Below are 144,179 nucleotides of genomic sequence, written 5' to 3'. Positions count from 1 at the left end.
TGGAGTGTTAACTCCGGGAGAGGATTGGTGAAAGACCTAAGTGTACCTTCTGATTTATCCAGATTCCTTCTTGAAACCTATGCATCTGGCGTACATTTCAGTCTTGTGCCCTAATTCTTTTTACTCCTTGTGTGTTAAACAGATAAGATCTGAAATAATGAATTACTTGAATTGTAAACTATCTGGTATTTAAACTACGGGAAGCAGTGGAGATTTCACCTTGTGAATCACCCGGGACAGAAGAACCCTTTTTGATATGCAAACGGATCTTGTGAAAATTGTAGTTTTTCTTCCCATACTCCAACATACACACACATAGACAATAATGATTGTGGTGCAAAGTTGGAAAAAATGCTCCTATCACTAAAGCAAGGAAACGGGATTATTTTTGGGGGGTATGGTGATTTTTTTTAATTTTTAATAGAAACATGCATTGTGATGGTATAGAGGACCCATTCAGCTCATCTAGTCGTCCTGTTTTTCGTAACCTTATTCAGTCCTATCCCGTGCATGTTTAAATTCCCTCACTGCATTACCCTCTACCACTTCTGTTGGGAGGCCGTTACACTTATCCACCACCCTCTCGGTAAAGTAAATGTTCTTTACATTAACCAGTCTGTGTAATACTGGATGGTTGTCTACATGATGTTAAAAAAGTGATTCTGTCATCCAGTCAGAGCCGGCCCTTACGTGGATCTCAGTGAGTCCATGAGACCCAGGTGGCACTTCGACAGGGGAAGAAATTTGCTGCCCTGAGCATGGGTGGACCCAGGGGGGCAACTGGGCAATTGCCCTCATCTGAGAAAGCTTACAGTATGCTACACAAGTAGTGATAAAGAAGTAAATCCAGAGTCACGAATTTACCTCCTTATGCATCTAGTTTCAAGAGGGAGATGGTTTTGAGCAGGGGCACATAACATCACACTATGTGATCACCTGGCAGAGGCCAGGGTATATTACAAAAGCTTTTACCATGAAATATATACATATATATATATATACACACACACACACAAGAGGTACTGTTTTGATGATGAAATAAAAAAAAAATAAAAAAAATTAAATGAAATTTAATTTAATTAATAAAAAAATATAAAAATCATAAACAAGCAGAGAATTGGTTAATAATTTTTGTATGTGAGATTAATCTGAGCCTGAAAGTCCTCCTTAAAGCTCAAGTAATTAGACGAAACTCATAAAGTAACAATATGATTTTGCATATAATATTTCTAGTACCTCATATAACAAACCCAGGTTGAATGCAAGCGCTGAACTATGGCCTATTAATTTTGTCATCTCTTGTCTCCCTCGCTGGAGTATATCTGCCACCGTCAACACACAGTAATATATCTGATTATTTTATTATGTTCATTAAACCGTACCGGTTTTCGTGTGTACTGTACCTCTGGGTTTGTCTAACTGCTTCTTCAAATAATCATCCTTTCACTTGAAAACCAGTGCAAATTTGACATAGCGAATTTGAGTCTATTTGGATTTATAGTTTAAGTTCATTAATAATGTTATTCTTTGACAATTCAGTTTGCTAAATGAGTTTGTAGAGGCAACTGTCTCTGCCATTGAGCCTTCAAGAGAGGCCTACAACTTTTAGCTCTATGTTTATGGCTTGGTAACACACAAAATACTTTTGCCTCTAAGCACAGACTATCTAGTCCCCCGTAATGCCCGAGTTTGACTAAAATGTGTGCGCGCCTCTTTTCTCCCCCGATGCCCCTCTTTTCTAGGAGCTCGGAATGTTTGCTGGGTATGAGGGCATCACAGGGTTTTACAGCCCTAAAAGCCACAATAATTTGTATAAAAACAGCAGGGAATGGGTTCATAAATCAAATTGTATAGAAATTAAGTGTATTTGGGTATCCTTGGTTTAATATATTGCTATCAATTCACCACAAAGTTGTTGAAAAAGGCTTCATGAAGGCCCTAAGCATGCCTCTCGGTGTGCTGATCTACAACCAGATGAAAACCAGTCACCTGGGATATATATATGGACAACTTTGAGACTTCTCACATAAAAAAAATTAGTCCGGTACCATGATTGGTTTGGAAACCTATGCAGGCAGGAAAACAGTAAGGAAGAATACATATCATTATATCTGTATATAACATATGTTCTTGGAATTATTTGAGAAACATCGCAAGTTCTAAAAATAAGTTGTATTTATTACAAAAGTTAAATGATAAGAGGAATTAACCTTGCATATGCAAATATTGGTGCCCTCAATCTGTCGACTAGGATTTTTTTTTCATATTTTATGTTTTAGTATAGCTTGTAGCATATATATGTTTTATATATAAGCACGTGACTATTACATGTACAATAATATTCAATTGTTAAATAATTTAACTGGAATTATTGAAAATAATAAAATGGCAATTGGACTTAAAAGTCTCGACAGTAGTGATCTTCTTGGCAGTTGTAGACATCACTCTGATATATGGCATCATATATATCAGGAATACAACAAAAATATTACACAAGTGTCCTTGTTTTAAAAAGCACAAGAAAAATGAGGAGCCTGCCACAGTTATAAAGTGATAACTATAAAGCAACAATTAGAGCCATTCAATTGGTTGTCATGGTTATTGCACCAGTATTGTGTGTTACACATATATTTTGTCACACCGTATGCACAGAGCTATTACATTCGAACTGTAGAAGATTTCAAAATGTATTTGAGTCCTCTATTGTTTGAAAATATATCAGAACCCACATTACTCAGTGGCGATTCGCTGTCCTTAGTGCTGTTTGTTCTGTATAGAAGGAGGCATTACTGGCTGCTCGCGGACACCGTTTTATTCATGTTGGTCGAAGGGGATGGGGTATCACAGCTTGTCCAAGACCTTGCCAAGCATAAGTACAGAGTACTTTTCTCAGAAATAATTTAAAATCATTTCAAGACATTCAGACCATGACTATTGTACTCAAGATAGAGACATGACTTGTAAATTGTTGCTTGGCGTCTTGATATTTTTACTTTTTAGGTGGAACCAATAAAAATGTAACTGGAAAAAAAATGGACACAGAACATGAATTGATATAATTTACGTTCATACTCATGGCTATAGGATATACAGTAGATATAGAGATATGGGTTCAGGCATGTGGAACCAGTTAATCAGCAGCCTTGTAATTGTTATCATTGATTCATAAAAAGATAAAACTAGATATGGAATGATGCACCATGAAGTAGATTCAATACAAAACCCACCTAATCCTTGCTATTTTGACATACTCCTTTTATCCAATAACACGTAACACTTTCTCTTCATTAACTCTTAATGAATAGGCTGTAAGCTTGAAAGGGCAATGCCTTGTTCTGTCTGTAGCAGTAGGTATTAACATGTGCCAATGTTATTGTCAAATCTTTATACTGTCAATTTTAATGCAATTGTTCATTTTCTTCTTTAGCTTTGGATTTATTGGTCTCCAGTCATCTCTTCCATTTCATGGTGACATTACTGTCTTTCAAAATTGTAATACACAGATTCAGACATCACAAGACTGAATATATACATATACAAACATTCAATAGAACATCTAAAGAGATGCTCATGTGACTGTGCTCCAGATGTTAAAAAACAAACAATATTATCAGAAAAAAATATTAATATTGAATAGTAAGACCCCACTACTAAATGCTCTGTTCAGGTCAAGCCACAAACTAGTTTAATTCATGGAATTATAATATTAAAAAAAAATATATATATATACTGCAACTAAAGAAAGCAATGTTGCTCCATTTGTGATTGTCCAGAAACTGATATGGTATCATCACCACCAGAAAAAAAACAACTTTAATATTCTCCATTTCCCAGAGATTACACCAGACTCTAGTGGAATTGTGTTATCTTTTTATAGCAACAGAAATAAGTATCGTGCCCCAGTAATCAGAGTCCATGGAGAAAGAGTTCAGACGTGAAATCCATGTTAGCTTGTATAAAGACCTTACACGTGGCTGCGCATGGTCACTAATAAAATAAGGATGGGCCCAGTGGTATGTGTAATATTCACTGTACAGGATGCACACATGAAGAAGATCAGGCAAACCACACAGCAGAGCAAGGCTAATCCCTTTAAGTCTTAGCTTCACAACTTAGATGGTGAACCTTTGGCAAAACCAATCTAAAGAAGCCCTGGAAGATCTGAGGATAGCATTGCAATATCTGGAAGGCAACATTGTGAACTGTATATTGTTTTTTCGAGAAATTAGGCATGAGTTTTCTTGAGCTATGGCGACACAGCAAAATAAAAAAAAAAGTAACCATCCTTATACCCCAAATACAGTGTAAATATCTGAAAATCACATTTTTGTTCAGAGCATAGTTTTGTCGTGATGAAATTTTGATTTTTATGACAATACAAAAAATATAGTAACCAAGCTAGCATATATAATCAAAAAATAAATTGTTTATTTTTTTGTTTATTTTAGCTAGAGGAGAAAATTACAAAAATTGAGAAAAAAAATTAAATTCAAATTTCTTATATTCTGAAAAGTTCAATATTTTTTTTTTAAATGCTAATTAGGTTCCATATAAAATTAATCAACTAAAGGAAAAATTTAATTTTAAACAATCAATTGTAAGATCAACAGTAGCTGCTACTAGTCTCTTTATTTTTTGCCAAGAAAAGAGTTTATTTCTTACCAGTCATCCTAACAAAATACAAAGAGAAGAAAAAAATAAAAAACAAAGACATTGACTCAATGTGACAGCATGTGCAGTTATTTCCTAAAAAAAGATCCCCATACCAGATGTTTTCCTGGATACATTAGTTAATTTAATATTGTAATACAGGGTCATTTACACTTGGGCATTTGGTGGAGGCAAAACTTGTAAAGGGCGTAGAATATGTCTAAAGTAAAAGGTTATTTTGAATCTTATAAAAGTTTTTTTTTAAGAAAATTGAATTGTTTTGAGCAATTTGTACCCTGGTAGGCAATTTGTATCCTGGTAGGCGTTTTGTAATAAATATAGAATATATAAAATAGCTACATAACATTTACCACCAACCAAATGAGTAAAAATAAGTATATTTTGCTAGTAAATTACTAAAACCTGTGTATAAAAATAAACTTTGGCCCATTGACTTGTGTTTTTAACTTAAAATTTTAAATCATTTTTATATACATTTTTATATGCCACCAAGAAATCAATAGTGCTGTTCAAGCTGGGATGAGCGTTACTTAATTACAATCTAAATGAAATTTTATATATATTTTATATGCGATATACTCGAACTGTACACTTTATATGTTGACAGTATTATCAATCTCGGTCACTTTGACCCTAAATAATTTATGACAATGTATAAGCTGTAGAACAGTTTATTACATTGTTGAAAATATGTAAATAAGTATGTGCGCAAAAATAAATCCCAATGGTTATTTTCCTTGAATGACTTGTCCTTATGGCATTTTAAAAAAAATCTGTCTTCTGAAGGTGCCTTCATGAAACGTTTAAACCCTGCTTTGTAAACTATTCCACATATGCAATTTCTGATCCGATACACAATTGCTAGAAATTGCACAGGCTAACACCTTATAATAAATATCATTTTCTCTATAAAGCGATACCATCTATAATATACTTAAAAATTGCCACAGGGACAAGCCTTATGTATAATTACTGGAAACCATCCAAGGAAAAAAAAGCTGTGTCTTATCACTACGTTCATGTTTATTTTCTTGAATACCGGTTTGATTCGAGGGCTGTTCCGCATATCTTAAATCCTTTACCCTGGATAAAATATATTGAGCTTTAGTAGTTATACTCTGGTGTCACTATTCATAAAATAATTGAGTTTACACAAAAAGTGATTTCCTTAATAGCTCTTTTTTTTTTTACAAGTACGTACATTTTATTTAAAATTACTAACTCAAAGGCAAGGTAAAAAAAAAATCACCTCCAACAACTTCCTGTAATTGCAAATTATTGTTAAGAAAACAGAAGGAAAAGATTTCAAAATTATGAGCCATTATTCCAGAGAGAAGAGGAAAAAGAGAAGAGAGGCAGAGTGAAAAAAAGCATCTCAGCTTCATGAAACACAGCTGACAAGCTCGACTAAATTACCCCCGGACCATTACAAAAATCACTTAATTGGCAACCATTTTGTTAGGTCAATTGACTCTAATTGAAAAAATAACAAAAAGCTTATTATACTGCAAATGTGGCCATGGAAAATGAGTCTTCTGTTAGAAGGAAACAATAATTCTAAAATTCAGCTGCTGCTAACAGTATAAAGTTCTGTGTTATCTTCTGCTCAAATATACGGCAAAAAAAACCTGAATAATCTAGAATTGGTTCTTCTTTTATTGTTGATTCTCGGCTTCTTTTGTTGCTCTTTTTGAGTTTATTTTGGTTCCAGCTCAATATGGAATAACTTGACATAGTAATTGTGCTTTAAGACAATCATTTTTCAATGATATATTAACAAAAATCAATATATCTCTTATTTGTTTGTAGATCTTAAAATAGAACCAAAAGGGTTTACTGTGGTTCCAATGACGTTTTTGACGGGTTGATAAGATTTGTTATGTGGAGTAGTGATGGAGGTGAAAACTTTGCTCAGTTATGACTGATTTCTAGAAGTGTTGGGAAAGAAAGTGAGAAACAACCTTCAAGTATACTGCTAACTATGGATTTTTTGTTAGTCAACTACGGGGTTCATTTACAAGACTGTAAATTGTCGGTGAATTTAGTTGCATTGAGTTGCAGCCAAGTAAATATGATGGACCAACAGCAGCCAGTGTTCTTTGCCAGTAGGGCAACCTATAGTTGAGTTCACTATACATTATGCAGGGCTACCTCATTTTTTCTTGCAGGAGAAACATGCCAGGGTTGGCCCTTCGTGATGCAAAGTTAAGCTGGTGAGGTGAAATATTTCATCTTACAAGCCCTCAATTACTAATCACTAGGAGTGAGTTAAACATAGCCCTTAATCTAAAAGATATGGAAAATTAAACTATCTGCTCTAGAAAAAAGAAAATTCCTTGGACAGTTATATACGTCAAGGTACTAGGCTTTCCAAGAAGCATCATGATGTCAGCAAGAAGCATCATGATGTCAGCAAGCAGCTAATTGCAGTTTCCACACAACTTTTTACAGACGTCTGTGTTCCCTACTGCCAAAAAGGGTTTGCGGGAACTCACAAGGGGAAAAAATCTCACCTATTATCAAGCTCTACTGCTCATAGCTTAGTGAGTCCTGTAGCCTGGCTGTTATCTAAATATGAATGTGGATTGTAAGCTCATAAGAGCAGGGCTCCCTTCTTCTGTATTGTAGGTCTTAACATATGTTCCTGTTGTTGTTAATTTTACTATTATTGCTAGTTTTTATCATAAGGCTACAGAATCTGCTGCGCTCTATATGTTAGCTATAATAGTATGCAATATTTGGGATGTGTGAATGATCCAGTTGCTTTATTTAATCATCTGCTAAGAAAGCATTTTCCGAAGCCTCTGTAGAAAACATAGGCTAAATACTTTACACCGAAAGGGGACTTTTCACACCCTTTATTGTCAAAGGGTGACTATCTACAGGGGCCACTGACCACAAAAAGGCTAGAATAACAACAGATTGTAATATCTAGCTATACACATACACACACACACACACATATGTTTTTTTGCTGTTTACATCTATCACTTGGCCACAACAATATTTTAGTAGAGTTTTCCACCAATAGTTTTATGAGCTACTAAAGCATGTTGAAATTCAGAAAGAAAGAGTTCAATAAACCTGTGCGTTACATGAGATCTGTATACATATATATCTCCTGATATTCACATTACTTTGTTCCGTTGAGACATTTAAAATATAGCATAAATATTTTATATCGTGACAATAGCCAGAATACAGCATCGGCCATTTTGAAAAGTCCTAGGAGACCTTTGAGAAAGAAATGATAAAATCTTTAACATTTGCCAGACCAATGCGGTTCATCAATTAGTCAGCTCAAAATAATCACCACCTACATTAAAGAATAATACATGAAAAAGGCTAGTGCATAGATTTTAAGTTATTCAGAAAGGACCGGCTCCTCATTTCCTCGGAGTCTTGACATGTTAACTGGCTAACAACTAATTAGATGTCAAAAATTCATAAGCGCTCTTTAATATTGTATATATCTGCAGCAGACATTTCAATATGAAGAGTTTTTATATACAGAAGTCACTTTGGCGTTGCAACACAGTAGGTGAAAAAAAGGAAAAAAAAAAAAACTGAAAAAAGAAGAAAAAAACCCTTTATAAACCCAGGAGAAGTCAGAATATGCTTTCTTATTCAGAAAAAGTATCAGTATAATAGGAATTATAGACAGAAAGATTTCATGATTCTGTGCTACATTTCTGGGAAGAGGGGCAGATACTGACTTATCAAAGGCAGTGGCAGGTAAATAGTAATTTAGTATGCATGCACAATGATCGTTATACGGTGCCTTGACACGGGGTGATAATGAAAGAATTTCTATTGTACTACCCATCGAGGGATTTTTTTTTTCATCCTGTATCTTTGTCTCTCCGGAGTGAGGGAGAAGTGATGTTTTTTGGCAGATGACTCCTGTTTCAAGCCATTTCACATAATACGCAAAGAAACTCAAGTTTTTTTTAATGTATTGAGGAAACTGATTTATGCTTTCTTTTTGCTTTGCTCATTATTATGCGGAAATAACAGGATTTTGCAAAAAATAAACACATAAATAAAGATGGATGGTAATGAGGTTGTTATTTTTAGGTAATTCTATCTTATTTTGTCATTTTGTATAATCTATAAATTGGTTTATTTGTGAGATATAACAATAGATTAACTGTGAGGTACTGAAAGGTATCCGCATATATTCCAAGTGTTTCAAAATAAGATAAAATGGTAAAACGATTGCATCTTAAAGGGAATCGGTCAGTCTTTAGAAAAACGACATTATACATTTCTATGCACTACATAAACCCATGTATTTTAAGATTAAAATAAGCAACGTATAGTTTATGGAGTAAAAAATCATGGGAGCAGCCATTTTATGTTGATGTTGGCATGATCTGTATGAGTTGCTGATGAAAACAATGGCAGGTGCCATAGTAAGGCCACAGCGGCCCCCACTCTTCCTCTTCAGAAGCTGGCTTTCATGTAGTTGACAACTATCCCACTTTTCCTGGAACAGTCTCAGGATTAGGGAGCTTGTCAGTAGTTGCATTTGTCTAGTGCAAGGCCATTTGGGAAGAGCACAGATCTCCCTCTAACCGGTCAATAATTAAGGGAGCGCAATGTCTGTGTCATCACCGCTGCTGAACACTGTGCTGGCGAGTGATGCTCGTTGCTGGAATATGATGTCATACCCTAGCGCTTAGCATCAAAGCCACAAGCACGGTGAGAACAGCACTCGATAAGTGGTCTGAAGAAACAGACTTTGTGCTCAACAGGACTCAAAAAAGAAAAAAAATAACAGAGGGAGAAAGTAAAAGATTGGCAGAATAGTTTTGTTTGCCACCTCCTGCATCTATCTAAATTAATAATTATTTGGCTGCAACTCAATGTATGTCTCTATTGTCAACTTATATTATGAGATATATGCTTATAACACACAACTGCAGAAAACTAGTTTATTTTCTAAGATGCTCTGTGTACGTGGCATCTTGTGTTTTTAACCCTTTTGAGTTTAAGATGCTGGAAAAACATTTTTTTTTTCTTTTGATGGGATATTGGGATATATACACTAAAAGGACAAAAGTATTGGGACTCTTGACCGTTGCACCAATAGGGACTTTTATGACTTTTATGACTTTTCTAAATACACAGACATTAATATCCCCTGGGGATAAGTGTCAACTTCGTCCCTTAATGGCTAAAGATTCTTGACCACTGTCCTACAAGGGAACCACAGAAGTCTTAAAGGAGAGGTGGGGACCAAGAGGCTATCCCACCCTCCTCACCACAAACCGAGTCTTTGGAGACCTGTGCAATGTGTCGAAATTTACAATTGAAAAAAGTGCCATTCAGACCACGCAAACAATGAATTTAGGCAAACTAAATGCTATGAATGTGTTTTATGTCTTTGTTTAACACACTTGTTTACCTGAATCTATGATGTGATCACAATGTGCCCAGTCAATGTTAAACTAGAAGTTTAAAAATCCTTAGAAATAGGTGTTATACAAAATTTCATTTTTGGTAATCAACTAGATGCCTGCCATTACTTATGCAAATTAAGTAATCAGATATGTAGAATTATAATTAATGTGATTTTACATTTGCACATTCAAATTCAAATGATTTAAAGGCAAATAAACTACTTAACCATCCCACTGAACATTGGATCTTCAATGCCCCTGCATATGGTCCAAGCTGCTAGTTTAGAATTTACCGCATAAAAATGTTAGTGCCCCCTTTAGGCCTGGAGAGCAGTATTAAGTGTGCTTTATTGTTCGCTTTCATAACTAAATCCACCATTAGAAACCTGATTTCTAGTACTGTTGAATGTCCAAACCATCTCCAGGAATATTTATGTAATCATGTAAAATTTTGCCTCATTTCCAGTTTTTGACTAATTATCATGTGACAAAAATATATATACAGGTGGCTGTACACCGCCAGCCAGTAGCCACACAAATGTCACTTAATGGCCACTGACCTTAAAGTACCACTAGCGCTTTTCTTGCCCTAGTTTTAAGAAAAATAGTAGTATCTGAAGCCTTTTGCCCTGTTTTTAAAGAAAAAATAGAAGTGATAATATGAAATAAAAAATGATGTTAGTGGGGTAAATCATCTCTGTTAAAATATTAGGCCGTTTAGTGAGTAAGATGAAGATTTTTTTTCAAACCTCAAAATGTTTTACTTTCACATTTCTTGACATATCTCACAGTAAAAAAAAATCTTAAAAAAAAATCAATCCCTTTTCTCTTACCCAGTCATTTATAAAACATTCCTCTATTTTATTAATATGAGGTCTTACCATAAAAAAATAATAATTGTGCTGTCGGCGTGCCAAATTGTAATGTTTGTTTGATTCCTTTCCGATTAGCTGACTCTTAATATTTGCTTTAAGGTGTGCTAAGCAAAAGGTGCCGTTCGGACTTGCCATATGGGTGGAGGCGCAAAAACCAAAACTAGTGAATGGACCTTTGTTTTTTTTCTTTGTAACTTTTTTGAGTATCATAGAATTGTGCAGGACAATGCACAATTCTCTCAACTACAAAAGGGTTAAAACAGACTTGTATTTTTTTTCCTGAGGGCAAGGAAGGAAAAAATTAGCTACTAAAGTCTTGAATAAATCCTAGTGAATAATCTACAGATTTATCCCCTATGCCAGAACAATTCATTGCATTACTAATGGAAACTTTGCTTCAATGAGTTAATCCGTATTCTTTCACTGGTCTGCAGGAGATAAAGTATCTGTAGAGTATGAATTAATTTTTAGGTTCAACCCCCCTCCGTTTCCCCCTCATTCTTGTAACATGAGAACAAATTGGTACATGCAAGCTTTCATATTATATAAAACATATAGAAGGCAGTACACAGAAGGCAGTGATTCTATGTACTGGCATCCTAAGCAGTGCAATGATCTAACAGGCTGTTGAGGGGTCCATGAGGACTAGAGAAACTTAAGTGCATAACAGAGAGGGACTCATTGACTCTAGGGAAGGTAAATCAAACTCTTTATCACCAGCATGTCTCCCAAGTGTCCCAGTTTTCACAGGACAGTCCCAGTTCTCAGGTACAATTCATTTTTGGCCTTTTTTTCTGGCAACAAATTACATTCCCTGTTCATTTGGTTCGGATGAAAATGGGGGGTCATTAATTACGTGCCCACATTCTATCACATTCATTCTCATTCACTCACACTCTCATTCTTGTTCATTCTCACGCTCTCTTACCTTCTCTGCCGACCGCGTCTGCCTCCACATAATCTAGAGCAAACGCCTGCAAAAATGACGACTCTTTCGGTGACACCTCGCTCGATCCACCTATCGGAGGGAGGATTTCTCTGAATGCAATGATTTTGGCGGAAGAACACCTTAGGGAAAAATGGCGGCGCTTTTGGTGTAGTCATCTCACCCGATTGACGCATTGGACATAACCTGGTTCAAACTTCTGCCAACTTGATGGTGCCTTAAGGTCAACTTCCACCGAAATCGCGGCACTTTCTATGATGTCCTTTGCCTCGATTGGGGGGATTGGGGATGAGGACGTCAGCAGAAGCGTCATCATTTTGTCGGAAGCTTGCACCAGGTCCTGCAGTGTGCAGTTGTCAACTTAATATGAGTGGCAGCATACTATACACAAATATAATTTTGCGTCCTATAACTTTAATGCGCCAAGGGCACATAGTCATACCTAATCCAGCCCTAGTTTCACAGTTAAAGTGAATTTTTTTTTTTTTTTACCCAAAAAATTTTTTGCCACTAATTTTTTTTTTCTAGCTCTTCGTAATGTGTCATAACAGTGTACACACAATGACATCTTTAGTATAATAAACCTCTTCTGTTCATTCACCATGCTAGTATTGTAATTACACTAGGCCTATGAGTTTGAAGAGATGTGAAAAGTTTAAATTTTGCGCCTAACTTCTTTCAATGAGTTGGGCCAATATAATACATAGATCAGTGACGGTTCCTTAAATGAAGAGAACTTGGTAAGATTAAAATCTTTTGATTCTTCTTAATTCATAGTTTAGGAAGGACTCTTGTAAGGTATGGTAAGGAAGAAGGAATTGGTCAAACGGACTGCTAATAAAATATATGCAAATTTAGCAAATTTCACAGATCTTTAGATTACAGATAATATTGTAGCAATATCTGTGCAGTATACAGGAGCTCTCCAAGACTAGTCTCCCAGGACTGAACACTAGATTTTCAAGGTAATACTAAACATATTGCTTGTTGATACACAAAGGTACCTGGTTAATTGCATGTTAATTAGAGAAATCCTAGAACTCTGGCAGGTTATTGGCCCTGAGGACTCAGTTGGACAGCTTTTCCATAAAACAAAAAACCCTTTGTTTACTAGGTCTGGAGATGTGTATTATACACTCTATGGGGAGCACGGCATATGTCCCAACATTTTAAATGGCCAAGGTGGAGCATTTTTACTTTGGGGGATGTGATTAGAGAAGTAGAGCTTCACAAGGCTTGTTATGTAGAAAATAATAAGGTACATACACAAAAAAGGTAAGACTAGGACATTAAAGAATAAACCGCAATTAAATAGCCTATCGTCTAGCAAACCCCCACTTAGAAGGGCATCATGTTTTATCTCACATTTCCATTATAGAGAAAGAAAAATCTTAACATATCAAGCTAGTTCTATCTACGTAGGAACTCTAGAACCACTATGCATTAGGAAACCAACAGCCACAGAGATCTGTTTAACCAATTCTATTCCTCATAGGTGGGATACAGTTGGTATCCCTCTAGGCATGGTGAGTCCACATCCAGACTCACCTTTATATTTGGGGAGAACCATAAGAGGTCGACCAAAAACAACATATTCAAACAGCACTTCACTCCACTCAGGATACTCTCAAATTTTAACTCACTTATGCCATCGCAAATCAAACATTTGTAGTAATTTGCTGTAGGGCAGGCTACTCACGTTCTCAATGTTCTTGGTTGAGCTATTTCCATACCTTTTTTATGCATCTTGCTCACTATGCCTGAAGGCATATTAATTATTGTTTGATGCTGTTGCTAGATGCCCGTTTTTTACCAAGGAGGGATGGAAGAGACTACATATACCTTTTGAGGAATGTTGCCTGAGAAGAAAGTTGGGGACCTGGTGTTACTCTGTGACATTACTACGGCACAGTCTACAAAAGTCAACTCTGAATATTTGAGTATTTCAAATTGACCCATCCATCCAGTTACATATATATATGGAAATCTTTTAGCTGTACTTGACTTACGTTGTTTTTTTTTTTATACTACATTAAAATGTCTGATTTGGCAGTAAAGCTGACATTATAGTGAATATGACCTAAGAATCAGAACTATTAGAACCACTCAACTTTTGTGTAGCAAAAGCTTACCTTTAAAAGCACAATACCAAAGCAAATTCTCCAGTGTGTAATGGTTGACATGGCGCAAAGTTAAGCATTAATATTAACATTAAAGTACAATTTGAAATTGTGGACTTTAATGTTTTGTCATAGTTTTCAGCACCATGGATAGGGTTTGTAACATTAGTAGTTAGGGGAACTGACTGATAGAAAGCAATTCTGGGACAAAGTTCTAAAATTAGGATAGTAATGGAATGTTCTTGCTGATTGCTTCTCATATAGGAATATGAAGGCCATTACTCACACTTTATATACAGATGCAGTAAGGAAACTATAGTGTCTTGGTGTCTTGGTAAGTTACCCCCAAATCAGCTGTCTTTAGTATTGCTGGACAAAACATCACTAGAGTATGATGTCAAAACTGGCTGTCTAGGTGACCATTAGTGCCTTAATGTATCATAAATAATCACCAAAAAGTACCCAGAGGGCACTGCCTAACATTGTACAGCATTCTGCACCTTCATTTTTTGTAGATTCAAATTCTATATTGTCACTGCACAAAGTAATAGTAGTAAAAAAATTACATAATAAAGAACTAACCCTATACATATTTTTACTCCATTCTTGTAAATGTCACTTTGACAGCTTGTTATCTAATAATGACCATAGACCTACAGTATACAGAAGAAGGCTATATGCCAAATTGCCAAACCAAAAGTCACTTCTGTCCAAGTAAAGAAAATGTGCATTTGATGCACTTGTTCAGAAGATAAGCTGACCCATGTCCGGCCAATAAAGCAGGAAAGAAGCTTTAAATCTACAGGTTTCATGCTGCTGTGCTTATTCTTCCAGTGAGGGTCACGGATTGCTGTGTATGACAAACGTAGCGTGGTTTCAGGGCTCAGCTGTATAGCCAATGGTATCTCATTTTTTGTTTTGTTTTTTTGGTCATGTTGCCTTAAGGTAAAAGAACTGGACTTTTTTCATTCCGACCCACTGCACAGCCCGATGTGTAACGCGGAACACGATGACAGAAAGAGGCTGTGAGGGAACCCACGCTTGTTCCACTTCATCTATTACAATAACAGTTATTCTGCAATGAATGGATGCAACCTAAAGGGATACAACGTTTTTTCATTATTTTTTTTTATATAAAAATGATGTTCACCAAGAAATAGCCTAAAACACATAGATTAGTCACGGCTCTAATACAGACCATAAAATGTTTTCTTAAATTCGTCATCTTAAATCTTGTACTTAGAGTTGATGGTTTGCATCGCAGATTTCCGTTGTTATTTTAATTAGGACACTCTCTGTATAGTATCTCAAACAGTCTCTCCTCCACTTCTTTTTTTGTATCTATACTGCCGGCTCTGGGTATCACAGCAAATTCATGGTCTTTTGGGTTACTTTGACCCTTGGGTGAGGGTAGGTTTTCTTTCTCCCACCCCCATGTTTGAGAGCTGAAAGAGGCTTGGAATTGGGGCTGGAGGGGCCACATGCCTGTGGCAAAGGGAGGCGCTCGATCATGTTGGACCCCCTGAAACATTCTGGACCCAGGGCTTTATACTATTGCTAAAGGGATCCATACTGCACATAAATATGCATACTTTTAGTATGTGTTAATATCTTTGAAAGTCATAAAATTACATATAATTCTATTCTAACCCATTTAGAACTTTAAACAATAATTAATAGCTTTGCATGCTTTAATGTACATTTTCAATCACAATAGATATTCTTGAAATATACACCCCTATGTAAGAAGACTCTAAAAAAGCCTTGTCGCATGTTTATATGGGGGTATAAGATCATTTTAAAATTTTTCACTGATCCAATAAAAGCTTTGTGATTATGGCTTATAAAAAAGTAGTAAGTGATGACTTATGTCACAAGTAGACATGGCCGCATGTGTCTAGCCACCGTCTGCACACTTTCAGGACCTGATCTGCTACTGGAGCCTACTGTGTCAGTTGGTCAGTCTTGGCCTAAAAGGGTATATGGAAAAAAAATGTAAGGTTTAATAAGGGTTCTAGTAAAAGGACGACTTTTTCATTGCCTCGTTGGTTATAGTTGGAAAACAACTACCAGCATTCCCAGCCAGCCACTAATAAGGTTCGCATGCCAACATAAATGTTCTTCACCCCAGATTTCCTTCTGCACCAATAGGTCTTAATGTGCGTTAATGTCATTATCAATGTTATTGTCAATTTTAAATTGTCTTTGTCCTCTATCGCAATAACGCTACAGAATCTGCCGGCGCTATATAAATAAATGTAATGGAAGTGAGAAACATGCCTGGAGCTAAGGGAATAATATGAGATATTTTTATGAAAAGCATCAGATTAGTGGAAAAATGGATCATGGCTAAAAATAATAAAGCTAGTGAGTTTAAAATGTCAGGATGTTTGACATAAGGCTATTATCAATATAAAAGGAGGTTATAGATAATATAAGGCCTGAGGATTTCAGTCTTGTAGAAAATAAGCAGATGAAAGGGGTGAATGGGAGGGGGAGGAGATCTCTACATCCTTTTATTTAAAAAAAAATGAGTGGATTAGATTACGATAAAGACATTATTTTAATCATGTTACATATTCTAAAAGAAAATATATAAAATGACATGGTTACTTGAATGTGACCTTCCTCCTTCTAGACAGTACTGTGTTTGGGTTAAACAAATGCGGCATGAGAATACTCGTTTGAATGTATCCAGCGTTAATCACCAAGCTCTCTAAGAATTTAAGGGATACGATTAATACATTAGAATATCTTGGCACAGTTTTGATACTGGTGCTGTGGACTGAGAACAACCCGAGTTAAATATTTAGCTTTCCTACATCCACCATAAACCCATTCCCTCCCATACCTATCCTATGCTGGTAACAATTGACCTAAAGCGTTTCGCCTTTCGGCTCCATCAGAGGTGTGGGTAATACAGATGTGTTATATCAGCTATTTGGTGGGTTAATGCACAGGAGTGACTATTATTCCCTCAATAAGTGTGGATTAATAAAATTGAAAAAGGGTACGAGAAAGCATGAAGTCTCCATCCACTAACATAGCTAGGTTCAAAAATATGTTTTGTGGTGGATGGGGTATATATCTCACCTGGTTTCCTCAGCCAGGCACGGTAGCAAACCCAGGAGCCCTCAGGTGAGGCTTCCTGTGCTCATTACTTGGGAGGAAGCCTTAAAAGAGAGGGCTGTTGGGTTTGCAGGGTGGAGGAGGGACTGCGGCAGGGAGCAGCTACAGCCAGCGCTGCAGCCCACCAGGTATGACGCTTTACCCATGGACCACCTGTTACTTTGCTTTGTGCCAGACCTTAGGCTTGTAGAGAGGTATCCGGATGTTTAGTTAGAGCCGGACAGGCTTAGAGTTTGTTTTATTTTGCAAGGTGCTCTGTGCCTACAGCATCTAAATAAACACGCTTGACTTTTGAAACCTGTGTGAATACTGTCATTGCCGCCCCATGTGTGAGCTGTCCCCTACGATTTATTAGTAGAGTTTGTGCACAGAAACGTCAAGATATTTGATATCACAGGTGGCAAAAGAAAGGTTGGCGTAGGTGACCATATCCCTGTTCAGCGACACTATATGTTCCCATTTCCAAGTTGACCTGTGACAACAAAACAAAGAAACTTGACAATTAAGACACTGAAAGACACCTCGTGGTCTGGAGGAATTGAAAAAAGAATTATGGCGACCACACTTCCGAACGTTAGAATTCCAAATATTTGCACATCTGTCGGAAAATGCAAGAGAAACTACACATTCACAGGTCAGAAGTGACAGCTCCTATGGTCATATAATCTAAGAGACCTTCTTTCATTTAGTCTTATTAAAATCTATCTTTCCATTCAGTTCTATCTTCTTTTTAACTTTATATCGCTATCTCCTACTCTTCACTGACGTATACGTTGACGATCCTAGAGTACCTGATATTAGGTATCAAAGATGGTTGCAGGGTGTTCCTTGTTTCACATATTCAGGACTGAGTTACATGCATACTGATTTATGAGACCACAAAATATATTCAGAGGAGGAAGGAAATTATTTTTTGGTAATTTAAAAAGAAAGCCCTTTGGTTTATTTGTATATATGTATTAAAATGATTCTGAAATAATTCATTACAGTTGTTTTATTGACCAAATTAATTATATCCTGTGCCGTCCAAGATCACGTGTAAAACTGTGTTTGGATAAGAGATGCATTAGGATGGAATTTAATTCCAAGTGCAAATGTGTGTTCTCAAACTCAAATTAAATGCCCTCGCCATAATCTGAGATTTGTTTATTACTGCTGAAAGTCAGTACAATTATTTTTCATAGTGAAAAGATGAATTGTTTTCATACAGAAAAGAGAAATTCCTTTGCATGAAGAGCTTTTTTTAAAAAAAATAAAGTGACACATTCTCATTCTTAGTCAGTGAAGCAAAAAATTAGTCCTGCTCTTTTGCGAAAGGTCGTCATGGGGAGATACAAACAAAGGTTTAGGGATCCTGACCCACCTACAGAATATATATGTTGGGCTTCAAAGGAGGTGCTGTTTCTTAAAACGTATATCCTTCGCATACGCCAGCAGTATTACCCTTAATGGGACAGTAGAAACAAAGAAACATAGATTTTGACCACAGCTCAAACCCATTTGGTCCATCTAGTCTGCCTGTTTATCCTGATGTAAAAACTCAGAGCTTAATCAGTCGTTGGTCTTGTCTTAGATTCAGGAGCTATATGCATGATTAAATTCCCTCACTGTATTAGCCTCTACCACTTCTGCTGGGAGGCTGTTTCATTTATCTTCCACCCTTACACCTTCCTTAAATTACATATAAGCCTCTGACCCTCTAGTTTTAGATTATGACCTCTTCCTGTAACATTTCTCCTCCTTCCAAATAAACTTTCATCCTGTTTTTTTTAAAAATCTTGACACTAAACACTTGAAAATGTTATACCCCAGGTCATTTTTGTTAGTGTGTTTATTTCTTAGACATTGGTCAACCACCGTTTCTAATCCCTGCTGAATCCATCAAAATGTTTTAGGTTAGAACTGCCATCTTGCCTTTCTCTCCAGGCTTGTGAGTGCTACTAGTCTTTAAAATGCAAGGCGCTTGATATTATTATTATTATTATTATTTATTGTTTTATATAGCACCATCAAATTCCGTAGCACTGTACAGTGGGTAGACAGGACCCATAACAAGTAGTATGTAACATAACAAATTGACTAACAGAGACAACAGGTGAGGAGGGCCTGCTCAAACGAGCTTACAGTCTAGAGGGAGTTGGGTGTATTACACAATAGGTAAAAGTGCCATTGTTAGGGATGGAGCAGCCATACTATTACACGTATTGCAGGAGAGGGACTAGGAAAGGTGAGTTTAAAGAATATGGGGAGGTGTTAATGTGTAATGTTGTAAACATCCTTAAAGAAGTGGGTATTGAGGGATTTTTTGAAGGAATAAAGGCAGGGGGAAAGACAGATAGAAGGAGATCATCAGATGAGCGGAGAGACCGGTTAGGGATGTATTTAGAGATGAGTGGGGAAATGTAGGTAGGGAAACTGCTGTGGAGGGCTTTGAAAATAAGAGTCATAATTCTGAAATGAATCCTGAAGCGCACAGGCGGCCGGTGAAGAGCTAAGACAGAGTTACAATAATCAAGGCAGGAGATGATAAGGGCATCCTGTGTTAGGAAGGGACGGATGCAGGGCGACACCAAGACAGCGGGCATGAGGAGACGGGGAGATCAGAAGTTCTGTTTTGGAGAGATTGAGTTTCAGGAAACGTGCAGACATCCAGGTGAAGACAAAGGCGAGACAGTTAGTTATACAATCTAAGACAGAGGGAGAGAGATCAGGGGAGGATAGATAGATCTGTGTGTCATCAGCATACAGGTGGTATTGAAAGCCAAAGGATGAGATTAGTTTGCCAAGTGAGGAAGTGTAGAGAGAGAACAGAAGCGGTTATAACTTCATATACCTGTGCTCAACATGAAGGACAGCCTCTGCAGAGGTAAGTGGTTGGGGAGATAAATGGGGTTCTGCCCTCGATCAGGCCTGGGACTGATCCCAGTTGGACAATAGAGATAGCCTTGGGTTGACTTTAGCCCTGCCTTTAGATGTGTCTTTATTCCTGTGTTGGGCATCCATACTACCACTCTGCCATAAACATACACAATCATGTCCAAGTGTCCAGGCAAAAAAAAACAGCTTAGGGGCATTGGGGCTAGCTGAGTGGACCCAGGATGCCAACCTCATCTATCTCATACATGGTGGCACTTCAGGATCTTCATTCTGGTAAAGCTTTAGTGATCTTAGAAAGTCCTTTCATGTAGTGTAGGGTGATGCCGAATGGGCCTGAGCTGTTTCATGCTTGAGAAATGATTTCTGCACTCCACTGTCAAACCGTCACTGTGCATTCTCCAGAAGAATAAGATATAATTCAGGATTTTCCATCATCCTGTAAAGGATCTGCAAGCAACATAGATAATCTCTTAGAATTCAGGGGCAGACACGTGACAATCTGCTGCCCAGCGTTCTAAGGATCAAATAATTAATAGAAACCTAACAAAAAAGGTCAAAATATGCCAGCATTTATTTTCTTCACCTCTACTCAGATATACTTGAAATATTTCTTGCGTGCTTTACTGCCCCTTTAAGGAAAAAAATATGTACTATATTTATATGTAAAAATGTGAAGCCTTTTTTGCAATCAATGTATATTCCCGTTTTGTGCAAGAATAACAGATGTTGATAGAAATAGCCATTGGGTTTGTAAAGAGCCCATTTCATGTGTCAGAGTGGTTGTGCCTCTTGTAGATGAAATGTCAAAAACAGGCAGATATCTCAATGTGAAATGACCTTAAGAAAAACCCGACCTCGCCAAAGATGACCTTTTTTCAGCAAGAAACATTAAAATTACAACCATATTCAGGCTTCAGCCCTCAGAACAATATGCATTTTTTTTCTTGTATATATATATATATATATATATATATATATATATATTTTGGTCTTTTTATTTTTTGAGTATTATTTCAGAACACAATGCACATTCCCTAATGTTCCATTAAGCCGTTTCAGCCTCTGAGAGGGATTTATAAAAAAAAATGTCAATGTAAAGTCTTTTATTTTAACCCAAATCAGACTATTAAAAGAAGACTGTTTACATCATAGAGCTGAATACTAGCTCTATCGCTGCTAAAATGCCGTCACAAATCACTTTTAATATGCAAAATGTATTGCCAGGAAAGATTGTTGCACTGATTGCAATAACCTCGAACACCGCTCTTCATAATGAATCTCTGTAAACACGCTGACCTGGAGGCCGAGTAATCAGTTCTGATTTCCAGACCATGAGGATGAAATCTTTATTTTTTGGATTCCAAGGTATTGAAGAAGGTGATCATGCTCTTGTGTGGTAGGGCCACTGTAGAGATTCTATCCCCGATCTTCTTCTTTCCCTCCCAGGCCGAAGCATAAGAGAGGGATGGATCTTCTAGGTCTTCCCCGAAGAGAAACCTTCAAAGCCTGCTTTGGGCCTTCACCTTTAGTATGTTCCATCTATTCACTTTATATAGTGGTGGCTGTGCAGCATTATTATCTTATCCAAGCTAATTATACTAACCCAGTCTAGAACCATAACGAGAGACACATTTTATTTCATACAAGAGAACTATGACCCCATTTTTGTTAAAGCCCAAGGTGCTGATATTTCTAAATTCAAGGTGAAGAAAAGTGAGATGTGTCCTAAAATACACTCAATGGATAACAAAATGCCGAACTCCTCTGCTTCCCCACTGGAACATTTTTCTTTGAACTAAGAGTCCCAGCTGTACGTTTTAGCCTCCCTTGGCCTTTTCACTCAAGTGTGGCTGCTCTCTTCTAGACACTATGAGCATGGAGGTCCACATCTGTTCCATTTTTTACTCCAAGGGAGAGCCCTAGAGATTCCCATAGGGAGAATATCTGTGTAAAATGTGTGCAGGAATGGACATGCTTAAATTACCACTGGGGTGAATCACAGCAAAGTGAAATGTAAGACACTTTTCTTTTGTGAAAATCGGTACATTTTGGTGGCCTAGTTTCACACTACTACTACTATGCATTAAAAAAGGAATAAAAAATGTGATGTCACTTCATACTCCACCCAGAAGTGAAAAATGGAACTTGCAAATGTACCAAACTGAACAGACATGTGCATGTGATTGTGCAGATCGACTAGGAAGCCATGATGCTTGCTGTCGGGACCATCACAATCAATTTCTTGGGATTTGGTCTACAAAATATTAATGGGTCCACTCCATGCTAAAGGTTGGCAGTCTGTTCTTTGGGACAGCAACAAATAATGAAGCTACATGAGTCTTTCCTGACATAAGGGTTTTTATTGCCACTTGTCCTACCTATGAGATGGTCTCCTCCCTTTGGTTTATCTCACTAGTGTTCTGATTCCTGAGCCTAAACTTTGATTTGTCTACTTGGACTTTCTTCAAACGCATGGCAACTATTCAACAACGAAAATAGAACCCACTTTTACCTTCCTCAGTAGCCTTTACCCTCTAAGCCAGAGGAAACAAAACCCTACTGAATTGACACTAATGTGGGAAAGTAAGAAAATAGAATACCACAAAGAAGACCATCTGTAAATCAGTACACAATGTGCATAATACAATGAATTGTGACTGCCACCTTCACCCATCCATACTTCTACCAAACCCCCTTAACTGGCTTTTTTCTTTGTCCCCAATTAAACCTCTCTATCACCAGGCCGTTTCAGCAGTTTCTAGTCTCACTCTTGTGTTGAGGAACCATAAAGGAATATACAGTAAGACAGAAACATCATAATTAAGGGATTATTTTAGGAAGAATATTTGATGCTATAAAACGCCCCATGGTCCTTAGACATGAAATGCATCCCTGCAAGCCAAGGTTTTTGAGTTACTTTCTCAAAACATGCCTAAAATATTGCCATGGAAAGTCAGGGCATATCTTTAAAATCTGCACAGAAGCTTTTAAATTTATTCAGTCTAATGAGGTAGTCTAAATTTTGAGAATGCTAATTTAGTGAAGTCGGTTCTGTGGTACAGGAAACAAAACAAGGATGTCACTGCCTGTGAACAAAGTGAATTTGTTATATGACTGACAGTAAAGATTTCTTTTAACATCAGTGAGAGAGGCCTGAAATGACAGGTAAGAGGACAGATGCAGAATTGTGCTGTGTTCCAAGAGTTTTGTGTACTATAACTAAGGGACATGGTGACTTGATATACCAACTTAATAAGCTCAGCGGGGGCCTATTGAAAGGATATAGGAAACAGAAGGGCTGTAATCAGACAGCCGTATAAGTCTAAGGCATCATAAGTTATTTAATAAATAAGTCTTGGGCACAATGTATGACCAAGCCTTTAGCTGTGGTCATATCGGCACGATGAGTTTGAACTAATCCATGAAGGGATGTTGGAATCTGTCCAGTTACAAATTCAGAATAAAAATCAGAAAAAATTGCTTTTTTAGAAAACAAAAAATTGTTTAATTTTTAGGAAAAGTAACATAGTGTTTATAGTAAATCCTGTGTGGTACATTTAGTGTTCAGTGTTATTTAGTTTCAGTTGTTTTGGATATTTAAAAAGGAGGTTGGTGTTTTGAAGGTCTGGTCTTCTACCCATGCTGCAGGGCAAAGTTGTCCTAGGGCCGGTGGATACCTGGTGTTGGTGTATTGACGTAAACTAGAGATGTGAGGAAAATGTGTTTCCGTAAATGAGCTATCTAAAAAATTTCTAAATTGTACCCCCTTTTGCAATAATCAAGAGAAACGCAGATGCCTGGGAAAGCAAGCAGAAACTGATACATAATACATACATAAGATGTCTCTATTTCCTGAAGTGTTTTTAATATCTTGCAGGGATAGCATGCCACGTGTTGTAAACCCCACAACAAGAGTGATGCAAATGGCGCTTGAAGCTCTAGGAGAAACACCTTTGTTTCTGTAGGGTAGAATGTAGCACCTTACTGCATATTTAGAATGGAAATTACATTTTTGGTACTTCTAGCCAAGAGGAACATCTTTGTTGCCTTCAGGTATAGCCATCTAGGAGAAAAAAATGTCATAACACCATTTTGAACAAGAATTGAATTATTTTTTTGGTGATGAGATTTATTCACAAACCTTTAACCTTGCTCTTATTATTGAGGCTCTCGCCAGACTTACTGTAGTGGACAATGCAATGAATGCTTCAGCTGATGAATCCTCTACGCAGCTCCTAATGGGGCCGTTTGATGTCTCCGACAGCCTCACAAAAAAAGAACGCACATTTAGAGTACTCTGGGAAGCTCGAGAGTGCCTTTAAAGGAACACTCGAATATGAACCAAGTAGATGCAAATTTTAATAAATAAGTGGGGAAGAAGTGGTTCTGGCCACGTTCTCTAAACCATACCTCTTTTCCACAAAATGTCCTGCTAAAATTAAGTATACCCTGTTACCAACAGTTACCAACCTTATAGGTTTTAATATATCTAAATATATTAGTTAAATGTTTACTTTATTTTTTAATTGCGATAAAGTTTTTGAACTTGCTTGAAGGCCAACAAAGGAGCACAGGGTCAATTGCCCCTTGGACTGCTCTAATTTAAATATTTTGGGCCATTACTTGATGCTTTTTTTGTTCCAGTTGTAACGACACATGTATTCACTAGGATGCCTATGGTCAATGATTTAAGGAAGCATTTAAATCGTTACTGTATCTTGCCTTATGTGCTCATTTAATTGGCTTTCTATGCATTCCTTTTTGTTGATATGTTTTGAACAGGACTGGAAAGTTCACATTGAGCTACTTGAATGACCTCCCCCGACCACAAATCACAAATGGAATCCCATCTCCACCCCAAAGTTCTCTCAAACCCTCCACTAACAATTCTCATGTTTTCTCCTGAATATGATATCATAATTGTCAAAACAGAATCATTTTGGTTATTAACTCATTAGTTTGGTCTATGCTTCTGTGTATGCCAGCAATTTGCCCTCAGGTACAATCAACTTGAGATGTCTGATACATCATTTAGTCATGCCACTGGCACAAAGACTTCATTCAACTAAAGGGCCAAACCGTTCATAGAATCCAATGTTGCAGATTGATGAGCAGGAGACTATCCCGTAATGGATGGGCCCCCATGCTTGCAATACCTGCATCTAATTAGCACCTCCCAATCCGATTGCTGGCAGGTAATAATGTGCTCTTCCCAATATGTATTTGCATATGTTATGCAAATATTTTATTAAAATTGAAAGAGGACCAGTGACAGCTAATGGGGTGTTTTCACAATTTTAATGGGTATATTCTTCATGTATCTCATGCCACAATGATGTCATATCACAACAACTATGATGTAGATCATGCAACACTCATATTTAATATTTTTTTCTGGAAGATCTTTTGAAGAACCAAATAAAGTACTGGATAGAAAATAAGATTAGTCTAGATTACACGTAGGCAAGGTCACCATCAGAAATCTAGGGGTCCAGTACATGTTTAATGCCTGGGCCCCCATGCCCCTCCTATGAGCCCACCTCATGTCTATTCTATTGTTCCACCCATTGCTCCACCATAAGATCCTACCATAAGCATACCGTATGAGAACAGGGGAAAGCCTAGGGTTAGTGGAGCCTGAGTGCAGTTTTTCTTCAAGGCCCCCATATAACTAACACACATACATACCAAGATGCAAATTTGCTGAAACACCAGCTCAATCTACACTTATTACTCTTCCTCTACCCCTCCCAGATGCCACTAACCCTAGGCTCACCTCTGACACTCCAACACCATACACTGGATCATAAACCTATGATAATATTATATGCTGACACCCATACAAACTTGATAACACCAAACACTAACACATATTCACTTATTCTAACACCATACACTTACATACTCTAACACCATACAGTAACATCAAACATGTTAACATTATATGCTTACAAACATGAACAGCCTACAAGAATGCACACACATGCTAACACCATACACTTATGCACAAGCATGCCAACCCCAACACTACATGCAGACATACACACTCTAAATATATATATTGCCCATAGGGGTGACAACCTGCAAGGAAAGGGGCAATAGTGGAAAGGGGGCACAAATAGCCATACCCTCTCCTACTCTTTGCTTTCCTATTTTTGTATCATATTTTTTTGCACATTTACTTTGTTCAATGTTAGATTACTTTTAATAGTATTCCTTAAATATATGTATTTTGAAGTCTTAGTAGTAGGGAGTGCTGATAGTATCTTCTATCAACAATATAAACTCTACAAATATGAATATAAAACTAAATGGATTATATAAGGTTCACAAAACATAGTGGATAATAAAAAACAAAAAAAACTTGAATTTCAAATTTTATTCAGATTTTTTTAAAATGGTAATTACATTTATAGTTGTTACAAGTGATTGACGGAAATACTCAGTGAAATTCCAAGCTGTGACCCAGACCAAACATACCTAGTTACAAGACGCATTAAATCAGTGTTCCAGGGAGCACTTTGCTTTGGGAAAAATGGCAATAATAATTTTGCTCGAGAAATAGATGGTGTGAAATACTATGCCGAAATGGAGTTCTTGGGCAAACATGTCATAATAAATGCTGCTATTTGAGACTAGTTTATTGGGGGGGTTTAAATCTTCCACTTCAGCTTCCACATGTGTGTGGAGTAAAAATTCCATTCAGACGAGAGTTCAGATTGATAACAGTAAATTATGTACAGCTATGTCATCTTAAAAAAAATGCCAGCTTCTTGTAGAGATTAAAAATAAACTACGTTTCCTATTTTGGGTAGAGGTCAAAGGCGCTGGCAAATGTATAACGGCTCAGACAAGAAAAATGTAACTGCTTACAAAATATCTACACCAGAAACATTATATTAATTTATTTGTACTAACTGGAACTCTTTGAAACTGAAAAACAACTGGTAACCTTAATAGAGGATCAGGAGGAATGATTTAGAGTTATTAAACGTATGGTTCAGGGTTAGCAGAGAGCAGGCACCTTGTGGTTCAGGGCCTATTGGACCCTTGCCCCCGATATACGCATTGGCGCACACATGTGTCTACACATTTACACAAACTTGCACAGTTGTACTTACACTAACACACACACACTCCTGCTCAACACAGAATTACACACTCCCTCACACACACTTACACAAACACATTCATGCATCCTCGCACATACACATTCATCCTCACACACAACCTCTTACACATACAGGCTCACAGAAAAATCCTTACACATGCATGATAACACACAAACACACTTATGCACACACTCTCATTCTAATTAACATACATACATTTATTCATAACTATTCCCTCCTATCATCATCCCTTATGTCACTCATAGTTTTCTTTCTGGTGCTTGTACTCTCTGTGAGCAGCCTTACTTTTACCTCGGGGGACCACAGCAGTATACATAGGAACTGTCTGGGTTTGACCAGGAGTCGCTGGAAAAAGCACCACTACCCTAGGGCTTTAGGAAGCAGGCGCAGTTTTTTTTAGCCATCACTTCCCTTAAATTCTCATCCCATTCCCCTACAGTTCTATATCATTTGGGGCTAGCCCTGTCCCTTGCTGAGCCACTCCCCAAGAAGAGGGAGAACTTTGGGTAGCCATACCAGGAAAGTTCCCAGGTGTGCTTAGCAGTCTCTTCTTCAGATGCTGCTGAAGGCATTCTTTATAAAAGAGAACAGTAAAACTAATAATATCAACTTTTCTTTCAATAACAACAAAACACTTAGGCAGATCACTTAGCACATCCAGTGATATGCAGCCTGGGAAGGTAATACACAGCAACCTCTAGGAAAACGTGTTCATTAAAAGGTATCACAAACAGTAATGTGCATAACTCTTTCAGGGACCAACACTGTTATAATAAACACCTTTTAACACAGACCACCTAGGAATAGGCGCTAACAAGGAAAAAAGTGAGAGTTTATTGGTAGTGTGAGTTTATATAATTTGGTGTTGGGATAATTATTACAAGAATGCTTTAATTAAATGCAAAAGAACAATAGTGTTTATGTTGGAAATCCTATCATATCTGAACTTTTCCAGCAGAAGCAATTATTAAAACGCTGTTTTCTTCTTAAAAAAAAAAAAAAAAAAAAAAAGGAGAGACAGAGAAACGTTGCATTCATACAGATTCATTCATGTCCACTTTACCCTGTGCCAAACCAACATTCCAAAGCAAACATTTAATCAAAGTCTGAGAACAGACCAAAGCCAAAAACTCTGGTATCCTCTAGGTGATTTATTTCACTATTTTACTCAATTTAGCACCTGTGGTCGTCTTAGGAGGTAAAGCAAAAAAAAAAATAAAAAGATCTCACAATGGAAAAAGCAAATCTAATAGACTGTTTTTTGTTAAAAAAAATTATCAGATTAATACAAATGGAACCTTATCTGGACAGGTGTAGAACCCTCTCTCCAAGCCAGTAATTAAATATTATAAAATGCCACTGATGTAATAATATGATTGCTTTTATCTGCTGCTAATTAATATTGCAAAACTGGAGAATTTCCAGCTGGCGCTGATTCTGTGGATTTTTTTTTGTCTGGAGAAAAAAAAGAGTCATAAAACTTTTACATATTTCAAGCTCTTTTTATCATTCATGTTTCTCTTTATTGTCATAAAAACAAAATCCAGGTGGTTTAGTGTGTTTAAACATGTACATTTTATTGTCTGTACTTTAACCCTTTCAGTGCCAGAGAGGTGATGAAGGCTCTTTAATTGCAACAGAAAAAAGCGCCACAGATTCTAGGTTGCGACACACCCTACATAAGTAAGGCCGATTTATGTCCCAGATACCACTAGGACCCCCCCACAAGGCACATTAAAAGGTAATTTAAAATAAAATACTTTTAAACGTTTAGGAGGCTACTGAATAGGACATGAACTGTAATACTTTAGGGGTAAATAATTCCTTCCCACAGTTATTGAAACTTTTTTTATCCTTAAAGCTAATTTTTGATAGTGCTTTGCTATACTTTAATGCTTACGAAGTTTGAAGCCTGGACTCCATCAGAAACGGAGGACAACAAGTTGCCTTTATTTTATACATTAAAATTACTGTTTTTATCTACTCCCCTCCTCTGCCTACCTTCTTTATCTAGAAGTACCGGTTTGGGTTAAATAAACTCCTAAGGAGACCATCATACTCTATATATGGACATATGTATGCACTTTAAAAGCGTCAGATTAGCTTAACAGTGTTTTTCTGAGACCTACTTTGATATACTACACCATAATTTTTTTCCCCTTTCTTTTATTTATGAGCCTTTTAGATACTTTGGGAACTCTCGCTGGAAGGGTATCTTTGTACATATTATTTTTGTGTTGCACACTACCATTAATAAGTTTGGGGTCACTTGTCATTGTTTTTGATAGAAGCACAAATTATGTCCATTAAAATAACATGAAATAGACAAGAAATCCAGCGCAGATGGCGCTAATGCTGTAAATGACTAATGTAGCTGGAAATGGCAGATTTTTAATAGAATATCGTCACAGGGGTACAGAGGTCCTTTGTCACTCCCATCACTCCTGTTCTCCAATGGCACGTTGTGTTCTCTAATACAAGTTTAAAAGGCTAATTGATAGAAATCCTTTTTGCAATTAAGTTACAGCTAGAAAAAAATGTCTCCATGGAAACAGCTAAGTGACCCCAAACTTTTGAATGAGAATGCATATGAATAAATCAACTTTATTTTCATTACTGCCATTTATCTGGTTATTGTTTAACATAACTATAGATGTATTTCTATACAATGTTCCTATATTACTTAAAGAAAAAAAAATCCCTCCAAATTTCCTTAGCAGCAAAGAATATTATGGTGGATAAATATATATGACACAATCTCGTCAGCTAAATTAAAACAGGACAGCATGTAAATTCTCGAAGCACTTGATACTTAAAATATTGCCCTGGCTAATGCGTCATGATTTATTACCATTAAGTATTACATTTTTTTTTCTTTTTAACATTACGATGAGTATGATGACCTGAGGTAGGAATATATATCAAATCTTTTAGTGCAATCAGTATATTTATCATGAGAATTTCATGGTTGGAATAATATTACAATCTAATATGGAAATATAATATACAATATAATTCTGAATGTGGAAAGAGTGGGGGATATAGAAATGTAGTGCATTATAATAGTAAATGTTCCAAAAATAACATCCAAAAATAATTAATATACCACTCATAAAATGTGTTGTGATTTATTCATAAGCCAGAAGTGTCATACTTTACCATCATCAGTGAAGAAAAGGACAATGTGACTTGTGCCATGTATGTCCAAAGAGGAGTACTGGTCCCGAATATTCTTCTTCTGGGGCTAACCACTAAATGCAACCTCTTTCGTCCCATCTTAGCCAAAAAATGGAGGAGTGGATCTGCTTGGTGCCCATCCAAGTAGAGGAATCACTGAAATATTCAAGAGTAGTTATTGTCCAGAAATCCATTAAAAAGCAGGGGCTTTTGGGATTCGGTTGCCCTATGGTACTTTCCATAAATAAAGTCAACCAAGCTTTAAAAAGATGTCTGAAAACTCAAAAGGCGCAGTGCAAAAAAGTATGCCAGGTCATGACTGTCATTATAAAAATAAAATCTCTACACTCACCAGCAAATAGAGGGTGCAATGAAGGGTCGAGAAAGTTGTACTCAGTGCCCTTAACAGCATCAAAATAATGTCAGTTTTTACTATGCACCCTAGATAAGCATTGAAAATGTCCCCAACGTTTCAGCAAAATGTGTTTTTTTCAGGAGACATACATTTCAGGCCTTTCTTACGCCTTGCCTGTGAACGGCAGTTGATATCCCTCCTGGTAGAGTAAGCATATAGATCCATGTCTGGACTCATCTTTATACTTGAGGAGAAAGCACTTATGGAACTTGGGGTGGAAATATACATGAGACTAACATGGCCAAGAAAGTACAGTTCTTAACTGGTCTGCCATTCGGTGGATCCCAGCTTAACAGTCTCTCACTTTTTGTTAATGATAATTTTCTGTTGGGGTTGTAATGGCACCAGTGTGCTAGAACTTAAGGCTGTCTTCAAGAGAAAGCAGGTTAGGAACACTCTGTTTTGGACTAAGCGTTCCCTTTTTGAGTATAAACTTTTTTCTATGTTGTCACATTAAAAAGCATTAGCTGTGGAACCCATCCTCGCTAGGACCAACACAACTGTATCTATTTTCATCGTTTAAGGGGGACTTCAATTTAAAAAAAACCATTGTGTATTCCAAGAACAGACTCAAATGGTGGCCTGTCATACTTAAGAAACATAGGCATTTACTGGCAACAGGGGACCTACTGATAAATCTTTATATGATTGAAAGTCCTGTTATATTTTATCTTCATAGGCCCACAACTAAGAATAGTCACGTCAAAGGTTCCATGACTACTTGCTTGTCGGACAGTCTAACTGTTGGTTCCTCATGATTAGACCCAAACCTCAAACAATCCAGGTTGTCTACCAATACCAAAATGTTCCATCCATTTTTAGATTCATGTACCACGTTCCCCACCATGCAAACTGAGGATCCAGCAGAGTTTATGAGACCACGTGATAGGAGATATTAACGCAGTTGGAATGTCAAAATGTATAAATAGAATGTAATGCATAAACTATATGAATATTATTTCTTACCAACGACATTAGAGAAGACCACTCAATAATGTTTGTCTTGGAGCCCATTAAAATATGGAGCTGCCCCTAAACTTAAACCTTAAAATCAGAATCTATAAACCCAATTTTTAAAAACCAAAATATAATCCTAAAAAAGATTTAGCTGTTTTATTTTCATCAATCAATCCAAGAATTTATGGAAAAATAATTAATATGTTACTTTATTTCCTAAGCTCCATCAGACCGATTCTTCAATTTTCTCTAGATATTAGCAGAAATATGTACTTCCACAATTCAAAACTCTAACGCACAAGCAATATCCCCCCTAGAACGGAAGATAATGATAGAACATTGTTATAATAATAGTCGCCAGCATGCTATTCGATTTCTCCCTTTCTTTAAATGCTAACGAGAAAAGATTTAGGAATATTCAGAGTAGAATGAACATCAGCTGTGTTCCCTGTGTGCCTTCCCCTTCCATTCCCAGGTAATAAGCTTGTAGATTTCGCTAACCGCATGGAACTTTCAGCAACAAATAAAAGAAAAAGAGGAAAAGGAAAAAGAAAAGCTCTTTTTTTTCTTTCTTTACAGTAAAATGTAAAAAATAGTAAAACACACAAAAATCTTGTAGGGTATATAGGTGTTAGAATTCTCTACAGTCCAGGAAGTTAGTGTACATGGTATATTAATAAATAATAATTTACCAATTATCCATGTTACCTCTAGTCTAGACACTATCTAATAGGCACTGCAAGCTTCTGGAATAATCAAAGGGATAATCTCCATAACTGGGAACTCGTGGGCTTCGGCTACCCGGAGCCTATCCTTGCTGGAAGCTGCTAGGACTGCCGGCTGGCATCGCGGGCAGTGCCACTTATGTCAGTGGGTGTTCTGATGTCATGGTAAACACCCCAATTTAAAGGGTAAATGGGCAGGGAGTGGGGCATGTCAGGACCCCACTCCCATGACCTGGAGAATTCGAGAGTCAACCCGGAGAACCGGAGGAGCAGAGCTTCTCTTGAAGTCTCTAGAACCAACATGGAAGTTCCCAGGTACGATAATCTCCCATCAAACAATGAATGACCAAGATAATACAGAATCAAATAAGTCTGCTGTTTGCACCAGTCTATTCTCCTCTCATTTAGCCATACATTATTTGTTGTTAAATAATAACAATAATATAGAATTTTAACTCAACATAATTTTTAGTATTGTTTCATGTTTGTAATTATTTTAAATTCTAGTTTTACATAACTAAAATGTACCTTTGGCCAAATAAACTTTTTCTTACCGTCTTAATCTCCATGAATTAGTTTCAATCTATTTTGTACTAAAATGCTCTATTCAACCCAATTAGTGTGTGTAATGTTCTCACGTAATCCAGAGACAAATGTACTGTAAATGGCTAAGGCCGCTATTGTGAATTAAATCCCACAAGAAAATAAAAGGCTCTCATGGTCAACTGCTCTGAACTCTTAACGAGGAAGCAGTAATTAAATTAATTATTGGTTTATGGCTTTATTGTCAAGTTCAGTCCATTCCCTGCAGGGACTTATAACAAGTCAGAGGGATAGGTTTTATCTGCCCAAAGGTCCCTAGCCTGGCTAATAAAATAAATACCCAATCACGCTAGCCCCAGAGATAAGGAGTGAGACCAAGAGATACCTTCTATTCCCTTTCCAGTTAGCCAGACACTAACTAACCCCAGCTGAACACAAACTGGGACATAATTATAAAGCTTGTCTACCAGGCAAGTGACCCTTGCGCGTTGTGTAATTAATAAGGCTCTCTGAGGGAGAGAAAACATCCTTTATGGGTTTATAATGTAATTTGCTTTGTTCCTTCACTCTTCTCATCAGTTTGTCTCTATTTTGTTAAGTTTCTAATATAATAAGTAGAACATTATCACTAAAAACTACCTACTGTACTTGGGAAATCGTACATGTCGTACATGTTCTTACATGAAACAGAATTCTCAGTAGTGGTTGAACACAGTTGCAAATGGTGACCTTTGTCACATTCATTGATTGACATAAAAGTAGCAATCAATTTCCCCCCCTATAGTGAATAGACTCCATACTATACAGCATACTTAGATATGGGAGTGCGTCTACTATTAGGGGCAGTTTTCTCAAGGCTCAACCGTCATTAAAGATGGTCCAGCTTTATCTGCTGGTCACATTTTGATGTTTCTATTAGCCCAAACCAGTCTGAGTTCAATGGGTACCTAGAAGGAAAATTGCAAGCCCCAGGATAGGTGAGAAATCGGGCTTTCTTCTGTCTCTAGATCCAACCACAATCTCATGCCCTGGATATCTTATTTTAGCTGCCAAAATTACCCCTGCTTACTGGAGTATCCTTTTTATCTCTGCCACTGAGCTAAATAATATATATATTATTGTTGTAATAATACTTTGATCCAATACTATACTTTGAAACACGTAATAATGCCATGGATATCAGCTATATATACAAAAACATGTATAGAGTACTACTCAGATTAATAATCCAATACATAATTCAGTAATAGATTCCCCTTACAATGTATCTATGGTTGTAGGAAGTTGCTACATCTTTGGTTTATTTAATGAAGGATTAAAAGAACCAATTATCAGAATGTTACAAATTGCACTATTCCGATGAAAAAATATGTAATTTGTTTTACACATGAATTAGGAACAGAATCGCATCAGAGCCACAGGAGAAAGGAAAATCAGATAGTCGGACATAAATCCCCGTCTAAACTTTGTTTGAAGAACACATGTCTGGACCTTTAAAGACTGTTGAGTGTCCTGGCGACATACTGTCCTCATAAAATCGCTACGAGTACGACGCAGGTTGTAACAAATGTCAAATTTGTGGAACCTCAACTTCTTGAGTCCCTTTCCTTATTGTTTTGAAACAAATAACCTCTTTTTCCATCTTAAGAGATAATCGTTTACTTAAAGAGGCTCCACGGTAGAAGAAAATTTACATCTTTAACCACTGTCCTATTGTTGATTGGATTTATAAATTATAATATTGCTACCTGAGGGTTTGCTGACAGACTGTATCAGCTCAACTGAGTCTGGCTCTAATTCAATTCTATTCTATTCTCTTTAGTCCTGGAATGCAGACAGAATAAAGGGTTTTCCTCCAATAAACCAGCTTGTGTAAACTCAAATTATAGCACCGGGTTTGGAAAAAAAAGAACAAACATTAATCTTACTCAGTTTGTCAATGACAACATAAAGAGTCGGAGGTATTTAAATTTAATGTGTACCTTCTTTTTCCAAAGAATACTTTCAAATTAGTTGGTTTCATTCATGATTTTGTTTGGGTATTGTGAATGGAAAATATTGCACTTCTCAGGGTAATCAAATAGAATGAAAATAATCAATTATCAACATATTTGACAACCAGACTGAGTGTAGCATCAGTTTACCATGTTCTTAGCTTCTATGTTTCTTCTGCAGTTGAAATTATATTTTTAACATTTTCTGTAACAGTTTTTAGTAGTCAGGTTTGTAGTTTTCTCACCGTCCGAAAGCTTTTGGCTTTTGTATACATATGGATAGATAGTAAGATGTTGCCGGAGGGACACACACCTGGCCATGATTTGTCTATTTATGATCATGACCCCCATGCAACATGTTTTAATTATTTTTTTGAGCTGGGAAATACAATAGTTTTTTGCCTTTGGGAAGCTCCCATTAGAAGGGGTAGAGGCTCATACAGTGATGGAGACCGACGACTGATTAAGATTTGAGTCTTTACTGCAGGGAAAAAAAGGCAGACTAGATGGATGAACAGAGAAAATCTAAATCATATCAATATTTTGTGTGACCTTCTGTGCCTTCATTGTACGCTTGCACAAAGTCAGGGATTTTGTAGGCCTATAGTTAGGTGCATGATTTAAAAACTATACCAAACAGGTGCCAATGATCAAAATATAATATGTAGGTTGATTAACTGAAACAGAAGCAGCTATGTATCAGTAATAAAACTGGGTGAGGAACAGCCAAACTCACTAAACAGCAGAGGTTGTTGAAGACAGTTTAATGTCAAAAGCCATACACCATGGCAAGACTGAGCACACTAACAAAACACAACGTAGCTATACCACATCAGCAAGGTCTCTCCCAGGCAGAAATTTAAGGCAGACAGGGGTTTCCAGATGTTCTGTACATGCTGTTTGAAGAAGCACAAAGAAACAGGCAATAGTGAGGACCGTAGATGCACTGGTCAGCCAAGGAAATTTAAAGACACATCATGCTTGCTTCCCTTTGCAATTAGAAGAAGTCTAACAGCACCATCAGCTCAGCATTGGCAGAAAATTGAGGGACCCTGGTATACCCATCTACTGCCTGGAGAAGTCTGACCAGAAGCCATACCTCTAACGAAGAAGCCATACCTCAACTACTACAGAGCGGTATAAGAATGAGTGTTTGGAGGCTACAGTGAAGCATGGTGGAGGTTCCTTGCAAGTTTGGAGCATTATTTCTGCAAACTCAGTTGGGGATTTGGTCAGACTGAATGGTCTTATCAATGCTGACAAGTACAAATACATACTTATCCATCATGCAATACCATCAGGGAGGCATCTGACTGGCCCCAAATTTAATCTGCCGTATTATAGATATATATGACAAAAATATTCAATTAATATTTGATTAAATATCAAAACTTTTGCACAGTACTGTATATAAATAGTGTGATGTTCCGCACTCACTAATACTAAGAAAAGTTCCATGTCTATTTTATGTTAGGGGAAGCAATGCTAATGTTTTGGGTTTTTTTACTACGGGACCAGTCATTTTAATATAAAAAAGACCTTCAGATTGAAAAGGGTTAACCAGAGTTTAGTTAAATTTCTACACTGCCGCCGGCTCTTACAGTCAATATAATAGTAAGATGGAAAGGCTAATTAGACCCTGTCAGAATACATGCAGCTGTTGTAAGAATTCACAGTATGCAAAACAGGTTAAACTACACCAAGAATTGTCACAAACTCAAGCCACTGACAGCAATTTACAGTATTAAGTTTAAAAGACAAATGAGGATCCATCCATTTCACCCCTCCTATAACCCCCCCCAGATCATTGGAAAGACAAATTACAAAAAAAAGAGTGAAACACCGCGAAAATTGGTTAGAAAAGGTATGAGAATTGGAGGAGACCCTCCATCCCTAAGTCCGTTCTGCTCTTCTCTCCAAGCAAGTTCAGAAATAGTATCTAAAATGTGATTTTTTTTTTTTTTTATCCATGTCATTTGGGTATGTGAATTGTCAGCGCAGTACAGATATAGTGAACCCTTCTGGAGGTTTGACTAGCTGTGAAGTTGAAATACTGACAATGAGAGTAGGTGGGAATAATAATAATCTGTGATAATATAAAGTAAGGGAATAAAGTTTATTTAACACTACTGTAATTAAAATTTAAAAAAAAACTTGCAAAACCAACAATTATAGCTCCATTCCAATACACATCGGCATTTATTTCTTAGAGATTAAAGCACTTAGGAATTGGTTTTCTATGCTTTTTTTATTTAATATCATTTATTTTCTACAGCTTCCTCAAGGTGTTTCCATAAGCACGGAGACGTTTCATATCTAGCCTCATATAATACAGCTGTATCCTATAGTACTTCTGAAGTATAAAGTTAAGTGTCTTCAAAAAATTGTGTGATAGGTGTGATGGGAGTGAAGTGTGATGGGAGTATGGTATGTCATTTTTTTACGAAGGAATACGTTTATTTAAGATGTATACCATACTAGTACAATAAAATATAAAAATCAGAGAAAATTGGGAAAAAAGGGTTAGACTACACGCACTCACAGAGCAGGGCTATTAAGTACTAAAGCGTATAGCACGAAAAAATCGTCTATCCTACAATATTTCTTTACTTCCAAATTAATTCAGGTAACCGGTGGGCCAAAAGTAGTGCATGGCTGGCTGGCAGTTATGAGATTTCTAGTATTCCCATTCTTATGAAAAAGATAGGGACTTTTTAAATGTATTTTAATGGTAATGAAAACAGGTAACACGTATTTAAATTATTATTCAGTGATTTCAATTGATTGAATCACATCCAAGGCTTCTGAAACTTGAAAAAAAAAAGTCATCTTTTTACTTGAGCCCGCATTGAAACCCTCATTTTACTTAAGAGCTGAATATTCTTTAGGAATAATATATAAAAAAAAAAACTTGTGCATGCCATAATGCATCAAAAGCCTTATTCTCTTCTCGTAGGTCTTCTTGTCTTTGGATAAAGCCCCCTTTAGATTTTTTTTAGATCATCTTCTCAACTAAGGGATAATAATTTGATTCTCTTGTAGAAAAGTGATATAATACAAAAAGTCCATGCAGACTGCATTGTGATGTGACAGACACATTGACGAAACGTCCTTTTCTGCAATATTCTTATTTCAGTATTTAAATTCCTACAATGAGAAGGGTTAATTGCCTATTACATAAAGTTTTTCAGAGAAAGACGTACTTCTGTGTCAAATCCTTTTTTCGCTCGGCTCGACCTTATTTTAATGACAGAGAACTGGACAAATGGGGAAAAACACCCATGGCACAATTTCTGCCAATGAATATTTCAGCAGGTGCCTCTTGGCTAAAAGTCTAGATAAAAGCCTTGCTCCAGGCAAATTAAGAGTGGGGAGAAATGACTTCTAAGTACTCAGAGCTTATGAGAAAAAAAACCATAGAGCTCTGGACATGATCCTTTCAACTGAAAAAGAGAAAGATCAGAGCGCGGGGAATTGGCAGCTCCTCCCACACCTGGGTTGCCCAAAGTTCTAATTTTCTTTTTAATGGCCGTATTTGTATTGTTATCATTCATTTTGTGCACATCAATAGCCAGATGAGTTTCATGTTCGGGGGGCTATTTTAATACCGGGTTTTAAACTAAATGTAGCATTTGCTGCGTCTATCTATCTATCTATCTATCTATCTATCTATCTATCTATCTATATATATATATATATATATATATGTTTTTAATGTTTATATATGTATGTATGTATATATATATATATATATATTGTGACAGAAAGGCCGGTACAGTAGTGGATGGGCGGTATATACGCCCTACTCTGGCTAATTTTGTGTGTCCTTATGTGTAAAATTAAAGTCCCAGGGAAAGATGTTGTTTGACTACAAACTGCATTACTGGCAGTTTGCAAAACATGGTAAGGGTCCCTGGGGCGGAGCATCTGGAAGAGCAGGGTGGGCCAGTGCTCCAACAGCACTAATTGCTGTATTGATCCAATCCAGAGTCTGCATTCTGGACAGGAGCTCCACAGGTGTGGACTAAGTAGCAGCTCACCTGTGGTTGATTAATTAGCAGGCAGAGGGTAAAAGGAACTGAGCCTGATTCAGAAAAAAAGGCCATTGTTATTCCAGCTGGGAGAGCTGAGGAACTGAGGAGTGGTTTCTCTCTGAAAAGCCATTTTGATGGAAACTTGTGACTTGTTGGAAGGTGAATGTTTGGAGCTGTTTTGTACTAAGTCAGTGCTCAAGCAAAGACTGTTATCCTGTGCTGCTTATAACTGCTGCTGTTTCTTCCTGTAAAATAAACATTGAAACTGAGCTGGATGTATCCTGGGCTTCATTTACCCTAGAAGACTGTGGTAACAACCAAGATCCTTGGAAAATCCCAAGGAAAAGGGAGGCCTGTCACAATATATATATATATATATATATATATATATATATATATATATATATATAGTGAAATATATTCTGTAAGCCCCAGGAAGGTCATTTGTTTGGCATATGGGCACAAGTGCTATGTAAGTGCATATGGGTCCCTAAAAATCTGGACTGGATCATGCCAACATCTAGTCTTCTGCAATAGCCGGCATGGATTATCCAGAGGAATGGGGAATGGTGCATTGGCCCACCCTGGACTGCAATTGCTTCACACCAGGGACACATATACATAAATTGTATAGCACTTGTGCCCAAATGAATGGACAAAAGACAACTAAATAAAATATATGCTGTGACCATCCATTGCCTTTAAAACAGTATCCATTCTTCTAGGTACACTGAACTTAGCAGGTAGGTTGTTCCAAACATTTTGGACAACTAACCACTGACCAAAAACGAAATAAAAATCTGTTTTAAGAAGTCTAGTTAGTATATCAGTTCTAAAAGATCTAAATGATTATCAGTGTAAACTTTGCCAAGTATATTTTCAAAGAGTATTTTTAGTGCCGCTCTTTCTTTACAGTCCCACATTTGGCCAAACCCCATAAATTGCTGTATATTAAGCAGGCTTGTATGATCTATAAAATTATAATTGTGTTTTACTTTTCACATTTAAAACCATATTTACCAATTTCAGTATCGGTCTATGTGGCGACCCGACAAAGTTATTCATCCAAGTTTAAATTTCTTTGAATGTAATTGGCATTTCGGCTGCTCCAAGTCTGCAGGATTTGTTTAGATTAGATTTAATACTATTTATTGCACGTGTAAACAGTTAATACAATCTGGCGGACACACCAGTACATACATGTGTATATAAATGATTCTATATACATATTTAAACTAACATTGTGGGAAACTTGCCCACTCATATAAAATGTCTGTTCACATCCATCCTGATCTTGGGAATTTCAGGGGTGAAAAGTGATTCCTCATATAGAGCGATCTTGCAGCTTTAACTCTTACTGCTATGGATTGCATTTCAGTTCCTTTCAGCAGGGTGGTTAATATTTGTAAAAAAAAAAATATCTTATGGGAGGCACTGGGCCCTATTCCATGCCTCCTCAACTCCCTAAATTTTGCACTTTGTGTATAAGGAGGTTAAATGGTTAAAAATGAAAGATACAGACCAGTATCCCTTGGGTGACCTTGCTGTCCGATGTGCCACTGCTCCATGGACTGGTTTGGGGAGATCACTGACTCCATGCCACCAGTCCTTAATATGCATTGTACTAGAATATAACATCCCATCTATTAACGTAGCATAAAAGTCAGGGCTAGGGCAGCGTTCAGCCAAGATAAGTGACGGCTCCAAAGGGTTAAAGACTTCTATATCATTAAAATACATTTGTGTAATAATTCAATTTGTTACATTATCTCATGCATGTGTGTTTATTTTTAATATACTGTAATATGTATTAGTGAAAAAAAAATAGCTAAAGCAGGTATTCCTACATTTTCTTGGCACTTCTTCCCCTTTTTATGGTTTAGGGACTGCTCTCATCTTAACTTACATATATATCCCTAGTATGATTATGTAGAACCCAAAGTTTAAGGTTAACCCCCAACTAACTCATGACTCTCCCAACTCTTCTGCTATTTTAGTTCTTTATATGCATTTTCTTTATATGCATACCCTGTCGATCACAAGGATTGATCAACTGTTTCTCCATTATTTCCAGCTTAAGATACACAAGCCCCGCAATCTCTGCTTACAAAAATATACAATAAACAAAATTATGAAATGAAAAGATGCAAAATTTCCCTTGTGATATCAAAAATCTAAAATGAAAGCCTAAATTAACATAAAATAAATGATACATTAAGAATTACAATGGAAACACAATATTATTACATTCTAGATGGACAAAACCGCACTATTAGATAATATAATTATTCCCAAACCCGTAATTAATTATCAGGTACACAGATAAACTGACATTTTTATTCTTTTTCTTAAATATTGAAAATTAATTGAAAAACCTTTTTAAGGAAGATAATTAAACAAATATGCTATGAAAAAGGGCCATGCGCAAGTTCATTTTATGTGTAAATTACACATGGGGCCCATAGGGGATGTGATGTTATTATACAGTTTATTCTGTTATTAGCATTTCAATAGGAAGACATTTCTTCTCTTGGTTCTGGAAAAAAAATTTAAATTAAATAGTTGAATACAAAAATAGGAGTGAAGTTCATATTTTTCTTGAAGAGGTAGGGGTTTAAGGGAGGAATATTTGTGGAAAGTTAATTAGATCATTGTATATGCAGTTAAAGTACAATTAAGGAAAATAAGGTATTATGTTCTAAAAGTAGAATGATTAATATATAAGAAAAAGTTAGAAAAAATATAGCAGTTTGATTACACGTTATAACAAATTGTACAGTAACTGTTGTGACATTGTTTGCGTTATATATATATATATATATATATATATATATATCTTCTACATTTACACATATAACGTCCAATAAATAATGTTTTTTTTCAGTGACTTACCATTGAATGCTTCTTATGAATAATTTTATTCATTGTGTTTCACAGTTTAAAAATATATATGATCTAAAACCTATATCATTTATTTAGTTTTCAAGCCAATATATAAAAATATTATTTAGAAATTTAAATATATTTCTCAATTTTAACTGGCTTGGAGAAAAGCTTTCTATATGTACCTTTATTTGAAACGTATGCATTGTACTGTATTATATTTCATACACATATAAGTCTCTCATAGCTTCAATTCATTCAATCGCAAATTCAGTTGATTACTCCAGCAATGGATAAAATGTCATTGTAAATAAAAAAAAAAGACAGAGAAAATCAATGAAGTATCTGCACCTGGCATCTCAACCTACTGAATGTGAGTACACACTACATGAATGAATAACCGTAGATTGACTAAACCTCCCAACCGTCTATTTATGCAAAAATGTGAAAATCAATAATTCATCTACATATGTGCACATAGGTTTTATGTAAATGTAATTTGGAGGTGATACCAGGGAAGAGAATCTCACGGTAATTCATTTCGTAGTCTAATGTTATTCAGATGAAGGACCAGTCGTGGACGAGGGGGGGAATTCTTATCTCACCCATGCCAATGGCCTCAGGTCACAAAAAGAGTAAGCTGTATTTCTGTAGCATGATTATGCTATGGTACCAAAGAGCTCTAACATGAAATTATTAGCCATTAGAAGTAGTGTACCCATCTTGGTGACAAGAATATCTGACAGACTGGTTGAATGAATATGTTAATAAGTCCTTCTATTGTGTAAGGAAGACAAGGCAAAGCTAAACCCATCACAGGTCAGAAGACAGCTGTAATACTCATAAATGTATGCTAAGTGACTCCAAGGTCAAATTGTCAACGTCAAGGTCGTCACTTTCCCCAGTTTCTCATGTGAAAAGTCTCCATGGGGACGTCTAGCAATAACGGATCCAAATATCCTTACTTAAGGTTACAGCATGTTGATATGGAGTAGGAAACCTTGGAATGCGAAATTGGATTTTTAAAAAGGTAAGTAGGCAGTGAAGCCAGTCAAGAAGAAAACCCCATAATATATTTAAACCCTTAATGACAAAATGGGTTTAGGGACCGCCCATTGTCCTTAAGGGGTTAAATTTACAGAAGAAACAGAATATGAAATATTCTCATGTTTACATACCATTGGTGATATCATTTAGAATATTGTGTCTAGCGTTAACGAAGACCATATCTTGACAAGAACATTAATTGTTAAGGTTATAAAGAAGAAATCTACTACAATGATACTCTATTTTAAGAAGAAAGACGCCATACCGTTACAGAAAAATTCCCTGGTGGAGAGAACACATAAATGAATATAATAAAGACTTAAGTCCAAGTAATGTTCAGAGCTTTAATAAAGTCCATGTCGTAACTTTGTCTCATAAATTTATTTTTAATGAAGTGAATGAAATAGATTTGATTTGAAGTTGAAAGGTGGAGAAGAGAGAATGTTCATGGTAGATTCCTTTCAGAGGCAACAATTGATAGAAACACAGTATAGGAACTCAAAAATACCTGAGTTATGAACGGGATTAATCAGAAAAATGGATACATGCGATGATTCGTTTTTATCTGACAATTATTTTCAATGCCTCTACTGTATGAATTCAAATAAATATCATGGATATATATGGCAGACGTTTCACTATCCAATTTAATAAAATATCATGTTTTTTTATGGTCCTCTTGTATGCTTTACCACTCAAATACCATAAACATATGCAGTGATGTATTTAGAGAAAAATATTTAGAGGAATATGAGCTTGAAATGAACACAAGGAACATTTGTGCGATATACTTATCACCCGTAAACCATCTATATGTGGACCCCGAGTAAACCTAGTACTACTATAAGTTATATGGCCTATAATATTTTTATTATGGAATATTAATAGTTGTCAATAGATATAGGAAGAATTTTATCGAGGGAAATGGGAAAGCATTGTTAAGCATAAACTTGTCTAACATCCGCCCCTAAATTGGGCAAAAAAGGAGGATAGAAACATAACAAATGACGGCTCATGTAGTAAGCCCATTTTTCCCAATGGAAAGGATTCAAACCCCTATCAGTCCTTGGCCTGGTCCCATAGTGAGGATAGCTTTATGCATGTTTAAATTCCCTCGCTGTATTAGCCTCCACCACTTCTGCTGGGAGACTGTTCCATTTATCTACTTAGTCGCCTAGTAAAGTAGAACTTTCTTACATTGAATCTAAGTCTCCGAGCCCCTAGTTGTAGATTATGACCTCTTGTTCTCTCATTTCTCCTTGTTTCAAAAACGCTTTCTTTCTGTACTTTGTTAAATCCCTTTATGTATTTAAATGTTTCTATCACATATCCCCATATCTTTTTTTCCTCCAAGCTATACATATTCCGATCCCTTAGTCTTTCCTGATAAATTTTATCCTGTAAACCACTTACCATTTTTTGTAGCCCTCCACTGAACTCTGCCCAATGTGTCCTTCTGGAGATAGGGTCTGCGGAACTGTACCCAATACTCTATGTAAGGCCTGACCAAATATCTGTAAAGTGCCAGAACCTCTTCCCTCTTATGCCTCCCACTATACATCCCAGCACTCTAATTGCTTTTTTCTGATGCTTTATTGCATTATCTGCTTACCTTTAAGTCATCAGAAATAATTACTCCTAAGTCCCTCTAAGTCTAAGGAAACAAAATTAACAAAAATTCTAGATCCTGCGGGATGTCACATGGAAAGCTTTGTCTGGGAACCTATACAGACAGAATGCCACTCACTTGCAAAAGACATTCAATATCCAGGGATCTGTGTTAATCTCCGAGCCTATGCTGTACCATTCAGGAGACGAGGAAAGGATGCTGCAATGATAAAAACACAGCAGGGATCAGTGTTCACAGAGAAAATGCACAAACATCAGAGAAATTGATGTACTCACGTGTTTGTTTTACGGACACAGATATTTCTAGCATTTACTTGACCGTAGATTGGCTAAAGACTTGGCAAAACAGCAGAAGAATGGAACCAAATGTTTATATATATATATATATATATATATATATATACAGGACTATGTAGAGAGGCTTCTAAGACAGTCCAACACATAGTGGTGGGGTGTAAGAAGCTCGCAGGAACCGTGTACACGGAACAGCAAACCAAGTATGGGCTAAACCCTCCCAAATCCAAATGGGAAATTCCACAGAAGGTTGTGGAGAATAGCAGGGCTAAGATCCTGTGGAACTTCCTGATCCAGATGGACAAGCAGGTACCGGACAATCAACCTGACATCATGGTAGTAGACAAGGACCAGAGGACAGCGATGGTGATAGATGAAGCCAAGTGACCGCAACATCAGGAAGCTGGAGAAGCCCCAGCGCCTGAAAAAAGAACTAGATAAGATGTGGAGAGTAAAGGCCAAAGTGGTCCCAGTGGTCATATAGAACTTGGGGCTGTCATTCCTAAGCTGTGAGAGCGGTTCCGATGGATTCCAGGAACAACATCAGAACATTCTGTCCAGAAGAGCACAGAGCTTGGAACTGCTAAGATACTGCACAGAACCCTGAAGTTGAGGAAGACATATACCACCTATAGTGGTCCACTATATGGACAAAAGTATTGGGACACCTGACCATTACACCAACAGGGACTTTGATGATATCCCAAGTCACATAGTTAAATAATGGGGGAAACTGTCAAAGGATTCTGTGTTAGGGGAAATGCCTTACCCAGGGATCATATGTTGCCTCATATGCCTAAGGAAATCTGGAGAATCCCTATGTATTACACATATAACTTTTAATATATATTTTCAAAAAGCAGCATTTCTCAGTCAAAATGCTATTTGAGGATAAAGTGTAAAATAAATGCACATTTAAGTACTCAGTGTACTATATCAGTGTTGTTAATAACTTGAGTAATAGTTTGATTTTTTTTTTTTGTGGATGCCTAGGAGAGACACAATTTACTGGGGGTATCCTTTTTATATGAAAAAAAATCTAACCTGGAGGAATTTGGAATGTTGATTAGTTACACTAAATTTAGAACAGTTTTCTCTAGAGATGGGAACAAATTTAAATCCCACAATGACGAGTAAGCAATTTTATATACATATGCATTTTAAGCAGTTAAATCTGAATATACATTTATTTCATATAAAAAAAATGAAACACTGTTTTAGAACAATTCCTTTTCCAATGTTTCTTGTATTTTCTCCATATTCAACATCTGCATTTTTGTAGCGATAAATAAAATGAGATACCATAAATAAAGATGTCTAATTTATTAGAATTAGGGTTATTGTAGTTTCAACTTTAACAGAGAATGAAGTTCTGTAGTACACCTCTATAGGGGTTACAATCCTGGGTAATGCAGAGGATGAACATTTGTCTGTAAAAATATAAATATATATATATATATATATGTGTGTAAATAGTGTTTTTCTGAATGATGCTAGCATTATTCACTCTTTCTTTAAGCATTGCAGACATTGTTGGCACTATATAAATAAAAGATAATAATAATAATAAAATCTGACATGACACTTCATCAAGACTTTCGGTATGTCATGATTGATGCTTAAATGCAGGTGACTCAATTAAATGTATCTTTAGAAAGTGAAAAGGTTTCAACGAGGACTGGTGTTAAAGCCATTTGGTAAACACATTTGGCAAGAATCATCACCATGGGCCATTAAAGGGTTAATATTTCAAGAGTCAGGGGCTTTACAGAATACTTATATTGTTGTATTACGTGGAATCAGATACTGATGGGCGTACCTGGGAACTTGGCAACTGGATGGTTCCCTCTCCTAGGGGAATTGTTTGCGTGGAGGCAGGACTAACCCATGTGGAGATGGGGTTAATCAGGTATAAGGCGAGGCTAGCTGTGCATACGTGCAGAGCTAACCCCAAGCTTCCTTAATTGCCCTGAGAGTAGGAAGGAGTGTGGACATTACCCTACACTGCAGCACTACCCAGAGACTCTGGGTAGCAGGGATTCACCCGGAGACTCCAGGTCAAACCCAGAGAGTTCCCAGGTATGCTGGGAAAACAAAAATACTTCCTGAAAGGATAGTGTGTGTTTCTTCTATCATCATTTCTGCTATCATTTCTAACCATAGAAGGATTGACACTGGGTTGTGATAACAAATGTTAATGTACACAATAATGTTTTGTGTATATGGCTGTGTAGGTTTTAAAATTATTCAAGAATATCATGAAATGTGAGCTACATTCCCACAAACGCAGACACATGCACATACATATACATTAGCAAGAAAAATTTTCTTATTCTGTGCAAAGTGATTATCATATCTAATTATATGATAAAAGAGACTACAAAATCTTGTCTATTTAATAATTCTAGGATTTGTAAAACACTTCCTTAGTTTGCCTGGGTGCCTCAGCTGGAGGGTAGAGAGAGGTTTTAGCTGAAATTTCTTTTCAATAGAGGGCATTCTGAGCGTTTGTATTTGAACACTGCAGGGCAATTGAAGCATCAAACCCACTCAAACTGAATATTACCAGAGTGCCATCAAAAGACTGATGGGAATTGTTTCCAGGCAAAGCTAAATATTAACTATTCATAATGGGTTTTAAGAAGTACATTGCTTTTAAATACACAGATAAAACAACTCTAATCAACGAGTTGAGCTTTGAACGAGACAGATCAGTTCTCATTTACAATGTGAATAGAGCGTCCACAATGTAGTTGTCATAACATTATACAGAATTTAAACCTGCATACTGTGCCTGTAGGAATATAACAGCCATGGGAAAAAACTCCTGAAATGCAAGCTCGGATTTCTCTTAAAGTTGACAAAACCTTTGCCTTGAGCACTAATTATTTCAGGACGCACATCCCACCTACTGTATGCTCTGAACATTCTCCACCTTATCCATATCTATCCACCACCAATATTACCCATACAAACATTATTTTGTGGCATAGAGGCCCCTGTAGAATTTTTCACTGGCCATTCTGCCCATATAAACAGCCAGTTTTTCTTGTTGTAAGACCACAATCCTTACTTCATACCTCCTAAGTATCCTGTTTTTTTTGGGACAGTTGTGATTGTCAGGCACTGTTATGCTAAACAGTGCAGCTACCCAACTGTCCTGCTTTTGTGGCCTGTGGGGTTTACTTCTGTTTACCTTGTGGTTTATACAGCCAAAGGTGGAGATAGTATCATACCTGGGAAGTCTCCGGTTTTAACCGGAGACCTGGGAGAAGCGCCACTTCTCTGGGGCTCCGGTTCGGCAAAGGAAAACTCTGGGTTGCCTCTGGGTTTCCCAGTTAAACAAATATGTGTCCCACAACGTCAGTGGGAATTCCTGCCCAGATCCTGCAAGGGAGGGCTGTGGGTAGCCGGATCTATAAAGTTCCCCAGTATGGATATAATACCCTAACCAGGCCTACTTTCCATGTAGAATAACACATGTTAATAATTTAAGGTAGCAGTAAACCCCAATCCCTGTGATGCAAGTGTTGAATCTACTGAAAAAATCTGGTAAAATGTATAAAACATGCTATGGACAGTCCATCTCATGGTACCATCCCATGAGGACATTCTATCTTTATTAGAAATTATTGATCGTCTCATATAAAATTAAACCTCAAAACTCACATGGAGTCCGTACCTAGATACGAAAGACATTTAATAGACATTCCGATATTTTTTTTTAATTGCAAATCTGTTTTCTGGTACGGTAACACACACTCTTGTTTCATACATATAATGCAATGTTATTTCCATTGAAATCACATGGTCAACTTGTTTAACGGGTATTTGTAAAGAGGATGGTCAGACAAAACCATGACTGCTCTCTAGTGGGTTATAAAAGAGGTACTAGGTGTGTGGTAATAGAGACCAGGTTATTCACAGACATTTAAATTCTTAGAATCAACTTTTTGTCTTAATGGAGACCAAAACAGTCAAAATGCTGTTCCACACCCCTAGGTTTATTTCATAATAAGCATATACACATTCAATGAATGCATGTCTTCTAAAACTTAGATCACAGTAGTATGAAATGCAAACGTATTATTGCTAACATTTCAAAATGTTCCACGCACCACCATTACTATTTAAACTAAGATGAAATCACATGGTCAGTTGACAAATCAACCATAAATCCATGCCTACCACAACAAGAGAAATAAGGGTGTCTTACTTGAACAGTTAACTCCAAAACGTGTTAACGTTTCAAGTGTTTTATCACAAATGATGAGAAGGGAAAGGTAATATCACGCCAGGTATAGATATCAGGATAAGCAGCTGGAATCACCTGATGAGTGAAACATGGAACAGGAACATCAGGAACGCAGTGCAAAAAGAACAATGAGGAATCTTAGTCAAGGCAGGCCGAGGTTGTGTATACCAGAGCAGGACTTGAGACATCAATACACAATAATAAGAGAGGAATGAAGGTCAAGCGGAGGTCTGGAACACAGCTCAGGATCCAGTGGTAACAGTTCAACAGGATACGATAACATGGGGTCAAGGCAAGGCAAGAACGAGGAACCAGTGCAGGACTCAGGACAAGGCAAAAAGGAGAGTGATTGTATATTTAGGTATAAGGGAAGTACACACTTCAAACTGGACAGATGTTCCCCTTTACAAATATAGAGCAAGAGAGTTGCCCTTTAAATCTTTGCTGAGTAGCAAATACATGAGAAGAGGATTCCTGTGTGCCAGCAGCATGACAGTGCAAGGTAAGGACAATCCTGTCTTGCATTGCTGCACAGCAGGGGCAGTGAGACCATGCCCCCGGAGTACCTGTCATTAGTACTTTTGCGAGTGGGACCAGAGTGTCGGGGACCCAGGGATGAGCATGACATCTAGAAACTTAACCATTTAGCCCTTCTCTTTTTAAAACACTAAAACTTTAAGAAAGAGCAAGAGATTGATGGAAACATTCTATAATGGTCAACTGCTCATGTTGGCACACTGGTTGGCAAGTAGCTGTGTATGCAATGGAGTCAGTAAGCAGTATGGCATGCATCCAACTATAAGAGAGCTATAGATAATATCAAATCAGCCAACTTTGAAGCTAGAACCAACAAAAGAAAATGAATAAAAAATCAAACAAATGAAAGAAACAGAATTACAAACCTTGATTCTGCAGACTTGGCTTAGCCCAACGGAACCATAAAATAAATAAGAAACCCTGATTCTGCTGACTTTGCCCAGCCTGTCAGAACCAACTAAAGATACAGAATTAGAAACTTTGATTCTGCTGACTTGGTCCAGCTCAACAGACTAAACGAAAGATACACCAAAAAATCCTGATCATGCTGACTTTGTCCAACCCGAAAGAACCAATTGATGAAACAATATAAGAAACCTTGATTTGGCTGACTTTGTACAATCCGACAGAACTAACAAAAGAAGCCAAATTCCGCTGACTTTGCCCAGATTCTTCCAGCTCCCTTTCTTCATATAAAATTTTATTTGCCTCACCCCCATAACCAAATTAAAATTTTCTGCACCGAGGGTCCTCACCAAGGTATTGAATGGTTCGTTTAACTGTCATAAAAAGATCAAAGAACATAGACATTATAATTAAAACGTTTGCAGATAATAAGGTATTATAAATTATTCACTTAGAAAGTTAGATTAGATTTCATGTGTGGACTTAGAATACCTAGAATTTTTAAAAAATATATATATAATTTAAAGTTTGAATATACATTTGAAGTATTTTTAAATCATAAAATACTTTTAAACTTAGATTAGTTGCCAAATATGCCCTCTCCTGGTGATGATGATACGTGGCTAAGGAAGCATGTGAGTTTCCTAAAGCTTAAAGTAAAAGCAAGAGTCTAGCTTTTTATCAATTTTTTTTTTTTCTACAATTCCAGAAACTAGCTCTAGGTAAAACTGTTTTAATAGGGTAACAGACACCACACTCCGGTTTTTTTATTCTTTTTTTTTCTTTTACCCCAAATAATGCTCACTGTGTCATCTGGATATTTATGATAGCTCAAAGACATGGGTGTGTAGATCTAATTAAAAATGTGAAAGGGTTTAGCTGCCTGCTGTTTCCCTGCAAGTCTCGTTGTTGCCAGCGCTTGGCAGCTCCGCTGTCACCCAGCCAAATATTTAGTCTTTTGCTGAAATACTGCCAGTATGCCGCACTGCATTGTGGGAAGCCACAGCCTGAAGCTTCCGTGTTAGACTCACAGAAGTATGTGCGCAGAACAAGACTTAATATTTAGTCACCCAAAAGAATGTTAAAGGAGTCTGACTTTACCTCATAAGAGCGACACACCATGAGAGACGGAATTTCACAACGTACGAACACTGCCGGCAAATCGCAGAAACAGATCAGGAACTAGTTATTGCTGCTAGCAACTTTCTGATACGTCTGCATTCCATATGTTCAGAATTTTTACTTTCAAAAGGGGTATCTTAATAGAGTCCCAAGCTTTAAAATGAAATGTATAGGTATAGCTCTGCTTAGCACTGCACTTCTACAGTACTTAAAAAGATATTTTGTCATTAAAAGTGTGTTATATCGTGAGCTTGGACCAGACAAGTCTGCATTCACCTTTCTTTATCTCCTACCTAATTGACTTCTCAGCTGAAAGAGGATGAAATACAGTATATTATCAAATCTAGATATTACAATGGAGTTTTTAGTGGGACTCGATAGTATTCAAGCAATGGTTGGCATCTGTGAATTCTGTATGCAGATGTAGAATACATTTTGTGGTTCAGGGACTCCTGTCCTCCGGTCATAATCTCTGATCCATAACTCCATATATACCAGTTTCAGCTCTAAACTTTTCAAATGCATATGTCCCCAACATCTCAGGTGGACATATGTGTTGGGGATGAGGAAGGAGAAGGAATGGATGAGGTCAGAGGGGAATTAGGCAGGGCTGGGGCAATGCCTGCTGGTCACATTAACCGAAGAGCCATCTTGCAGGGCTGAGATATGGAGAGTTGCAAGGTGGAAATGTGGGAGCTGCAATGGAGGTCTGTGCAGATTCTTTTACTTAAGAGCGACTAAAGCCCATGGCTTTCTTTGTCACTATATACATACTTAATAACAAGATTCTGTATTTCAGGTACTTGAAATCAAAGGCCTAAGATGAATCTACAATAAGGCCAACTTTCAAACTACTTGGGCATGGTTTTTTGAACCAATGCAATGGATCATTAAGGCAGCAAGTGTTGCCACTAACTAAACCGCTGACTGGTCACACAATTCCAGCAGTTTGTTGGCAGGGCTGAGTTATTTACTGTGGATTTATAGAATTGCAGAAGAACAGCAGGTAGGATCAGCAGTACCTTGGGCTCTGCCCTTGACCTAACTCAGGACAGTGACAGCGAGCCAAGCTGCCCCTTCCAAGGCCACCTTCCATACAGTACCATGATAAACACAGAGCTAAGTTATTTTTAAAGCTCAGTATCCAGTCAGAGAAAAACATTTAATCTCCCCAACAGGTCCGTGATAATTACTGCAAAGTGGGATAGCAGAGCAGCTTAATAGGACAATACTGAAAAAGTAGGGACTTCCTAATAACAAGGTTGCCCTTAAACACCCGTGCACATGAATAAACCATCCATTAAAGAAATATACAGTACCGTATTTGCTTGATTATAAGACAAGTTTTTTTTTTAGAGCAACTTCTCTTAAAAATACCCCTTGTCTTATATATTCGAAGTTGTCTTATAATCAGACCTCAAATAGAGGTCTGACTATAAGACTAAGATCCAGATCCCCCTCAGCTCTCCACTATCTGGCAGCCAGGGGACGTCTGCACGATGCACGCAGACAACCTCCGCTGCTGCCGGCACTTCTGACGGGGCTTCTATCGCCGTCGTGACCTGACCTTCTGGTACTTTACCATAGAAGCCCTGGCGGAAGTACCGGCCAGCAGCAGCAGAGATTGTCTACGCGCATTGTGCAGACTTTCACCGGCTGCCAGAGAGGCCGCGCAGCAGGAGACCTGGATCCAGGGCCGGCCCTACTATGGAGCAGAGTGGGGCAATTGCCCCAGACGGTACTTTGCCGCCCCAAGAAATGCTTTAGGACGCCGCAGCCAGCAGCAAGCTATTATTAGCTTGTCTGGGGTCTGCGGACCTAATGCACGCTGCGCAGAGCATCTTCTCCTCCGTGATTGGAGGTCAGCTCTCGCGTGGCAGCATTAGTTTCCTAACTAGGCTAGTGGCTGCCTGATGGAGGCCGACTACTGCATACGTAGAATCCACACATTACATTTTGTAGGTACCTAGCGCTGCTGGCTAGTGGCCCGCAGGGCATGTGTAGGCCTAGTTCCCATTTTAATACATTGACATTATATCTAGAATGATTGTTTCTATTGCGGTCGGTATAAAATAAAAGAATAGAAAATTTGGCTTATGAATGAAATACAATTTAGGGGATACATTTTTATTCGTAAAAAAAAAAAAAAAAAAAAAAAAGAGTTTGTAGTTTGAAAAAGATAGGATCATTGTCCATTAGCTCGTCTTTCTATGATCCGAGCAACTTCAATGGAATCCCCTAAGATTCGTTCACTATTGAAAAACACTTTCTTTTTCAGCTAAGGAGGAAATGAATTGAAATGATTTCAATTATCAAAAGAAAAGAATTGACTGTTCTTGTTCCACACTTCAACAACTAATACGTTAACTCATCAATCCTACTTTCATCAAGTTTAATGGAAGCATGCATTTAACACTAAGCTAAGATTTACTATAGTGAAATAATACCATTTACTACTGCGTAGCTTGCATACATGAAACCATTGTCCTGAGCTGCTAATGGCCCTTAAAACACATTACATAATTAAGTAATGTTAAAAATTGCCATCAGCGCCAATATACCTGACAGTGTATTGTAAATCAGTCAGCGATGTATTACACTTATATTTTGAAGATTAATATGGGATTTTGGTTCTTAGTACATTTTGCTAAGTAAGCTACTTGAAAAAAAAATGTGTTTTAGGCTATTAAAATATACTTAAAAAGGCTTGGAATTTGGTTAGTGCTTAGCACTGTATTTCATTTCCATTCACTATACTAGCAGAGGCATATTTAGTTTGACTGTACTTGCCAACTGTCCCGATTTGGTCAAGTGTATGCATAGCATAGCATGACATTGATTTCATGGCTGAACAGAACTTGTGAAACGCTGTTGTAATGCTTACCTCTTAACACAGCAAGATCAATAAATGGTTGATGAGTTAAGGAGAAACCATTATAAACTAAAATAATTAAAAAGATAAGTGACAAACAAAACATTTGGGTTGACTGTTCCTTTACGAGGGGCCAACACTCTAAAAGTGCTTACCCCTTACAAGAAGGCTGTAGAACAAACCATGGTGTAATCTATAAATATTGATAAAATGTGGGATCTTATGGAAATTACAGGCCACAGCACTTATTAAACAAGCGTTAAGACCACAGATACTCGGTGATCCAAAAGCCTCTGGTTTTAATCCTAATTGGCAGAGGTTAATAGACTAAGCTTGGAGTCGGTCCAGATTTTTAGGAAAATCCAAACCTCAGGTTCCTATTAAATGCCAGTTGAGTTTTGTGTGTATTGACTGGCTGTATTCAACACATTTTGCATATTTAACCCTTCCTTGACTCTCAAACTGGCTGGACTAAAAGATTCAAAGCAGACAATCCCACGGTGATGAAGATAGGTTCGATTTATACTTGCAGAAAAAAATATTTCATATATTTCCTCAAAGCATACTGATATCATTTTGACTGCAGAAACACAACCAAAAGGTTCAGGTTTGGCAAACTATGCCAGCATTCAGCATATTTTAAATTAATATTTTTATTTAACCATGCTTCGTGACAAAATATTTAGAATTTTTTTTGTGTCTCGGCTTTCTGTTTGTAAAATACAGAATTTACCGTGTCCTTAAAAAAGTAAAATGTATTTACCGGTCGATCTTCAAGTGACCTTTACTATAGTTGTGTGCAACTCTATAACATTTTCTTCTTTGTACAGCGCTGCGGAATCTGTCGGCGCTTTATCAACAAAGAATAATAATAATAATAACTCGAGTGCTCGAGGGCCTCAAACGGGCACAATCTTTGGATGACCCAGCTTGGTCAAGGGGATGTCAATTAAAAGTTCATTAAACTTGTTGTTTTCAGGAAGAGATACAAAAAATTCCTGGCTTGTTTGCGGCCCACGAGGACTGGTGTTTTGGTTCACTGGTCTAGAATAAAGGGCATGTTCTTCTTTCATGCACAAAATGTATATATTAGCACTTTAAAGCCACCCCACTGCTGTCCACTTTTGGTTTGGGGTCCCTGGCTGGTTATTGTAAATGACAAGAAGTTTTTGAAGGTGATATATGTAGCTTTTAAGTCTACTGATGATGTTTTGGTTTACATGATGACTCAGAAAATTGAGTTGAGTTGTCCATGGTATGATTTAACCCATGATAGTGCTTTTCTAGTTACTATTTAAAGAAGACTTGGTTGCTTTCTGGCACTGAGCTATGCTTAATTTGTCATAATCAACAACATTCTAGATTCTAGATTGGTTTCATCTAAGATTCCAGGGTAGCATAGTGGAACTCTTCAAATGGAAACTCTATAGACATGATATTGAAAGAAAATAAGAGGCCATTGGAGTTATATGTAAGGAATGGCTATATCGATGTCGATTAATCAGCAAAATCCTTTGACTGCTACAGTGATTCCCCACTTTTACTACTCTGCACTAGCAGTTCCTTTCATATATACAGTATTCTCCATTATATTCTTGGCAATAACTATTTCTCAGAGTGAAGAGTTACATGGTGCAAATCAGAGTACTATGTTCAAAATAAAATTAGATACAATATACAGGCCCCCCTGGTAACTCTTGGAAAGGGTTTTAATTTTGGACACAATACCTGTGCTGATTCGGGAAACAGCACATTATGGTAGCGACTGTGATTACGTTGTGTTGACAGATTCTAGTTCTGAAAATGAATGTGTACAGAATGGTTTATATTTATACACTTGAGTGGGGCTTAATTTTAGAGGAACAAGTCGCTGGCAGGGTTGAAAAGTAAAAGAAATGTATTAAAAGTACAAACTAAAAAAATAGTTAATTTGGGTTTTTTATATGATCGAGCTCACAACTTCCCATATTTACGCTCTTTACCCAGATGTATAGACAAATTGTGTTCTATCAGAAAACATTAAATAGACCTACTTTGAATTCAAGGACCAAACTTTCATTGGATTCTAAATATACAGTGTGACTTAAAGCTGAACAAAAATTCTAATGACTATGTATTTAATATTCATTGAAACTCAAATCATTAGCCCAAAACATATCCAAATGCAGGTGGTGGGATAAGGCGTGATATAGGACGAGGACGCCTGGCCCGCCGTTGCCCCAGATATTATTAAGGGGTTACGGATAGATATTTGTTGAACGTAATAACAGTAATGCGTCTTTGTATAGTTGTTTTGTCTCTGGCTGGGTCAGTTGTACTCCTTATTTTAAGATGCCCTAAGCTGCCTTTTGTGTGCCCCATACCTAGCTGAGACGCGATGAATTCATCTCTCGATAACAGCCGAGCACAACAACCTGCAGGGGCAAGCATTTTATGGAAGCAAAATGATTTTCAAGTGCAGATTGAAATTTGCAGTTACTGAAAATATAACCAAGCATTTCTTTCCCATTCATAGCAAATATCAAAACACCGTTTTCCATTTACAGGGACATTACCTATCTAGGAAAGCTTTTTTTTTCAAGAAACTGCATTTACAGCAGTCTAGTGCGCTGGTTAAATAAAAATACAATGGGATGTTACAGTCTAGCACATACACTCCATTTTATTGACTTCAAGAAACTTGATTTCATTGTGTTATGTTAGGAATATTATTTGTCTAATCTTTTCAGTCCTTGAATCACTTGATACATTTCAAGTGCAAGCAGCTCAATGGACCATTGGTACACTGTATCCAGATGTCTAAAGATGCCGAGGCAATGCTGGCTTTTGGGGTCTTTCCAGATAAGCAGCCATAGCTTAAAAATGCAGTTCCATTTAGACAAAGTATTAATTGTTCTATATAACGTTTGACGTAAATAGACCTTAGCAGATCTGCCATTTGATTATTCAATCTGAGCTTAAATGGCATAAAAACAGCACATAAGCTTTTTATGTGTCTGTGACGACAGTTTACCAGTGGCTAATTTTGTGTCACATGGCAATTAAATGTTCCTGGCAAAAATATGATTCAGACAAATTTGTATTATTTTTGGGAAGGGTTTTGTCATTCAGAGAATGAGAAAATGTGAAAGCATTTTTGGAAATAAATGTCATTGGGGTTTTTTCTCTAAAGGAAGAGTTCTCAAGAGAGTTATGGTTTTAACTTTCACACTTAGTATTTATTATGAAGGGCCCTGTATAATGTATAATTCAATGAGTGGGAAGACTATTAATACATATAATTAATTGAACTATACATTACACAGGACCAGGCAAACTTTTCCTGTAGCAGAATCTCACCAGAGTCGGCCCTTCGTAATGTATAGTAGGAAGAACCAGAAACACAGCTCTCCATTCAACTCTCCCTTTTGAGAGTAAACTCCATAGTCATTCCATTGTGCTATGTCTGTCCAGTGCTCATGTTCTTTCTGAAATACTGGGCCCTATCTACTAAGCCTGTTATGCCATTGGCATGTATGGATCCTGGAATAACTTGTGCATGAATGACACAAGATTAAAGTATCTCCTAACACAATAGGGTTAATCCTAATGGTTGAAAAGCCCTATGCTCATGGAGATTAAGGATATATTTATGTACTGTCATTGTAAATTTATGAATTTGTATTTCATTAACAAAAATAAATAAATGTATTAAAGATAAGGTCTCCTTTATCCCTTTAAACTAAATGCTGAGAAGTGTAGTAATATCTGGTCCCACTTGGGATCTAGGCCTGGTAACAGCTGTACTGCGTTTAACCACTATAGTATAGTTATACCACTGATAACAGGAAGACACGATGTGTAAACAACATGGCTACCATGTACAGAGATGTTAAAAAAAACTTTACCGTTCACTCAGAACTAAAGATTTTTAATCAGAAACCAAATAGTAAAGACATCAACCTATGAATATTTTTCATCATCTCAACAAAAGGTACCTTTTGCCGCCGATGGCACAGCGTGGAGGCACCCCAATTCAGACCCTTTGGTTGGTTTATCAAGCAATAGGATGCTCATAAGAGCCAAAAAGCTTCAAAAAGGGGACATTAAAGCCAGCTTGACTTTGGACAAGCCAGGGCATACAAAAATACCACCACGTAGTCATTTGTTCTTCTCCAAAGTCACTTCCTGTGCCATTTCAACATACTGCTTTTGAGACAGTAACACTTCTTTCAGAGTGAACGTTCTACATAATTTCAGGGTTCTTGAGGTTATGATTGATAAACATTCTTTGAAAGCCTTTCATTCTCAACCAAAATCACACTATATTTGTCTTTCCTCATATTTACCAAGCATACCCAGTGCTTTAGCCAGAGGTTCGTATCAGTAGATGTTTCTTTTACAGAAAATGCCTTTGGCAATGTATATAAGTGATATCATGTTTCTAGACTCTCATACCATAACAATGGTACATAATACCCGAGTACCTCAGGAAGCCTCCAGGATTGTTTAAGGATATTCATTTAACAAGTATGTGCAACAAATATTTTTTTTCAAGACAAATTCCATTCAGACATTGAGAATCCTCTGTTTTGACAGAATAATACAACAAGACAATGTTGGGCTGAAAATTACATATTTGAATGTGCCATGTTGGGTGGATTTAACTCTTTGAAGGTCACAGGGGTGAGGAACCGATTAATGCCAAGAAAAGACACATACATGTTGAGTGTACATTAATCCTCTTTGAAGTTCCTAAAAAAAATGAGCCAGCCATGCTTTTCTCTGCAGTGTAACACGGGTCCTTTAAACGCTGACGAGGCTAAGATGTTTGTAAGGAATCAATGACATTATGTGTAGTTAGTAATACGAGTATGTCACTTGTATCTTATTGCTTCAGACAGCTTTGAAGTGGAGTTCCTGGGACTTTTTTAATTTGTATAGAAGAACCATAAATTGCTACCTCCTTTAGTTTGCAGGCACGAATCCCAGGGAACTCAAAATGTGATTGAAAATTACAGCTATTTCATTTTAATATTGGTGTCATATGCTGACGTTTGTCGGATTAAGCTGAAAAGCCACTTCTTTTTATGTTGTTCCCACATGCGGAGCGGGCCTCTTACAATTTTGTTGGCTGCTAACTTGCTAAGCGTTTTTTTGGCAGGGTGTAGTTTTGGACGGAAGCCATCCATGCAACTCTTCCAGAGACAGGAAGGCCCAGGGGATTGGAGATCAATGGATTTCGTTATCTGGTGAAATTCCCTGCCTCTCTATTACCATTAAAAAGATTTTGCTGCAGTAAAAGGCAGCACCAAAAGTGTTTGAACCGCCTTCAATAAACTTAATTTCACTTATTTTTCTTAATTTATTTATAGATGTGCTGATTTTCTGTCGATTTGCCTACTTCAAGTGTTTAATTTTAGCCTACACTTCCTACAATGTATGTAAGCTTACCCAAGCAGCTTTGGTGCAGACGTATAGTAAAAAAAATGGTTTTCAGATGAGTACGTTGGAATTGGGCAAAATAAAACTTTTTAAGGTATTTTAGGTATGTGAAGCAGCCTATGAGGCATACATTGGCAATAAGGCTAGAAATAAGGGAAAAAAATGATTAAAACTTAGATTTCATGGCTTTTCTGATAAAAAGTAAAGCACAGTAACAATAATGTTCATTATAAAAAAAACAAATGTGAACAACAAGTATTTCCCTTTTCATTTAAACATTTCACCCATCTGTACTAGCAGCAGTACTCCTTTAAAATAACAAATAACATTTTTTATTTTATCTTTTTCATCAGTGCTCTAATTATGCCAAAGACTCCAAATTTAATTGTAAATACTCAATGGAGAGAGTTATGTCAGGGTAACATTTTAGCCCTTTAAAACTTGGACTAATTATTAATGTTGATTACAGTTGGTCTAGTGGTGTGGCCCTGATGCCTGATCTCTCCTAACTTGTTGAGAGGAGAAGATTGGGATCCAAGCATCACTCCCTCTTCTGTCTTGGTTCCTCTCATTTGGCTCTGTTGGGCGAGACAGCCTTGCCCATTTACAATGAGGGCTCTAGCTCAGCCCTGGCTTGGCTCGTGATCTGTTATGGCTGGCCCACCAACATCTAGTTTTAATACTTTACATGCATTGATTTCAGCAAGAATTTTGAAAAATACCTTGGAAGGTCAGTTTTATATCTTGGCGTGTTTCTGTAATACACCTATGCTGATAAATGCCTTGCAAGCTTACTTTCCCAGGATTAACATGATCCATAAGCTTGGCAAGCATGTCTCGAAACGCTCTGAATTGTTCCTGGAGGCTTCAGAAATAAGAGATGATTAATGCACCTCTGGGGCAGTGTTTAATATTCGGGGGTTGGCAGCATTGTGTTTGGCCATGTCCACTCCCTTGCCTAGGCTCTTTTGGTAATACATGGTTTATAAACAGGAGAAGGGGAGCTCCAGTGAGTGAGCTCTGAATAGTTACTAGGATGTTGGTAGTTGGCAAGATGAGAGACGTGCCCTCCTGGAATACATCCATTATTTTTGGGGGGTCAGTGCGGCATACTTAACTTTTAAAAAGAAATTAAAAAAAAAGCATAACAATTATTTTTGTTTACTGATTATTATCACAAAAACCACCCAGAAATGAATCTTAACAGACATTCACGAATGTGGATCAGACCCTAACCGTAATTATGAGAACTCCATTTTATTTTGAAATACAACTCCAATAATGCTCAATTGCCCCACTTCGACAAAATTAAAATATCCTCTATCATCCTCTATCCACATTTTTTGTCTTTTTTTTTGCATGTGTATAAAAGAAGTGATGAAAAATAAGAGATCCGAGCCTGAAAATGGATTAAATAACGCTATTTTTTTTCAATTCGCATATAAAATTGATTTTTTTTCTATCGAAACGCTTATATGCAATTTTCAAAAAAAAGAAAACCCATTCAAATTCCACATTTTACACTCACTTTCATGTAGCTCTGTGGTATTATTGCAAGGTATACTCGGATCCAAAAAATAAATGCAAATAATCAACCCTTCCACAATCCGAAGATATTAAAATACTGTATTATCGGCGCCAATTTGATTCTCTAATAAAAAGTGTTGATGGATATTGAAGTATATATATAGGCTTGGGGCTTTATCGAACTACACAAACATTCTTAGAACTGGAACCCTTTGTATGCTGGGATTTAGCACTTTGCGAGGATAAGGTGCTAGTTTTACAAGACAGAAAGGGTTAGCGAGTGGAAAAGCTGGTTTGAAACTGGTCTTGTTTGTTTTAGGATGGCTTCGCTGGCTTATTATCCAAGGCAGGCCCTGGAGCCTGGACTGAATTTATACGTGTGCCAGGTCCTTCGGTCTGGAGCAGTGTGGCATTTCGTGACTCAGAGAGACCTCACACAGCAGAACCATTCTGGAAGTCTTTCCTTATGAATTTCTGGTATAAACTTCATTTTCACTGCCTGTTTCTCATTAACTCTGTGGTTTTTTCAAGCATTCACGGACTAAAAAAGCACTGTTTCAGTTTAAAAAAAAAAATTGCAACACTGAAGAATATTTTTCTTTACTGGGAGGGGGGGGGATGTTTCATTATTTCAGGATAGTAAAAATCCTAATTAAATGTCCAGTGATTGTTATGTAATACATGTATCAGTATTTAGTCAGGGATCGTGAGATCTGGAATTAATTTTTTGCATCTGTGCTCAGAGACAGCCCTTGTAGAAAAAACAATATCTCTTTAGGAGTGTTGCCTTAACCCCAACAGTTACATCATCACCGAAATATAGAGGCTAAACTAAAAAAAATAACTAAAATAAGATGTTTTATTGTGTTTTGTGCCATCATTGCTCGAAAACATCTTGTCTGTGCCATCATTGTCCCCAAACAGCTTGTCTTTGCTCCTTTCCTCCCCAAGCAACCACATATACTGTAACACACAAATACACATACACATCTATATTCACATACACTTATACATACACATTCATGCTCACATACACAATTCATGCTCATATACATACATAACCTCTTCCTCCCGCCCGCACTCCCTTCCCTCTCCTGCAGCACACGCTATGTAAGCAGTCTTGGTTATACCGCAAGGTCACGTGACGTAACGTTACATGACCCTGCTGCATTCCTCTCTCCCCGTGCTGCTTCAAAATTGTTTACAAAGGGCCCTTCCAACCTGGACCACCGCAAACAAGCGTTTATCTAGACTGAAAATGTTGTCTTTTTCGAGGGCAGAAACCAGTTGTTTTCACCTTTGTCAAAAACATAGACTGTGATAGTTCAGCATTAGTAATAGTCTGTTCTCAACTTGTAAAATGGTGTCTATCACAACATTGTAATACAGCGACAATAAATTTGAATTAAATCAGTAATGACAACAATCATCACCTTGTGTCTAGGTTCTAAAACAAACATCTGCTAAAGAGTGATTCTTATTCGGGCATCTGTAAAAGCTACAATTTCACTGCATTATTAAACTTGGCTTTCACTTTTTGTTCTTCTAGAAACATACGATTTTGAACCTTACGGAAGAGAAATTCAGTCCTTCATCAACTGTGACCATATGTCACGTCCTTTAGATATTATTGTGATAATTTGTACCTCCTATTATGTTTGGACAGCTGGTTCTCAAGATGGTTCCTTAATGTATTCCTATTATTTAACGTACAAAGTACAGGTATAGGAGAAGATAATTGTTTAAGAAATAGTAATAACCTGGTGAGATTTCCTTATAGTTCTAGAATTCATGTTATGCAGTCAAGCCTCATTTGTTTCAACTAAAATAAGTGAAACACTAAAACTTACCCATATTGGTGATGTCCCCTACGATATAAAAGTAGAGGTAGGTGAAATATTAGTAACGGTTTCTGCTTACCGTCATCCAATAACCTATATTCTCTTAGAGTATGTCTTCCAATGTCAGAATTTTCCAAAAACAACATATATAACATATAACATAACATATGTATCTTAATGGATAGTGACATAAAATATAATCTTCTGTTTTCCCTTAAATATATATACCTACTGTATCTGTGCAAAACTGTGAATCCACATTATGTGCACAAATGTATGGACACGGAATAGATATGCTGTAGAGCTTGTGGCTTCTTTAAAGCTCAGTATTTTGTATATATCTTTCACATACACAGACAGTTTCTTGGCTATAAGTACCGCATACTTGACAGGTATGGTCATCTCATTGCAGACCTCACCTAGACCCGGGGCAAAGCAAACACTGTTTGATTGATTGGGGTGTTGTGTATTCATTCATTAGTCCAAGTTTGGCAGACAAGACTCGGCAGGTTATTTTCCTGCTAGAAGACTGGTTTCTGGTGTGGTCATGTATCCACTGGAAGAATAATTGTGAAACTGTATACATTTCTATGCACACAACATGGATATTTAGATTCCAAAGGGCTTGTCCTGTGTTTTGCAGTCCGGTAATCTGTATCGTGCCTCGCCCTATCTCATTTCAGAAGGTTATGTACTTTTGTGCTTGTGATTAAATGGGAGAAGGAGAAGTTCAGATTCAGAATGAGTAATTTTGACTTTTGTGTAATTTTCCTTGAGTGGGTTTGGAGGCTTTTTATACAAGAAATAGACAGGGAAGGACTGGCGTATACATACATCATATATAATGTGTATCTTACTATCAGGATTATTTATTATAAAATTGTGTAAATAAGTAGAAGGCATAAATCTGCTTTGAACAGTGGGAAAGACCAAACACATGTCTAAGCTTTAAGCTTTGTAACTTACCTGGACTGAGAGGTAAAAGAATTAAGTCTAGCAAATTGTATACAGCCAATGGGAAGTATGACGTTTTCCCCTGTTTATCTACAGTTGGATCCTTCAGATTCCGAGATAGAACACTGACATGTGTACAGATTTAGTTTATGTAAATAGAAAATTGGAAAAAAGTTTAAATATTTCTCTATAAGAAAGTTATGTTTCAATTGTTTGGTGGAGTTTTCAGTGAGCATACCAACACAAGAAGGTGAGACTAACTCAGTTAAAACAGCCTGCACCAGGGTCACAGTCATGCTGGAACAGGATAGGGCCTTCCCCAAACTGGTGTCACAAAGCTAGAAGCATACAATTGCCTTAAATGTCTTTGTATGCTTTAACATTACCCTTCACTGGAACTAAAAGGCCCAAACTCTGAAACGCAGACCCAGACCATTACCTCTCCTCCACCATACTTTACAGTGGGCATATCAGTCTCATGGCATCCGCCAAACTCAGATTTGTCCATCAGACTTCTAGATAGTGGAGGGTGCTTCAACACTACAAAGAAAATTTCAGCTGCTCCAGAGTCCAGTGGCGGTAGGTTTACACCACTCTATCGGACGCTTGACACAAGCATTTTTGGCTTGTGTGCAGTTGCTCAGCCGTGGAAACCCATTTCATGAAGCTCCCGACGCACAATGCTTGTGCTGATGTTGCTTCCAGAGGCACTTTGGAACCATGTAGTGAGTGATGTTAAGCTACAGAGCTCAGCACGTGCTTCAGCACTCAGTAGCCCGACTATGTGAGTGCACATGGTGTACCACTTCGTGGCTGAGCTTTTGTTACTTCTAGATGTTTCCACTTCACAATAATAGCAGTTACAGTTGACCTGGGCAGATCTAACAGGCTAGTGACAAAGGTGACATCCTATATATATACTTTCATATAGTGTATTTTCTTTGAATATACCATGTTTTCTCCAACTACGTGACTGACATGTACATTTTGGTGAAAAGGTGGCACCATAGGAACCAATAGAATGCATTTACTGATTGGACTATTCCATTTGAAAGTATGGTATTATCTCTATTCTGTTCCGATAAAGCTTCAGATTTGTTATAGTAATTATCACTGAATGTTCTCGTTTAGAATGTTAAAGGCATATGCACAAAATGACAAAACTGAAAAAAAGAGAATAAAGAAAATAAGATATTTAAGAACATAAAAGTAAAACACTGAATGTAAATCACGTTGTTTGCATATTTTAAATTGACTCAAAAACAGCTATATAAAAATGTTTTTCTACTTAAAATAATGGCTTGAATTGGAACACCCTATCTTGTAGGTAGAATTCATTTCATGCCACATGTAAAATTTTAAGTCTTATAAGCACTATTTTCTCTAAAACTTTTAACACTTCTGGTTGAGTAAAATTAATTTTATTTTGATTTCAAGTAAATATATAACTTTTTATTTTTTTTATTTTAACATGTTCCTTTAACCCGATCTCAGCCAAAAGATTTGTTACATTCTGATGAAATAGGGGTTAGCCATGAATCACTTACATGTTTCCTCCTACTGCATTGAGAGGATTAGTAGGTAACCTCAACTACATAAATTAAGGTTTCTGCTCCCTGCGGGAAAGACGTAAGGTGAAAATAGTGAACCAATGAATGGTCTCCAGAAACCAAATAACCATTTAAGTACTAATATATGGTTTCGGAGTAAATTATGTTCTAGATGCTTGGCTTTCAGCGTTCTATTTTTCCAACAATCTAAAATAAGACTTGGGAACTCGAAACATTTTTCCATTAATAAAGAAGGCTGAATAAAATACAACCTCTCCTGGTGTTAATTTTTCCCAGGTTTTTATAGAAGATAAATCCATTCAGTCCTACAGAGAAATTGCAGTATAAGGTACTATTACCATGTTAAAACAGTTACTACACCAGCAATAATCCTATCACCCAATAAAAATACAGGCACATAGACATCAGTGCTTTTAGGGGATGGATGCGACCAAATTCATGTTGGATTATTCAATATTATTCAATATTGTTTTTCCCATACAGCAAAATGGGAATAAGTTGATGTAACGAGGCACATTAAAATTAGAGTTATGTATATACACTGTGGGATGTTAAAAATTAGCTGACTAAGACACCCACAAAATAGACCATTTAATATTCTTTAGGGTATTCTATGCAAACTATTCATCAACTTAAGGAAAATTCCCACCATTTTTTTTATCAATTCTGTACATTAATTTACCTGTGCATATAGGTTTTAATAATTTACTTTAAAGAATCCATAGAAAATATTCCAGTATGGAACTAGGTCAGCACAGTGCCCCTAAATGCATGGGTCTGTTCTGTGTTCCAGAGCAATAATTTGATTCTACTATATAGCATAAATTCTCTGTAAGAATGGGGGTCTTCAGTGTTCTCAATGGGTATATTCGAGACTCCATGTTATAGGCTTCGGCGATGGCTGAATAGTCTTAGTCTTCTTTTCACAAATGTAATTTTGTATTATTATTCTGTATTATCAGTAATATACAAGGTGTTTGTGAATATAACAAGGCCATTTCTTGAGGTTGGCATTAACAAAGTGGACACTTTGTAACACCCAGTAAGCTTCAAATGTATAGTAATTAGTACCAAGATCCTCTATAAAAGTCTTATATTTTCTCAGTTTAGAACGGACACCGGTGCCATGACATAGGAGCTTTAGTAGGCCAGTTCTTGTCCAGTTGATGGACGTGATGCCAGGAAACCTCTCTGCCAGGGCCAGTCTTAGCGCCAGGCGAGTCAGGCAGTTGCTTGGGGTGCCAGGACCAGGGGAGAGCCAGCGGTCAAAATGCCCCAAAGTGTGGACGTCACCTGGTACCTGACAAGGGTGCAGCAGAAGCCTCTACAAAACATGTGTGCTACAGATCTATGCATACATTGACATTCTAAATGTCTGAAAAAGCCATGGCATGAACCCACAAACACTTTGTGGGGGGGGGGGCAAAAGGACTGCTTGTCTGGAACGCTATTTCGTCAAAGACTAGCCCTGCTTGCTGGGAGAAAGAAAGAACTTTTGCCTGATGCATACTTAAAATATATTGGGAAGTAGAAGTTCTCTTTGGTTTGCCATCCTCCAACTTTAAATCATATAGATCACCAAAAAGCAGGAAATAATCTTATTTTTGCATATTTACCTATTATTTAAAAAAAAATGAGTATAAGGGTTTGATTAAATCTCACCTTTTTACTACATAGAAGTTTAATTTTTACCTATGTACGACATGCACGCTTATACCACACAAAGAATGCAAATAAGAATGAATTTGCCATGCATGGGGTAGTTTTACTAAGCGTCGTCGTTAAGCAAGTGTTTTTAATTTTAAGCGTGACAATTCAGTTGTGCCACAACAATAGAGCCTCGCTGTTCATATAACTACTGGAATAATTACATATTTTATTAATGTTGACTCAGTGACACATGTTAATTAACCCTTTCACTACTACTAATGTCACGCATCAAGGCCTTTATCTGTGATTGACGTGAACATGTACTCAAGGAACTTCAGTGCCTCTCTTTATTACTAGGGATTCCTAAAACCTTTACCTCCTCAAGGATGCTGTACAAGTGCGAAACCTGGCACAGACACAATTACAACCCTTTTTTTTTTTAACCCCTTATGTTACGCTACTACTTCATGCAAAAAAAAAGAGACTCGCTCAGCTTTTACATCTTTGTTATTTATTTATTTTGAATATAATGCAGCATTTTTTTTCTATCCATGCAAAAAAAGGATATCTTTTTAAAATATTTTTTCCTCTGTGATGTCATAATATATTTGAATCTACAGGGCCCACCCACACTTTCTGGTTGCTTAATTGCACTTTACTATATATTTTCGTTTGATGGAGCCAAAGAAAATTATTATGAGAATATGACTTAAGGTTATATCGGATCAATATAAACGGTACAGGTATATAGATAAAGGGATATATGGTCTATATACAGATATATGATAGTTAGATTGATAGACTAAGATCTGATCAAGATAGATAGATAGATAATAGGTAGAAGATAACTCAGTGGCATTTGTGCTATTATACCTAATTTTTGGAGGAATGTCAAAGTGGGATGCTGGGTGATTCTATTGCATGAAGCTAAAATAAGGTATTCCTTTAGAGATTTGGAATGGGCTATTTTAATCACAGAGCTGTGAATAGGTCAGAGCTGATCTTATTCTGAATCATAATAAAGAACACAGATGTCCTTAAAGAAATCCCACTGGTTCTCCTCTGGGGTAATATACACTGTAAACTAATTTTTCTGCAAAGGATGGACAGTGTTAAGAACAGAATGTAAAGATATGGCTTGGAAATTATTTCCAGGCACTCTCTCATTTCAACCAATATATTTACCGAGTATATTGTTTAATTGCAGTTGTGCTGGACAGTGGTGAATACAATGACTGAGCACTGCCTGAATCTCTCACCACTCTTCTTCCAAATGAATGTTTCTGTACATGTCTTGTGGGGTGACAGAGGATTCTGCAGATCCATTGATTAATAGTGAAAGTAGCAGTCTAATGTACATATTGGGGATCTCTGGTTGGACCCAGAGTCTCTTGGTGAAGAGCTGCTTTCCTGAGTCTCGGGGTCCCTTTCTTCTTTTTCTGGGAAGGTGAGAGGGGTTTGATCATGACCATGTCCCGCCCACTTTCCCTCCTACTCGCAACTAATTTAAGGCTTTGTGGTCACACCGTCACATGAAAGCACTCCCCAGAAGAGGGAGCACTCCGGCTAACCCTAGAGTGGGTAGTTCCCAGGTATGTTGGTATTTATTACCAATGTTGCCTTCCCTGAACAGGTAGTTACCCTGCTCCAGGAGCACAAACACTGATTGCACTATATGATGTCATTAGCTGATTTGAGTGCATAAAATACAGTTTAATTCTTAGGGTTTTCAATATGTTCATAAGGTTACTGGGTAGATACTAATGTTTTCATGTTCCAGACTTGTTTAATCATATTATAGTATGTGTTTATATTGAGTGTTGCCCTATGCCTGCCCTGAGAGAGTGGCCTACTACTGAGCGCTGACATAAGACATGATATGCTTATGGGACAGATCTGCATAGTATAAATGGGCTGGGAGACCAGAGCCTCCCCTGTATTAAGCAGCATGGAACCTGCGATCTGACTCCTGTTTTGCAAACAGACGGGCTGCTGTCCCCCAGACGTGGTGCCCAGAATACATCACTGCTAGCAGCAGTCATGTAAGGGCTTTGTACTTATTATAGGGGGATTTTATATTAACCTTTAGAAATAGTTGTTGGTTCTTAGGTACCCCACTAAAATCTCATTAAGAACCTACCTTTGGCTATTACAAAGCTCATCAAGCCAAAGCCTAAACCGCATACCCCTCCCAGCCAGCATTTGGTTTGTGCAATTGCATGTCTGTCCTTGGATCACAGGGAACATAGATTTCGGTGGCTTAGATTAAATGAGGCATTAAGTTCCACTCTGTGATATCATAAAAGAAAAAACAGCATATTTGTGTAACATAATGGATCTAGTTATTTTGAAGGCTATGTATTTCCTTTACGCTGGTCTCAAAAAAGAATCACGTGATTGTTATTTATTGAATTTTATAGCGCCATCACATTCCTCAGCTCTGAATAACGGCCAAACAGGACATACCAAGTTGCACATCAACTTATATAGGAAAATTGGATGCAAGAAAACATGAGCAAAAACCAAAACTATAACTATAAATGGTAAAAGTGGTTCAGTGATTGGGATGTCCTAGGAAGTCAAATCCAGGTGGTCAAGAGTCCCCTTTCCCTATTTTTAATAAACTGTCTTTTGTTCTTCGCATATGTCTTCTGTCCCACTAGATTATTTCAAGGATTGTGTTGGATGATTAATACTGCGTAGAAATGGTAATTTCCATCAGCACTTTTCTAAAAAAAAAACTATAACTTTTTTTTTTTAGCAGATGTTAGAGGAACGTCACTTGACATGTTTTTTGTGCCGTTACCTAATTCTGTTAATATTGTAATTCAACAGTGATGAGTGTGCGAGAGGCCAATGAATGAACCATTCCTTAAGACTCTCCTGAAATTAGCAAACGGCCCCCACTGAACCCAGAGGTACAATTTTTGGAAAATTGCCACTTCGAATACCTGCTTGTTTCCTGTGAACTTAAACATTTTTTGGAAATATTCCATTAACCCTTTTCACTAGTAAAATGTTCACATACCTTTAAGTATTTAGATAAAAGGGAAATATATGGACTAAGTGTCCTTTTCTCCATTGAAACATCTCTCTCACTCTCTTGCCATCAAACTCTATTTTTCTACAGAATGCGGTCTTCCCTTCTTACCGGTAAAACGTGCCTGAAGCCCCTAGTATATCAGAATCCGTAGAGTCCTGTGCAAATGTACTCATTAAAGCGACTCTGGGTCACTTTAACACTAAACATTGTGTTTGAATCCCTACAACCGTCTACTGTAGTCAGCGGGGGCCAGTTGGCAAGGTATGCTATTCAAACACGGCATGCAGAAACACGTATGGACTCGGCGATGGAGAAACAAAGAGACGGTTGTTAAAAGTGAACCCTTAGAGGTCAGTTTGTAGTAACAGATGAAAAGGCTGAGAACACTTCATGGTGGTGGCTAGCAGACCCTCGTTCCCACCACTAGGGATCAATGAGTTGGCCTTTTGTGAGGTGACAGATGTAGTCTCAAGAGCCAAACCACGGAGCCCACTCTGTGCGTAACTATTCATCCACTCCAGATGGAGGTGACGAGACACAAACAGAGTGTGTCTGTCTCTTCTATTAACCTCTTGTGCTTCGAATAAGAACCAGAAAAGCATGACATATATCACAATTACCAACCTATACATTTATTCATCTATATTGTAGCATGTTCATAGGAACATTTAATTACTTGTAGGGGTTTATATAAGGAAGTTTTACTTTACTGAGAGGATAGTAGATAAATGGAACAGTCACCCAGCAGAAGTGGTTGATGCTATAACAGTGAGAGAATTTTAACATGCATAGGACACGTATGTCTCTACATCAGGAAAGACAGGCCGATGAGCTAATTGGATCTTATCTGCTCTGAGATTATATTGTCGTATTCTATATGTACCATAACAGTAAGACAATGTAGATTATATTGCCCCATACTAATTAAACAATAATTTATTTTATTTAAGTTCACCGAAAACAGGGATACGTACAGCATAAATAATCAATCAATTTTTAAGATGACCAGACGTTAAAACCTGATATCTGGGGACATTTTTTATTATTTATTTACAAGATTCCAACAACCTACAAGGCTAAAGGGTCAGCATCCATACACTTTGAAGAAAAAAAATATGTATAATAAAGATATTGTTTTGTCTGATATATTAGTTTAACTCTATCATGTTATGTTATTAAATCAATATGTTATTTTTAAGGGTAGTGTTTCAGAGAATAAATTGGTGTGTAGGGATTTTTCATAGTTTCATATTATCTTAATTTCATTAAAATGTTTCAGGACTTTCATTGCATCTAAAATAAAAATAAGGAGAATAGCCAATTGGGACGGTTCCCTAAAAATATATTTTCTTAATTAGGGGATGAGTCCAGCACCAGTTCTAAAATTAATTTGCTGTGTAACGTAAGATCACGTGTTCTAAGCGCAAGATAAAAGGAATAAAAAGGAAATATCTTTTTAAAACAATACAAATAATCCCCAATATAGTTGATGCTCTATTGATTTTTTTTTAGCGTTTGCTTGACATAGGCAGAATTATAAACTACAGAAAAATATTTCGGCAATGTATATTTTTGGCTCTGTTTCCCATAAATGCGTATTGACCTTTTCTTCACAGTTTATTGTAAGCCTGTATTTGTTAGTCCTTGTTTTAAAATAAAAGGTGATTGGAAAGGCATGATGGTGAAAACAGAAAGGAGTCTGAAATTTTCCCAGGTCATTATCAATGTGCAGAAGGTAGATTAACTGGGAGGCAAAAAAAAAAAAAAAAAGGTATATAATTGACTAATTAGAGATTTTCAGGTTTGGCTGCTGAGAATGCCGTGGTGGTGTTTGGTAAGTGGCCACTAATTAGCTTAACAAATAAAAAATCATGAGAAAGCTGCATGAAACCAGACTCTGATGACCACTGAAATAAAAGCTTTAGTCCCAGAGGCCAGGAAATGTGTCAGAACAGAGGACCTCTGTAACTATGACGGATAAATAGAGAATGCCAGGGTTATTTACTGGTTTCCCATCTGGGGTAAAATCACTCCTCCAGATCAGTATTAAAAAAAAAAAAAAAAAGAATCTCTTGGGTTTTAACTCCCTGGGGGAGACATAGTGACGATAGTGAGGTGTGATACGCTGGAGTGAAAATAGCATCTCAATCTGTGCTGTTCTATGGAATGAAATCATGGAGTCTTTTTTTTCAGCTTATGTTCAGAAACTATCCAGGTTTCTCACTCTGGCTTTGAAGCTAATTATACCTTGCTAAATATGGGGCTGCCAGATTTTTTAACTGGACGCCTACAAGTTCAACATGTTGCATGGCGGTATTATGCATTATTATTATTATTATTATTATTTATTGTTTTATATAGCGCCATCAAATTCCGTAGCGCTGTACAATGGGTAGACAGGACATAACAAGTAGTATGTTACATTACAAATTGACTAACAGAGACAACAGGTGAGGAGGGCCCTGCTCAAAAGAGCTTACAGTCTAGAGGGAGTTGGGTGTATTACACAATAGGCAAAAGTGCCGTTGTTAGGGATGGACCAGCCACACTAGTAAAAGTATTGCAGGAGAGGGACTAGGAAAGGTGAGCTAAAGGAATATGGGAGTATGGGAGGCCGTTAGAGTGCTATGTTGTAAGCATCCTTAAAGAAGTGGGTCTTGAGGGATTTTTTGAAGGAATAAAGGCAGGGGGAGAGACGGATAGACCGGGGGAGGGCATTCCAGAGGATAGGGGCAGCCCTTGAGAAATCTTGTAAGCGGGCATGAGAGCTAGAAATCATAGGAGAGGATAGAAGGAGATCATTGGATGAGCGGAGAGACCGGTTAGGAGTGTATTTAGAGATGAGAGAGGAGATGTAGGGAGGAGAACCGCTGTGAAGGGCTCTGAAAGTAAGAGTGAGGATTTTGAAAGGAGTCCTGAAGCGCACAGGCAGCCAGTGAAGAGACTGACAGAGGGGAGAGATATTAGTAAAGCGATGGGAGAGGAAGATGAGTCTGGCAGCAGCATTCATGGTGGATTGTAGAGGGGTGAGACGGTTAAGAGGGAGACCGGCTAAGATAGTTACAGTAGTCAAGACAGGAGATAATCAGGGCATGGACAAGAGCCTTAGTGGTATGCTGCGTTAGGAAGGGACTGATACGGGCAATGTTTTTAAGATAAAGGCGACCATTTATAGAGACAGACTGAATATGGGGTGTGAACGAAAGGTCGGAGTCAAGGGTGACACCAAGACAGCGTGCATGAGTAGACGGGGAGATGATGGCACCATTAACATTGAGGGAGATAGATGGGGGAATCTTAGAGTTGGAGGGAGGGAAGATGAGGAGTTCAGTTTTGGAGAGGTTGAGTTTCAAGAAACATTCAGACATCCAGGTAGAGGCAGATGCAAGGCAGTTAGTTACATGATCTAAGACAGAGGGAGAGAGATCAGGGGAGGATAGATAGATCTGGGTGTCATCGGCATACAGGTGGTAGTGAAAGCCAAAGGATGAGATCAGTTTGCCAAAGGAGGAAGTGTAAAGAGAGAACAGAAGGGGTCCTAAAACGGAGCCTTGGGGTACCCCAACTAAGAGAGGGAGGGGGGGGGAAGCATTACTGGAGACAGAGACACTGAAGGTACGATCAGAGAGGTAGGAAGTGAGCCATGAGAGAGCAGTATCACGGAGGCCAAGATCATAAAGCTTTTGAAGGAGAAGAGGGTGGTCCACCGTGTCAAAAGCAGCAGAATGGTCCAGTAGGATTAGCATGGAGTAGTGGCCCTTGGATTTAGCAGTGAGTAAGTCATTAGTAACTTAGGGTGGTCTCAGTAGAGTGTCGAGGGCGAAAACCAGATTGAAGAGGGTCAAGCAGGAAGTTGGAGTCTAGAAACTTAGTTGTGTATAAACAATTCTTTCAAGAAGCTTGGAGGTGAAAGGAAGCAGAGAGATGGGACGGTAGTTGGAGAGACCAGTCGGGTCGAGGGAGGACTTTTTCAAGATAGGAGTAATGGTAGCATGCTTGAAGGACGATGGGACAGATCCAGTAATGAGGGGGAGGTTGAAGATATGAGTTAGAGTAGGGACAAGGGTAGATGAAAGAGACTGGGTGAGATGGGAAGGGATGGGGTCAAGGGGGCATGTGGTAGGACAAGAGGAAAGAAGAAGAGCATGTACATCTTCTTCAATGACAGCAGAGAAATGAGTTAATGTAGTGAGGGGAGAAGAGGTCAGTGGGAAGGGGGGTGCGTAGTCAGAGGGAGGTGACTGTGCAGATATGTCATCTCTGATAGTTTGAATTTTATTATCGAAGTATGTGGCAAAGTCAGATGCATTAAGGTTAGTGGAAGGGGTAGTAGGGATCGGTCGAAGCAGGGAATTGAAAGTATTAAAGAGTCCTTAAGAGCAGAGTAGTAGGAACGTAGCATAAATTTATAGTGCAGAAAGTCAGACATGGAATTAGACTTTCGCCATCTACGTTCGGCAGTGCGGGAACATCGTCGAAGGTATCGGGTTACAGTCGTGTGCCAGGGTTGGAAATGTGAACGTTGTGAGGAGCGAGTAGTAGCTGGTGCTACATGCTCAAGAGCAGATATGAGAGTGGCGTTATAGACAGAGGTAGCGTTGTTAGGGCATGACATGTTTGACATTGGAGAGAGGAGAGGGAGTAAATTGATTGAGAAGTCCTGAAGGTTAATAGAGCTGAGGTCTCTGGTTAGGCGGGGTTGGGGTGCGAGGGGGCGAGTATGAGGCAAGATTAGAGAGCAGGATAGGAAGTGGTGGTCAGAGAGGGGGAAAGGGGAATTTGAAAGGTTACTGGGAGAGCACATGCTAGAAAAAATAAGGTCCAGGGTGTTACCATCATCATGAGTAGGGGAGTTAATATGTGGAGATCAAAAGAGGAAGTGATAGAAATAAATTTTGAAGCCATGGAACTCATTGGGGTGTCAACTGGGATGTTGAAATCCCCAAGGACAACAGAAGGAACATCAGAGGAGAGGAAGAGAGGGAGCCATAAGGAGAAGTGACCAAGAAAGATGTTAGCCGGGCCAGGGTGGCGATATATAACAGCAATGCGTATGGAGATGGGATGAAATAGTCGGATAGCATGGACTTTGAATGAGGAGAAAGAGAGTGATGGGGCAAAGAGAATAGGTTGAAAAGTACAGGTAGGGGAGAGTAGGAAACCTACCCCTCCACCCTTCTTGTCATCAGGTCTTGGCGTGTGAGTGAGGTGTAGGCCACCATAGGAGAGAGCAGCAGGAGAAGCAGTGTTAGAAGAGGTTAGCCAGGTTTCAGTTAGAGCAAGAAGGTGTAGGGAACTAGAGACAAAGTGGTCATGTAGGGCTGTTAGTTTGTTACAGACAGAACGTGCATTCCAGAGAGCAAAGGTAAATGGGGGATAGGAAGAGCGGCAGGGTATGTGGACAAGATTATTTGGGTTTCTGGAATGTAGACTGGGAGAGGATGAGGAAGAGAGCACCAAAGGAGGCCCAGGGTTTGGGGAGATATCCCCAGCAGCTAGAAGAAGTAGAATAGAGAGTGAGAGGAGGTGGGAATAGGACTTGTGTAAGCAGAGGGATTTCTGGGGGGTGAGGGGATGTGGGGGGAAGGGAGGAGGTGACGTTGAGAAGCGCTTGGGATGAGAGAAGGGGGAGAAGAAAGTAATGAAGGTGCAATGCATACATAGTGTGGAGTAGCTGGTGGCTGGAGAGAGATGATGATTTTACAAACAATAGAGGAAAGGGAAAGGAGGAACAGGAGGATTCTAAACATGGTAATTGTAGGGGAATGGGAATGGAGTGGGGCATGCGCAGTGAGCAGTAGGTAACACTAAACAGTTCTGTGGGTGATTGATTACAGAGTGCCTCCTGGTTCCTCTGTGTCCTTCCTTGTTGTCCTCCTTGGTGAACTCCATTGGTCAAGTCCCAGATAGCGGCACTTGGATGGAAAGTGGCACAGAGATGGAATGTTTTGGACTTATACTGCTAAGGCACATGCAGACGTTATACTCATCCCCAGGATCTTAAATGTGCTTACCCTGAGACTGTGTAAATATTAAAGAAACTTTAAAAGTAATGCTGGCTTCTTCAAAAAGCAATCAAAGTCATTTTTAATGTCCCTAAACAGCTAGTAATTGAGAGGTTGCACACTGTTTTCTCTGGGAAACTTGCAATCAACTTGGGATCAACGCAATTTTTACTTTAAAGGCAAAGGTGATTTTAACTACTTGAGTCTCATTAGATACACCTTGTTTTCAGAAAATTCCAGCAGAAAATCAGTAACATTGGCTTCCATGAGACAACTTTGACCCTTTATTAACTGATCGCGAAAAATTCTATTGCCCTGACTTGCTAATAGTTCCAACCAAATGGTTTCTAGTAACAGTGCTTATGAAAGCCATGATTTAGAAGCATGATTCTATCTATCTATCTATCTATCTATCTATCTATCTATCTATCTAATCTATCTTTATGCTATCTGAATTGTGGAATTACAATAATCAAAATACAAGTCTGTGCTCATAGCAGTTACAGACATTTAAATGATAACAATAAAAAAATGTCTTATGGGACCAAGATGAATTAGCATTTTGTGTCAAGCAATTGTTGAAATCTAAAAATCGTCTATATATTTTTATGTAGCTTTAGGCAAGAAGAAGAAAAAAATATTTGACCCCAAGCAACATTCTGCTCCAGTAACCACAGAAAGTGTCGAGTGTTCAATTTTTGTTAAAATGGAGAAATGCTTCGGCATTATAGGCGTTCCGTGATTGGGAATATGTATCACATCGACCCTTACCAAGAAATCTTGAATTTATGCATGCAAGTATTTAATTAAATGTTGCTGGCACCATTACTTGCGATGTGTAACTGAAAGAATTTAGGTATTAAAATGAAAGTTATGGTATACCCTCTTTCTAACAATAACCGCAAGAAAAACCAGCACGCATGTTACTGCTGAGTCAAACCCGTGGATGCCGACGTCTGCCAAAATATCACAGGATTTCACTCAATGCCTTCCAGACTACTTCCAGATGACCGTAATCAGCATATATATATATATGCAGCCTTTGAGATAATGATGCTCTTATGCTTTTACTTTGGTTCAAAAAAAGTGTTCATGTATGTAAGCAATATCAGGCCAATGTCCCAGTGTTAAGTCTACTTTTGCCCCTTGGGTTCACACTGACCCTTCCTGAATGTTAGCATGCATCCCAACTTCTACCATCAGTGAATTGGGATGCCGGGGAGCAGAGCTTGTGAGGTAAAGTGTCCCAGAAACTGGAGAATGAAATTGGGAGCACAGAGCTAGAGATCGGTGGAACAGCAGGATTGAGTGACAAAATAGAGACATCTGTGTTGGGTGGATGTAGAACGAGGTCATGAGCGTCAAACATCGGAAGTAGGCAGGAAGCCCCGCCATCCACCTACTTAACCCCGAGAAGCCGCCTGACGATGGTCTGCAGCTGGGCATCATGAGGTTGCCGCATGAGAAAGGCAATGGTCTGTTCTGTAACAGCACTTCCACTCCTTTTACACTTCCATGGGCTTATCAAGGAGAATCCAACTATCTCCCCAATTGAACCAAAAGCAGGCCAGTGGGGCAGCTACCCAGGACAGCAAGGTGGTCCTGCAAAAACCTCAGTAGTTTGAGGGTCCTTGGAGTGGAATTCAAAGCACTGAATGTCACCATTCAAAATACAGATCTTTTTACACGCGCGCACTTCTCCTTTTGGAAGCCTGCTCATCCAATTATGTTATTTTTTTTTAACACACACAAAGTATGGAAACAAGACTGACATAAAAGAGAAGAGAGGAGTACATGAATGGCATTAATGAAAAATTCACTTGGAGTGTATGTGCCAAAGCTTGTGAGTGTTACATGCTGAGATAATGAGAAGATAAAGCATTATGATAAAGAATGTTTTTATCTAATACAACGAACAAGTCACTTGTCTGGAACACGGAATTGGTATCATGAATACTCGCTACTGAACTATTGCATAATAACTTACCAACTTAAATAAAAATATGGCAGAATAACGACGGGTATAATACCATAAGCATGGGAAAATATTATCATGCCGAAATATTTTAGATATTAGATATATAGATATATTAGATATATTTAAAAAAAACTATATTTAATACAGGTTTATTTCATGGTTTCATTGGAACCAGCGTGATCATGCTGAATGAATGAGATCAACTTGGTGTTAACTCTTTGTTGGACTCTAGTATTCTGATCAGGAATAACATTCAGGTTATTATGAATGCATTAGGATTACTGCAGCGATGATTGGGTATGGTAAATTAACATTTATCGCGTGTGTGCGCTCTTTTAAATGCTTGAAGTGCGGTGTTTTCTGTTTTCTAGGACTTGTGTCGATTTAATTGAGTAATCCTGATATTGTATCGCTTGCTTCAATACAAAACAACCAGGCTAAAAATGTAATGACAGTGTTACGTTTCAAGATTAACTGTGAAAACAACACGTGACTTTCTATTTGGCTCGGAGACTTTCAGAGAACCTGTGACTTGTATTATTATTGCTATTTTTATTTAGTGTTGCTTTTACAGTTTATTGGTAGGTAAGTGGAACAGCCTCCCAACAGAAGTTGTAGAGGTTAATACAATAAGGGAATTTAACAGAAAAACGGTTATTATTATTAAAATGTGTATTTCCCAGCCCTGGCATCACACCTGCCTCCACCAATTTATGCAAATGTCCCTTAATGTCCCATGATCCCTCAGTGTTAGCCTATGTAGGAAGTGGTAACTGCTTCCTGAGCATTTTCTGCATTGGTTTAAAAGGCAGGGCGTTAAGTTGCCAGACATTTTTAGAGCCATGCAGTTCCCTATAAAGCTATTATCGCATATATCGTAAGAACAATGGGCAATTTAAAAGGACATTTCCCGCATTAAGAACAGCGTAAACAATGTTCATTTTAACATTTTAGTGAATTGATTCATATGTTGTAAAAAGGGGTTACTCTTGTATGTCATGTTTCCGGGTCGCAGGAGCGGGGTCTTGACACACCCTGCACCCCGCCTATTTTAAATTTAAATGGGGCTTTTTCCCGTTGACATCGGCAGAAGTGCCCCCGACATCAGCGGAAACGCCCCCGACATCAGCTGGACCGCCCACTAACGTCAGCTGGACCGCCCACCGACGTCAGGGGGACCTCCTACCGACGTCAGTGGGACCTCCCACCGATGTCAGCAGTAACTCCCACCGACGTCAGGGGAACTCCCACGGATGTCCTGGCCGCGTCCCGCAAGGGAAGGCTCTGGTTAGCCGGAGCCCAGAAGTTCCCAGGTATGGAGTTTATCCTCGCTGTACCTTTTCTCCCGGATTCCGTACCATGTTCTTCCCTACCTATCCTTGCTAAAACTGCATCTGCTCAGAAAAGCATATAGTCAATTCTGTTAATACCCAACAACTTGCAACTCTTTTCCCTCCACCTTCAAGATCTCCAGGTCTCCGTGTGACTTTCCCTACAGTCTCTCACGTTCTTTCTCATGGCCTCACAACCTTCTAATTGATTATATACTCACAAGAATAAAGGCACTCATATACTTCTGTACCAACGTGTCTTACGTGTGTTATAGTGATTGCAATTGTGTACATTGACCATTTTAATGTTATTGTTAATTTTCTATTCTCGCACATTGTAATATCGCTACGGAATCTGCTGGCTCTCTACAAATAAAATGTAGTAATAAAAATAATAAATCCATGTTGACTCCACTTACTCATGGAAGCTGGAAGTGGGCGAGTGAATTGTTTTTTTTCACTTTTACCATCCACCTTCTGCTATTATGAGCCTTTCACCTGGAATTATGGTCCACCCAACTTTTGGCCAAACTCTCCGGAACACAAACATAAAAATGGTTCACAAGACACATTTAATAAAATGATTGAGGAAATTGTCAAATTCACTAATTATTTCGTAATTCTCTCCGTTCGTTCTTCTTTAAATTCTATTGCCGGAGTAACACCAGATGCTTAGTAAATCTCATTAATGAGATTTTATGGAGAAGACACGGCAAAATGAAGATAAATACAATGCAGCATTTCCCCTTAATGCGCTGTAGCACTTATCAAATGATTTTTATAGGAACATTTCACATAAAAACGGCCGAACCAAATCAGGACGGAAATTTCCGAACATATAGGGTAAGTCGGGATAGTTAGTGCTAGTACTAACTATTCATAAAGCAGAATATTCCTCTTAATGAAAATAAAATTAATGCTCATCAGTGCATAATAAAACAGAAAAATCCAATATTTTGTTGACCTGGATGATATATTCATTGATCCCTATGACTTAATAAAAGACCAGGGAGCTGTAAATACTGATATAACTACATTTCTGCACAGAAGGGAATTTTACCCTGAGATCACAAAGCGCTGGTCTGAAAGTTTTACTGGAAGTAGGATACTAGGGGGTAGCTATGGGGGTCGGTGGGGCAGAAGCAGAGAATGTTCGCAGGTACCAACCAATAAATAATTGAATAACAGTAACCTGACTTTGAGAACGAGTGATAACACTGTCATTAATTACAATATGCTCCACATACTGTTATATGGCCGGAGGTATGGAATCTTTAAGTGATAATTGCAATGTACATCCTTATTATCACTAAAGTTAAAAATTCCACTTCAGTGCATCCCTTGTGGTATATTATTCAAATTCTCATCGATCTCCGGAAATGCCTGTTTGTTATCAAGGTTGAGAATTAATTCTTCTTAGTAGTATGCCTTTTTTTTTTTTAAACCCATTAAGTTGTTGTCTGTGTTACATTTAGAAATAGTGTCGGGATTAACACGTTCCTTTAATGAATTGTACTGTAAAATGTAAGAACTAAAGTAACATGGAGGAAGAAATCTGATTAAACGTACAGGCGAAAAAGCTAGACTTTATATCTGCTTTTGAGAGATTCCTAGAAAAGCCGATGGTTCTCTCTGAATCCTACCCCTCGCCACACATTAAAAAACCTCGCGTAGCGACTTTATAACCCTTATTAGTGTCAGCACTCTTGTGTCGGTTAGGTAACATGCCCCAGTTTGTTGGTTTGAGATCAGACTATATTTCTGGCTTGCATTCATCTTTTTGTTGATGAGCAGGAAAACCGAGAGAGTTCAGTGTTAGTAGGGCACCCTCTACTGAGAATCTTGACCTCACTTGCCTGATCTTTTTCTTTTATTTTTCAAACCAGGCAATACGATTGTGAAATGCTGAAATATAAGGCATTCTGGCAGCTTTGCCAGTTACATTGTTCATCTTTAGTCTGTGGGGAAAATTCTTAGTAAAAAAAAAAAAACAACTGTAGAATTCACAGATCTTTACACATTTTACCTATACAGAATGTTCACTTTTTCTGCCTGGGCATTAACTATGGTGTGTATACTGGCAGAAGTGTGGTTATGGGAGTTACTGCTCTAGATCTAACCAGCCATCCCCAGACCCATGGCCGACTTGGGATGACTAGGGGACCCTGGAACTTTAACTGCCTGTGAAATTACTTAAGTGTGGTCGTCCGTTGGATACGCATGTTAAATTTGTATAGTCACACAGCATGCGGACGGGAATTTGCAGCTGGTAGAACCCAATCTACGCTCGCGGTGTACGTGGTGCTGTGTGCCAGTGACCCACCAGACATTGGCCCGGTGTGTCAGATGGTCAGTCCGTGCCTCCCCAGACCTATCATGGCAAGGAGGTCCTTCTTCACATCATCTCCCAGCGCTCAGCATTTGTTCACATTGAGAAGGTACTGAGGTCTGCAAAAATCACTTCAGTAAAAATAAGTATTATTGGAGATCTTTGATCCCTAACTGGCCCTTAAGAGCTGCAACACATTAAGCTGGCCTAGTCACCAAGGCTGCCATAGCCCTTGACCTGCCTCCAGGAACTGCCATCCTAGGCCTACTGTATGCCATTGTATACTGTATTTTTAACCTCAAAAATCTCAATGAGTAGTTAAACATTAAAGTTTTAAAGGATGGAGGTTACAAAATGGATATTTAGATGGGCAAGTAATTTTTATTTTGTCTGCCACGTGTTATCATTCTTATTATAATTTTGTGTTTCCTTTTTAAATGTATTACAGAGTAGTCACCAACTCAACTTAATCTCCACTCCCCTGATTATATATACGTCTATAACAGAAATGGACAAAAGGTTCTTCTTTATGCATCCATTTTTTTTCTGTTTCTCAGCAAGAGAATTTTAAAAAAAAATATATATTATTGTTTCATCTCCAAAAAATGTCTAGATACCATGATTTTTCTACATTCTCTCCCACATGCCACCTGTCTCATACTACCACCTGCTGCTGTTACTGCAACACAGTGGACCATTTTTTATTTATTTTTTGCAAATCTCTGTATTTGTTCACAAGCATTGGAAAGAATAATTTTCTGATGGTACAATAGTCAATCCTCAATTATTAATGCTTTTGAATTGGGGTTTGTAACAGTATTATTGGCTGTTAAGGGGTTAAGATGTGGATGTTACCAGGGTAAGCATGGTGAAGATTGGCAACATTCAGCCCAGGGAGTAGGTTTAGTCAAGTGGCCCATTAATAAATCAGCCCAAATCCCATTTGGCAGGCAGCGTGGTCAATATACATCGACGTGTGTGAGAAAGCAGGGAAAGCTTTGTAAAAGGATCAGGTGCTCCACTGCTTTCCTTGCCTGCCCTCCTCTGTTAAGCATTACCCTTGCTGGTTATTGAAGGGTTAAAGCATGTGTGTGAGCCAGATTTGAGAAGTTTTACATTTACCCAATGCCACAAAAAAAAATTAAAAATAATAACATCCCAAATAGTTAAAGCCCAAATAAATATAATATTATAAATCATAGAACTTGAAAAAAACATTTCTGATATTTTTTATACTCACAAAATAAATCATAAAAAAAAGAAGTTCATACACAATTAATCATTTAAAAGATGTCTCTAGTAATTCATTTTGTTTCACGGTTCTGGATAAAGGGTGAGAATTCCATCTGGATCTGATAGCAAACTGCGTGTGACTGCTTTTTAATAAAGAGTTACAAACCTTGACATTAGACCGAAATAAATTTACTCTCTATTGATTTTTGGACTACGAATCCCGATCCTGTTGATTCATTTCTCGTACTTTAATGGGAACGGTTGAGCCATTCCTGCATAAAACAAAGAAATTAAAATATTAATCAAAATCAGATAAATGAGGCAAAATGCTCAACATTGCCCTGGTGCTCCACTCATTATTAGGCGAACAGATCTGTTCTGTTCACCTCTGTGCTGAGAAGGTAACGCATCCCCTTTGGTTGATCCAAGAACACTAGCATCACCTATGGGACAATCTTTAATTAATCCTCAGTTAGTTTAGTAATTGCTCTATCCTATGGGATAACCTGACTAGTCAGGAATATTATTTTAAACATACACTGTAAACAAGACTCATTCTCTTGAGAAACGAGTTCATACAACCTTTTTAACCCCATCTGTCCTGCTTACCAAGGTATTTATTTTGCCCGAGATCTCAAAACAATTTGAAAAAAAAAATCATCTGGTCGTATTTAGTCTATAAGAGCTAAAATAAGCAACTGTGTGAAAATATATACACACCCAGTAAAATAATTGCTAACAGGTGACTTACACAAAGCAAAACCTGTTAAATATCTACATCTTGGAACAGTCAAAAAAAAACAACATTGTAAGCAATGGATAATATTTTACGACGGTCATAGTTTTAGTTCCTTGGACCCTCAGCTCTTAGAAACACACCGGGTGGTGTGTTTAGCCCAATTGCTTGCAAATGCATAGAGCAAAGGCATATGGTCTAAAATATTCCGTTTGGTGAAAGGAGAAATTAGTACTTTGAGCAGTTATTTGTTTGTACCAAAAAACAATATTTGGTTAAAATATCATCATGTTTTGGCAATTATTTAGCTCAATATATATGCCTAAGACAAGAATCATCTGGGATTTTGAATAGGCGTTATTACTTATATTTGTTGATACATATTTCTAGATGTGCTTTCAGGCCAGCACTGGCCATCTGGCTCACTCCCAGTTTGCCACTCCAGCAGCTATAGCGTACGGCGATTGGCTTGAAATGCCCAGCCGAATGCTACGTGAGCATAAAATGTGCTTACTTAATTCCCAGTCCTACCATGTAATCAACCCTTTTTTACATTTCTTGTTCCCAGCTCTGATACTTTTAGGGACAGCCTAGTAGGGGTTCGGTATCAAGAACATGACTATCATTCCCTGCAACCCAAGTATTGATCCCTACCTACTCTTCTCTGGAACATCTGACTTCTGGAGTCAATGTAGTGTGGCCATATAGATAACTACTCCACAAATACATTATGAAGAGTTTGTACAACTGTGTAACAGTGTTGGTCTTGAAAATACATATGTTTACTGCAGGTGCTAATTCATTTACGTGGTCACTAAAAAGTATCGCCAGCTAAGGCAGGTGTGAAGGCTTGCAATTAAACAGAGCAACACAACTAGGGTAATTTGAGTCCTTCAATTTAAATAACACCTTCAAAAAAAGGAAGAAAGATCTGGAAGTTATTATTCCAAATGGCCTAAAGTAAGCAAACAATGACTCGATGTAAGGAGGTGTTGAGGGCGATAGGATACAGGGTTCTGGAGGAAGAGGAAATTGAAGCTGGAGGGCAAGGCGGAACGTCTCAAGCTATTGTGAAGACCGTGCTTTCTGGTGGACATTAAAAAAATTGGAGAAAACACAGACATGGTCTACTAAGATGGTGTTTTGTCAATCTATATGAAAAATTTTATTTTGATACGTGCCTAATATTTTTATATTTAGAATTTGTGGGAGAAGGTAGGAGTGAGAATACCCCCCATCTGGTGAATTAGTTAAAGATAAATCAAAATAATAGTGCCAACATATTTTCAAATTCTCGTTGGCCATTCCTGCCTCCGGTCTGTCACGGTCCCCTCACTGGCCCTCATGAGAAATAGAGCCTTATTGTTTTACTCCGTACTCCATATTAAATGTCAGTTTACATTCCCTGACAACCAAATTAACAAATTAAATAAATACAGAGTAATAGACTGATAATTGTTGTCATCATCCAGCTCCCTTAAGCGCTTGTAAGCACAAAACAGAAGAACAAACACGCTCCTTGTGAATCTAACTCTTGTATCTTTGGTTGGGTTACTGCAGGCACTACATATTAGGAAACTTTATCTTAGAGTACGCTCCGGGAAACCAAGGTTTCGATTCAATAACTCTGGGGGCATAGAAGAAGCGTCTTCATCCTTCCAAGACATATTCTTGGCTGATTCTCATAGATATCGATGTGGACTCAACTTCGGAGTTCCACTAACATGATACCTATGATATCTGAGTTTCCCTGGGCTGGAAACCATGGTCTTTCAATGGGTCAAAGACGGTAGGTGACCCCTAATGCTTAACTGCTACAAGATGATCTTTTAACATATTCCCCTATCTTCTTAACAAATTTGTTCTTTGTGAATATCATCTTCAGTTTAGTAAGTACATTCCTTACAGCTTATTAGTATGCACCTGGCAAAGTAAAACTGTGTTACCATGAAACATTGAGCTATATTATGTCTTCCATTATATACATGCCAACATTCTTAATGCCTGCCTTCTAGTAGAGAAGCATGTGTCTGTATGCAGAACATGTTAACAGAAATACATATGGCGAAGGAATGAATAATATTACAGGAATATTATGTTTAAGCAGACAAAAGAAAAAGTGATTTTCAAGTAGAAATACTTCTACAGATCACTTGCAGTCCTGAGCTGAATAGCTTTTTAAAAACTCATCACATATCTAGTATTGGATCAAAGTAGCCAGTTCACTTTATTTGTGCTGTAAAAAGGATAAATGCATTTTTCAATCTATTTAACATGTTGGAATTTTCAGGAGCTTATACACAAAAAAAAAACTTCCTATAGCTATTGAGACAAAAATAAGATACTTATAAAATACCAGGGTTTCATTCTCTGTAAAAATACTTCTATCTAAATGCAGATTCTCTGGATTTTTTTTCTGGGGAGGGAGCTGGAAAAAAAAAATATATACATACATACATACATACATACATACATACATACATACTCAATATGAATATCATAACCGTGTCAATTATTTTCAATATGAATGCTCCATAAAAGACAAACAATTTAATTATAGTTTAACTCTCTTAGATTATTCTAAATATAAAGATTAAATGCATACATCCAACAGCTTTATTTTAATTAAAAAAATATCTACTTTATTAATGGTTATTTTTGTTAAAATTCTAAAACCCGTGACATATTTTATCCTGGGTGAATGTGTCAATTATATGAGCTGGCATGTATCTAGAATTATAACATTTAATTTTTATCACAATAAAAGTTACTTCGGTCAGCTCAAAGACCTCAACCTGGAACCAGTTAGCGAGCAAAAAAAAAAAGGCATCCTAAATAACCTATGTATCTGGCCTCCGGCGATAATAGAAAATATGTTGTTAGGTTAAGGATGTAACCAAGTAGTTGTAAGTCACCTTTTTAAAAGGGGTTGATAAACAGGATCCACATTAACTTAGTACAAAATTTTGCTTAAGAGAAATTAAAATGTAACTCTTGTTACACCTGCAGATTGATGAGCACTTGGGTGCCTATTGGTAGAGCTTTACAATAAAATTGCAATTTCTGCCTAGTTCTACAGTAACACCTGAAGAAGCACAGATATGCGCAAAAGTACACGGCGGAGGACAGGTTTCATCTGCTTACATCAATGTGGTGTAAATTGCTGTTTCTGATGTTTTCAGATATAAGCAAAATGCTTTCCCTGGCTCCAATTATGGTGTTTGGGACCTGGAATTTCTAATATTACCAAAAAGGATTTCCCCATAAAAAGGGCCGTGTTAGCCATTTGACGATGTTAGTGACTACCTACAGAATCTTCATGAAACACTATATTGACATCCAAATGTCCGTAGGCATAACAAGGAGTCTGGGCAGCCTTCAAAAATCTTGAGGCCCAGTACAAATCTAAAGATAGGGCCCTCCAGCCCTATCCCACTTCATGTTCCTTCCACCCTTTTCCATGCTTACATTGCTTCTAGCAGACCCTAAAGCACACAATGGGGACCACTAGACCCCAAAGTCCAAAAAGGAGCCACACACCTCAATCCCTGAAAAAGGCTATCTGGCCCCGAAAGTCCACGTTGGCCAACACATGGGTAGAATGACATGGGGGCTTGGTCTCTTCTAGCAGACCACCAGGGCCCAGTCCTAGGTAGCAGGTTGCGAGGGTCAATGAGGGGCCCTGCTTATCTGGACCCCATACACAGGTACTGGTTGCACACCTCTGAAGTTGGGGGTGAACAAGGGAGAAAGCAGTTTGGCACAGAGGGCTTCAGCATAAAACAGCTCAATATATCTATAGAATGTGGTGTATCTCACTCCATTCTACATGCTTGTTTGTATTTATATTCACGTCTATATCATATGTGTAGGAAAGCACTCTTGGAGCCTGGAGGGACCAGGTGTGTTTAAAACAGATGAATAATCACTAGGATGTTGTTGTGTGACAGCTGCTGTTCAGTTAAAGTGTACAGTTAACCGTGGCTGGGAAATTGACCTTGAGGGCAAACACAGAATTTGCATGCTCTAACGTTTTCTATATTTTTTTGTCCCTGTTGCTTTTGATGAGAGTCTGTGTCATGCATCTACTTTAGCTAATGAAGAAATACTTTGTATGGCTTACCACCCCACGGAGGATCTAATCATACCTCTTTTGTACCATGAGCTGTAAATATAAGTATGGAGATGTAGAGCAGAGGAGAAATAAAATGGGGATCTGTTTTTCAGACAGTGCTTTAGATAGATGTGATTTATCTGGAAATTACAACTCAGCATCACAATAAACAACCATGCACTTGTTTCTCTATTCTAATTGAGGCTTCTCATCGAGAAGTAACACTTTAGCTTTTGAACTCAAATGCAGCATTCCATTAGAACAGCTTTTCATTATATTCCAATCTTATACAAAGCTACACGCACAATGCATGCCAAATATTTAACCAGAAAATTGTCTATGTCCTACAGTCTGCCAGGCGATGTGTCCGTCAGTCAGAGTAGGCCACATATGGTGGCCCTACCTCATATAGGTCAAGGAAATTCCTGAGCCCAAAGTGCCCTTGGAAATCAGAAGTGGTGGGATTTAAAGCCGCAAGTCTAAGATAGGGAAAGAATGGGTCACATGCAACAAAGTATTGCTTAATTATAGACGTGATTATTTTCAACCAGTGGCATGTTGTGGACAATCAGGCTCCCTGTGCCATCACTGCTTAACGGGTTGATTAAAAGGAAAGTAAATGACTTTCCCAGCCAGCCCATTAACCCTATGAAGGTCTATCCCAAATTGGCACAGCCTACATAATTTACACCAGGCCAGTGTTCCTTAAAAGGTGCCACGTCAAAATATGACATCATATCCTATGGCAGTTGATGGTGCTACACTAGGATATCACCAAATACTAATATGCCACTGCTTTTAACCATCTATCATGTGTCAAAGTTGATAGGTCGTGTGCTTCACAAATAATTCCTCATTGGGTCGGATAGATAGGAACTTAATATACAGAATAGGCTGGCAATCTAAAGAAAAGAACATTTTATGGCATTTTAAGGATATGGGTGAATGTTTTCTCCACTCTTTTATATATCTGTATGTTCTTTAGACTAATTTCACCCTCATAGTCTTCCTTAGATACCACATGCCTTAATATCAATGATAGGGGAGTAAACACGATTCAATTACAATTCATGACATATAGTAAAAAAAATATATATTTGTGGCGTTATCCTGAAAGCTAATAAGGCTGCTTCTCACACCCCATCCCAATCATCATAAACATTACAACTGTCCGAGCCCAAGATAGCAAGTGCCCTCAACATATCACACAACACCAACAGAAACTTAGAGATTGTCTTCCACCAAAAAAAAAAAACTATGGTGAAAAAATAGGTTTCCTCCTAGTGAAAATAATCAAATTTCCATTCTCGTGATAATTTTTTTGGTATAATGGTGGTTGAACATATGTGTCGGCTAATTATTCTTGGTGGACTATTTCATCATCTTTTTGACAAGAAAAAAAAGAGACAGGGAAAGAGACCAAGAAGCAGATGCTCAGCCAAACACTATGATCATTATCACGGAAGAGATGCAATTATGACCATTTAGCCCCCTTGATCCTAAATTGGCTAGGCCACTCAGGAATTCTATTTGCATGATGTTGGTAGAAGGTTACCCAGCTTCTACATTCTATTTCCGTTACCTTATCAGACCTGCAAAAGAATTCTCACAGACACAAACACCTTGGGTAAATTCCTTTTATGTGATATAAATTAAATGTGAAAAAAAACTCATAAATCAATAAACATAAAAACCAGCTTTATGTTTTGTTAAACGTAACACTCGCGTTATGAGATGTTTGTGATAAAATATTTCAGCTTCCTTGTTTTGAAATCCATGAAGTGTTTGTTTGGCATGTTGGACGTTCATCTACAAAATATATTCATTATTTCCTGTCCTCTGAACTTTCTTTTTCATAAAAAAAAGGTAAACATTTGTACAAACATTTTAAATCAGCAGCCAATCAGAAATGTTAGTTAAGTTGCATGCTGGGATACATCACCTTTTCAGCTGAAAAAAAAAAAATAAGAGCTAATCTTTTATTACAGAATTTTACAAAAGTGCCATATGGTGTGTTAAAAAATGTTAACACAATTTCTAGGTAATTGTAAATGCTCCGCTGATTTATGTCAGATTTTCATTAGGTGACAAAGTCGATTTGAGTGTCTTTACTTCTTGGCCGACTTTATATCTGAAGCGAAGACCACGATCTATTTTTTCTACCAATACTTTAGCAAATGTAAAAAATGGAGAATGAAGATCGTCTTGTCATTGGACAAGCCTAAAATGTGTAAAGTTTACAGTATTTATTTTAAAGGTTTAATAAGAGCATGGAGATGTTCTCCTAAACACCGAGGGATTGTTCATCTTGTATCAGCAGCCTGGGAAAGAAGAAGACGCCACGTTTTTTCTTGCACGTGTAGGGGGCTATTTATCAGGAAGGAGAAAAAAGCCTCTAGCATAAAAACTCCCATAAAGTCCCATAATTGGCATGAAATTTTACTAATGGTATTCTTGTCATTGTTCACACACAATTGCTCGCACAGTGTGACGCTCTGTCTGAATCTCTTTTAATATATGCAAATTCCTGTTTGGAAAGGTGTGGTTTCTGCAGGAAATCGAGAGCTTTCTTCCAATCTGAAAGGATGAAGATTCCTACCTCGCTTTCTAACCTAGATTCGGGTAGATTACACAACAGTAGAGACCAATTCATCACCAAATGTTATTTTGTTCCTATTATATATATAAATCACAATGTTACAGCCAGACAAGTCCTTCAGAAAAACGTCTTTTTCTGAAATCACCTTCTCATCCAATATCCTATACCATTTATTCATGTATACAGACCCAAGGGCGTCAATCTAGATCCATCTTCACTAGAGGGGCAAAATCTCTGGGTGCAGTTCTCCTGTGATGCCTATGTATGTCCTATTTGTTGGCTGAAGGGGGGTTGAGCTTGGGCCACACAAAAAAAAAAAAGATTGATTGGTTAGGGAAGACTTGGAGAACATAAATCATTTTATTTATTGCGGCTAAGTCTAAAGTGTTGTTAGTAATTACATCCAGAGCAGCACCTACAGATCACAACACTCATTCTCCCCAACCTACGGAGTGCCAGACTCCCCTCTCTCTGCCGTCTTTATTAGGCTCCCGTGACTCACCTTTGCTGTTATATGGTGTTACTTAACCAACGTAGCTTGAGCTTGTGTTCCTTTGGATGTTCTTTTTCTTGATATCCTGTGGATCTTTTGGTCCTATGGAAATTCTATTCCTATAGATACCCTGTTCCCATATATACTCTGTTCCCATATATACTCTGTTCCCATATATACCCTGTTCCTGTGAATTCCCTTTGACTGTGGACATGCTAAAGATACATTTTTGAAAAAAGTCACATTGGCCACTAGAATTTGGTTAATCAGATCGATACTTTGTTGTATATTGTAGCCGTTGTCTAGCATTGCTAGGTAGATATTTAGCTTTTTCCTATCCTAACAGTTTGATGTTAAGTCATTACGCTGTAGAAGGTTCCCCAGCATGTTATCTTCTCCAGCATTTTATCAGCTACAGTAAAGTTTCAGGGCCCTTGTATTTCCATACATCCCAACAGTCCCAGTTTCCACAGGACAGTTCAAATTGTCAGGCACTGTCCCACTGTTTTTGGTACCTTCCCCACTATGCCACTTTTGTGGGCCGTGTGGATCATGGGCTGGTTGAAGAGAGCCTCTATTCTTCCCTGCTATGTTTTTGTGTTCTGTTGATGGTACCCGTAAGGTTTAATATCGGTAAAACGGTTGTGGCTGATTTAATGATAAAGACTATCATAAGCAATTGAAAAATATTGATGGTTACAAAGTGTCAGGTTGTAATTTGCTACGGTATATATACGCCCATGCAAACCAATGCAAACACAAAGCGCATTCACCGTCCTCTTCCAATACTCAGGTTAACACGTGTTAAATTAAGACATTTCCGGTGGTCATTTAAAACCTGCTCAAAACCTGTGATCTCAGCAATTGTTGCGTTTTACAAATGTGTTAAAATCACACACGCATTCGCTGCAACACTACACAAATGTCAACACAGGAAAATGAACCATTGCCGTGCCAGTTAAAATGCAGTACGTTTCTCTCAAGCCACCACAATGCTCCGCAATATCTAAGAACATCCACCACCTTCTACAAATAAATATGTGGCTGATATGTGGGCAAAGTGGCAAGATGACCAAAACAGAATGGTCTAACTAAATGGTTTATGTATCAAATGATCTGTTCAACATAACGAAAAACATTTTACCGGGCAGTAATAGAACTGAGCCCCTAGTGTGTCGAAACTGGTGCAATCAGCAGAAGCATTTCATTTGTTGCCATAGCAATTGCTCCACTTAAACCACTTTGCACCAGAATGATGTATAATACCCCTTTTGTGTCTACGACCTGGAAACTCAATTTCACGGGCTCCATGCTAGTTTCTTCCACCATTAAGCACAATAGTTTGGCATATAAAGGGGGGGGCGCAGCTATGAACATCTAAGTAGAACGTGGATCAATGTCAAAAGCCGTATTCAACACCTTGCGAATCACTGGGGTCTAAAGGGTTAAAGAAAACATATGTCTTAAGTAACCTGCATTGGTATTTGATACAATACGTAAGCAACATACAAGGCGGACACACAACAATGAACGTAAAGAAAAAACAAAAACATGATTTTAAATCTGTAAACATTAAAAATAGTCTGAATTATATTTATTTTTAGATGTTAACCAAATTTAGAGCATTCTGGTTGGTTGTCCTAAGATTGTAAATAGACTGGACTATCCTTGGGGAGGAAAATCAACTGAAGGTTTTTTTTATTTTATTGTATCTCCGAATTCCAATTTCATTTACAACATTCCGAAAAGCTGCACAAAGAGGTGACTTCTGTTATTGTAACTTGTGCAGATAAAAATACAGCTTCAGGGCTCCTCTAATCTTCTCCTGCTACCCAATTAGCATGCGACCCATTGTAAAACATGTTGTTCATTGAATTTGCAGTCACCTGGGCCTGGTGGACATCTGCATATGATAAATGTTTGCTTTTTTTCTCACGGTATAGAGGTCCTAAGCGAGTGGACAGAATGTATGCCATAATTTCCGAGCAGCCGATACCCATTAAATGCCTCCTTCAAGAAGTGTCAGAAGAATATCCTTTTGTTTGGCTTCTCTCCTATGCCAGGCAGACACAAGCACTTCAGATGGGCTTTAAGACACAATCATTTTTTTTGTCCCACAATGCTATTTGTGATTTTGATGTATGGCTTGCAATGGTTATTCTTTCTACAGCGTTACCTAAACAGACTAGATTGTGTTCCGCTGCTACAAATGAATAAAGATAGTTATTTTTATGCAAAAATCTGGAGCGCGATTAACTGTGTGGGTGCCTTCTGTGTCCATTATAAATTAATTAATATCTAAATATATATATATATACATATATATGTACATTTAAAATATAAATCCTGATATGTGTATACATATATATATATATATATATATATATATATCAGGATTTATATTTTAATCATTTAAAAAATATAATGTACTAGATTGAGATAAGTGATGGGCAACAAGTAACCTGGCTAGGTTAAATCAGCTTTGATAGATACCGTTTAGGATTCACATAGCATTTATTTAAATTTTTTACTGATTTTATAGTGAAGTTGAGAAAAATAACCATAAATCTATCAATTTTAAAATATTCTTAATAGGTAAGATCCATATGAAGGAAAATGGAAACCCTTCTAAAAGTTAATACCAGTTTTGACCAAGGAGGGGACAGACATGTTTGGACTCCATAATCCAAGGATCCTACTTTTTAAAATGAGAAAGCATAGAGATAAATGGCCCTGCCATAAATAAATCGTTACCTCTATGTAAAGCATCAGCATGGTCCGTGGTTAATTGATGAAACAACAGCTATTTATTATTCTCTCTGAACACATACGTTGAATTTATTCTCGCTTTTGATATCAGAAATATGCCAAATTGTAGACATCGTTATTAATCTAATAAAACGTATAAAATTATCGAAGGCTTGCTTCGGCATACCCCCAACCCTTAAGGTGTTGGGGAATATGACAAGAGATGAGGAGGGGTAAGCCTGACATCTTTGAAGAGATAATTCCAGTTTCTTAGAAAATCAAGCATTGGGGGGACATGGGTAAAGAATCTGTGATATAAAATCGAGAACATCTCACTAATTTAATTATGCAGAACCCATGTGATTATTATTATTATTTTATTATATCGGCATTTAAACAAGTCATGCAATTTTATGATTATTTTAAAAAAAAAAACATTGATGAAGTGGATCTGAACTTAATTTGCAGAGCATAGTTAGTTTTTTTTATCATTAAAATCCACGTTTGAATTAAATATTCAATGAATATTAAAATCAGCTTAAAACAATGAGCTGTATTCTGCGCGTAAGACATCAGATATACTAAATTAGCCACAACGGCTACATTATGACTCAAATCCAGTCTAATAAACATTGGTATTATTGTTGGTGGTAACACTCTGTAGGTTTTCAAATCAGTGATTAAATAAATTGATGACAGAATGAGACCAAACTACTGATAATAAACATGCACCGTATACATGAAATCGTTAGGTATTTGTAACAAAAGTCGTTTCAATTACAGATCCTATGGGAAATCTTTATGGTTTACGAAGTTAGCGACTATTCCGATTTTTCTTTCCAGATGAAAAACGTTAAATTTAGTTTCTAGAGAACTTCAATGTATTTAATACAAGTACTTCTTTTTTTGAATTTGTGGTTTTGTGGTCCTCAATATATTCAATGCATACAATTTTTTTTTCTGGACACCAAGGTCAAATTTTGACCAGATCAAACTATCCAGGAAGTATTCCAAGAAGTCTTTGCATAGACATATACATAGAAACATGTATATATGTGCATATATATATATATATATATATATATATATATATATATATATATATATATATATATATATATATATATATATATATATATATATATATATATATATATATACAGCGCATAAATGTTTGTAAAAATAAATAAATTATATATATATATGATTTATTTTTTTTAGAAACATTTATGTGCTGCTTAGTGAAAAACAATATACATCATATAAACTCCTTCTTTGTAACAAGTAAGAACAAATCAGCCACAAGGTTGAACTACTCACAAATTAATCTTGTAATTTAAAAGATGTGGGAACTGTTGAAAAAATACATAAATTAAATTAAAAAAAAATATTTTGGAAATACTGTAGACTTTTTTTTTAATTATGCACATAAAGTGATTCAATACAGACTAAGTCCACTTATTTAAGGAGGGTTCCATGCCAATGATATGTTTTATAAAAGTATGGCAAACAAATGGCACGCAGTAAATGACACAAAGTACATGACTTTATTCAGTAAAGGGAGAGTTTAAAAGAGCTAAGAGTTGTGTTTCGCTTCCTTGACTTCACTTTATATTATGAAGATCCTAGCTCAGTGAGCTTCTGCTTCAAGAAAAGCTTTGCTGGCCCTGTATAATGTATAGTTAATCAACAAATCACCATGTCCATCCCCGTCCTCATGCACAATGCCCAGTTTGGATAGTATCGTCAATGGGTGTTGGAGCACACCATATAGCCAATTTAGGCCACTCTACATGCTAAGCTGCTGGAAGTCACCTAACCTTCTCATAAATGACATTAATATTCATCTATGTTTGTCCAATTAATACATAATTATTCCTTAATATGTGCTTCCCTTAATAATATTCCCTGTAAAACTGGGTCCTCACGTTGTCACATTCTAATGTGTTATATAATATTCGGACAGATGGTGAAAATATGCAAATAGCAATTTTACATGTTGGCCGGACCTGATGTAGCTCCTGCAATAGTGTTGGTTGGACCCGATTTCACTTGTGAAATCACTCGGTTAATCAGCTGTTAAAATAAGAAGATAAATCATGAGTATATAACACAGTAATTCTTGTAAAAAAATTAAGTACTCATAGAAGGTCACGAGTTCTACAATCTGTGTATGTTTCAAAATTTGTATATTATATATGGGTATAAAAAAGGAGAATTAATGAAAACGAGAGAGATCTGGCTATATATTTAGCAGGAAGATTGGAGAGGTGTCTTTCCAAATGGGACAGAAGATGGAGGATAGAGAAGACATCTCTGAAAGAAGGGTAGAGAGGAGGTTAGGTTCATAGGAGGCAGGATGGGGCAGATAGTAGGTAGAGTTAGCAGGAGACAGTATGGCTGGTGTAAGGAAACATGGGGAGAAAGTGTTGATGGCTATTAAGGAACAGGATGGAGAGATAGATAGTGTTGTATGACGAGAGCAAGCAGGGTTTGTAGGAAGCCGGAGATGTAAGTATGAGTAAATGTGGGGAAGGAAGAAGGCTTGATGTATGGTGAAAGAACATAATGTAGTTTTGTTGCCCTTTTAACCCCTTCAGGGCAACCCATTGCCCTTAAGGGGTTAATACGCATTCTATAATTTACTTTGGAGGAGGCAACTCATTCAACAGATGCGTTAGGTTGGTGTTATTGGTCTGATCTTAAAGTGTTGAAAACAGAAGTCTACAGAAGCATAATTAATATTGACGGCAGTATAGCAACAATACAATGATCCAATGAATTGATTCTTCCTCAAATCGTAGACACCAGTAGTGCAACATTTTAACAAAGTTAAATAAACAATGGAAGGGATAAGACTCTTCTGACCATCAAAAAGAGGACTAAGGGATGCTCTGAGGCTTTACAGCAGGTATCAAATGGTCTGCAGGTTCACTTATTCATTGTCAGATGCTATTGCGGGGATGATGGGCATTAGCAGTGCTGCCCTTATAGAGTTGTGGCCTAGTTGTAATAGAGCAATGGGTGACCTTCTTTTGAATAATGAAATTAATAATTACATTTATTCCCCCCCCCCAAAAAAAAATATAAGTAGGTTGCACCACAATGACTGGAAAAGAAACTCCACAAATTTAGCAGACTAGTGGATTTTGTCACTAAGTCACAAACTCTATTGGGTTGTGTTGTTAAAACGTGGCAAATTATCATCTTTTTAACAGAAATTTGGGTTTTGGATATTATAAATCATCCTCTATGTTTTTATGTAACACAAAAACCAAGTCCAGAAATATTAATTCACTTAACACCATAAAGCATATGTAATCAGAAGCATATGTTTTGAGGAACATTATTAATGTATTAGGTTTAGGTGTGCTCCAATATCTGTAGTATATGATGCAATCAACAGTGTGATATCGATTACTGGCAAGCGATGGGAACTACAAGCTTTGTTTAAAATACCAATGAAACTCAATGTCTTAAAAGTTTATTCCTTGAAAAAAAGAAACCTCTCCCGTCCACCTTTTGTCAAGTGGATAACATTCTCAGGTAGATCAGTGGGAATTGTAATCTTGGTGGGAACTCGCTTCTGCTCGGTTACGAGAAAAACGGCTACAGTTGAAGTCCCTTCTGTAAACCTTACACTGTATCTGTTTTTATGTTTTTAAAGTTTAAAAGTATGACCTCCGGAACTAGACACACTGCTGAGACTTGGTAATATTGAAGCCAGAAACAGAAGGGGTTGGATAAAAGGCTTTGTGATAGGAATCTCTGTCTCTTCTGCCCTTAGCAGAAAGGCTTAAATATCTCCTCCTTGGACAAACAGATCAATACCAGCTTTTTAACATCTTCAATGAGAGCTCATTAATCCACTCTTGGTGTCCTCTTTTGTGCTCTGATGACCTGGTGGGAGCTGGGGAAAGTGAACTACAGCAAGATAATTATCACAGGAATAACACTTCATACTGTCTCCTAGTGGAATGTGAATTGTTTTTCTAATTATTCAGGACAGAAGTAAGCGAAAGTGCACACTAATTTAAAATGCATTATGATATAGTTGAGCGTGAGAAATTGTCTTCCTTCGCAGAGGTTAAAGTAATCATTAGATATATTCGGACCCTTCGAATTAAAGCTGTAGCAAGAGCAGGTTTTAATGCTTTCCGCGTGAATTAATCTTTTTTGTGTATCTTTTAGATAAATAATTCTGTTTAGACCATAAAACAAACTGCACACGCAACAGATACCCAGATATTTGCTTTGAAGACCATGCTTTGTTGCATCATTTAATGGCATGAAGACAATATTAGAATCATTTGAAGAGGGATAATACCTACAACATAAGTTGGACAGAATAGAGTGTGCAACAGTCATTAAAAAAAACTATTAGGACACATTCATGTTCACAAGTGTAGTCACTATTAGGGGCCTATTCACTCATACATTAATTTTTGCGACCAAATTTGAGGTTTATTACTTAATTTCAGGCTGACTGCAATAGGTTCATTTGGGTTATCAGTACCCATGATTTAGTATTTTGTGCCACTTTGTTTCTTTGCATTTGCTTGTTAATTGTATCTGATTAACCGATACATATTCTACAAAACATTTGCAAAAATGTAATATTTTTTCATTCCAGATCCGTGATGGCTAATGCAGTTATGGGGTGTACTTAAGATAAACGCAGAACACAAACTCTAATGTAATTGGGATTCATTACATTATCAATAGCCAATGAACCCATTTATTATTCATAATGAGCCCTGATCAGTGAATTGCAGAATAGCACGGTATAATTATGGACTACATCAGATTGCTTTCTCATATTAGATTCAATGCTCAAAAGTCATTTTACATTCTCTCTACACGGGAAAGGCTGATGATAGTTAAAAACCTCTGTGTTAGTACATCAAATCCCATCTATGTGTCCTGCATCGTAAATAGTTTGCTTTCTCCTGTAATATTTTAGCCTTTAGTTGTATATATATTATTTCAAAATTCAGTTCCATTTGAAGTTGTAGTAAAGACTTTTACAATGATAGGTGAGAATTATCTCTTTATCCACCAATCTGAACCTGGGTCATTTTCCAGGGCTGGATTCCAAGGATAGACTGTGAGCACTTTAAAATGCATTTTTCATAGCAAAAAAAAATAAGTTAAATACTTATCTGACCTAGAAGTTCCAGCCTTGTTGCTGCAGCTGCCCTCGTCCTTCAAGATTCGATATGTCTTAACACTGATTGGCTACCTGATGGAGCCTATCAGTGTCAGGAAAGAGCTCATAATCAATGCGACAACTTGCTGGACATGTTCACCATGGTCTGAATAGACCTCCGTACGGAGAGATTGGCGAGTCAGCGCTGGAGCTGATTGAATCCCCCATGCTTTTCGAAAACAAAAACACAACAATTTAAAGAGATCACTTATAAGCACATAGAACTAGTTTGATTGGAAGGAAATAAAGAGTTAATTTTTAGGCAAATTCCAGAGTGTAGCATTTGTAACCTAACATGCTTTATATTAAAAAATCAAATCCAATACCATGATAATTAAAGCAAAAAAATAATAAAGATCCCTATAACTAATACATTGTATATCTGTAAAAAAAACCAACATTTTGTTCTTTGTAATCAGAGCAAGAACCCATGTTTGTGGTCTTGGATTAAAATTACAATGATATGGATGTTTTTCATTTTGATAAACAGTTCTTATTGAAGTCTTTGCTTATAAAGCAATTTATTTTCCCTAAACCTTAAAAGTCTTATGAATAGAGCGATCTTCTGTTTGGTTCATTGCATGTGTAAAAAAAAAAAAAAAAAAAGTAATATTGAAAAAATGATTTTGAGATCCTCTCTGTGAAATGGCAATAGCTGATGTTTGGAACAAAGATTGAACAGATAAACTCTTTGGCAATTTTGAAACCACCAAGCTAACTCCACCTTGGTAGTTATAAGCACTGTGATTTTGTAACTGAGCCTTTTTTAATAATTATAAGCAGAGCTACAACGCCATGTGACTATAATACAGAAACAGGGTTTTTATAATAATCAGAATCCACACAAAGATATAGTCAGCGAGGACCACTGTTAGATAAAACAAGAAAAACATCTCTCATACACAAGACCGGAATATCAAAAAGTTTCATCGTATACAGAAGCTTAGTTCGCTGAAGCAGAAAATTGTTTCTAATCAACAAAGGCAACAACACGATACTGAATGCCAAATGTTAGTGTCTTTCAAAAGAGAATCATTTTTTATGCAAATAGAAAATATATGCAGTTAAAATATGCAACTTTTTGTTACGAGCTCAGCCATGAGAGGAACAAAAATGCCTAATCATATTGTCTTGTTTGCTTCATTAGGGATTATTAAGCAGAATGTCATTGTAGTTGTAGCAAAATGTAGGGTATGTGAGGGTCCTTCTTATTTATTTATTTATATTTCACCCTATTAATACAATTAACTTAGAAGTCTAGGTTTGGAGGTAACTGGGTATAAGAGTAAATGTCAGTGGACCATAAGCCTTAAGGAGATTTTCATAGGTGGACCATGCCCAGGGTGTGTGTCGCAGGCATGATTTTAAAAATGGCCGCCTCTTCGGTTAAAAGACCAGAATTATACATACTATGTTTGTTTCACGGATCCCTATAATACTGTTAAATGAACTGTGTTTTCCCTAGGTATCAGCATATAGAGGTCTGAGTTGTGTTGTTATGGCAAATGGCTAAAACTCAAGAATTCTTTTATACAATAAAGGAAAGACAACTGTTTATTTGACCATGGTTCAAGAAGACATGACTAAATTCGACTCTACTACTAACATGCAGGGAGTCGCCATTAAAAGTATGACTCCTCACCTATACACTAAAGACTCAAATCCAGTCTTTTTTCCCAATTCAACCAACTGAAACCATCAGTTAGTTGACCCACAAATCAAATAAACTCAATATTATTGGTAACCATGAACTTGCAGATTCCAAGAGTAGCTTGACAACAGTGGTGCTTAACGCCAGACAAGACAACTCAATGGGAGACTCCCATTGTCCAACTCGTCCACAGCTTAGCAAGTTGCTTTTTGAGTTGGCTTAGTTACATGACTTGTGTCACTTCATGTATGTTCAATTAACCTGGGAGGAAGAATATATGCAAAAGGTCTCATGAACTAAAAACCAAGAGTTTCCATTCATCCTTATGAAGCAAAGCAAAGCCATGAATATAGTGTATAACAAACATTGGGTATTGGAAAACTAAAACCTTTCTTGATAAAATGACTCAGAACGTGTTCTCTGAGAAGTATACACACTTCAAAATTCAAACACATACAAATTCAGGGTATTTTAAGCTTGTGTGCCCTTTCTTGTATGACATATTGAGATGGCCCATTGGGCTTTTTCCTGGGGCTATTTCCAGATGTCTATCAAAACAGCAAGAGATTTGAGAAAGATTTCTCTGCTTGTATTGTATAACTGTCCATCCAGAAGACAGAAGTAAGTCACTATATCAGAGATAATATGACAAAGTGTAGACTCACCAACTATGCAAGTGAATATATTGACTCCTGCTATTGTGGCCCAGTGCTAGAAACAATGTCTTGACTCACATCTAAAACTACTGCCCTGTATCTTGACGGCTTAGTAGTTACACAGCTTTGCATGTACACGAACCCTCTGCACCGTAAAACCAATTGCTTGTTGTTTTTCTGTATATTGTGGTTTGGACACCTGGGCTGTAAGGTCTTTAAAATTAATCAACAACCGTCATATTCAGATGCAAACATCTGAGAATATGTCAAGATGCCAGATAAAAGGACTCAACACTCGCTTGCTGAGACCTGATGTTCACCAGTGTGGCTCGATGAAAAGAATGCCGCTAGTTTAGCGGAAATGAAAGTCCCGGCCGCAAGCTTGGATACAGAACGAGGCTGAACAGGGTGCTCGATTAGCTTCACAGGAAATAACTTTATTGTTGTCCATTTTGAAACTTGTTAGTCTTATTTTGCTTTTAACCAAATAAATGCTACAGATGTGTGCTACAATGTTACCAGACAATAACCTGCACACCTTAATGATTCGAAACCTTTAAACAGAACACAGAATCTTTAAAAAACAACTAACAAATTACAGATTCAGTGTTTCTTGGGGATACAAAGTACGTGTCTATGAAGCTTCAGCTGGTGTCTTTTAATGAAATGGTCAAGGACATGGTGACCAGTTTTGAGGCTGGTAAACTTATGTACGTTCACTAAAGTAAAACTTCCTTACATCACATCTTGTAATGCAAGGGAGTAAAAGAGAATTGGGCAAACATTTTCGGACATTTCCACTGTGCCGTGATTGCCACGGCAAATACTTACTTAGTGGTGCAAACTTATAAGTATTGTGCAATTACCATAGCAACCAATGCAATGCTCTTTCTGATTCCTCCTACTTTTACTCTTTATACAAGAAACCTAAATATATAATTTTCAAACCACTGATCTCTTTAGAAATATTGTTGGGAAAAAAATAATTCCCAAAAGGAACTTTCATCACATTTCTTTTCTATATATTTTTTTTAATATGCTTTGATTTCAAGTCTAAATTAGGTTTAAGACATTGATATTATGTCTCAAGTCACTTTTGAAAATAAATGAGAATGGCTGTTGCCAATTGCTGGTGGAAAATTATAAAGGACAGGCGGCTTTCTACACAGCAACGCCTTTGCGATCTTATTAAAGGACGTGGATTAATATCAGATTTCTTGTATCTGGTTGCATACTGATATAGTCTAATTATCCAGATGGGTGATCAGCTAAAATTAAGGTTTAAATTATTATAATTTAAAGGGTCACTACTGACTTAAAAAATTCATTTTTTTTTATTGTTTTACTTCCGTTAGATTTATAAATTTGGTGGTATTCAAATAATTATAACAATAAAAATGTATAGAACACAATGCATTAACAGCCTCCAAAAACTTAAATTGAAAGGATGATTTAGAAAAGGGGAAGTTTTCCTGTAGGCTGAAATAATATTTATAAGACTACTTATTTTATACAAAAAGAAGAGGCACCTTTTCATTGGGGAATATGATCAAGCGCCATGTAATCAGAATCAATATTTAAATGGCTTGCCTTGTGCGCAAATATTAGTGGTCATGGAAGAGTTTAGAACCTCTGATTGATGTCTCGGAATGTTGTGTTTGGTTTATTTAAGAGTGAAGTGCTTTGGCTCACGAGTGGCCTGGCGATGTCCCGAAGTCTTCTCACAGACCTGGATCTGGTTGCTTTGCTTACACATGGCAGAGGTGAGAGCTATCGTGTAAGCCTGCTGGAACGGATCAAAGGTCTAACAGCCAAGTTGTAGAATCCTGTGACAGTTCCTCATGTCTCTTTTGGCAGAAGCCAAGCTATTCATACGCAATAAAATTTTCATGATTTATAAATCTAACATCTAATGATCATTTCTAGCTAACTTTCCAAAACACGCAATAGCAAATGCCTTTTACATTAAGTGGACCATCCAAAAATGTGCAGGTAAGCGTAACACAATAAAAATAATGCTAGAGAGCTCCAAATTTTCGTTTGCATTTTGTTGTTTTTTTCACTCTCTCTAACACTCTCATACACACTCTCTCACTCTCTCTACCACACTCTCTCAATGCCTCCCTACCTTCTCCGCTGACTGCTTCCATGTGCCTGTCTTCTTTCCCACAGCTCTGATTCTTCTTTTGCCTCTTCTGGTACTTCTGTCTTCCTTCTTGTGTCTTCTTTCTTTGCCTGATTGGTGCGCAGATTAGTGGAGAAAAAGAGGTGCATCTGCCCATTTGCGGAAGTGCTTCGGGAGCCCTAGATCATAGACAAAGAAAAAAGACACGGGATAAGTGGACATAGAAAGAAGGCAAGAGAAGAAGCAGAGCTTCTAAAATGGGGTGTGCATGGGGTGGGGCTAACTGTCCATAGGGTGTGCCTAACCTCAGATGGCCTTAGGTAGACCAGAAGTAGGTGGGGAAGTGGGAGGAGTGTAGGTGTGGCAAAACACAGCATGAAGAAAGGGGTAACCGTCCTGGAAACACAGGGAAGCATTAAAAGATAAAATGTATCAAATGGGATTTACTGATTGGCCTATACGTACAATACCACATTTCTGTTTTTGTCATATACAACATTAACAGATAACAAATGAAAGATACATATTGACCTGAACAGGTTACTAATAAAAATTCAGGGCTGGACCGGGGATGACAAAGCAGCCCTGGCACTTTAAGGCCAGTGGCGGCCTAATGACGTGAACACAGCAGACAGCTGGATATGGCTGGTGTCACATTATATTTTTATGCTCATGTAGCTTGAAGCCAAACATATTGAGCAGGATCCGCAGATCGGGTGAGTATGGAGCAATATCGGGCAACAGCCCACTGAGTATTTGGCCGGTATACAGGGTGGCCAGTCCGGGGCTTGCTTACATTGAACATATTTGCCCAGAACTGCCTAAATGAAGGTTAATATCTGACGTATAAATTTCCCACAATTTCAATATAGATCTACCATATTTTAGTAAAATGTATCACCGACCACCGATGAATGTAATATTTAGGCAGATGGCATTTTTGTGTCTTTTTTAGCAACAGCAGTTTTCTATATGTGCCCTAATGTGCTAGTGCTAAACTGTTACACCATTTCTACAAATAATCATAACTACTGGAAATAATGCATGGTAAACAATATCATTTAAGGGGACCCCTGATCTTCTCAATGTATCAGATTATCAATTTAGCATATTGAAGAATGTTTTCATACAACAGTTCCATGATTTCAAAACCTTGCTCAGCATTATATATTTATCAATCTTTTCAAGGTACTTCATGTAATGTGTAATTTAGGAGATATTTTATTCGATGTTAGATGCAATGATATAGTTTGTCATGCCAAGTTCAGACCAAAGAAAACCTTATGTCAATTAAAATGAATAACTTAACTTAGGCAGCAGCAGAATCTCATGCCTAACTTTAAGGATGGACAGAATTTATGGTTTTGGATTGCGAGACTTTTTACATCTGTATTTCAAATGTTCGCTGTAGTCATGCAGGGAATTGATGCTGGTAAAGGAAGTACCAGTTTTTTTCTAATTCCTTCACAATAAGGTGAGAGACTGATAAAGTCATACATAAAATGATTACATTAAGTTATTGCCGCTAAAGTGGATCTACATGTTAATCATACCTTGTGCTTAGTTTTTCATACATGGCTTCTCCATTTTGACTTTATTTTTGTTGAATAAATCATGACATGGTGTAATATGTCATGTGTTGTTGTTCATCAAGGTTGTATTTACCTAATTTTTCCACCTCCTAAGGAACATGTGTGTGTCTTTTTCGCTATATATATATATATATATATCTATATATCTATATATATATATATATATATATATATATATATATATATATATATATATATATATATATATATATATATATATATAGATATATAGTACCCTATATGGACATCTGACCATTACAGGGGCTTTTATGACATTGTATTCTAAATACATAGACATAAATATGTAGTTGGTCCCCCCTTTGCAGCTATAACAGCTTACACTTTTCTGGGAAGTCTTTTGAAATTTTTCTGTGCCCATTCATCCAGTAGAGCATTTGTGAGGTCAAGCACTGATGTTGGACGAGAAGGCCTGATTTGCAATCTCTGTTTAACAATGCTATGCTTTGGGATGAACTGGAACAGAGATTTTGAGCCAGGCCATCTCATCCAACATCAGTGGCTGACCACACAAATGCACTACTGGATGAATGGGCAAAAATTCCCACAAAAACACTTCACAATTTTGTGAAAATCCTTCCCAGAAGAGTGGAAGCTGAAAAGGGGGTACCAACTACATATTAATGTTTATGCATTTAGAATAAAAGTTCCTGTTGGAGTAATGGTTAAGTATCCCAATATTTTTGTGTATCTACCAAATCTGCGTTGTGCCTAAGTCTTTTTGTTTTTCATATCTACTTAACAGGATAGGAGGGCAGGTTATTTTTTTGCCACAAAGAGTGTTGTTAGCTACCCCTTATTGTAGCTCTTTCCCCATCTCTTTTCCAGTGCAGGCTTCTTACCACTTTCCAACTTTCACCACTTGCCCCAAACCCCTAAACTAAAAATGATGGATAATATATAAGTGCACCTGGGAACTCTTTGCTTCAAAGGCTCCTGCAGTGATTTAGGTTGGGACCTGACCATGACATCTTACCTTTGCAGTCACCATCCTCACTGCTGAAAAGGGATCATAACCCAGAGCTCACCCTTAGAAGGTGCCAGTTGGAGATACTTTGTAGGCTGTGGAGGAACAGACCAGTCTCTTGCTAGACCTCAAGTCTAGGAGTTTGACACTTTTGTTTTAATCTAAGGTGGTACCTTTTATTGGGCTAGAAAAATATGTAGAGTGACATAGACCTCAGAGGTCTCTTTTTTTTCAATTGAAAGACCCCAAAAGAACTAAGCGTATTCAAATTGCCCTCATCAGGTTATGTTCCAGGAAAAGATGAAACTATGTCAAGTCTAATTTTTATGTTCTTGAGTAGATGTACAAGTACAAGCAAGTGCAAGGACTTTAAGTTTTGCAAGTTGCAGGTAAGGGCATACAGGTTTAATGACACCTCACATTTACTCATCTACAAATTACATTAAACCATAATAAAATGGAGTTGCTTAGACCACTTATTTACCAAAGACACATCAGAAATTACATTGCAGAGATGAGTCAGTGGGTTTGGGGGGTTAACAATATAGATAAACCTATGGGAGGCACAGAGCTTATCCCCATTCCTTCCATCTTGTACCTGAGGGGGTTACAACCTAAGAAATACTCTTGGGGACATAGGTCTTAAATCAAGTCATGATGTAAGTGTGGACCTCTATTTACTGAGTGTATAATGAGAACTGTATTGTGTATACCAGTACTAGGCTGAGACTTAGCTATTATTTTACTTTAGACTTACTTTAAAAGGATGATTAGTTATTGTTTAGTAGGTCCATTTTCCCTTTCCTGTAAATAATTACATTTTAGACAAGTTTGCTGATCTCCGATCTGTGAATTACTACTCCTTATTGAGACGCACACAAGCCCTAGAATTCTATGTGAAGACAAAACAGCTTATGTAACTCATCTTTTTTGCATGTTTTCACAAAAAAATGTATATAGGCTCGATCTTCTATTATGCTAAGTTATACATTTTCATCTGTCAGTGAAAAGGGTCACAGCATAAATATAAATATAAAATATTTTCCAGTTTCTTGTAGCAGATGCTCAAAACATACAGGTTCAAAAATGTTTAATGTTACTGATAAAATGTAATTAACTATATTTAATGAAAAAACATTTAAAAATGTGACAAAATCTAGAATGATGTTCAACGGTAATTGTAAATATATGGCTCAAGCCAAAAGACTCCCTCTTTCGGGGCTGATGCTTTTAGCTTCTCAGCATTAAGGTTTTGTTGTCAGTCACACCATATAATGTAACAGATCATGACTGATGAAACATGTGACATGTCAAAAAGATAAATGCCATCGGGGGAAATCCAGAAAACTGGTTACATGAAATGCTGGAAGGAAAGCCCTTTTCTAACAGTTATATCGCTATATAATAAAGGATGAGCCCTGCACAGATTTGTAGACAATTGTTTCTTTATTAAAGTAGAACTGTCATAGAAGAACTTTACCGTATTTAGCAGAACAGTTTTAAAACAATCTTTAGGTGATAGCAATTCAGGAGATTTTTAAACAGTAGATTCTGAACCTCCATGCCATGGTAATAGGTCAAGGAGTGAAAAAAAGCCACGTTTCCTAAATGTTTTTAAATTTTGGCTTATAATTATAGGTGCTAAGGTTGATATTGGCCCTCGTTTCAGATACGTCACATGAGGAATGCCTAGTGGCCCCAGAGGTCATCTACAGGCAACCTTGTATCTGTGCCAAACACTACTAGTCATGTATGCTGGTTTATGGCTTCCTATTCTTCATGGATCAGCCAGTAAAGGAACATAGAAATTGATGGCCGATACAAACCATTCAGTTTATTTGGTCTGCCCTTTTTTACTGATGCCAAGACTCAATCCTTCATCAGTTCTTGGACTTGTTAAGGCTATTGTCAAGAGGATCAATAAGTCAAATGGCCCTACAGGAACATTGTGATTTTTTGTGCTGTAGAACACTATGATACACTCATACCCAGCAAACACTGAAGTAAAAGGGACAGAAGGATTTAGGTGCCAAAAAGGGACTGTCCCTCCTAAGCAAGGAGGTAGGGAAATATATTTTTCCCCAACATGATGAGTGATTTTCTAAATATGCATTACTGAAGCACTGGCCATGGTACACAATGTAGATTTGTGTTGCTCTTAAACATAGAAAGCTAAGGGAGTTTTTTTTAGATCTCAAGTAAATCCACATGATCAGTCTAAAAGAATATAATGGCACTTGGCATTGAGTCACAGAAAATACAGACAGAAAGCAGTAAATAGTGATTTAGCTTACAGAGTGGTATACTGAGCACTCGGTAATCAGCTTCTGAGTACAGCTCCCTGCTTGGTGATGATAAGGGATCTTTCTCTAAAAACATCAGCTCGCTTACACATTCTGAGGGTGGAATGGAACCCAGTGGGGGCTCAGTGCTGCAGAAGGCACTCAAACATCACAGCAAACACCACGCAGTTGATTTAGGAGTATTTGCAAGTTGCCAGTTTTACGGTTTTCCACTGTTTATACTGGTAAATGACATGCCATAAATCACCGGCTGTAGATCTGGTCACAGTGTCAAGTTTTGAGAAACATTGTATTCACATAATACGGAAGAAAGAGTTTACAGAAGTAGGTGCAGAACACTTATTATATCTGCAACTGTTCACAAACGGGTAAAGACGGATTGAAATATGATCTCAGTTATATATATACAATGTGGGCACAATGAGCTGGCCCTGGCACTTTAAGGCCAGTGGCAGCCTAATGACATCAACGCAGCAGAATATGATAGGTCGCACATCATGTTTTTATACTGAGGTATCCAGATGGTGGTTGCACAATACACCTGAAGGGCAGATCAGGTATATATATATGGAACAATGTTGCGGAGTGGCACACTTTGATAAATAGATGCTGAATGCAAACTGTGGTCAGAAGCAGGTGATCTAGTCCACCAATGGGTAGGAGGTCCCTGGGCCAGTTGGTGTTGGGTAATAATCAACCAGAGGGCTGAACTCAGAAGTACAACATACAGGATACTTGAAGATCTAACCAGCTATTGTGAAATTGCATATTTTGGCTTGTTCTAGGGCTAATTCTAGCTCCAAAGCTATTTTGTTCATTTTTGTTTGTGTTGCAAGGATATCAGGCCACATGGTAAGAGATAAGAGTATCGGGACTAATGACACACTGAACATTTGCTTTAGACCATCCTATTCCTCATGATGTATGCCCCGTGTAAAAGAAAAAAAACAAGGGACATGCCTCCACTGCTCCTGTTTAGAAATGTTTATAATAAAGTGCACATCAGCATTAAAAAAGCAATTCAAGAACCGGATAGGGAATTGGCAGCTGGTAAGCAGGGGGTGAAGGAGGATATTATTGCATTCTTTTTTTGCCCTTCATGATTGCACCTACAAACGTAACTGCTATCCCTACCTACAAATAGTGAAAAAAGGAACTGAGATTTGTCAAACTGTGACATAGCAAAGAGATTCATAACCCAAGGCTATTAGATCAGCATCTGGTGGCTTAACTTTCGTACTGCCTGCTCAATCACATGCAGGTTTATTTACAGTTAGACTATCACGCCTGTTAATTTGATGACACTCTTAATTGTCAAATGGCTCCCTGGTGAGAGATATTTTTTCACTCGAAAAGTCACATTTTGCTATGTTATTTACTTTTTCTCTTGCATGTAAAAGATAGACTGTCAGTTGGTTGAGTGGGTTTATTAAGGAGCGAGCTCACTAAACAGAATTTAAGTGTGTGTTCAATTGGCCACTGTACTTTAAATGACTTACTAGATGAGATTGGAAGAACTCATGGCCAAACACTTCCAAGTGGAATGATCAAGGTATCAGGCCCGCTGGAGCGCTGTCCGCTGCAGGTTTGGAATTTGGTGATGGGTTCTCTGCAGGGTGACCTCTGTCCACCAGGTCTTGAGTTCCTGGCTGTGAGCGGCCATGTTCAGATCCTTTACTAGTTTTGGAAGGGTGCACAATCCAGGTCAAAAGGCAGATAAAGCATAAGAAAACATGATTACAAGAAATAAGCCAAGTTCAGGGTCTCAGCAGGAAAATAAGTAACAAGTAGGATACCAGCGGAATAGGCAAAAACAATGTTGCCGCACTGAGGTGTAGCAAAGGCTGGTTAATATAGTGCTGCTAATTAGGATTCAAGACAGGTGAGAAGAGGAGTGTCCACAAGTGTCCTGCAGAACATAGATTCCTGGTTCTGAGTCCAATTCCTTACCCAAGGGTCAAGCTTGTAGGGATGCCAACAACATCGATACTATAGGCAACTCGAGATCTCAACCCAACACTTTGGCAAATAATGACCGAATAAAGGGAGCAATGTGGGTTCTAAAGAGCAGCCAAATATTGTAGATTATGTTTCCGTCCTACAAAATGTCCACATTTTGGAGGGATCATCTGACCACAGATCCATGTGTCCATTTTCCCCTCATTTTTATTAGCTCTAAGTGGTGTGCATCTGAAAGTCATGGATTGCCTCAGCAATAAAGAAAATATGTATATTTCAATAGCTGGACATATTTTTATAAACTATTTTATATAGATTTATGTAGGATAGATTAAAGCTTTTGGAATTTGGAAAGGTATGCATTGATCCATCACCTGTAGATGTATAAATGACCCTGAATACTGAATATAAAAAGAGCAATGAGCAGATTCTCTGGACATCACTCCTTCTTGTTCTGCTATTTAATTTAAAATATCCCAGCACCCCAGCCGATGTTTTTCTCACGGCTATATAACAGCTGAGATCCTCTCTTGAATATAGGTGGCTTTAATTCACAATATCTTTACCTCTTACCAAGTCATGGTTTTCAAAAGGGACCTTTACTAGAAACATTTGTGATACAATACTAGATAGTATGAACTATTAAAGTGTTAATATCTAATGGGTTTCAGGGTCAGCTAATTAGTTCCTAGGAAGAAAAATATCAAGATTCTGAAATGTACTGCCAAAAATTCTATAAGAATCTATATAAATTTTATATATAAAAAAACAAAACAAAAACAAATGACATGTCTTATGTAATCTTCCGCTGTTATCTATGGCTCAGCATGAGAAAAGTAGTATGTACCGGCTCTGCTAACTGTCATCGTAAGACATTCTAGCTCGGTTTAACTGTCTCCGTCCCATACCAGTAAAACCACACTCAGCAAATCTTGTGAAACACTCCTTTGAAAGGGGTAACTTTCTGCACAGTTTGGTTAAGGCAGGATATTCTCTTTTTTTTAATCATTTCCTATTATCGCGCTGGTCGGTAACCTCACAAGTAGGCCAAACTGTTGTAGGGTTTATCGCAGAATACTATAAAGCAGGGAAAACCTCTACCCTCTAAATTATTTGTAATTCTAACTGATTTAGAAATGATCTAATCTTCATTTTGCTGGAATTGCATTCACTACATATCAACTTCTACAAACCATAGCCCTACTAAACGTATTATTGTGCGTGCATATATGTATATTTTTAACCCCTTAAGGACCAGGCTGTTTTTTGGGGGGGTTTTTTACCTTTTGTACCCTTTGGGACCGAGGCTGTTTTAACACTTTTGCAGTTCTCGTGTTTAGATGTAATGTTCTCCAAAGTTATTGGGCAATGAGTACAAGTAGCGTTTTGCTATTTTAAAACCATTTTTTTTCCAAAGCTGGTCATTCTGCCCCATGTGCTATTTCGGGTATCTTTGAAGCCGGTTAGACACTAGACACCTCAAGGTATTTCAAATGCTGCTATTTTAACCCTTTCCATGCAATTATTATACTACTGCCCTCTGTCAAACTTTGTGTTAGTAATTTATTTTGTGTTTTTTATCACTAAAAAAGGCCACATTAAGATTTTTTTCACCATTTTGGTCAGTCTGTGCCTATGCCCTATCTTTGAGCCCGGCCACTCCAATTAACCCCATCAAACCACTAATTTTTTGTATTTGAAATGCTTTTACTTTAACTCTTTCCATGTGAAGATTTTTGGAAAGATACAGCGCTAATTTTAGCACTTGCTCATAATAATTTCTTTTATTCTTTTTGGACTTTTTTTAAACATTTTTGCTGGAACTGGTTTTTTTAAGCTTTTTTCCATATTTTTTTTATTATTTTTTAAATATTTTACTAATCACATTGTTATTAGAAAGCTGTGGTCCATTGGTTGAACTTGATATGTTTTTAACCTAATTATTTGTGTTACTAATTAGAATGTTATTAGATTTTTTTTTAAATAACTTTTTTCTTTTTTTTGTTTTCTAGCCTAAAATTAAATTTCTATTAATTCTAAAGACATTGAAAACCCAGAAATTTTTTTGCACTTGTAAACTACAAATTGTAGGCAACAAAACACAGCATTACATGATATAAACATCACTTCAACAACAACACAATCACAAATCGAAAAGAAAAAAAAATATTCCATCAGGATTTGTCTCAGATGGCCTTTGTACAACAAGATAATTGATATCAGACACACAAATTACCATAGGCAGCATTTGGTGCCTTTAAACAAAAGGTCAGATTGTTTCTGTGAAGGAGTACCAGGTAGGTTCTCATAGGTCTTGAGACACAACAAACTCACACCCTTTCAGAATTGTGATCGAGACCTGTCATTAGCCATCTGCTAAAGTTTGGCTAGAAGCTTTGGCGTCGGAAACCTTTGGAATAAAATATCTTTGTGCTTTAGCAGGGTCCTTCTGGACACACAAGAATCTTTTTAGTAAGAATGAAAACACATTGTGAGGGTGTGTTACTAGCCATTCAATTACTGTGCTGTAGGGAAAACTAACAATTAACTGTAAGCAATTAGAGGGTCAGCACAGGAAATGTGACCACTGAGAATAAACGTCATAGAACAGAAATACAATGTGATCCACTCGGCACTGATAAAAGAAAGCCTTGAAGCTATAAGTGATGTAAAGCAGGAACTATAGGCAGATCCAGCCTAATGAGGATATATAGAATGTCTGTTATGGAAGGAAAATTGTAGAGCTTGGTCACAGAGGAGAAATGATGTCAGGTTTAGAATCTTAGCCTAGAACCAATAACTGTGTTGTCCAGGATAAGGATAACCTGTAGCCAAGCAGTACACATTACTAAGATGGTATGCTATTGTTTTTTTCTGGGGTGGGGTTTAGTTCATAGAGATTGGGTTATCCATGCAGGGGGCAGGGCTAGCTATGAATGAGAAAAGAGGGAAATATGGATGGAAAAATGGTTAAAATGTATATAATCACTCTTCTCTGTCCCTCTCTACAAGGCACAGGAGGACAGTCTGGGGCAAATATGGTACAGGCAGCCTTTTTTGGGCAAATTTTGCACCAGTAGGCTGTTTGGGACAAATATGGCACAGACGGGCTTGTTGTGGCAAAGATAGCACAAACAAGCTGTTTGGGGCAAAGATGGCACAGACAAGCAGTTTGAGGCAAAGACGTTTGGAGAAAGAGATGGCAAGTCTTGTCTGTCCAATCTGGGTGCTGGGCAGGTCCTGTGGACTGTGAATGCAATCTGGCTATTGGGGCATCTGGATACCAGGGCGGGCCTTTGGGAGTGTGACCTCTGATCTATGTCTGCACTTAAGGGTTCCGTGCATTATTTAATTGATCTATACCGTCGATACTGAGTTTACATGTGATTTAAGATCATTTGTACCAGCAATGCTTGGTTTTCATTTGTTGTTTTTTTGATCTGTACCTCATCTACACGAGGGAGGAAAAGAGAGGTGTGGTACATTGAAGAAGGGGACAAAGAGACTCTGGGTAATGACGGCACATTACACGCTAGGGTCACAAGAAAGGAAGTCCACGCTGACTGTGACAGCCTCCTCCTAATATGCAGAGTAAGCATTGAAAGTACTTTTGTTTTTTGGTGGGTTTTTTTGTTGATATTGGAGTGGAAGGACAGAGTGCATGGTAGGGAGCATGGAGGGGGTCAAGCAAGTGCTTCAATCAATATTAAAGGCAGTCCTGCCTCTCTCTCATCTCTCACTCTGTCTCTTCCTAACTTATATCCGTTTTTCCTCTCTCCTTTATCTCTTCGCTGTCATCTCTCTTCTCTCCCTTTCTCTCTCATTCTCTCTCCTCTCTCTTCTTGAAGCAACGTATACGCCCTCAATTTACAATGACAAGCTTAAGCATTTCTTCTTCGTTCAAATGGTTTTATATTTACATATTCCCAAAGAAACCATGCAGCTTTTTCTAATCAATAACTGTAATCTGTGATTGAAATGTTGCGAACTGAGATTGTACCGTCAATATTCCATTCATTCATTTGGCTGAATAAACACAGCCAAAATAGAAATTATTTTCATCAGCTTGTTATATATTTTAAAAAAAAAAAATGAGATTATAAGAAAAAAAAATCATTCTGCTTCTGTCCACTGAAGTCTTAAGTGACAAATACGCTTCCTTCATGTATATTAACGCATACCAAATTTTGCTGACTTGCATAGTTCAAGGAAAGTGATTTTAAAGGCAAGAGGAGGGTGATTGAATAGCGGGAAGTATTCTGTTACCTGCATGTAGTCTTTATTCTATAATACTCTTGAAAGAAGCTACAAGGTCACTTTAAATAGAGACAAGGAAAGTCTTCTCCTCCAAGGTCAAATGATTGTACAAACTTAAAAGTTTAGGCGTATGATATATAAAATTTTTCACATATTTTGTTCTTGATTTGGAAATAAAAAATACCTAAAAAAAATAAAATATATATATATATATAAATATATATATATATATTATTTTTTTAACGACTAAAGATTCCTACAGAGGCCTTATTGCCCACTGGGGCCAGACTGGCGATAACGAGGTGGCCCTGGCACTTTAAAGCTGCCTTTTTACATAAGTGTTGCTGATGGCTGGGTATGTGTAAATTTTTATGTCTAATAACAGACCCTTGGGGCACACACTGCAGCACATGATCTAAGATTGGGTAAGAATGGGCCGCTGATGGCCAGCGGCCATTTGCCAGTTGTCCATTATACAAGAATACATTTTGATAAGAATATATCATATAACTTGAGGCAAAACTATGTTAGACACAGTCTATTTAATATTGATACTCTTAAATATTGAGGAGCATGCTCAATTGTTTTGTAGAAGAATGGAAATGCTTCTTGGCAGCAGGGAGACTAATTTCTTGGCTTGTGTATGGTTGACTTTTTTTTCCATTTATATATCTTTTTGTTTAAGTCAAGAATAATGATATCCAACAGGGAGAAAAACATCAATTAATAATTTTCAAGATCTCTGGAGGCATTAGAAACACTGAAGCTATAATTTGCTGTGGACGAAAGATATATAAGACCAATTCCTGGTGAAAAACAAATAGGGGGCATCCTGCATTATAAATTGTTAATGGTCCGTGTCCACTTAATCATTTATGAACTTTTTCTTATTTAGAGAGTTATGCCAAAAGAAATCCATTAAACTGAATATTAATATTTGCAGTTTATCTTATCCCATATCTAATTGTCTCAATTGTCACAAAATATATTTCTTCCCTTACATTACATTACATTTATTTATAATGCGCCGACAGATTCCACAGCGCTGTTACAGTCAGTAGAACATTTTAGAAACACATACAATAACACATACGAAAACAAACTGGTGCAAAGGAGAAGAGGGCCCTGCTCTTGCGAGCTTACAATCTAGTCGGTGTTTGAAGGGGAAGTGAGACAATAGGAGAGGACGGCTTGGATGGGGATGAGTTGATCTGGTTCCAATGATGTGTTGAAGCCGGTGATTGTTCAGATGGCTTGATTTTGATGATGGCTGGGAGTACTGGGAAGGAATGTTGTACGCTTAACTGAACAGGTGAGTTTTCAGAGAGGTTTTGAAAGTTGCGTACGAGGCAGAAAGTCTGAGGGAACAAGGAAGGGGTGCGGCGTGGTTGAAATCCTGAATACGGGAGTGAGAAGAGGTAACAACAGTAGAAGAACGGTGGAGAGGCTGTGCTTGGAGGATCCACCCGAAAGGCCATGCCCACAAAGAAGCGGATGAAGAAAGAAGACACAAGGTGCAGTGGACGAAGAAAGAAGACAGAAAAACAAGAAAATGCAAGGGAAGACTGAGCAGCAAGGAGACAGGGACACTTATGATGTCAGCAGGGCAGGTAGATAGATGCTAGGGAGTGTGAGAGAGACTGAATGATAGTGTAAGAGAACATGAATGAAAGATTGCATGAGATTGCTTGAATGAGAGTGCAAAAAAGGACGAGAGAGTGAATAAGTGACAACCAATTTTGTTCATGAATGTAAAATGCCCCTGAAAATGAATGGATCAAATATGAAACAAAAATTTAGTTTCAATTGTTTCTTGTCCAGTTGCAAAAGTCCAATATACACCATTGCCTAATCTGAAATCACACTTGGAGTGCCCCAGGATTATATGTCTGCATTCTTAAGCAGTAAAGATTTGCTCCCGTGATAAAGTTCTAGAATTATACAGGCTTATTAAAATTTCACTTAATACGTCCCCTCATTAAAAGTCTCAATTGAAAAAGTATGTTACGCATTTGGATCCAATTAGTTGTTTGGAGAGAAATAAAACATGTATTTTAAAATTGTTTACTATAAATGCTATCCTAACTTATCCATGGCAGACTTCGCCAAAAAAAACCAGACCTGGCCAAATAGGATATTTTAATTAGTCGACTGTGAGAACCGTTATAGACACACATGGAACTGGTCTGATAAAGGCAACCCATATGAACACCCATATTGAATACAGTTTGTAAAATATATACAAGTAATTTAGGTTGAAGAAAGACTCACGTATATCAAGTTCAACCTTGCCGTTGACCCAGAAGAAGGCATATGTTGTCTGGAGGTCAGCTACTAATTAAAGTTGTTGTTCCGGCTAAAGATGAATTGCACTCTATTATCTTAATTAAATAATCCTTACTAGTTTCTGATATATATATATATATATATATATATATATTTTTTTTTTATTACAAGAAACTTCTTTCATTTCTATCTTTCTTTCCTATCAACACTTGGTTGTGTGTCATATGATAATTATGTGTTGCCAGCAAAAAGAATATAAATGAGGCAAAAACTTCAATAAATACATATTTCTGGGAGAAGTTTGGATATTCAACAGTACCAGGAATTATGTTTCTAATGCTGCTTTTTGTTACACGAGTGTTGGAATCAGCAGAGTAGATGGAACAGTACTTTTAGTATCTTGAATGCCATAGTGGCTGCCCCTGTGTCACAGGGCGGTAATTTATATCTTGTGTGTAGAAAGCTCGGAGGTAGACAAACCTTGGCACTCTAGCTACTCTGATTACTACAACAATGGATGTCTCAAATGTTTTTAGTCTCTGTGTGTGAGGTCAAATATATGAATTGACATTGACAGCTGTACGCAGCATTTATGGGAGAGGGGAAAAAGATTTACTGCTCCTTCCCTTTTGTCTACAATGATGGGACAAAAGCGCCAAGATCTTCTGAGGGTCCTGGACACCATCAGGGACCTCTGTTGGTACATTCTGACAGCATCTGTTTGAGACATCAGTTCTAGAGTCCACTTTCTTTTCTTCCCATTCTTCCCATCACATTTCACAATAATTATTTGTTGGAGATGATTATACAACAATCAAAAGCACAACGCGTGCAGGATAAACCACCCTGGTGGACAAGCATATTTTCTCCTCTTATTTGTAAATTTTGATGCAATCCTTTAGTGTAGATTTTGTCCGGTATTTAAATAAGAACAGAAAGGATGTATGTGTTCAATCAGTGCAAACTGCGTCTCTAAATATTCCCTCTCTGGTTAAATAACTGCCCTGTTTAAAGATCACTGTGAACAAAAAAAAGAAAAATGGACGGATTGAAAAAAAAAGGCAAAAATAGGAGAAGTGAAAAAAATTGAGGGCTGCATGATGGTATAAAAAAAACAAAAAAGCCAGCGTAGAATGGAGGTTGCATGTGGCATTCATTATAACATTGATTAAAAAGCAAGTTCCATCCCTCGATCCCACTACCCTCCCACAAAGCCACTAACCACAAGTATGTTTCTTAGGGTCTTCCATTGCCCTACTTATTTTATGTTCACATGCTCAACTGTTGTGGTTCAGACAGTTTGTTTTCTGGGTAGCCAAAATTGAAGTAAAAACCATGGCCTTCTTAATTACAGAAAGGAGGCGGCTGACATATTAAAAGCCCTGCTGATTGTAATCAACCAAAGACCATGTGCTATGGTGTATTTTACTCAAACGGCTGAATAAGCCATTGGTCAGGTTATCAGAGTAAAAAAAAATATTTAAATTCACCATAACCAAGATTGCCGGGTAAATTAATATTCTTAACACATTTCTTTCAATTGCATTAGTATGGTAATAGTACTAAAATGTATTTATACAGTATATTACAAAGACACATATAATTTGACAGCAGATAATGACCATTCAGCCCATCTAGTCTTATTTTTTCCCATTTTAAAGGTGCAAAACACTATCTTACACTCTTTCACTCTCTCTCTCTCTCTCTCTCTCTCACACAATGTCTTCCTACGTTCTCCGGCAGCTGCTTCTGTGCCCTAGTCTCCTTTTCCACAGGTCTGCTTTTTGACTTGCCTCTTCTTGTCTTCTGTGTTCTTTCTTCTTTCTTGGTCAGCTCCTCCACCGTATCTGCTGCGTTAACCTGGCCTCCCGGAGAGCTTCCAAAAAATGGCCTACCCTCCGAGTACACCCTCGAGGAATGGGGGATAGGCTATGGCTCCAGCCCTTTGCGGAAGTACTCCAGAATAATGCAGGTGGAATACGTCTATCTCTGACGATACTTGTCTATTTCTACCTATATATCTGTCTTCAAATATAGATAGACACAGATTCTGTTTGCTAAATGTGTAAAGTATGAAGAAGTAACAGTATGCTTTGTATGTGTTGTGTTTTGCTGAAATATTTGTCAAAAGACTCTAAATATTTATCACTTCATCTGATTTCAGACATCGGTTTTAGTAGACTCCTTTACATGTATGGCGATGAGCTGATAAGTCCAGCTTGATTACATTGCTGAATACTTTTGTCGGTATGAAATATATTAACTGCATAAAAATATTCAAAAGATATTTTACAAATGAAAAATCAAATAACTTTTAATGATGAGTTTAAAAGAAACTTGGCACGTTGAGTGCGAAAATGGAACAACGCTGAAAAAAGAGCAGCCCTTAAATGTTTCTCAAAAAAAAAAGAAAAACTAAATTAATTTTTGTTCCTTTTTAAGTTAATGAAAATATGCTGTGTGTTTATATTATGTAGAACAGCATTGCTTGCCATTTTCATATATTTGCTGTATGTCTGGATTTACCATGCTCACTGAATTGGTAAAATGAATAAATTAGAGATATGAAACCAGGCGCTGCTCGCTAGACTGCAGATAACCCGCCATGGTTGTCTTGCATGCATTCCGTGACTATTGGCAGGCAATTTCAGTAGCCAAGTCATTGTGAAACTTGACAGTCACATATAATTTTGCGTAGCAATGCAATGACGATTCTTAAAAAGGATGCACAGCACAAGAACTACATCAAAAGACAAAACAGAAATATTACAAGGAAAGTATTGTCATAGAGGTGACACAGCCAAGCTATTAGCATCAGCCGATGGTACTGGGAGCAAGGGTGAGGTCCTGGCACATATCCAGATCCAGGATACTGAATTTCCCCCAATATTAAAATAAAATTCACAAAGAATTGATCACCTCAGCGTAACCCCTGTGATGTTGGTTGACACCAGAATTGGTAAGATGTCCTCGCCCAGGCTCCTTATGACTCAATTTATACCTTGCAGTGTGACCACACTCTCAAATTAATCCCACACTTTACTAAGACGCTGTACATCAGGTGAGGTAATAGTGGTACTAGCGTTTTGATTGTTTTCTGAGAGTATCAGTGATGGTATTGGTGATGCTGGTGTCGGTGGATTTTGTAGAACCAGCGGCATAGCTATCCCTCAACAGCTTCTTCTCCAGAGAGGAATGAGCAACACATCCAACAGAGAAATTACTGGAAGATCTCTTGACTCATCTTCCTCTGGTTGATAATCTAAATCCAAGTCATCGACAAACTTTTGTGCCCCACAACATTAGGGGGACTGCTCTCTGACATCAGCAGGATGGCTCACTGACATGACCAACCTCAGCGGGACATCTTGCCCACATCCCGCAAGGGGGACTCCGGGAAGCTAGAGCCAGAAAGTTCCCAGGTATGCTTAGTTGGAGCAAGGAATGGAAACATTCCAGTGGTTTATATGGTGATGACTCCAGCTTAGAACTCTACCCCAAAAATGTGCCTTGTAAATATGGTCCAAATGGATTCCACCTGTAGCCCCCTTAAATAAAATGATTATTTATAATAAAAATAAAATATAATTACAGAATCCTTACTTTATCCTCTAGTGAAATAGGAAGCATAGGCATAGGAAGAAAAGAAAGTGAAACAGCAACAGAAAAAAAATACAAATCTGAATGACTCGCAAGCAAAAGATTTTGACATTTTTTTGGAACTTTTTAACAACAAGGCTCCATTTTATATAATCACAATAAGTCTCTCCGGGTGATCATTGCCTTGTTATAATCACTCTTTAGAGCTTGTTGCAGCTAAATCTATTGTTCTTTTTCAACCTGAGGCATGCCATTATAGAACAACAATACATACCCCAGAGAGAGGAATTGTTCCTTCCTTGCAAAAGGGAAGTGCTAGTTGTCAGACTATCTTGGACAAGATGAGTTTTTCTCATTTCAGTTTATTTCCTGGCAATTATGCAAAAAAAAAAAACGGAAAAAACTTTGTATAGCAAATAGAAAATCTATATTTGATCACCTAGACAACGTACCATACCCTCCTAACAATCCTGGTTTTAGAGAAATAGTTCTGATTTTGGCTGTTCCTGGGTGTATTGATCATGACCGGTTTTGGAGGTGTAATCTGTGATGCTACAGCCCAGAAGACCATTGTAGCTCCCACATGACCACCTTGTGACGCATTGAAGCTGAACATAGTGAGGTGCCTGTTCAGCCAAGGTGGACGGATGGCCACAATTCTAGTCCCATCTACTTATTACAACAGCCCCAGCAACCTCCTGCACCTGCTTCGCCTTGACACACCCTTCAGCGCAGGTGCCCCAGTTTGGGCTACCCAGAGCCTCTATTGTGTGATTCAGGTAGAAGATCCCACTAAAGTCAGTGGGGGGTCCTGCTGGTGTTGTGGAGAACATGCAATTGTGCACTTATGACCCGGCATTTCCCTGTAGTGACTCAGAGACCCAGAGAAGTGGAGATTCAACCTAAGTTTCCGGGTGAAACCCAGAGAGTTCCCGAGTATGGCAGTATGATGTGCGGTCATGTCATCAGCACACACACCAACAGAGTTGGAGAATTGAAGAACACATGAAAATCCATTTTGATTACATCATGACTTATACCACCCAAGCCTGGACTGGGAATCAAGCATATCGGGCAAATGCCTGACGGGACACTGGCCAAAAGTCCTCCATACGCAACAAAAGTGCCAGTCAAGAGGAAAATTGGGTGCTGCAGTATGCAGTCACTGGCTGGATATGGCTGGACGCATATTGTGTGTGCATGAAAATGCAATGTGTGGTAGCGCATGTCCAGCCTTAAACTTCCAGGGCCACCTCGCCATCCCCACCTCTGACACCTTTCCATCACACACGTTCTCTAATGTCTTGGTCTGTGAGCAAAAACTGCTTCATAAAAATCAAATAAATACATTTTCAGTTATGACATTAAATGAGCAGTAATAACATATTTTGAATCCCTTGTTTCTAATAATCCATCGTGGGTTCTAAAGCGAGAAGAAAAAAACGATGACAGGTAAATGACCATTAAAAATAAGCTGTAATTACTGTCAGAGGCATTTTGTTACATTACTTCTAAATATTTGCCTCCTACAAATGTAGACAGAAGAAAAATAAAATATAAAAATAAAATGTACATCCATTTACAAGTCTACCTGCTGCATGACTATGGGGTCTATTCATAACATTTATTATTTTCAATGTGAGTTAAGCAAATGTGACTTAAGCAAAAGTGTAATTTTGCTTCAAAAGCATTGAGCAGGACCTAGCCAGGGCTTCCCTCCCAACTGTCCCTGTTCAAGAGGGGCAGTCCCTCTTTGGGAGATATATCTGTCATTTCTTTTCTATATCTGTAATTTTGCTTCAAAAGCAGATCTGATTACCGGGTGTGCAATTGGTTTCCAAACTCATTTATACCGAACCAGCACATCTACAGTTAAATAATTGTGAGAACTTTTTGACATTATGTAGTCTTCTAATCAAAAGTGAAGCTTGAATGGGGTGTGGGGGGTGTTTAACACTTTAAAATCCACATGGCTGTATGAAGTACCTTGGAAACAAATAGGCTTTTTGCCTATGTGCCTAAGGAACAGGTGATCGTTATTATGTCCTGATATGCAAAACCATATAATTCAAAGAGCGTGTACTTTCTTTTTCACATGCCTGTAGGGTGCAACATCATTTTTGCCTGTTTATTTTTTTTTTCTTTTTAGACCAATTCAATAATCCAGTTTAAAGTTATGGTTTTGTTGTCTTTATCAGGACAACTTACTTTATATGACTTAAAAAAACAATTCTAAATTAAATTTATTATTAGCTTGATTATTGTGGAAAGCACAGAAAACTATATTTTGTATTTAATTTATACTGATCTTGAATAACATATTACAAAATCTACTATAACCTAGAACTTCTAGACCTGATACGGCTTACAAACACTGTTTGTGAACAAGTAAAGCTAAAAAGTTAAGTCAAATTTGTTTTGTATTCATGTGCCATTTATGTATGATGCAGATAATTAGCTGGAACCCAAAGCACTGTAAATGTCAAATATTTATTGAAAGAGAAAATTAAATAACATTTTCATTTGTTGTCCCAAGGTTAAGGTATACTAATTACCTTTAGAAAATTAGCACCATCTAAATGTATTACTAGAAAGGATGTGCTTATGACTCTTAACTAATGTGCGGCTCTAACATAACGGGGAAGAGTTTTATCTCTTTAGAACTTAGCCGTGCACCGTTGAGGAAGCTGGAGACTGACACGGACTCATTTTGTCATTCCCACATGTGGCCACAAAATTAAATCAAATTTAGTTTGTGGATTAAAATTAAAGGACCTTTTTTTTTTTTTTTTTAGTAATAAAGCTAAATTTTGGATTCAAGTTTCACGTATTCCGTGGTACCAAGTGTGATGCCCCAGACGAGTTTTGAATACATACATACAGATACTATTCGAATTGGGTTTATGTTATTTGCTTAACACTTTTTTGTGTCGTGTTTCTACATTCTTAATACAAAGACTTGAAATGTGATAATCATTGTAGGTAACAAGAGCAAACTGACCACCGGGCTTAATTTACACCATAGTTAGTCACTTGGCCCCATATTGTTTGCTATGAACCCCTTCTTCCATATTTCCAAGGGCCCTAGGCAGTATCTTGGGTTACTTTGTACTAAACCCCACTATACAAAAAACTAATTTGTGGCTGGAAGATTGCTCCTTGCATTAGCGTCACCCATAATATACGGTACTTTAGAGTATTAGCACGGCTGTTTGAATAACCTTCAGGCCTGTTCCTGGAGAAAAAAACAAACATTTTGATTACTGAACGATGGTTGCAGGTATTGCTGCTGGAAATGAAGAATTGGTGAAGGCAATCAGACTGATGAAAGGGAGATGGAAAAGAGAAGTGACAGGCAGGGGCTCAATATGATGGAAACCTTTTGTCTTGACAGATACAGTAAACAGACAGTGACAGATGCAGTAAGCACGCAGAACATACAGATATAGAAAGTGTTTTTGGAATTGTTTACAGGATCACTGTGTGTTCCAAGAATTCTACCTAAACCGGGCCTGGAAGCCTCCACCCCGCTAGCTCACGGACTATAAATCTTATGTCTCTGCGAAATCTAATCACTGACTCCTCCTGTACACTATTTGTTCCTTTAATGGATCGCATCTTAAGCCCAGATCACTTCTTTAGTTTCTTCTTCTCTGGGATCTTATTATTCCCGAAGCAGCTGTCTTTTGACATACCCAGAACTCGTTTTTTGGTCTCTTGCTGTTTTCAATGTCCACGCGGGTGTCTTCACCATCTCTACACCAGTGTCCTCTATATTTTCACTTCAGACTAGAGGTGGGCAGAAATAGAGTTCACATTTTTGCCCACTTCCGGCAGGCAGAGGTTTCTTAGAACCTCAAAACATACGTTCTCGAAAATCACATCATTATGTAATGATGATGGCTGATGACTATTTTGCATTTCTCCCCTCCTCTTTAAAAGATGGTGAAAATATGGTAACCAGGACTGCAAATTATGCAAGTATGTTAACATGACTCCAGTACGTTGGTCATGTAACCCATAAAGCTCAATTCTGCCTTCATGTCAGTTCGGTGACCTTTTCTTTTTTTACATGTACTTGAACTTTGTGCCATTACACAATTAATTTATTATAAAGCATTACTGACCCCCTACGGCATTGAAACACCTATTTTTATTACCTGTGGGTGTAGGACCAGCATATGGCTTTGTTGACATCACGATAGACAATAGTCATAGGGGCATCTGTTCTTTTAACAAGTCATTCTCTGTTCTAAAGTAATTGGTTTGTGGTTGATATGTCCCATGCTAATTAGTAATGTCCATTTTCCCACCCTATTTCAATATATCCCTGGAGTAAATGGGGCAAAACAGTCTTTTCAAGCCACTGCTTGGATATAATGATTATATAAAAATTGAAATATAAATAATATACTGTTTAAAGAGAATACTGAAAGAATATTTTTTCCCATTTTTAAAATATTTTATTCCTCATGTAATCATAGCAATACCCAAATCAGTCTTTAATATACCCAAGAACTTTCTAAATAAGCAGATCTGGAGGGTCTTCAGCTATTAACCCTTTAATAACTCATCACAAAGTTTCTTTTGTAGTGATTAGCAAATGGTGAATTTATGTTAAACCAAAGCTTTTCAGGAGGTAAAGAATCTGAATATGTACAATATAGTTATTGTGGAGAAACAAATAAACCTTCCCGTTAGTTGTGGATGCTCTGGGTTTTTTACAGACACTCAAAAGAGTTAATATGCCCTGTTTTCTCATTAAGCAAAATGTGCACCCAACGCCATTCAATGTCTCGTATAATTTAAAAAAAATGATATTTAACAAGAATTGAGTCGCCACAGCCTTAAGCAGAACATTCATTTAGCCTAAAACTGGACGCATATCCTCTCCGCGATGAACCAAACAAAATGCAAGTATAACACTTCGTGACAAGAAGACGCTTTTAAGGCACACAGACAGTCACTATAATTAGTGGCAGATATTTTAAGCATTTCACTGCAGAAGGACAATGGAAACCCTTAACTCCTTCAGCACCTGAAGACGTGAGCTCTTTAAGGTTAAACTGATCAGTAATTCAGCAAAACTGCCAGAGATCATCCTTCGATGAAACATCGCATGGTGCAGAAATTGACAATTTTAATAACTGCTTCACTAACGTTGGACAAAGACGTACATGGGAATAAATGGAATTATATCATTTACATTTTTTCAACATGCATCTCTGTTTTTTTTAAAGGTTACCAATTCAGACGCGCGTTTCTGCTCAGCAGATGTATTTTAGAGGAAGTGGATCTGCTGTAAAACAGAAAATAATGTACATATTTATATATATATATATATATATATATATTCAAATCCTAATCATAGAGAATGCTGCCCTTAATTGAAGGGCTTCAATCACGCATAGAGACCAGAACTTGGCAGGTCATTGTGGGCTCAAGCCCAATTCTAGATTTGGAATGTCTTGTTAGGAAAGTTGGAGCATGAACCGGAGCCGAGATGGAAGGTGGAAGTGTCTCAATGCGCTTCCCCTCCTCTGTTATAGGGTATTCATGGAAGGAGCCGTATCACCACCTGCGTCCCTAGGGGTGACCTGCCAGCTCAGCTCATGTGGAGCCTTGGAAAGCGGGGTCTGCATTGATCCTGATTTTCCTAATCCTGAGCTATCGCCAGCTTGCACACATCTATGATACAAAGAATCATTTTCATTTACAATGTACTATTCATGAAGAGTTAATAAACTTTTGATTGTCAGGTATAACAGATTCCGTTCTACTCTGGGTAAACTGATGCATTTACCTAGTTCAGGAGAAGAGTGAGCCGGAGTCGAGCCAAATAAAACACCTCATTCATTTTCTCATTTAGGATCCTGTGTGTCCAGAAGGTGAATCCACCTCTACTTGCACATGAGCTCTGCAAGCCAAGGGTGGGATCATGGAAACATAGAACCTAACAGCAGATAACCATTTGGCCTGTCTAGTCTGACCATTTTCCCCTTTATGTAAAGACATTTATCAGTCTTTGGTCTCATCTTGGGACAGCTGCAAAAAAACTCTTTATTGGATAATTTATCTTACAACATTTCCGACAATATTTGACCCACGAGGTTCACATGTCATACCAGCTCCTATGTATGTATTATAAGAAGATGCTTCAATTTTATTGTTAATTTTGGGTATGGGTTTGGTCCAAGTATCTAAATCTGACCTTATTGCTTTCTGAAAAGCAGGGCATGACTGAGCATAACGAGGCGGCCCTGACACTTTAAGGTCAACGGCTGCCTCGTGACATAAGCGTGGCCAAGGTTTGGATCTGAAGGCCACGCGTTACGTGTTAATGCTCATGTAGCGTGTGACCAAATGGCCAGTCTGGGCCAGATAAGAAGTCTTGTTAAATCTATACTTTTCTTTCTTATTGTACTGTTCTGTGTTATTCCAGTGTTTTAAAAATAATATTTTACAATATAATCAAAACTTACAAACTTATCCTGTTCTGTTAAAATGCACTTAGCGATCCAGACAATATACCGCTACTTATACACACTATTTGTTCCCATTAATTTGTACAGTAGTTAAGAGGATTTTTTTGTTTTAATTCACAGAAACACCATGATGATAATATGGAAGGTGTCGTTTAAATAGCATAAAAACAGTATGTGACTAAGAAAATCACTTCCCATGGGTTTCTTAAGATCTAATTTTTCCCTCTAACCCTGATATTCAATTATTCTTTAAAAAAAAACAGAATAATAATTATCTGATTAATCCATGCCATGAAATCACTTAATTTGTCAGCAGCTCCCGAATAAAATATGGCCTGTTCAATGTTCAGCACTACAAAGTATGTGGCACAATAATTTAGCGACTTGAAAATAATGAGAATTACTTTCAGGACAATAACTTAACACTAAGTAGACTTAGTGTGCCGCCTTAATACCTATGGTTATATTTTGAAGATTAAATTACAATTGCTCATATTTCCGCATAACAAATATTGTAGAAAATAAATGGCATTTATTCAAAGTTACAAATACGAACAAAGATTTGATAAGTAATCTATATTACAATCTAAACTCTGGAATTTAAAAATGTGATTGAAATATTAATTTGGAGAAAAATGTAAAATACATCATTTTCTGTGTGCCAGGTGTACCCAAAGATGCCCAGGCTTAGAAAATGCAACCGCAGCTGAGTCAAAGTAGAAATGGACCATAGTTAGGTCTTATTCCAACGCACCTGGGATTGAGTCTATGGATGACATATTTACGTTAGGTATAAGAACATACTAATGACACAATACTGGACACCAGTGGTGTATTGACCTTCGGTGCTGCTCTAGGCCTAACTCAGGACACCACCACCTGGCACCCCCTCCACTCCAGTATGCTTTCTACTGGGCATTGGAATATGACGTCATATCACAGCGCTCCATTTTTAGAGCAAGGCACAGCCCTCTATAGTGTTAATGGGCCGACTAGGGAGATCAGCGGTCTCCCTTTTAACTGGCTTATTGAGTAGTTATGTTACCTGTTATGCGGCAGAGGGGCTGCTGTCCCCCTGGATCTGCTGCCCTAGGCCTAAATACACCACTAATGGACCCCACAATTCCACATTATGGGAATATTTATTAACATATGGCTACCCCAATGCCTACTGGGTAGCCTACCCACAGATATTCCTAGACATGCTTGATTTATCCTTATCCATTTCATGACCAACACATTCTACATTCAGCAGTCATGATCCCGTGTGTGACCGTGGCTTCTTTGCCGATCATGCCTACTCTATCATTCCTCTAGTAGCTTCGTTATTGGTGGCAAAGTCCTAGTGGCCTTGTGTTTAATCTCCAATATTTTGTTTACCAATCTGTGTTTCTTTCACTTAAAAAAGTCTGCTATTCTTTTAGATATAGCTGTGGTTTACAATTGAAGTGGTAAATTTCTCTGATTTAGCTAAAATACAAATTGTTTTGTCTGGATTCAGCTAATCAGGTTCAAGGACCACTACAGACTCCCCTCACTTTCAGTTTGAGTTCATATGAGAAAAATATTCAATATTGGAACCCGGGCATATGGAAGACCCTTCTTCACAAAGAGGAAGAACTGACGTGTCATCTCATTTATATTTTTTGAAATGTCCCAGATACCACTTAAGATCTGTTACCAGATCTTAATGTAGTTTGTTATCTTGGGGACTCACCTCTTACAGCTTAATTTCCATTATGCAAAACAGATTTCCTTTCTTTATATGTGTATTTGTAAGCGTGTATGTTCTATATATATATATATATTAGTTTAATAGTTTAGTTTGTAAAGTTTTTCAGAAGTACCATACACGGCACGCAGAGATTTTCTAAATCCATGCCCTAAGTTGACAGCTATTTTTTTCTTCTTTTTTAAAATAAAAAAACAAAAAAACACATACACAGCTGGAATTAATAGAACTGAAAACACAAAACAAAGGGCTCCCATTCCCTGATGGGCTTGATTCTGAATCACGATTCTGTGGTCAGGACAATCTGCTCTTCCATGCTGTCAGATGATCAGTACTAAGCAAGGCAGGGCCATCAGGACAGCTATGGGTAGCTTTGCTACTTCTCATAGGACAACAGGGGAACTTATGTTTCCAATTTTGTGGACTTAAAAAAAAAAAAAAATAAGCTACGCGGGAACAAATGGAAAGCAGTATGCTCTTAATAAAGGCATCTCTGCGTCTTACCGGTATGGCATATGCACAAAACATAAATACATGCTACACTTCCTCTTAGCTTTAGTAAAATTGTGCAATATTGATAAATACTATTATCATTATTAGCAATAGTAATAAAAATAATATTTAATATGCTGTAATGTTAATGTTGGTTAATGCTTGTCAAGCCTGGGATGTCTCATATAGCTCTCTCTCTTGATTTTACGGGAAGGGGTGAGTTGGGAAACCAAGGCTATGACCACAGTAGAGTTACACAAGGGTTTGGTTAATCTGGTGGAAAAAGTAGGCATACGCTATTTCTAGACCCAAGAGATCAAACCAATCTGATTCGTTGAACCCTTTGGATGAACAAATTAACAATATTTTGGAATAATGAACTATATTTCTCAAAAGTCATTCTTATTAATAGTGGATCAATCAAGAATTCTATCTGTCCTACATTGACTGTTCCGTGTTTAAAACTTTGGCTGCTTATATATTTTTAGTGAGTTATGGACTTTTGGTTTCATCTTTAATAATTTTAGAACATTCATTGATAATGTTGACGTAATAACATTTAAACATTTAGAACTTATTAATTTACCTAAAGATAATTCATCTGTTATACCTAAAGATTATAGACAAAAAAGTCTATGTTGCATATAATTATTGCAATTTATAATTTTACCAGTCACATTTAATAGTAACTGTTTTATTGAGTGTTTGTTTTACTGGCAAAATCTTCACTCTATCCCGTTGGCTGTACTTCAGCCCACAATCCGGATTGCTCAAAGTTTAGAAACTAATCATGGCAGCTGCCAAAACTTTGTCCGAAGCTGGACACACCTTCAGACATCAATTTTATATGTGGACGCCAAAATTCCAAAACTGGAATTTGTTAATGATTTAGCTAATTTCCAACAGATGCATAGAATAATAAGAAAAAAAAATATTTGAAAACTCCAAAAACTTGGATTTTGATTTACTCATAATTTACTATTTTCCAAAATTTGACTATAAAAAAAGACATTTAATAGAAAGAAAGTCATTATGAACAAGAAGAATAAACCGTTTAACAAGAATGTGCAGTAATTCATTTATTTCGGGATTATACTCAAAGATAACCACATAACATTCTGCGCTTTTTACTGGGCTGGCATTCTCGAAACGCATTTCACTTGATACAGACGACGACTCCGCTTCTCTTGCTGAGTAAACTGTCAAGTGTTCTTAATAGAAATTGCAGTTTCTCAACATCTGTTAGGGAAAAAGGGAATGGGGGAAACAACAATTTAGATTGAGATTGGTTTTGTTAAATGCATTTAAATTTGAAGATTAGTGGGTGTTCTCTCTTTTTCAATTAGCATTTACTTGCGGAAAGGTTACAGATGAAGGGTCTGAGGAAGAAATGGTGTGTTAGCGAAGGGGGAGGCCCATCTCCCAGGGCAGTACGCACCACACTTAAACTAAGATATGCAGAAAGACTTTACAACTCCCAACTTCTGCCAAATAAACAAGAGCCTTGGACATCTATGAATAAAAATTTATCGCAAGCAAAGTGACTGCATTTTGCTTGTCTGCTCCCAGTAAACAAGCAGAATGGATTTATATATATGGTTTTCCCCAAAAGAAAGAGCTACGTAACTATTGTGCATCATATTTGTTGTATTATTTTAGGCTGACTTTTTTTCTGTAAGAATGATTCCAACTGAAAAACCACAAGAGATGGAGATATGGATAGATCTGAGCTTGTATGATTTTGGTTCATAATTTTTACATGATATGGTATATTAACATATAATATCATTTATCTGAATGCCAAAAAAATCCATATATATATATATCATTTTTTTTGGTATGACTTTGTGTAAATTTATAGGCATTTTGGCTGGGTCCAGAGAAGAAAACCTCATTTACCCCCTCACTCCCGCTGACTCTGCCTTTTTTAATATTGTAATTAAAGCTAAACTTAATTTGTCTACCTTCCAAAGATTATATATAAAATACAAAACATGCCTTGCACAGCATAATCTGAAGGGTTAAAATGGGCATGGAGGATCAAAGTAGCCCACAAGTCTAAATTTACCAAAAGTAGGTTAGCTTTCAGGTTTGAAAGGGACAGCACTTCCTTCTTACAGTTTTTGTTGCAAACATAATTTTGCAAAACACCTGTCATCAGCAAAAAAACACCAAATTCTTTATCATTCCGATACTTAACTTCCTGTTATGAAATGCAAGGCCAGATATCGCCTGCCCCGGAGAAACTGCCAAACATACCAATATGGGCAGAGTTATCAATATAACCATAGAATTGGACATATTTCTTTACCGGATTCACTGCTGGAGATAAATCCATCACAAGTAATCGAATAGCTATAATCATGTAGAATGCAGTGGAAAGAAAAGACAGGGAAACATTTTATCTCAGTTAATGATTCCAGGCCAATATATCTCGGTATTTAATCTAATTTTTTCCCATTGAAACCTATAGCAGGATTGCTTTTCAATTACTTTTGATAGATTTAATCCCAGCATTGAATTCCGACAATTGTTTCGTTGTTACTTGTGTTTAAGAAGTTGCCTGGTCAAATGATTACTCTCTTCCCGTACCAGTATTGCTACGATACCAAATTATCCATTTCTTTATAAATTTTGTGAAATATTCTGAATGGTTTATAGAATAAACATGATCAGTAGAGACTGGACATCACACTTGTCAGTTAGCAGAAGGGTATATACAATAGAAAATGAAGACTGGAGCATGATGTTGGGCAACTGTGGGTGATTATTTCTAAGGCATCTGTAGATGGGATTTTTGAGAACTTGAAACATTGTGTTTAAGGTGTGCTGAGATGAGATTAATCATTTCATGTAAGCAAATCGACATATGTGTATGGAAAGTCAACATTTAACTATTGTTTCCAAATTATTTTCCACATTTTGTTTCCTAAGCATTTTACATAAATAATGGTGCTAACTGGGATGAGGGAAACGTGCCAGATCCATGGGAATTCCATCCATCAGAATGGCCAGAAATTCCCTTACTGCTTTCAACTGCGATAGAAAAGGGCCGATACAAAAAGGAAAGATGGTAATTCCCACCCATGGCTACTCACCTCGGCTCACACATAGCTCACGGTTTACCACCCTGTGGTTCCTCATCATCTTCTATAATTTGCATGAAGTCGTATCGTTTTCTAAACCTGTTATTGTAATTAACTTGATTTGGCTAATTTTGTCATTTTAGACTTTCAGTATGTTTCAATTAAAGAGAAAGACAATCTTTTTTAAATGAGAAATGGGGAAAATAACAGATTCCACTGCGTTCTCCATAAAGTTAAAGATCTGCAAAAAATTTTGTATGAAAGAGAAATATCTTCTTTAAAAAAACAGTGTTTAAAGTTTTTACTTGATGCCAAGGAAAATTGATTTTCTTTGCAAAGGACACAGTTAATTTACCGATCAGTAGTGATGGCAAGAAGTAGTTTCTAACATGGCATTTGACACATTGTGTATATTAAACATAGGTGTTAAGTGCAAAATGCAACAAAGTTGTAGTTTGCTCAAATTTCTATTTTCAAAAACATTTGTACTACTACTTTAAGTGGGACCATCACACCTTTTATACAACATGTGCTGTCGTGAAACAGATGCTACCTACCAATGGCGTGACTGTGTCAATCTCACTTTAATATTTGCTGAAATGTTTCAATAAGCTTATGTGGCCTCTGGCTATATCTATCCATTAATTAGAGTGTTAGAGCTCGGAGAGCGGCGGGTAGAAGGTAGTATGCCGTGCATCGCAAGAACTATGCCCCCAACTATGCCCCCTGGTGGTGCAAACAACATAATAAGTACAGATCCTGGTTAGTTTAATTGATTGTAGATGTTCAATGTCCTGATTTCAGACACATCATCTGAATGAAGTACATTTTATTTATGTAACATTCTGATTTTTATGTGAATAAATCAAACTTTTCTTTTTAGCAGAAAACACAATACTTATTTCATCATTAACAGTAAATCATTGGCTTACATGCTACAGCACAACTATAGTCACCCATGTTATACTTGTGCATATTTAAGATTGTAGGTGTTCCAATTGGAATTATCTGTTACAGTCAGTAGCAGGCCACTTGGGGATCCATTATTTGAAGAATGCAGGCCACAGGGGAAGCCAAGAATAGATTAGATTGCAGCAAAGTGTATAAGGAACATTCTCATACAGCATATTTGTAATGCAATGTTTTGCATGATAGAATGATACACTTGGAGGAAACCTGATGCCACCCTGGTTTAGCTGATCAGGAAGAGAAGAACATGAGAAGGAGCAGAGAGCCTCCTCCACTTCCGACTTCCATGTGTGTATGAGGACCCTCTAGCTCAGTTTATGCTTGGCTTCGTCAACTAGGCCTGGGGCTGCTCTGTGGCTGGCTCACCTTTACTTACATTTAGTTGGTCAGATTGTTTTGTGCTAGCTTGTCCTAGCCAAAAAACATTGCAAAATAAATAGTAAATATATCCTGTGCATCGAGACTTTCAAAACTGAAAACTGTTACTGCTCAGCTCACAACACACGTAATCCACAATCTCCGCGTTGTTTGACCACACTTAATCATTGGCCTAGACGTTTGAGACTATCTTCAGCCTTCATATGTCTTATCACTGTTTGTAAACATCTAGGTACAAATAAGCAAAGGCATGTCCACACTCTGTGTTTACTTGGGGAGAACTTCAAGAAATCCACAGAAGGCAAACCTGTACAAAGAGGTATGAGATTAGCTCAACCAAGAACAGTCGATGTCTTAATCTCCTGCTTTACGGTGCGTCCCCACTCAGGAGCATATCAAGTGGGGAAAATTTTCTCTACACAAATATATCCATCACTATTATATATTTTAATCACAATTTGCTACTTTGATCTCAGAATAGAAAAAAAAACGTTAATATAAGAAAGACAATTCCTTCTTTGCACAAAGTATGTCATATTATCCAGTGATGTACTTGCATGATTTTGTGGTTTTCAGCTGAAATCCTTCAAGAAAATGAAAGCTGACATTTAATTTCTAAGTGTTTCAAGATTTTTTTTGTCCAGTCTACATAAGCAGTTTATTGAACTCAAAAAAAAAAAACACAGGACCCTGGCCACCTTCTCCCAATGTAGCCTAATCCAAGACTAGAGTCGTATGAGAACTTTTGGATACTTCGAATTAATGGCAAAAAAAATCCTTTATTTTTCCTTGAAGGGAAATAACTGGTAGATCATTTCCTACCAACATCTCTAGCCAAATAGTTGTATTGACAAAATAAACATCTTTAAGCGACATGTTTAAATTACAATTCTTTTACGTAAATTACATTCCTTAGCACCAAGTGTGCACAAAGAATGCCTTTTTTTGTATATACTTGAAATAGATTTGAATTAAACTAATCACCAAATACAATCACCAAATTTTAATTCACATAATCTGTATTGCACTATTACCTATCATATCATAATATAACTGATCAGTAAATCGAGAGTGGAGTGCTTCACTCCTCATTACATTTATTATTTCATCACAATCATCCTTATATTGTGATCAGATTGCTCATGGCTTAATGAGCTGAACCTGGGGTCTGACTATGGAATTTCATATAATACATACACACACATATACATAGAGACACCGCCTCTACCCCTACATGCACTTCATAACAGATTAGGCGAATCTCACTATAACAGATACTAATCTCATATAGCTAAAATGTATCACTTAATGCTCAAATATATATACACCAATGAGTTGTGCAAAGTCTTTTACTTTGTGTGTTTGCTTGGGGCACAGTGTCAGTGACCCAGGCTTTCTTTTCTCTTGTCCAGCATAGGAGGTTTTCTTAAAATATTGACATGAGCAGGTTACGTCTGCCGATGGGCTCGCACAACTGTATTGAGACTACAGTGGTCCATAGATATGCAATTTCCAATCTCCTGGCAGCCCTTTGACCTGCCTCCCGGTGGTCTGCTAGGATGGCAGACAGGCCATCATGATACCTAAGAGGACTATGGTAGGCCCCCATCATGCTCCTCTAAAGCTGCACAGCCCCATTGTACCTTCATGTGACATGGACCTTATCTGGCATAGAACTTTTCCACTAATCCTACTCTTTCACTGCGTGTCACCTGCTCTTAGGCTCTGTGATATGATGTCAGAGCCCAGCGCTCTTCACCAGCAGGTGGTGCGGGGGTCAGAAGGAAGAAAGCATTAGTGGAGAGCTCTGTTCCAGTGCTGCACAGACCTCCAGACTTTGACAGCTATTGTGGACAGCATCCGTGGGGCTCCAAGATAAGCCTGGGCCCAGGGTAGCTGCCATTTTAACCCCACGTTAAAGATGTTCACCGAGCTATTCACCTCTGTTGATATGTTGGACCTTGCCTTCATTGAATGAGGACAAGAGGTGTCCCTTCCACGGACCGTCCACAAATCATTCCCACTGTTATTTCCGCTGCACCAAACAAAATAAAGACAACTTTGTAATAGAAACGAGTGGGGAGAGGAGGTAGTGGGGAAGGAGCTCTGTGTCTGTTTGAGGTTACCTCTGTAAGCTACACTCATAATGGACATCAACGGGAAACCGGGCAAAGTCATATTATGCTTATTTCAGTCTTTTATTTGTCAATAAAGATTAGAAAAAGTGTGCTGCCAAACCAAAAAAAAATACATTTGTAACAAATTAGACATTCCAACCTTTGCAAACCAACACCTTTGAGTGCCTATCACTGTATCTGATTGTGGTGTGATATTTGGCGTAAATAAAGCTTTCTGGGGGAAAAAAAAATACAACATTGAAACAAATAACAATCAAAATGCAGTTTTAGATTTGTAAGCACTTTTAATCCCCTTTTTTGTTAGTGTCGAAACATCAAGTTGCTAATGAAACAGCAGGGGAGACAGCATTTTAAACGATCCCCACAAAATGAGGACCCAACGAAGACATTATAATAGTGTTTTTCTTTAATATAACTACACATCACATAGTTAAGCCTATGTTGCGGTGGAATAAAATCTGCATCGCTTTGTACGGCGCACTTTGTACGGTGCATTAATCCGAATGTAGGTCAATCATATGCATGTGCTTTCCCCGTGTAGGATCGCTATACTGAAACTCCAGGAATCCTCGGTGAAAAGGATAGATTTTCATGCAGTCTTTGGTCAAACTTAACATTTTTTAAAAAAAACATTAAATGCGTTGCAATGCATTTTGAACCCATAAAGAGATATAATATGTACCCGTTCTTCATGGGTAGGTGTATTTAGTAAAATGTACTAGAGGTATCTCTTAATAGAAAGCTTCATTTAATATATAGTATCATACATTTGGTAGGGACCTATACCTTGGCCATTGTTTCATGGAAGCTTCACACCTCATTTTAGTGCCAGAGAGATTGTCTATGATAAAGAATATCTCGGTATACCTTACATATCCCCATAAAAGAGTTCAAACCTACAGCAGATCACTCTCATTCCCCTGTTGCATGTGACTACCAGGCAAAGCTCCAAAACGTAATTATATATCTCCAGGGGAGGGAAGAAGTTCAGAACAGGAGATAAATGCACTAAGCAGGGATAAAAACCTTCATTGTGAGGTATTTCCCTTGCTACACCGCACTCTCATGAAGTCAGAAAAACATTAGTTACATCATAGGGTACAAAATACTCTATGAGGAACCGTCTATTCCTTCTCCACTCACAATTAAAAAAAAGAAAAGAAAGATATTGTACAATAAAACACTTGGAGTGTGACAATTTTATACAAAGGTATTTTTCGCTGCCTTGGAGGTGTCCACTGTGTATAAGAGCATGGAGGGAGAGGCGCCAGGACGAGGGAGACATGCCCAGTGACTTGGAAGGGTGGCTAGTGCCAAATTTGACACCCAACCGGTGGGGCATGAGTATAACTGGACGAAGAGAAGAGGGACCTACCACGGCTCCTTATTCTTCTGTTTTATGTAAATAAATGCAAAAATTCTATAAACAGTTGTCTGGTTTTTTTCGAAGCAAAAGTAAAGGAAACCTGTGGAGCCCAAAAATAGCTACTTAAATCCATATGTATGGATTATATTGAACACTTCACGTTAGTTCCTGTTAATTTATGGTACGGATTGTTGGGTGAAAATGACATTTTATTGATAACCAGGATCATTTTGAATACAGAAATGCTCCACGTATAAGTTTCGTCGGTTGAACTAAGACTATAAGGAAAATAACTGGGGTTCACCAGATCATGTTGGACCCTTTGAAAGATGAATGAAAAATGAATGAGAGTATTAGATTAAATAAACCAGAAGGTTCCTTCAGTGGTTCCTAAGTATAAACCTGGAGCAGATTGATAATCTATAAAGTTCTAGCAAGTCTCTGGAAGAATTATGTAAGAATTCTTAGATATTCATGCTTTCTTCAGAAACCTGTTCCCCGCTTTGGACAACGTATCCTGAGCACAGCTGGAGCGGAAAGTGACAGCCGTATATCTCCACCCACACAAAATGCTCATGGAGAATTAAAATTTTCAAGCTGAAAAAATATACATATGTAATTATCTCTATATGAGGCTGAGAAGCAGATAGTCAAAGAGATGGATAGTCCATTTTGAGCAGCGCTTTTGTACCTTAAAAACCATAAACAACAAATAACAAAAAAAAAAAGTCCCTTGCTAGAAAAACCCTTTGTTATTTTATTTTTTTTTTAAAAAACATTCTCACGAGCACAAGATTTATTTGTGCAGGTGTATATATATATATTTTTTTTTAATTATTTGTTGAGAATTGCAATGACAACGATTAATTGTTTATTTTTAAAGTTAAAACAAAATGTGTTGTTATTTTATGTCTGAAGACGGTAGAAACAGTAATACATGATTTTGGGCCAATACATGCAAAATGCTGGAAAAGGAAACTAATAGAATTCTTGGAATTTGCGGACTAACAAAATTGCAATATTAAAACTATTGCTGATATTAAAACACCTGCTACAAAAAGTTATGATATCAGGAAGAGGTATTGGAATTTGGTAAAATACATCACATTTTTTCTTAATTTTTAATGAATGATATCAAAATACATGTTTAAAGTCATACTGTATTATAACAGTATAGTATAGTAAACCTAGATTACCCAGTTTGTAATGTATAGTATAATAGATGGGCATAGGCGCAGGCCCCCCCCCCAAAAAAAGTTAATATAGATCAAAAATAGACACATTTCAGTTAAACAGTGATATTCTACAGTAGAATTAAATGTATATTTTCTATCACTTGACATCAATATCTCACACACCGGGTATACCTCTTCATATCTGGAAACCTACTATACATTTCTAACCTCTGGCAGCAAAGAAAAGGAAACAATGGTATTAAGAGAACTTTTTTTTTTTTTAAGTCATATTGATTGATTTTTCATATAACAAAAGAAATAACATATTACATTAACTAACAAAAAATGTAAACTGAGTCATAGGCATGTAGTCAAACGTTTATTAGAACTTTTAAACGTTCTGACCATAACTCCTTCTAGTTGAAGTCTCTCTTCTTTTGTTTGCCTGCTTTTTTTCACATAAACTCATCACTTTGAGTTATACATACCACAAGAACTGGTTTACCGGGCTGGAAACCAGTGCGTCAAGCCATAGTCGCAGCAAAAGACTCACAGAGTTCCAACCATCAACCTGCTTTCCTGCAACTTGGATCGCTGAGACCATCTTTCATGAATTTCCTTTTCCCTTGACAGAAATCAGCAGGGTTAGAATAAACTGCATAAGATATCAGCTCCTCAGGAAGGAACATGAAAAAGCCTTTCTATCACTTAATGAAAAATATCTGCTTTTTTGGACAGAACTTCATAGGCTGCAATCAAGCAGAGGCACCCCCTTCTTGACGTGCAATAGAGTCAAATCAAGTCGGCATGTATTAATAATATTTCCTCTGCTCCTTTCATTTCTCTGCGTGTCCTACCACTGTCAGGCCCCGTGATGGAGCATAGCCTTTATCTCGTCCGAGTCTGCTCTGTCAGGGTGATAAACAATTCTAACAAGAATCAGAATAAAGATCTTCCCAGTAGACTCGAAAAGATATAGGCTTTTTCTCATTTTCTCGACGAAAAAAAAAAAAAAATTAATCGCGCGGCTCTGCTTTTCAAGCGTCGCATTCAAAGAGATGCAAATTTGTCAGCGTAGAGACCCTGACTGACTCTTGGCGCCGCGTGAATGTCAAAGGGGAACTCGAAGCCTTTGACATCTAATGCCTTTTTTTTGGGGGGGGGGCTATCGCCAAAAAAAATATAAAGCTTTGTACTTTACGTTTCAAACATTTTCTTATGAAATAAAATAGTGCCAAGGGGAAGGTAAAAAAAAAACGGGAAAAATCAGGTAATTGTTCATTGACGTTTACAATTAACCCTTCAATGACTTTGAACATAGTAGACCTACAGTAGCTTGCGGTTACCCAAGAGCTCACTTTGTCACCGAACATTGGCCGAGCGATATCAGATTAAAAATAAATATATTATAATTCCCCAATATGAGTATAGATGGTGAGTGTAAATTCCTACACTTATTCAAGCTTGACTATGTCCTGGGTCATTGAGTCATTGTCTGTGGGTCATAATGTGCTATTATAATATTATTCCCTTTTTGGTACAGAAATTAAGGTTATTAAAAGGGGACATCCCAAGTAAGGTACATACTACACCTTAGAAGTGACTATTATAGATGACTCATATTCATATATCTTTGTAAGTGTTGTTCTAGCAAGACTCAGGGATGGTAATTCCTGGAGGCACACGGATCAACCTACATTAATTCCCTCGCTGTGTAAGAGAATACATCCTCGAATCGTCATTTCTAATGCGGTTATAGATAAGTGAGAACCATCGGAAGTCGCCGTAAAGAATACATCATATAAACAGTCTGCAGATCCATGAATAGCCAAAGCTATAGCTCTATTGAACCCCATTGAAATATAAATACAGCTAAAAAATAAGGCATTGCACCATAAACAACATATTCTTTGGGCCAATATACAGGAGTGTGTAGGGCTGTGTTCATAGATTTAGTACAAAACAGGCTAGTGGGTGACACACGTACCTCCGAGCCTCCAACTGTAGGCTAGTTGGAGCAAAACCAGAGACTTCTCAGGTATGGTTATGCACAAATCCATTATGGGTCATGCATGTCCCTGCCAATTGCCACCATTTTGGCTTTCCATAGAACATAGACTCCTCCAACTTCAGCTACTTTTTGATGTTGTTGAACAACTGGGCATCTCTTCATCTTTTTGATTAAAAAATAGTTAAACTATCATGGAATTCCATGTGTAACCCCTCCTTTCGCCAACGATCTACTTCATTTTCAGCAATTCAGAATGTTTGCTGGGTATAGGTTTATCACAGTATTCTACAGCCCTAATATATATAAATTATAAATATATATATATATATAGGCTGGAAGCTATGAGCCTTTATTATAAAGATGCATATAGGTCAAAAGGTTTTTCCCATTGAATACCCCTGTAGTGCTCCATGAATACAACAATATAATGGGTTAAATTCAATGCTGTAGATATATCTATAATTAATTAATTTTTGCCTTCTAGCACACATTTAAGTCTAGATGAGGATTCCTATTCAATTAGTTTTATGCATTTTGGCCAGGCTGGTGTATTGTAAAGTACTGAAATTTCTTGTACTCCGGAGATGAAAGGGTTACTGTTTTCCTGAATGCGCTGTAGGGATTGCTGGGCATTAAATGCACATCTTAACCAATGTCGTGCAAGTTTTCGAGGACATGTTTACCAAGTCTAATAGAAAATCTGAGACTCTTTAAAGGGCAAGCTGTTTTCTATGCAAGAAATGTACAAAAAAAAAAAAAACAACCCAGGTATATTATAAATACCAGCAGATGGGGAGCGATGCAAGGTGGACCTCTGGTGTGATAATACACACTGCAGAAGAAAATGCTATTATGTAGGAGACCGCGAGGAAAGAAGAAATATTATATAAAAGTCAAGACTGAAAAAAAAGGAAATGTTTCTGAAACAAGTAGTTTATTTAACCATACGAGGGCAATAATAGCGCTTTGCACTTTTAAAGGTTATTAAAAAAGACCACGCCAGCCTTAACTACTTCAGAACCTCAGCTGCTAATACTTATCATTTATCACAAAATCATGAAAATATATAATTTTTTAAAATTCTAAAAACATCATCTATCCGTGTTAATACGAATTAGATAAAATAATGGCGTCTTCTGAGGCTCTAACCTTGATTTTACTATCAAATCCTATTCTAAAGCCGTTTCTTTCTTCGAAATGCTTAAGTTATGGCCTTAGAGAAGAAAGCGTGAAACACCTCCGGTTTATGTCGAGTGTAAATTATTTTAGAAACCCTGTCAGATAAAGCGCAACCCAAGGCTTTGCTTGCAAATTTTAATCAGGGTGTAACACGGATGTGATATGCAACACGAGATTAAAATATTTATCCTTCACCTTGTACAAAAGACCAAGTTGACTTACTGTAGTGTGATATAACCGGCAGAAGTTACATCTCGCATGACAGAGGAAGGTTGAACATGGGCTGCAAATATTGCGTAAAAAAAAAACATTTATTTAAGAAAGAAAAAAAAAAAGCTAAATCAACCATAAAGTACCTCCCAGCAGACCTCCGAGATGGGGAGCCTTTCTCATTTTCTCCATGGCAAAATTTAATCTAACGGCATGGCTTTTTCAAGCGTCATATTCAAAGACATGCAAATCCGTCAGAGACGGGACCCCATCTGACTCCCTCACTGTGTGAATGTCAAAGGCAGAAAGGTCGAGGCTCTTTTACCTCCTACCTTCCAAACTGAATTAAAAACGAAAAACAGAAGCCACCTATACCTGCTTGTTCCTAGACCGTCTGTTATTTTGCTGATCTGCATGCCATAAAACAATCTGTTCCTACAAATGAGAAAAACAAGAGAAAGTGTACCGGAACGCGGACGTCGAAAGAGGACAATTCATTAGGCAGTAGAGAAATATTCTTCAGAGCTTAACGATTCTAGGCAGACATATTTGTTTGTTTGGGGTTTTTTTGGTTTTTTTTTAAGCCTTCAGCTACAGATTTTATTTTTATGTCTGAATAAGAAGAACCCGTTGTAAATGTGCAGACATATATATTGTGATCGAGAAATAATAGTGTACTTTACCGAGAGTAACTTATCGAGGAACCTGGATTTGTTGGCTTTATCAGTTTTTTTTTATTGCCGACTATTTTTATAACTCATCTGATCTTGTGGAATTTTTTATGCCGTGGCCTCCGCATTTTTAATGGATGCCCTTTTACAGGAATTCCTAACATCTTCATAGAAGTTTTATATTTTTTTTTTACAATGAGACATGAAATTCTAATTAAAAACAAAAGAGGAACCCCTGGCATACAACAGTATGTCTCTGTTGATATAATGTATCCAGGAGTTTAATAGTATTTATATGGCATTTTTTATAGTTTAATATATTATAAAGTTATATTTCTTTGCTAAATAAATGTCAATCTTATTTCATGAATACTTTCCGTTACAGGTATATAGCGTAGCAGCGTCTGCCCTTTGTATGATGTCATTATCTGCTACGTGGAAACCTTGAGGCTCTGCCATCACTGATGGTCATTCCTCGTAGCTACCATAAAGGAGGCTTTATCCATTGTCCTAGGCTAAGCTTCATTTTTATTTCATTTTGATGGTAGTTAGCATCTGAAAGTATCTTTGCCCATCATTAACCCATTGTACTTTATCCAATTCTCCGGGTAGTGTGGAACAGAGACAGAGAAGAGGCTATGGCTACAAACTCAACAGTAAATAGAGACATGAAAACTGCTACGTCTAGATGGATGTGTATGTCATACCATTGGTCCTTTTATTTAAAAAAAATACTTTCTCTGTAAATTATTTTATTTTTGTAGTCAGGATACAAATCAAAGTTAAAGTTAATGCCAAACAACGCATTGACGGTAAACGTGGATAGGGAGAGCTCATCTGTTTTTTTCTTCATGAGCAAACCTTTTATTTGATACATATAAGCCTTTCATAAAGTATGTAATGTTTCATTAATGATGACCTTATCTGACATCAAATTCCACATTACTGTTAAATTTATATATATATATATATATATATATATATATATATATATATACTTTAAAAGCTTCTTCTATATATAGGTAGCCACCTTGAAGGCTTTGGAAACCAATAGTCAGTTTTAATCCTAGATAAACTATGTCAAGGCTGATATTACTCTTTACGAAAAGATATTATGCCTAGCCAGGGCTGGCTGGACTGGGGAAAAAAGTGGCTCCGGCACTTTAAGGCCAGTGGCCACTAAATTCAAACAAGCAGCCACCGGCTGGATACACATAACCGCACATTGCACTTTTATTCTCTTTCAGCGTGTATTCAACTTGCACACTGAAGACCCCGATCTGCCACTTGAGTGCCAAGTGTGTGGTGCTATCTGCCCACCGGGCTATGCCAGATAGCCAGTTAGCCTACCATTGAAGATAGATCCAAAATAATACATATTAATCAAGGCTTTTCCTGCTTAACAATTACCTGCTTGTACCGTTTACAAAAAATAAATAATCGCTTTGTTGTGTAATTGCAAAAATATTAATAGAAAGGAGGATGAAATAGAATCACATTCACAAAGACTATCAATAATAAGAAATGCGTAACAGCTGAGCAATCTCTTATCCGTATATGACTTACACTGATCTCCAGATCCCCTCCGAAATCCCTGTTCATTTTAAAAGTACTTGGGAAATTTCCAAAAGGAATATTTGAAATATATTAAAGAACAAGATGAATTACTGTTAAATTCTAACAACAATGCCTCTGTAGAATTTTTTTTTTTTTTCCCCTTGATTAGGCGTCAATACATTTTTCTATTAGATTTCGTTTATTATACCGGTGTCCTCGGATTCTCTCGTGAAATAGTTATGAATTGTGTAATGATATATTTCATTAACTTGGAATACATTGTCTCTAAAAAGTCACCCATCTGACATCTGTAGGGAAAACGGGTTTCAATGGCAAAGACCTTGAAGAAAAAATATTAAAACTAACAAGTAATTTTTATCCTTTTTTTTTTTGGTAGAGGAATCTGTAATATTTTTAGCTTCTTAAAGTTTTTATTATTTTATTACAAGACAATCCTTATTGCACAAAATAGGTTAGTGTCAAGGG

Source organism: Sceloporus occidentalis, unplaced genomic scaffold (genome assembly GCF_023333645.1).
Source record: "Sceloporus occidentalis isolate IW3139 unplaced genomic scaffold, rSceOcc1.0.p SCAF_267, whole genome shotgun sequence".
Lineage (NCBI taxonomy): Eukaryota > Metazoa > Chordata > Lepidosauria > Squamata > Phrynosomatidae > Sceloporus > Sceloporus occidentalis.
This window is presented reverse-complemented; position numbering follows the sequence as displayed.